We start from the raw sequence: 144,179 nt of genomic DNA, 5'->3' as shown, positions 1-144,179 counted from the left end.
TAGGTGGTGGTTCAAATGAGTGGGACAATGCTAGCGGAGTTTTTAGGGTTATTTTTGTCCTAACATTATTTTTTGTTTTTTTTGTTTTGTGAAAGTGTTTGCTTCATTGATGTTCATTTCTGCCTTACTAATTGTGGTTTTGTTTAGAAAATTGACTGAATGTTTTATAATGATTCACTGGGGAACTAATATGTCAGTATGGTTACTCAGTGGGCAAACAGTGTGTAGATAACTTAGGGAAATGTGGGTGGATTGTGGTGGAGGAGGTATCATTAGCCACACATCGGTTGTGTAGTGGTACGGGATGGAAACTTACTTTCTGCGAAGAGCCAAGAGGCCCAAACTTGGCTAAAAACATGGCCTCTATCGTGAAGATAATAGATTATTTCTTCCATGGCTGCAACATGCCAAATTTGCTTTTTAAGGGCGGGAAGTGATGGGGTTGCTTTGGCTTTTAAAACTTAGTACTACTGCCATATGGCCACACAAAATGAATGGTTACTAGCCAGTCTAGGGCACAGCGGAAGGGAAAAACAAAGAGAATCAGGGACAAAGCTAGGGGAGTGGGTTGGAAAGGGAAAAGCTAATCTGTGTGCTTGCAGGCAACCCTAGAGAGACCTAGGTTGTGATATTGGTATGTAGCACTAGCCAGCTACCTATCATCTCCATGTTTTGTATTTTCACTCTTTGTATAGAAACCAATCTATATATCTCCTATGTGCCTTGTCAAATGTTTTGTGTCAGAGTTTAATGTATGTTAGAATAAAAGCAGAAATCTATATTATTGTGTACATACCATTATTGCCATGTGTGCAGTGCATAACCTAAGAACAACCCAAAGTTTAGACACAAATTTATAAAAAAGATTAAACTTCGTCTTCTTGAAAGTACACATACATACTCATTAGCCGAATATTAAAAGCAGTTAATTAGTAAAGGTTGGCAAACATACATATAGGCCAAATTGCTGCAAAGAGCCATCTGTATTATAGGATGGTGCCCAACTCTAGTAAAAGTAACCATAGTGGCTTAATGACTCTATGATATTAACCACATTGCTTATCCTATATTTATATTATAAAATCTGCAGTGAAAACAGAAAAAGGTAGGCTGCTGTAATCAGCCAGATGCTCATGAGGGTGGGGAACTCACTGTACAATTGGGTTTCACTTTCTGTACCCATTATTCTATGTATTTCAATTACTGACAGCTGATGGTAGTTATCATATTTACAAGCAAATAATAAATAAAATAACATCATTTCACCGGAGTGACCTTTGTTAGTAGTTTAATGCGCTATCCCACATGTATTACTATAAACACTGATTTTAGTACCACATTTAGACATGACATTGTTATTAAAGAACATTTGAAAGAGTTTTTTAGTTGCACTTGACATGTCTTGACATACACGTTTTCAAAACTCAACACATATTTGTGCTACAATTCTTTTTTATAGCTTATTTTTCTCTGCAAATTTCACAACTAGCAAATAAATGTCTCAATTTTGGAAGGCACAAGCTAATAAAATGGTGATGGCCAGAATATGCTACCTATTGAGTTTAATGCAGACGTCTGTACTCTGTAATGTTTTGCGGTGCTTGCTAACTTTATACATCCTTTTGGAAAAAAAAAAAAAGGCCTATTGTAGGAGAACACTAAATCTGCTTATTATTTTCCTATTTAGAGAGGCCTGGAAAAAATATTATCTTTTGTTTTATACAGAGAATGGAAAATCACATTGTCATGGAAACCAGAATGAAGTGATTGGGGGAGAAGGGAGGGTTTCAGAGAAAGGTACAGAAATATTAAACTCATTTAAACCAGAAAATTCACTGACATGCTTTTAACCCGTCCTGATCCTTAGGGATAACTGAGCAATACATTAAAATGCAAAAAAAAAAAGTGTAATTTGTTTTCTATACAAACAGCAGGTTGTTGTATTTATTCTCCATATACTGTTTTAATAACTCCTCAAATGAATCCTTCTATCATTGCTCCTTATTATTTCTTATATATATTAACATAAGTAATGTTAATATAGTGGTTAGTGACATGGTCATTCCAATGCTGGAGATAGAATTCATGTTACCACTGTGCATCATTATGTCCTATTCATTTAACAAAGGTTTGAGCTAATCATTCTGCTGCTGGAAAAAAAGCAAAATGTCACTTATCTTATACATCAGCTAACACTCGTATTAATGTTGCGTCAGCTTTGACAAAACGAATAACAATTTATTCATTACTGGATCTATTGCCAAGAGAGGACTGAGTAATAAGTAATAACCATGTTTTGAAATGATCCCTGTGCAATCTATTGACTCACCTTCCTGAAATCTTGAGCTTCACTAAATAAAGCCTTGTACATGTTGACATTTAGGGCTGCATATAAGGCCTTCTGTATTACATATGTGTTACACGCAACATATATCTATCTATCTTATATATCTCTCTATCTATCTCTCTCATATCTATTTATCGCTCTCTCTCTGGGGCCTAATTATCAAACCTAAATTTCCACTTAAATCCCTGGATTAACCGCAAATTTCAGATTTATTATCACAGCATTGCAGCAGATATCGTTTGCATCTCTCTTCGTTTTACTGAGCACTGCCCATAACAGTGTATGGGGAGTGCTCAGTAACGCTATTTACCAATGACTGAAATTAGGTTTTCAATCATGTTAATGTACGCCAGCTCAAGCTAGTGTACATTAACATAATTGAAAACTTTCACTGAAGACAGCTCCGCTCCGAAGAGCAGAGCTGCACAGCGCATGTGTGGAGGGATCATGTGATCCCTCCCTGTCACATGAATCTACTTCAATTTCTGCAGTATGGTAGGTTTCTCTGGGCGCATGCCCAAGCTTTTCAGTCGGCGCATGCGCACAGGGATTCAATCAAGCCGTAAAACACATCGCAAAAGGACCGCAAGAGAAGAAGTAGTGTATACTATTGAAAAGTATGAGGTTTGAAAAGTATCTTTCATAATATGCGGTGCTACCACATAAATAGGCCCCTCTATCTCATATCCATCATTTATTAAGATGTTTAGTCCATTTATAAAATCAAATAATACAACGTGCTTTGGTACGATAAAACATGATCATGGGAACGTACACACTAATGCGATATCAGACCTAACGATCGTTTATTGTGTGATTGGCACAATAATCGGGTGAGAAACCTGTAGTGGGTACCCAGCCTCTCTTATATCTCTCTATCTATCCCATATCTAGATAGATAGATAGATAGATAGATCAGATCTATCTTTCTACAGACTCATGTACAAATTTGTATTCAATACATAAATTAATATATATGTCTTCTAGTAAATAATAACAAGACTTGTAAAATTTAACATACTGTATTTTGAACCCAGCTACCTTTATATGACAAGACAGGATTATGCTCTATTATGTCATCCACAAAAAATGAGGCCTATAGTGACTGCTGACACCCAAATAGATTATGCTGAGCTGTATAAGCAGCACCGATTATTCTGGAGATAATATTTCCAACAAAGAGATTTGTGTAATAACAATCTTATCGTAGTTACCTATTAACATATCTACCACCCCTCCTCCATTTCCAACTCTTTTGTGTGTGATGTTGTCATAGTAACATGTTGTCATGCAAATTGTAGAAACCAATGATTCAAGAACATAAGATTTTGGACAAAATTGTTAAGAAAAATACATCAAGTGGCTAAAATTTTGGGGCATTGTCGCCAATTTGACGCTTAACACACTGCTGGCCTATAAGAAACCACAAAAAAATTATAATTTTGTACTCATTAGAAGAACAAATGCACATACAAATAAAACTTAGTAGTACATCTGACTGGTTGGCCTAACATGATCATGTAATTGTATTACTGCAAGGTTCCCAGATTAATCAGATCATCTAGTAATTTTCTAAATTGATAACATACAGTCACACAGATGTCTCAACATAGGCAATGTTGCTTGCATGAGCTGATACTAATATCTATAATATATTTTGCCTTCATTGAGAGTTAATGAAATATTTTCAAATCGAGGGCTGTGACAGGAGTGAGTGAATTCTACCAGAAAGTACACATTTTTGAGAGCTCAAAGGGCCCTTCTTGCCTTTGCAAAACATACCTAAAAAGAATGTCAGAACAATATAAACAATGGATACGGCATTGTTGGTGAGTATACCAATAGAAGTCAGAATCATTAAAAATGTGTAAAAGAAAAGTACAGCAAATATCGTCATGTAATAGGCAAGCAGTCACTCTGCCCACAATGCCCACTATTTACTTACAGTCACCAAAGTAAACGAGCGACTCCAATACAGGAATAGTCACTCCTGGTAAATGTAATTTACATGGCTGCCCTTTGAGTCAATGCATTACACTATGGGCCTGAGTCATTGAGGAAGGTAAGGCAAAAAAAAGGAGTAAACGTTCTCCGGGGCAAACCATGTTACAGTGGAAGGGAGCGGAAACTATGACAGCGCTGGAACTGAATGAAAGTCAAACACTATGCTGAAAAAAATAACATATATAAAATGTAATACATGCAAAACATAAAACATATGCAAACATCCATAAAAGTGCAAATGAAAATGATTGAACTGTGTCCACTGCAAAGAATAATAACTTAGAGCGAGCTAAAAGTTCAAATACAAATGCTGCACATAATATATCAGTGAAAAAAAGAATGGAACCACAGCCATATAATAAAGATCAGCTGGTGGTGACACTTATCTGAAAATAGTCAAAAGGTGGTCAAAGCTGGTGGTAGCAAACTTACAGTTCCAGATAGAATATCAGCCAAGTATGGTATACGGATCACAATTAATAACACAGGATGAAGCAGACGTATCAGCTATATTCATATACTCCACACAGTTGGCGATTAGGTAACCGAGATACAGCCCAATAGGTGTAGTGGAGTTGGAGCATTGAAATAGATAGCTCGTCCATCAATAGTGCCCACAGTTCCAACTGGATACAAGGATGTAGTAGTGTTTATCCACCATGCAATGGTTAGGCTCCGTGATGACTGTCCACCTGATCAAAATTTCCAAAAAAAGAGGTAGCGCTGTGTCAGTTGCAACTTGGCTGAATAGGGTGCAAACAAAAGTAATTGGTAGATCCAAAAGAGTCCCTGACGCGTTTCTTTGCCGAAAGGGCAATTTCATCAGAGGAAATAAGTGTAAGATCATAAAGCTCGCAATATTAGACTGCCTCACCCTTGGAATCCTTCTATACTCATTAGCTTCAGGGCCGGTGCTAGGGTCCACGGCGCCCTAGGCATTTTTTAAAAATCGCCGCCCCCCCCCTGCAAAAATCGACGCCCCTCCACAACAAAAAACGCCGCCCCCCCCCTGCAAAAATCGCCGCCCCCCCCGCAAAAATCGCCGCCCTCCTCCCTCCTCTTTCCTCTCCCTACCTTGTCTCACCACCGCCGCCTCTCTGCTCCGTCTCCTCCCCTCCACTCACTGACACCAGTAAGTGGAGGGGAGGAGACGGAGCAGAGAGGCGGCGGTGGTGACAAAATAGCCTCTTCCCCCTCCCCGTGCATCTGAATGCTGTGTGGCGGCCGTGACAGGTATGGTCAGCGGTCGCTGCACAGTTTTAAAGTCTTTTAGTATTCTTTGGCGCCCTCCAGGCACCCTCCAGAGCACGGCGCCCTAGGCAAGTGCCTAACCTTGCCTAATGGGAGCGCCGGGCCTGATTAGCTTAATAGCAAGCGAGATCAGCTGTGAATCAATCATCTGTACTACCATAGCAGTAGTAAAAAAATAACATAAAATATATTTTCAGCATCGTGTTGACAGACAGAATCAATATTCAAAAATATATATATCCAATTCTAAAATACCTAAAATATACTTTTAAGTTTTATAGATATAGTGAAATGTTCTACGTGACCAATATCAATCTGCATCAGAAAAGAAAAAGAAAACAGGAGATATAGACTCCAAGGGCTAGATTTACTAATCTGCGGGTCTGAAAAAGTGGGGATGTTGCCTATAGCAACCAATCAGATTCTAGCTTTCATTCATTTAGTCCTTTTTACAAAATGACAGTTAGAATCTTATTGGTTGCTATAGGCAACATCCCCACTTTTTCAGACCCGCAGTTTAGTAAATCTGGCCCCAAATCTTTAAATGTATAAATATATAATAGACTTATAAATATCTCCTTATGGTCTATTTTTAATACTAAATATCAAAACTAAAAAATATCTGAATAGTAAATACGGTCAGGATTCACATAAAATAGACTTGGATAGAGCCTGACTTGAATTTACAACCATCCTGTTTATACACTGGTGTTTGTCAGGCACCTAGATGCTAGAGCCACAAAAATGTATTCCTTAAAACAACCTCAGGAGATAAGAGAACTAACCCCTAAGAGCAGATAACCATGCAGGAATAAATGTAGATAATAATGAGAATTCTAAGACCAAACCACATAAATGTAATGACCTATAAAAATTCTTTAATGAACCTTCAGCTCTAACCTCTAAGAGAAACATATACGAAAATGGTAAACAAAACTTATAATAAACCATTTAGCTTTATATTTTCGTTCAATCCATGGGGGCTCACTGTGTTCAATAAATGTATCCAATATGTTTCTTGTCCGCAGAGCCTCTTGAATCTGTCACTTCCCCCGTATGGTGGGTTTTATAAATTCAATTCCCCAAAATTTCCAGATCATTAGGATTTGAATCATGTACTTCAACAAAGTGTTGTGATACACTATGGGGGGTATTCAATTGTTAGCGTTAACGCAAAAAAACGAGCGCTCAAAAAATATTACCGTTTATACGGTAATATTGCGCGCGAAAAGCGTTAATACGGTAGTTTACTCGCGGAATTTCAGCTCGCCGCTCAGGGGCTAAACGCTGCGATTAACCGGGAATCGCGGCGTTTGGGATCTAATTCTGCCCACTTCACTAGGAAGTGGGGCACTTCCTATTGAAGTGGGCAGAATTCGGGAGATTGCCACACTCGCCCGGGAGTCCGGGAGACTCTTGCAAAATGCGGACAGAGTTGGCAAGTATGTTGTAACATCCTACGGGTTTCACTGAAAGTCATAAGTTAAATACTGGCTGTTATTTCCTCTAACACACAAATACTTGATAGCTTTAGTTTTACACTGAAGTTTAAAGTTGATCTAGGACAGGGGTAGGCAACCTGCGGCTCTCCAGGTGTTGTGAGACTACAAATCCCAGCATGCCTTGCCACCTATCTGTTGGTTATCTACTGGCAAAGCATGCTGGGACTTGTAGTTTCACAACACCTGGAGAGCCGCAGATTGCCTACCCCTGATCTAGGACATGCCCCACCCCAACTATAAATCACATTTTAACTTTACCTCCCCCTCCAATGCAACATGGATTTGCCCAGATGCAAAGTTACTCCCTTTTTATGCTTTACTCTCCTTAAAGACTCAGGCCCTATGAGTACAGAATCTCACCTACATCCAACCTATTTCACATATGTATAAAATATCTATAAAATATTACTGTCATAGGACTTTACCTTGTTTCTCTGTTGGTCCTAGTAAGTCTGATTTGCTTGTAGAGCTTACCATTCAGTAGAGATGCCATTATTTCTCTTCTCTTCCCCATAATATATTTATCTCATCACAAATATCCTCTTTTAGCCATATTTAGGGTTGATTATTCTCTCGCAATACAATTGCTTGGTGTGTGATCTAATAATGTAAGTGGCATGGTTCAAAGACCACCAAAAAAATAGGTGAAAACGAGAAAAAGTTCTCTCATAAATTGCACATAAATATAAAATTGTGTCTAGCATGTACATTCCACTGTTGAATTCAGCAAATACAAATACTTTATATTCCCTTGTGGTTTAGAACATATTTGCCGAGTTCTTGAAGTCGGTGTTTGGGAGCTGCCTGGGGGAGGTGGGCGCTCAGGGGGCGGGACTCAGCAAATCCATACTGTCCCAGGAGACCTACCCGGAATCCAGGCGTGTCCCGGACATTCCGGGAGAGTTGGCAAGTGTGTTCTAGAATCATGCCAGGCACACAGAAGGCCTGATTTATTAAGAAAAGCAAGGGGGGAAAAAAGAGTAAATATTCTCCGGGACAAACCATGTTACAAGAGGTGCAAATTAGTTTATTATATTGCACATAAGTGAAATACTGGTTGTTTTTTCATGTAGCTCACAAATACTTGATAGCTTTATTTTTACTTTGTAATTTAAAGTTGATCTAGGGCACAAACTATAAATCTGTCCCCACATTTTAAATTTACCTCCCCCTCCAATGCATCATGGTTTTGCCCAGGTGCAAAGTTACTCCTTTTTTTGCTTTACTTTTCTAAATGAATCAGGCTCTTAATATTTAGCTAATGGTTATGCTCTTTAGCATTGGGAAAGAACCGTTACACCAGAAGACTGTGAGAGGGAAGAGATAAACAAAAAAAAAACCACACATGAGGAGAATGTGAAATACTGAAGCTCCGATCTTACTGTCCCAGCAATGGGTTTTGTTTAACTTTGCCATAGTGAACTTAAATGGTAACACCAATTCATTCTATTCCCCCTATGAATCCACTTCTCCTCCTTAACTAATAGATTAATTATAACATGGGTTCCATTCCCAGGTTGTCGCAAGTGATTGGACTGCTGCAATAATCAGCTGCTTCAATATTACACCATATATATGGTTTACTGTGCATGGTGAGAGTGTGGCTGAAGTACTAATTAGAGTAGAGACATGTATTCCATACTTGCCTACTTTTTCAATTTTCCTTCTGGGAGGTCCAGGGGCAGGTGGGCGTGTGGGGGCGGGACTCATAGAATCACGTTACTATGCCCCTCCCCCTATGCGGTCATCTCCATTGTACCCCATACCAGCAGGGGTCGTGGCCACCATTACGTGGTAATCGCGTCTCTAAGCCCCACCCCCTCCATTTAACTTACCAAACTGTCAGGGATCCGGGAGGTTGCCCTGCTCTCCCGGGAGTCCGGGAGGATTCCCAGAAATTCGGGAGTCTCCCTGACATTAGTAGGCAACTATGATGTATTCCATGATTTAAAAACATACCCTTTCTTCCCAGAATGCGTATCCACCTTGGGAATTAATAAATAAATTATTTCTCTTACAACAAATAAGCTCATGTAAACACCACTAACCAATTTCAGCAACTGCTCAGTACAAGACATGTGCTAGACACAATACGTAGGCATAGGGTAAAGGTAAACAGTTTCCATGCCGTTAATGTTAGAACAACATTTTACTATAATTATTGTGTACGATCCTGAAGATAAAAGATAGCAAATGTGGACAAAAATTGAGCTTGCAAGTCACATTGTTTGACTTACTGTTGAATGAGATCTTGTTCTGTATTCCACCTGCAGGTGGAGATGGTGCTACATATATGCAATCTGTTTAATTCTGTGTGTATTTTTTCTCATCCACTGTTTAATTTATTTTTTTTGTCATTTTTCAGGGTATATTGAATTGTTTCTGCAGACTCACAAATCCTTCTTTCCATCAGTGAAAATGGAAAATGAGAGCAATATAATTACATTTTGCTCCCTCCCCCACTCTGATTTTGACTGTTATTTGGGAACAATTCAAAACCATATAACAGTGAAGATATTGAGCATGACAGAAACCCATGAGGTTTATGTGTCTTAAATGTACACAGCAGCTCTGGGTTATCTAAGTGAGACTGTTCAGGTGAGTCTACGGCTACGAAAGTAACAATTACAAAGTTAAGTGGATGGGACATATGGGCGATTGTGCAATTCAGAAATAAAATTGATTAATGTAACTGATTAATGTCTGTGTGATCTAATAATGACATAAAATAACATGCAAGGGATATTATGCTATTACATACTGTGTACACCCTGTAAGACCCTGAGGGCTGACATTAGTCAAATGAGGTAGCCCTGCTTTCATTGTTGTTCCCAGAATTCCAGAGGGGGAGGGTGTTTAGGTTCTTTTGTCCCTATTTAAATTACAGTGCACAATAAACTCATCATCCAAATATCAGAAAGTGTAAAAGGTAATTTGTACACCGTGTCTTCAAATATTTTAGTCCTCCTTTTCCATTTTATCCTATTTCCTAATTATCTCTCTATTTACTTAGTCCCTTCCAATTATACAACTGAATTCTTTCCTACCTCCTCTATTGATATTCTCTGCCATCAGTCCTTTCTTTGTACCTGATCTCCTGCCCTCCCAAAATTAACCTTTCCTTGTCTGATGTGAAGGAACTGATGAAAGACATCTTTAAATGTCTTACACTCTCAACACTGTTATTGAGCACCAAGATCTACAAGATGTAAACATATTGCTCCAGTACAGTGTACTGTATGTCACAGAATTCACAGAACCGTAAACTTTTAGGCTGTTGTAATTCTTATGATATTGTTCCCTGCATTATGGGATGATGACATTCTGTGTCCAAAATCAACCTGGAGCTAAAATTGCTGCAATATATCACCCTGGGTAGGGAATTTAGACTGTAAGCCCCAATGGGGCAGGGACTGATGTGAGTGAGTTCTCAGTACAGCGCTGCGGAATTAGTGGCGCTATATAAATAAATAGTGATGATGATGGGTAGCATAACGATGGGGTTTATTTACTATGCAGGATCCCACTAGATCCCCAGATCCTGCAACTCAAGAGTCAAGCGTCAGACCCAGGAACTTTCCAATTGTATCCCTCAGTGTCAAATAATCAGGCCTCCCATTAGACAAGGTTAGGCAGTTGCCTAGGGCGCCGGGCTCTGGTGCGCGCCACAGAAGTATTGTACTTTAATAGTGTTGTACTTTAATACTGTGCGGCGACCGCTGAGCCTACCTTCAGCGGCCGCCGCACAGCTTCAGATAGATCCACAGGGAGGGGGGGAGGGGCGAGGGCCATGGATCACGTCCGCCGCCCTCCCCTCCAACAGCTGATGGGGCGGACCGTCCCTCCGACTCCTCTCCTCCACTCCCCCTCCCCTCACTGACTGTCGGGCGTGACATCATCATCACGGCCCGACAGTGTCAGTGAGGGACAGCAGCCAGGGCCATCTTAACAACATTATGGGCCCCCGGGCAAAGCAGTGCACCGGGGGCCCCTCGATATAGATATAGATATATAGATGTATACAGATACAGATATAGATATATAGAGAAAGATAGATGTACTTGCTCAGTGACCATTGTAAGTTTTTTTGGGATTATTTATTCTCATTAAGAGCCGTGCCTATGGGGCCCCCTTGCCCATGGGGCCCCCGGGCAGCTGCCCATTGTGCCCAATGGAAAAGATGGCCCTGACAGCAGCGAGGAGCATCTTTATGGAGTCACCTTTAAGGAAAGGAAAGAGAGGGGAGGGGAACATTTAGCCCCGGGGGGGGGGGGGGGGGGGGGGGCGCATTGAGACCCAGGGGGCAGGGTAGTGTGCTGGGGGGGGGGATTTTGAAATTGTGCCTAGGGCGCCGAGGACCCTAGCACCGGCCCTGCAAATAATAGTAAATATGGTTGGAATTTTTCAGAACTTTTGTTGTGGATTCTATTCAAAAATCCTCAATTACCTTTGCTACCCCATGCATGACATACATTTTGCAAGATCCTTCATTTCTTTAAACATATTCCCTTGCACAAGCCCAGATGCTTTACTTCTAAGATAGTAAGTTCACCTCTTGCTAAGTCACTTAGAGAATAACCTATTTTTAATAACCTCAAAACCTTCACTTAAGAAACGGATTGTAAAACATATATAGGAAATGATTATATAATGCTTCTGAGAAATATACATTACCTGAATATGTATTTTGATTAAAATAAATTAAAAAAAAGAACTTTAAACCACTGACACGGGTTAATGACAATACTTCTGACCTTTTATTTTTTTTTATTGGCTTGACATGCAAAACAAACATTTATTACTATTCCTTTACTATTCCTTGGCCTTAAATTTACTCTATTTACTTGTTTATAAGTTTTGTATACCTTAAACTTTCGAATGCCATGCTTGTACACCCTTGACCGGGAACTGAATGAAATGATTCCTGACCATAGCCCTGTATACGAGTCTGACACCTGTAAGACAATCCACTGAGAACACTCAATGAGCTACTATTTGCCTATGATTTGCTACATATAATTTGGACATCTATGACAAGTTTCCCGAGTCTTAAAGATTTTGCAGAATTTTACCAGTTGTCCTGTTTTGAGAATTTACCTGTAAGTTTACACTGCTATAACCATCATCCCATCATCAAGTCTTATTCACCAATTTTGTTGTGCAAAAAAAAACACCCCCTCCCCTAAAAACTAGCAAAACATGAGTTCCCATTACTGGGGCCTCTGCTTCTCCGCTGCGGGCTCCTGCATTCTGGCATTCAAGCAGTATACTTTCCATCTCCAGATTATGAACCCTGAAGTGGAGATAAATGAAATTGCAGCAAAATTTAGCTGTGGAACAGGCAGTTTCGCAGAGGTACAAAGTTCCAGCAATGCAATTTCCTTGTTCTATGGAACTTATTGCACAAGAGAGTAAGTGAGTGTACACGTAAGTGTATCATACCCACTAGAGATGGAACTTAATGATACTTGGACGCATCCCCAGATCTGCTTCTTAGGAAGTATATCTTATCCAGGTACCCAAAGCCTGATATAAGCATACGGATTATGATGACACCAGCAGCACTATCACATTTCCAATTGTTTGTGCGCTTATTGACCCCTCCAGCTGATAGTACTTTACTCATTAGCATCTCGGCTATATTATGTTAGGGGTCTGCAATCTATTCAGAATTCTTATTTGTCATTTCCATTTGGACTAATACAGGAAAATAGATTCCCATTGGATTTTAAATACAATTAAAAACAACTTTTGCATTAACAACACTCAAGACACTATTCTCTCTTCTGTATGTGACACTTAATTTGATTGCATTGTGTACCAATAGGGTAATGTACACTATAACTCTATGCTTTCATTGGCCATAAGTATATACATTTGTAAGCCTGACATAGAAATATTGCTGTGCTGTAGGATGGATGTATTTTGAGATATGTGCAACTCAACACATACACATAAGACCACAATTTTTGCCACCAAAATGTTATGCACATGTTCAGGGAGCAAAATATGCCAAATGCTCATGGCCCATAGACTGTTTAAATTCCCTTGTTGTTGGTCTTCCCCTAATCAGACTTTTACCCCTATAACCTATTTTGAATGTCGTGGCAAGACTGATTTTCCTTGGAAAATATTCATCTACTGCTGCTTTGCTCTGCAAATCTATACATTGGTTGCTTGGAATTTACTGAGTCAAATATGAAATATTTTTACTAACATACAAAGCCACTAACAATTGCAGCAACATATATCACGTGTCTCAAAATGTCAACTTTGTACTGCCCCTCTCAACCAGTAATGCCACTGCTGTTCAATGAGCAAGTCAAATTAAGTCCCTTGCCCCATGAAAGTGCAATGCACAAACATTTGGACAAGTAAACTATTGCATTTGAAATGAACTCAAACATTTCATATATTATAGAAATTTAAAGAAATGCACCCAGAGCTGACTCTGGGATGATCTCCTTTACTCCCACTCTTCTCTACGGCAGCCCCACTTTCAGGACTCAACTGTTCATAGCCCGTGTTCTCTCCTTGGTCTTACCCTGGACGACATCAACAGTATAGGCACATACAGCATAAAGATGACTGTCTGGGTGCCTCGCAGAGAGAACACCCATGCTCTGACATGTGCCTTACATGCAGGCTACTCTCAACCTTTCTTCACCACTCTCAATTTAATACACTAGGGTATTACTGCTGTTACTCTGACCAAGTCCTCTCAATGAGTTACACGCTCACTCCCCCATCATCATCATCATCACCATTTATTTATATATAGCGCCACTAATTCCGCTGTACAGAGAACTTACTTACATCAGTCCCTGCCTCATTGGGGCTTACAGTCTAAATTCCCTAACAGACACAGAGAGAGAGACACACACAGGCAGGCACAGACTAAGGTCAACTTGTTAGCAGCCAATTTACCTACCAGTATGTTTTTGGAGTGTGGGAGGAAACCGGAGCACCCGGAGGAAACCCACGCAAACACAGGGAGAACATACAAACTCCTCACAGATAAGGCCATGGTCTGGAATTGAACACATGACCCCAGTGCAGCAAGGCAGAAGTGCTAACCACTATGCCACTGTGCTGCCCCTTGTCACCAATGGGATATTGCTGCAGGGGTGCTACACTTATACCATTTATTAGTCACATTTCAGGACAACTCATTGCATAAACCGCATGGATTGCATGCACCCCGTTCACCTTTTCTGTGAAGACTCTGAACATTTTGCTAGAAGATAAATGTCACTGCACAAATCGAATGAAGTAATGAATTGAGTTCACTCACTACTAAGTGTATAGTAAGTGTGACTGGAAGAGGAGGATGAGGGGGGGCAGCCAAAGAGCCTCCACCTCTTCCACTGTCCTGCACTATCTGGATCAATTGTTTCTCGGCACTCCCTCAATATCTACCCAAACTAATCCAAATACATTCACATCTCTCATCTCACCCACTATTCACTTATTCAATTTACCTTTTCTATTTCTTCTACATCACACACTATTTCTCCTACTCACTTTCACCACTCCTGCAGCCACTGACTTACTGACTTAAAGAAGCAGAAATAAATCATCCTTGCAGGTCTTCTTTCTCACCCTACTGCTTTTTTTTTTTTTAACTTCAATAGTATTTTTATTATTAATTTTTCAAAAATTATGGGGTACAGAAAGAAGAAAGGGATGGGGGGTAAAGAAAGGACACAAAATTAAAAAGGGATGGGTTGAGGGGGTACATAGTGGGGGGAACACATTAAACAATTCTGCTGTTAAACCATATTGAACACATGAGGGAGGGAACCTAATAGGTTCCCTTCCAATTCATGAAAGTTACACTGGTCGAATGGTCACCATGGAACTACTAATAGGGACATTGGGGAACTTCGCTAAGTGTAGGAGATGCAGGTAGTAAATCAGAGTCTATTCGGTCTGGACACGCTCCCTCTCCGTCCGTAACATACACATGCCAGCTGAACCACTTCATTATCGGGGACGAGGTGGCAGTGGAGTAGGGCATCCCCTCTGTCTCCATTTCAAAGCTGAATTGCACCTTGGCCACTACTTTTGATATCAAGGGTATCTGTGGTGACTTCCAACCTTGAGCTAAGGAGGCTCTTGCGGAAATCAGAATATGACTAAAGACATATTTAGCATGTGATGGAAACTGAGGGGGGTAATGCTGCAGCAATGCAACCTCCGGGGTAGGAGAGAGATTTTGTCTAGTAACCTTATTGGCTAGCTGGAAGATTTGTACCCAGAACGACTGTATATGGGGACAATTCCAGAATATATGCATCAAATCCGACCAGTGTTAACAGACCCACCCAGTACCGTCACAACAAACAAAATGCCATAAATAATATTATAAATAATAAATACATGATGCATTTCTGTAATCAAGAATAAGAACGTAAAGATTAGGCAGTCTATAAAATGAAAAAAAAGCAAATAATTCACACAGTAAATGTATACAAAAAAAACCCCTTATTTTGAGCTACAGTATTGCTAATTATATATAAGTATACTATAAATAGGTTGACCCACCCAGGACCACCCCATGCTGTCTGGTCCACAGAACCGGTTTCTGAAGCAGCTCTCGGTGCTGGAAGATTAGAGTCTACCTTTAGCTCATAGAGCTTTATGCAAGTTGTTCAACAGAGATCTAGTGATAGCTACAAGTAGCTTTTACAGTGTGCTCGTAACTCCACTAAAGGTGGAATTGCTCATCTCAGATCCCAAGTCACTGACTTACTGTATGCTGGACAATTTGGAGGACAATCTGGTCATTTTAGATGGACAATCTGGTGGACAATGTGGTCATTTTAGACCAAACTCATGTTATCATGACTTGTGTGGTAAGGCATGCGTGTAAATCTGATTAAACGATGATTGCATCATCCTATATAACTGGTGTTGGCATAAAGTCCCCTGTGATCTGTTTACACTGCCTAACCTGACGAATGACAGCATCTCTGTAATCAGGTCTATCACTTGAGATCCAAACAAGTTTCCTTAACAAGTACATTTTTTTTTTGCAAGTGAAAAAATAGATGCAGAGCATTTACTTTTGTCTTTCTAAATTCTTTGTTCTCAGCATATACCTATGAGTCTCTCCTTGGAGACAAATCTCCAGTCAGTAAGGACCGAGATTGTAAAACTGTATTATTAAAAGCTTGCAATTGCATCTGCTCAGGTAAGGGCTTTACTAATGACGACATTCATATATTAATAATAAAAATAAAAGGTTGTGTCTGTATAAAATAAAATTAAAAATGTAACCTCAAACTATATTTAATCCCCTCTCGAAAAGAGAATATATTTCTATTGCAGGCCCTGCTCACCCCAAAAGGGTTAAACCAGCTAATAAAATGCGTGCAAATGTCTGATTGTGTCAGTGTGGTTTACTTTGTAGCACACAGAGCACTTTAACTCAAACCCCATTAATTGTTCTTGTAAAGAAAACCCACACACTTCCTGCTATAGGAAGAGCAGCATAAGAGAATGAAAAAAAACCTTTAAAACCTTCTTTGACCTTCTATGGTTTCATTATTACTGACCATGTTCTTGGGGAGTCACTGTGCAGCATAGCAAACTAAGCACTCCCCTATTTCAGGCTACGCACGATAACATACTTATTCTAATGCATGGGAATAGGCTGACATATGGCTATGCTTAAAATCCTCAGCAAACTTGTCATGCAATGGATGCACATGAACCTATAATATAGATCAGAGCATCAACGAATCCGGCACTAATCAAATTTAAGGTGCATTCTATCCATTGGAAAATGTAATGAACACACATATAAAATTAATTTATATCACAACAGTACTTACAGGCGTTTTCTACCTTCCACACCACCTAGATCGAGCTCTTTCCTCTTTTCCCAGGATACGGTGGCCACCCATATTATTTTAATTACTATACTATTAGTGCCTTCCTGTTTTGTTTTTTGTATTTAATTTTCGCAGACAATCCCTTGCCGGTTGAGGACACAGAAAAGGAGAAGCAACTTTTGATATTTTAAATGTGCTTTCGTATGTTTTAATAAATGTAAAACATTTGTGTTCATGTAAAACATTTGTGTATTGCCTACCAAAAACTATAAATAAAGTTGTTGTTTTTTTAAAAAAAGTTAAACATGTCTACACTGTGTTTTTTTTGCCATTTTGACTGAAATTCAAGGTTCTTTACTTATGTGGTGGAAGGAGCTCTACTCTAGGGGGTATATTTAATAAGGGCCTGATTTAGACATGACCATAAAGATATCCCATATGAACTAAGATGCATCTACATAGTTACATTTCCACATGTGTATTTTGAGTTGCACTCAAAGCTTAAATCTGTCCTATAGACGTGTCTGGAGCAAAACATTAACCACTCCAAATCTAGGCCATAAAAAATATTTTTGTCTCCATAGACTGAAAATCACTGGTTTTGTTGTTTGACTCTGTGTTTATTTAACTTAACATGACATCTAAGCTTCACTCCCACACAGAGTTCTAGTTTGATTACTTACACTTTGGTAACAAGCCACCTTAATCTAAATTTATTATTATTAGTATCATCATTGTAGATTTGTAAGGCGCCACAGTGCTCCGCAGCACCGTACAGTAGGGAAAACAAGGACATACATAAAACAAGGACATATATAAAACAAGGACAGACAAAATAAATGCAGACATGAAAACAAAGGGTAAAGAGGACCCTGCTCATTAGAGAGCATATAGCCTAAGTGGAAGAGGGCACAGCTGATACGAGAGGAGCAAATGTGGCTTAGAGTGGAGATTGGGACAACTGTGAGGGTGTTTTAATGTGAATAGTATCGTCAGGGATAAGGTAAGCTGTAAAAAATAAGAGATGGTTTGATGGTTTTTAGAAAACGTCTAAAGATTTGTTGGCTGTGGGAAAGCCTGTTTGGGTGTGGGAGGTAATTCCATAAGTGGGGAGCAGCACAGGAGAAGTCTTGTAGGCTTGAGCGAGAGGTGGTTACCAGAGATGAGACAAGGCGCAGGTTAGAGGTAGATCTAAGGGGGGTATTCAATTGTTCCTCCGGGCGCCGCCGGAACGAGCGTGTTAAAACTATTACCGTTTATACGGTAATATTGTGCGTAATTACCGTTCATACGGTAATTTACTCGCTCAATTTCAGCTCGCTGCTCAGGGAGCGAGTAATTACCGTATAAATGGTAATAGTTTTAACGCGCTCGTTCCGGCTGCGCCCGGAGGAACAATTGAATACCCCCCATAGAGTCTAAGAGGGTGGGAGAAAGAATATTTTGATATGAGATTTGAGATGTATGCAGGGGTAGTGTTGTTGACGGCTTTGTAGGTAAGGGTGAATAATTTGAATTGGATTCTGACGGACACAGGGAGCCAGTGTAGGGATTTGCAAAATGTTGCAGCAGATATGGAGCAGTGAGAGAGGAAGACCAGTCTAGCAGCAGCATTTAGGATGGATTGAAGTGTGGATATATGGGTGTCAGGAATGCCAGATAGCAGGAGGTTGCAATAGTCAAGACGGGAGATGAAGAGAGAATGGATAAGAGTTTTGGTAGCATGTTGAATAAGAGGGTGGAATCAAGTGTGACACCAAAGCAGCGGGCTCGGTTCGATAGGTAGGAAGTGAACCGGGAAAGGACAATGGAGTGAAGGGTGCGTAGGAGAAGAGGGTGACCAACAGTGTCAAAAGCAGCAGAGAGAGCCAGAAGAATGATTATGGAGAAAAGACCCTTAGATTTTGCAGTAAGTAAATCATCAATCACTTTTGTGAGAGCAGTTTCAGTGGGACGTCGGTGACGGAAGCCTGATTGCAGAGAGTCAAGAATTGAGTGAGAGGAGAGAAAGTGGAACAGGCGTTTTGTTCGCTGAGACGTAATCTCGAGTAGTGGTAACTTTACTGAAGTAGGTGGGCACCACAGAGGACTTAGCAGTTGGAGATAGAGCTGAAATCTCTATGGCAACCAGAATGCAGGAGGCACCTGGACCAGATTAGGCAGGTATACTGAGTTTGCAACAGGATGCAGTACCAACCTCCACCAGAATAAGAGATTGGCACTGAAGAGTAGAGGATGGTGTAGTACCAGTTGTGGCTTGTGTAGAGATGGAGCTAGAGAGCAACACAGTGCTAGATAAGGTGCTGGAGTAAGATCGAGCTGTAAACCTGGACTGTGAAACACTGCTGACACAGGTGAGTCTGATGGCACCATGATCCTGCAGCAAAGGCAGAGTCAAATAACAGGCAAAGGGTCGGTCCAGGCAGTGATATACATATTCAGGATCACTAACAAAATGTCTATCCAGGAGGTGATCAGGGGTGGTCAGGTAACAAGCTGATGTCAAAACCGAGTATCAGAATGGATCAGAATAATCTCAGGAACAGGAGCACAGAGAAGCAAGCATAAACCACATAGTCCCAAAGCCCTAGGCATTCATGATGAGCGTTGAGATCTGTTAGTGACCAAGACAAAATGAAAGACCTCACTGTACTCTGACCTTGAGAACAACAAAGACTGTAAGGCCCATTCATGTCACAGAAATGCCAATGTCTTGCAAATAATTTTTGTGAAAATGTTATTTGCCCGCTGTACTTATACCCAGGTGCACATCTATCTGTTTATCTATATATCTGTGCATCTATCTATCTATCTATCTATCTATCTATCTATCTATCTATCTATCTATCTATCTATCTATCTATCTCTTATTAATTACAAATAGACTGTGTGTATAGTGACTTCCAGTTTATTTGTTTATCCTGAAGGAATTGTAACTTTATTAAAGGTTTTACTAGACTCTATAATGCTGTGTGAGAAGAGTTAGAGTGATAGGGCCGCAGATTAATGGATCCTCCTCTCCTAACATAAACCCTCGGAAGTACACGATTGCATTTACACCAGTAATTTGTCACTTCAGCAACTACTGATTTAGTGCGGTCAACTGTAATTATTGAACTTGTCTGCAGCGCTCATTTTTTACTCTGTTTTCCAGGATTATCAAATGAGTTCTACTCTCATGTCGTCTTATTTTAAATAGTTGTGAATCCGTCCTCTCTGGACACATGGCCCTCAGAAACATTTTTATGCTTAGTCTGTCAACCTCTGATGACTTTGATGTTACTTTCTGGGCAACCACTGCACTGAAATTGGGGAGTTTGCAGCCACAGAACTTTATAGCTAACACCACTATGGTCTATGTTGCATAGCATTCAGCAGCAAAAAATGTTTTTAATTTCAAATAGATGATCAGTTATTAGATACTGAAGTAAAATAAATAAAAATTCAAGTACATCTACTGCATCCAAATTCACCCCAAACATGTTTATTTTTTCCTTTTCTTCTGTCTGCTTATTTACTTGCACCCATGCACTCCTGAAATGTGCTTACATATGGATGATGCATCGGGATAGCCAGTTCTACCTGTGCACAGCCCATGGGTTAGATTTACTAAACTGCGGGTTTGAAAAAGTGGGGATGTTGCCTATAGCAACCAATCAGATTCTAGCTGTCATTTTGTAGAAAGCACTAAATAAATGAAAGCTAGAATCTGATTGGTTGCTATAGGCAACATCCCCACTTTTTCAAACCCGCAGCTTAGTAAATCTAGCCCCATGTGTTGTTGGCAGAAAATGTCTACACTCACCCTACCTGTTATCCTATAGCCCCCAACCCCAATAAAACAACTGTCCTAGGATGCTGTTTTTAACTCATTGCTTCCACCGTCTTATTGTGCTAAACCAAAAACCATCACATGTGCCAGTCCAATACCACAGTTTAATGTTTTCAACAGTCATAATGGAGGTACAGCCACTGCATATATGGGGCCGGCGACTGTTCACTACAAACAGTATTCAAAGCTGTCTGCTAAATACTACTGTGTGATAGCACCAGATTCTGAATTCTCACAGGACATTCCAGTGACATCACCATGTCGCTTGGGTAGAATTAGAAATTCAAAAGCAATTTCTGGTGAAATAGGTGCAGGGCAAAACAGTGGAAAAAGGACAAGTCATAGACCTAAATCTAATTGAATTCTAATTAAAAAAATTCCCGGAATAACATGTTTGCAAACACACAGAAGCCTTCACATATGCACAATCTTCATCCCTTCCTAGCTAATAAAATATCCTGTCCTGTAAAAAACAAATGCTTGTTGGAGGACTAGTCAACTATCCGGCACATAGTTCTGCCAGTCATGCAGCTGAGATCTACCCCATAATTGCCTGCTGTCCCGGAATGTCCAGGAGACTCACAAATATGTAAGAGTTCTCCAGGAATCTTGGGAGTGCAGTGTCACCACCCGCAACTGCCCACTTCTCTTGTGAAGTGGATAGGGAGGGGCCTATTGACATGATTCACAGCGAATTGCATCATCCTAGCCCCACTCTCAGCTATATTCTCCTGTGAATCACAGTATTTGAGCAGCAGGGGGCATGGCCTAAATACGTGATCTGCTCAGCCCATCCCACCACATTCGGCAACAGGATCTCCCCTCTGGGATCTCCCTAACGGGAGATCCTAAATGTTGGCAAGTATGATCTACCCATCCATTGGACAGCATGGTGGCTTAGTGGTTAGCACTTCTGCCTCTCAGCACTGGGGTCATGAGTTTGATTCCCGACCATGGTCTTATCTGTGTGGAGTTTGTATGTTCTCCCCATGTTTGCTTGGGTTTTCTCCAGGTGCTCCGGTTTCCTCCCACAGTTCAAAAACATACTAGTAGGTTAATTGGCTGCTATCAAATTTACCCTAGTGTGGGGGAATTTAGACTGTAAGCCCCAATGAGGCAGGGACTGATGTGAGTGATTTCACTGTACAACGCTGCGGAATTAGTGGCGCTAGATAAACAGCTGATGATGATGATGATCCACCCAGGTCTGTATCCACAAAAAAGAAATTACACAGCATTGACAGCATTTTACCGTGCAACACCAAAAAAAAACAGATTCGGTCTACAAATACTATTTTTAATATTACAATAGTAATCACTAGCATCTTGTTTTCCCCAATGACTGAGCATGAACCTTGTTTACACTCACCCTACCTTAGGTATGACAAATATCAGTGTTTGCTGTACTTTAGCCATTTATGTGCCAGTTACTGTAGTGAGTGTGCTGCATGTTAGTGCGTTGTACCAGTCACATCCGATTCCAGAAAACTCCTGAGCGTTAGAGAGGTCATTCTGTAAACCGCTGGTACATGATGCATGAGTTATATAAATACAACATCTGTCATATGCAATAAGGAGCTCAGAGATCTTGGAGAAACTGTTAGCTTGAAATGTCAAGGACGAGAGGAAACAATGTCTCTACTAGAAAACTACAGATTAGTATTCAGAAGACAAGTTAATTCCCTTTGATTAATAAATTTCAGCACATATTATAAGTAGAATAAAATCAACTATTTCTTGTTTTGCCTTGAAGTAAAAAATCCAGCCACAAAACAACAACCTCAATTATTTATATATTAACATTATATTTTGTTTGGAATGATCATTATAACCCAGATATATCTGGCTTAGCGAGAAAGCCATACAATTATTTTTCTAAACTCTCCAACAAGAGCTGTTGTGTGAGTGTAATACATATAGAATAGCTATAAAGGGTATTAGCTCCCCTTTTATACAACATGGAATCGTGAGGGATGTAATTGAAATTGTCACTCACCGGACTGTGAGTGCTTCTTCCCGGACTATTAGGAACCGTGGACGTCCTCTATCCTGAGGGACTGCGCATGCGCAGCCCTTTCCAAACCTTCAGTGTATGTTCCTTTAACTTAATTGGCAGATCAGGCAACCTCCCTATATTAAGCACCTGTGGTCAACACCACGTTGCCTGATCTTGGAGTCTCATTCCCCATGAGTCTCTGAAGGTGTTCCTGTGTTTCCTCGTTTATTCAGCCCAGCTGATTCCTGTGGTTTCCAAACCACTTCTACCTCTGTGGTTTCCAAACCACTTCTACTACTGTGGTTCCCATACCACTTCTACCATCTACTGTATTATCGTGACTGTGAGCTGATTCCTATCCGCTGCCTCCGTGCACTACAGTCTTCAAACCACTTCTCCTACTGTGGTTCCCATACCACTTCTACCATCTACTGTATCATCGTGACTGTGAGCTGATTCCTATCCGCTGCCTCCGTGCACTACAGTCTTCTAACCACTTCTACTCTACCATTTATTATTGGGACTGTTAGCTGATGCCTATCCGCTGCCTCCGTGCACTACAGTCTTCAACCTGCAACTCGTCTGTGTTTCATCATCGTGACTGCTAGCTGATTCCTATCCGCTGCCTCCGTGCACTACAGTCTTCAACCTGCAACCCGTCTGTGTTTCATCGTGACTGTTTGGCTGATTCCTATCCGCTGCCTCTGTGCGCTTCAGTCTTCAGTCCTTGTCAACGCTCCCGTGTTTCCTTGAGTCTGCCTCCACTATTGCTACCCGCTATTCTCCGTGATCAACAGTGCCTGTTCAACTCTGCTCTCCCGTGTCCCATCGTTACTGCACCTGCTGGTTGCTATTGGCTACCTCCGTGTTCCCGCAGAGACCCGCTGCTGCTACTCCTCAGCACTACTCATCCATCTACTGCTGATCCGCTCTCCACGCTTTCCTGTGTTCCCTGCTGGTCTACCTACCCGTGCGCTGCACCTACTAGACCACCGCTTCACCCATCCAGGGACTTCGCATCCTGCCGGCCTCCTGCCGTTCAGGTATCTCTGCACTCCTGTCTGACTGCCTCCTGAACCACGGTATGCATACTTCTCATTGACTGTGCTGTGTATTGCATACCTTGCTGGACTGTGTTGGTTCTCCTCTGGAGTGTGCTATCCGCTGAGTCTATTGCCATCATTGACTGTGTTATCTTATGCTGGACTACTTCAAGAGACTTTCTATATTGGCAGTATTGTTCAGTCATCTATACATTTATATTGTGCATATCACTGTGGTTCAAAGTCAAGGTGCCCGTGTATATCTTGTGTTGCAGTCTCTCCCCGTGCACCTCCTCACATATATATTCAGTGGTACAACTTGCTGAAGGCAGACCACTGATCCCTGTTTCCTGTATCACCTGTTCCAGTATCCTCTCACATAGCAGTGGTACAACTTGCTATCGCAGACCACTGACTACCCGGATACCTCCACTTGGATTCCACTCCTTCACTCAGACAGCGGTACAACTTGCTATCTGCAGACCGCTGACTCTCATCACCCCCTCGTTTCTGTTGGACATTCCTCCTCACTATAGCAGTGGTACAACTTGCTACCGCAGACCACTGACTACCTTCACGTGTCCTTTGTCCATACAGTTCCTCGTGTATTACTACCTCCATATTGCCAGTGCTGCTAGTCATAGACTTTCCTGAGCATCTCATCACCTGCTATTTCCTGTTCCGTGATCACCCTGCTACCAGAGTACCATATTACCACCTATACTGCTCTGGTAAGCCTATCACCTGGTGATCCCTGGGTAAAGACTCCTAGTGCCCGTGACAGTAAGATCAGGCCATGACAGACCCAGATACGGAACCTACCGCTAAGGAGATGCTGCAGCATCTGGTCAGCCGTGTGGAGCAACAGGATGCTCGCCAACAGCTGTTACTTCAATGTTACCAATCGTTAACCTCCCAAGGAACATCTGGACAGACTGTTACAGCTAATATTGAAGCTCCTGTGCTTGCCTCCGTTTCCCCAGTGCCATCCCAGGTGTCTACAGCTCCTACGCTTCACCTGCCTACTCCGTCAAAATATGACGGGGACCCCAAAACTTGTAGAGGTTTCCTTAACCAATGTTCAGTCCATTTTGAACTCCAACCTCAAAATTTTTCTACCCATCGTTCCAGAGTGGCCTATCTTATCTCATTGTTTTCTGGACAAGCCCTGGCTTGGGCCTCCCCTCTGTGGGAGAGAAACGATCCAATTCTACAAGATAGTGCCAAATTCATTTCCACGTTCCGAAGTGTGTTCGATGAACCAGGTCGTGTGACTTCCGCTGCTTCCAGCATTCTTCGTTTGCGACAAGGCTCCCATACAGTAGGACAGTATGTCATTCAATTTAGGATCTTAGCCTCTGAACTTCAGTGGAACACTGAAGCATTAGTTGCCGCCTTCTGGCAGGGGCTCTCCGATAAAATTAAAGATGCACTGACTACCCAAGAGCTTCCTTCGTCACTAGAAGATTTGATCTCTCTTTGCCATCGTGTAGACATGAGATTTCGTGAAAGAGAATCTGAGAAAACAACTTCTGCTAAAGCACCTCTTCGTTTAAACCCTCAATTTCGTCCAGTTTCACCTTCTGTGATTCCCATGGAGATAGGACGTTCCAAATTATCTTTAGAAGAGAGGAAACGAAGAGTAAAGAATAGACTCTGTATCTATTGTGCTGATTCCACACATATGCTCAGTTCTTGCCCTAAGAAATCGGGAAATGCCAGGCCCTAACTAGTTCTGGAGAGGTGAAGTTAGGGTCTCTGGAGTCCTCTCCATTGTCTATGAAATCTAAAGTCTGCGCTTTCGATGTTACGATTTCCTTTGCTACTAAATCCTTTGAGTCACAGGCATTGATTGATTCCGGAGCAGCAGGAAATTTCATTTCTAAATCACTAGTGAATCAATGGTCCCTACCAGTGATCACTTTAAAAACACCCATTACTGTGACGGCTATAGATGGATCACGTCTCATCAATGGTCTCATCACCCAGAGTACGTCTCCAGTAACCCTTCAGATTGGTGTACTACACCATGAAGAAATTTCGTTTTTAATTCTTCCTGTTACGACAAGTCCGATTGTCTTAGGCCTTCCATGGCTTCAATGTCACTCTCCCCAGATTGACTGGCGCACCCCTCAAGTTACGTCTTGGGGGCCTGAATGTCACCATCGTTGTCTCTCTCAAGTTATTCCTCTTAAAGTACAGCAATCTTCCATCTCATCTTCCTCCCCGGGACTCCCTCCTCAGTATGCTTCATTTGCCGATGTGTTTGATAAAGCTCAGTCTGAACGTCTTCCTCCTCATCGTTCTTGGGATTGTCCGATCGACCTTCTACCTGGCAAGACTCCTCCCAGGGGTCGGGTCTATCCTCTCTCGTTACCTGAAACTCAAGCCACATCTGAGTACATACAGGAGAATCTCCAGCGTGGGTTCATTCGACCTTCCACCTCTCCCGCTGGAGCTGGGTTCTTCTTCGTCAAAAAGAAGGATGGATCATTACGCCCTTGTATAGATTTTCGTGGACTCAACGCCATTACTATCAAGAATCGGTATCCCATTCCGCTGATCACTGAGCTATTTGATCGCATCAAGGGAGCTCGGATATTTACTAAGTTGGATCTTCGTGGTGCCTACAATTTAATTAGAATCCGTTCCGGTGACGAATGGAAGACCGCGTTTAACACCAGAGATGGGCATTACGAATATTTAGTAATGCCCTTCGGGCTGTGTAATGCCCCCGCGGTTTTCCAGGGTTTCATCAATGAGATCTTTCGGGACTTATTATATGTATGTGTCGTTGTCTACCTGGACGACATATTGATCTTCTCACAGGACCTGCCTTCTCATCACCAACATGTGGCAGAGGTCCTCTCCAGACTACGGAAAAACTCATTGTTCTGTAAATTGGAAAAATGTTCATTCGAGTTACCCCAGATTCCATTCTTGGGGTATATAGTTTCCGGGGTTGGCCTGAAGATGGATCCAGACAAAGTAAATGCTGTACTACATTGGCCTCAGCCAACTACTCTTCGTGCCATCCAGCGTTTTTTAGGTTTTGCCAATTACTATAGACGCTTCATTCAAGACTTCTCATCCATTGCATCTCCCATTGTGGCCTTAACTCGGAAAGGGGCTAATACTAAGCAATGGTCATCTGAGGCTCTCCAAGCCTTTCAAATCCTCAAAGAGTCCTTCTCGTCTGCTCCCATTCTGCGACAACCTGATGTGACACTCCCCTTCTTCCTAGAAGTAGATGCCTCTAATGTGGGCTTAGGAGCTATTCTCTCCCAACGCTCGGAGCAACAAAAATTACATCCTTGTGCCTTCTACTCTCGGGGTCTTCTGCCCGCAGAGAAAAACTATACTATCGGGGACAAGGAGTTGCTGGCCATCAAAGCTGCATTAGAGGAATGGAGATACTTGTTGGAAGGAGCTCGCCATCCGGTGACGATCTTCACGGATCATAAGAACTTGTCATATTTGCAATCTGCTCAATGCTTGAACCCTCGTCAAGCAAGATGGTCTCTTTTCTTTTCCCGTTTTGAATTAATTATAACCTTCAAACCAGCTGCTAAGAACAAGAAAGCTGACGCTCTATCTCGAGCTTTTGTGACGTCCTCTGATGTAGAAGAGGTTCCCAACCATGCTATTCTAGACCCCAAATGTATTTCTCTGGCTGCTTCATCCACCAAAATGCTACCATTTGGGAAGACCCTCGTGCCTCCTACTCTGAGGAGGAAAATCCTTTCGTGGTTCCATGCCTCTCGTTTTTCTGGACACGCCGGTGAACATAAGACCTTTGAGATTCTCTCTCGTAGTTACTGGTGGCCTTCAATGAGGAGAGACGTCAAAGAGTTTATTGCTTCCTGTGATTTATGTTCTCAGTTCAAATCCTCCCGCAGAACTCCAGCAGGGTTGCTGCGACCACTACCCATTCCGTCCAAGCCTTGGACCCATATTAGTATGGATTTCGTTACTGATTTGCCACCAAGTAAGAATCACAATACTATTTGGGTAGTGGTAGACAGATTTTCGAAGATGGCTCATTTCGTCCCTCTGTCCGGTTTACCTTCCTCGTCTACTCTGGCTGAACATTTCATTAAAGAAATCTTCCGCATCCATGGATGTCCGTCTGAGATTGTGTCAGATAGAGGAGTACAATTCGTTTCCAGATTCTGGCGGGCCCTTTGTAAAACCTTGGGCATACGATTAGCACTCTCATCGTCTTACCATCCGCAATCTAACGGACAAACGGAACGAGTCAATCAAGATCTTGAGACTTTTATTAGGATGTTCTCTTCAGCCAACCAAGACAACTGGGTAGAATTGCTCCCTTGGGCTGAATTCGCCCATAACAACATGTACCATGAGTCATCATCCAAAACTCCATTCTTTGTGGTCTACGGTCACCATCCGTCTTTTCCGGAATTTCCTGCCCTCCCGCCCACCCAAGTTCCTGCTGTGGAGACTGCTTGTCAGACCTTCAAAAATATCTGGTCTCAGGTCAAAACCTGTTTAAAGAAGACATCTAACAAATATAAGTCTTTCGCAGATAAGAAGAGGCGGGCTATTCCACCACTAAAAATTGGAGATCGTGTCTGGTTATCTACCAAAAATATTCGTTTGAAGGTTCCATCTATGAAATTCGCCCCTCGTTTTATTGGTCCATATAGGATCATTCAAGTTATCAATCCAGTATGTGTTAAACTTCTTCTTCCTAAGAATCTTCGGATTTCCAATGCCTTCCATATGTCCTTACTCAAACCTCTTATTATCAATCGTTTCTCGACTCCTCCCTCAGCACCGCAGCCAGTTCAAGTTCATCAGGAGGAGGATTTCGAGATTACTGAGGTATTGGATGCAAAAATTTCGCGAGGAGTCCTCCGTTTCCTCGTTCATTGGAAGGGCTTTGGTCCTGAAGAGCGTTCATGGATCAAAGCTGAAGATCTTAATGCTCCTGCCCTTCTGAAGAAGTTTTATTCCAAAAATCCGGACAAGCCCGGTTCCAGGCGTTCTGTGCCCACCTTTAAAAGGGGGGGTACTGTCACTCACCGGACTGTGAGTGCTTCTTCCCGGACTATTAGGAACCGTGGACGTCCTCTATCCTGAGGGACTGCGCATGCGCAGCCCTTTCCAAACCTTCAGTGTATGTTCCTTTAACTTAATTGGCAGATCAGGCAACCTCCCTATATTAAGCACCTGTGGTCAACACCACGTTGCCTGATCTTGGAGTCTCATTCCCCATGAGTCTCTGAAGGTGTTCCTGTGTTTCCTCGTTTATTCAGCCCAGCTGATTCCTGTGGTTTCCAAACCACTTCTACCTCTGTGGTTTCCAAACCACTTCTACTACTGTGGTTCCCATACCACTTCTACCATCTACTGTATTATCGTGACTGTGAGCTGATTCCTATCCGCTGCCTCCGTGCACTACAGTCTTCAAACCACTTCTCCTACTGTGGTTCCCATACCACTTCTACCATCTACTGTATCATCGTGACTGTGAGCTGATTCCTATCCGCTGCCTCCGTGCACTACAGTCTTCTAACCACTTCTACTCTACCATTTATTATTGGGACTGTTAGCTGATGCCTATCCGCTGCCTCCGTGCACTACAGTCTTCAACCTGCAACTCGTCTGTGTTTCATCATCGTGACTGCTAGCTGATTCCTATCCGCTGCCTCCGTGCACTACAGTCTTCAACCTGCAACCCGTCTGTGTTTCATCGTGACTGTTTGGCTGATTCCTATCCGCTGCCTCTGTGCGCTTCAGTCTTCAGTCCTTGTCAACGCTCCCGTGTTTCCTTGAGTCTGCCTCCACTATTGCTACCCGCTATTCTCCGTGATCAACAGTGCCTGTTCAACTCTGCTCTCCCGTGTCCCATCGTTACTGCACCTGCTGGTTGCTATTGGCTACCTCCGTGTTCCCGCAGAGACCCGCTGCTGCTACTCCTCAGCACTACTCATCCATCTACTGCTGATCCGCTCTCCACGCTTTCCTGTGTTCCCTGCTGGTCTACCTACCCGTGCGCTGCACCTACTAGACCACCGCTTCACCCATCCAGGGACTTCGCATCCTGCCGGCCTCCTGCCGTTCAGGTATCTCTGCACTCCTGTCTGACTGCCTCCTGAACCACGGTATGCATACTTCTCATTGACTGTGCTGTGTATTGCATACCTTGCTGGACTGTGTTGGTTCTCCTCTGGAGTGTGCTATCCGCTGAGTCTATTGCCATCATTGACTGTGTTATCTTATGCTGGACTACTTCAAGAGACTTTCTATATTGGCAGTATTGTTCAGTCATCTATACATTTATATTGTGCATATCACTGTGGTTCAAAGTCAAGGTGCCCGTGTATATCTTGTGTTGCAGTCTCTCCCCGTGCACCTCCTCACATATATATTCAGTGGTACAACTTGCTGAAGGCAGACCACTGATCCCTGTTTCCTGTATCACCTGTTCCAGTATCCTCTCACATAGCAGTGGTACAACTTGCTATCGCAGACCACTGACTACCCGGATACCTCCACTTGGATTCCACTCCTTCACTCAGACAGCGGTACAACTTGCTATCTGCAGACCGCTGACTCTCATCACCCCCTCGTTTCTGTTGGACATTCCTCCTCACTATAGCAGTGGTACAACTTGCTACCGCAGACCACTGACTACCTTCACGTGTCCTTTGTCCATACAGTTCCTCGTGTATTACTACCTCCATATTGCCAGTGCTGCTAGTCATAGACTTTCCTGAGCATCTCATCACCTGCTATTTCCTGTTCCGTGATCACCCTGCTACCAGAGTACCATATTACCACCTATACTGCTCTGGTAAGCCTATCACCTGGTGATCCCTGGGTAAAGACTCCTAGTGCCCGTGACAGAAATGTATTCTCATTAATCAACACAAAGTACTCGCTAATGTGCCAACAAAATTTAATCCAACCATTTGAACAAAAAAAACTAAAAAAAGTAATTGCACCGGCACCCCCTTCTCCGCCGAGGTAATACTTGGTAGTACCAACTTTGGCAGCAATTATAGCTCTGAGTCTATTGGGTGAAGTGTCTATCAGTTCTTTTTTGCACATCTAGACAGTGAAATATTAGCCTATTCTTCTTGGTAAAGCGGCATCAGATTGGATGTTGATCATTGGTTTACAGCAATTTTTAAATGTCTTTGACTAGGCCACTTAAGGACATTAACCTTGTTTGGTGGTAAGAAACTCCACTGTGGAATTTGCTGTATGCTTTGAGTCATTGTCATGTTGGGAGAAAAAGGTTCTCCCACGTCCAAGTGCTCTTGTAGACTGCAGCAGGTTTTCCTCCAGGTATTATCTGTACTTGGCTCCATCCATTTTCCCCTCTATTTTTAAGCCATCCAGACCCTGCTGCAGAGAAGCATCCCCATAACATGATGCCACCACCATCATGTTACACTGTAGGGATGGTGTTTTCATTTTGAGTTCAATTTTAGTCTCATCAGAACAAAGAATCTTCCTCCACATGTTCATGTCTCCAACATGACTTTGGGCAAACTGTAGCCAGGCTTTGATTTGAGTTTATTTCAACAAGGACTTTCTTCTTGCCATCCTCCCATACAACCCAGATTTATGAAACGAGGGTGCATTTTTTATCCCATGCACATTTACTCCCATCTCTGACATGGAAGACTGTAGAGTTGACATTGGACTCCATTAATACAGCTCTTCTCACCCAGACACTGAGTTTTGGAGGACAGCCTGTTCTAGGCAGATTCACAGTTGTTCTATATCTTCTCCATTTTTGTATTATACTAGAGGGTATATTCATTTCCTTGGGAAGATTCTTGTACTCTTTTATTGATTGATATTTCTCATTAATCCTGTCCCGGATCTACTTAGAATGTTCTTTTGTCTTCATCTTGTAGTCGTTGCTTGGAAATGCATTAACTGTCTGGGGGAGGTCACAGAGAGAGGTGTATTTATGCTATAATCATTTGACACACCTTAACTGCACACTGATGGACTCCAATAAACTATTAATGTGACTTGTGAAGAAAGGAGGAAATCTAGTATAGATATAGCAAATACTAATGCAATCACTTTTTTTGCTCTTAATTAATTTGGACAAATAATTGGATTAAATAAATTTTCTGTAGATTAGTGGAAATACATTTTAAATAAATCCATCATAATTTCATGCTCTAACATGTGAAAAAGGGGGCTGAATACATGTTATAGCCACTCTATTTGTTACTTTTCCGCCCAAAAAAGTTAAAATGTATTTATATGCAGTTCCAGATTAGCCAGTACGGTTTCCTAAATTTCCTACATGGGCACTGGATTTAAGTGGGTCCTCTGGCACAGAGCATATAGTGGCACTATCACCTCCTTAGATGTCCATTAATTTGTTAAATTCTTTAATTTTGTGATGGAAGAAAAAACAATTTGGCATACATGCTGTGCAGGGAAAGAGCTGCCTCTCAGCCCCACAGTGCCTCTTGGTAAATTCGTCCCTCTATGGCAGGGGTGGGCAAACCTGTCCTCAAGGGCCATATCCAGTTCATGTTTTTAGGATTTCTGTCTGTAGAAACAGGTGGGATAATTACTGACCCAGCCAAATAGATTAACTTAGCTGTACATGATTAAAGAAATCCTAAAAACATGAACTGGATATGGCCCTTGAGGACAGGTTTGCCCACCCCTGCTCTATGGACAGAGACAAATGACTTCTTTTTTCATTAACAACCCATAGATATTGCTTAGTTTAATGATGGTGATATTAATATCATATTATTTTCATGCCATAAGAGGGCCACAACAGCTACATTTTCTGGAGGGCTCTTTATACTTTGCCTCTAATGAAATTGTCCTCTGTGCAAAAAACGTGTTAGGTTAATTAAATCCAGTTTTGGATGTACTCCCACTAACAACCAGACTTCAGACTACCACTGTTTGGTTGTACTTGCCTACTTTTCTTAGCACCCTTCTGTTAGATGAGGAGAGCTCTATGAGTCAGGTCATGTGTGGCTTAATGACGTGGTTTGCGTCATCACGCTCCGCCCACTGTGAAGCAATGACACAGTATGCATGCTCCACCTACTGTCTGTAACATGATGATGGGCATTTCTCTGTCACACTATGTTATGCCCACCATACCTCAGTCTGGTTGGGTATCAGGGAAATTATCAAACTCTCTCGGAAGCTTGGTAGATCATCCACTATTTCAGGAGTTTCCTGGCCATTCAGGGAGAGTTGGCAAGTATACGTTATAATATTGGTGAATACCATCTGCAGCACGAAGCCTGGACGAATACAGGTGCATAAAAAACTTGACTTGTATATATAATTACATAAAATTATTTAAATTACCAACCATTGTGTTAATACTGTTAGCTCTCTTGATGTTTTAATGTTATTATTGATGTGATACTTTATATGTTTTTGGAGGGTTGAAATACATCCAGCGCTGCTTCTATTCACCAATACTCCAATCTGACAATGCGAAATTCCAGTATATAAAAGGTCTCCAGGGATTATTTGTTTTCTTTTACAATACAATAAAAATTATTTTAATAAGGTAAAATTTCTGCAAAGTCCACACATTCCTAAGGATGAAGCCAGAGTTGACCTGAATTTTCACCAATGATTGTACCCTTGTGGTGCATTAACAGCTTAAAATTCTTGTATTTTGAGGCACACTATGGTGCAATCTGCAGATGAAAATTTTAAGCTTTTTTTTTTAATATTGAATAGTACTGTGTGTATCAAATTAGTTTTGTTCTCTTCATCCTGTTCTAAAAAGCCATCTTAAAACAATATAACATGATAAAAAAAAATTATGAAACGTTTCTGTGTGACGTGACATGTTATTAAGCATAGCTGCTTACTTTCCCTAATTTCCAGGGAGAGTTCAATGCTTTAAAGATTTGTTGGTGGAGAGATTTGTCTCTGGAATGTCCATATTTTCAGGTATTACCAGTGACGTAACTACCTGTGTAGCAGCCAAGGGGATTGCTATGGGGCTCAACTGTGATGGAATCCTAGTATTACTAGTCCATCCCATCTGGAGGCCCCTGCACTCTGCTTCTGAGCATGAATGGGAGCCAGCACATGCAAAGCCCAAATGTTGTTCTATTGCTCATGCACCGTCCCCTGCATATACTCAGAAGGGAAGAGCAGGGGCTTCCGGGTCAGATTGCCACAAATTGCCACACCCTTCAAATTATGATTGTTACCATTGATTGATATACGCTGGGGTTTAAAAGTTGACATTTATTTAAGTTGACATTTATTTAAATGACATTTATTCTCACATTCTGCATACATACATGATGGGAATTGCAGTGCTCAAAGTTTCATTTGGTACCGGTGTGGATGCCCCAACTCAGAAGAAAAGTGGAAAATATTATAAAATGTTAGCAACTACTATATTAAAGAAATGTGTGAAGTCCTGTGTGACAGTGGTTATGTATAGCTGAAATAGAATCTGTGAGAATGATAACCACTGCAACCAATCAAAGCTTTGCTTTCATTAGTGTAACTTGCTCCACACAGACCAAACCCAATTGCTGACTAGTTACTATGAGCTCCTGCACTATTACACATGTGGTAGCAAATGTCACTTCAGAGAAACGGAAAGAAACCCAAAAATCAAGCCCATTTTTCAAATGTTTTTTATTAAAAAGAAAAGTCAAATAAGCCGTTGTGAAACAAAATGAATGTTTGGCTGGAAAGGAATAGGCAGTCCAGGCCAAACATAAAAAAAAAGCAATTTTATTATTAAATCAGAAATCTGCTTTGTTTTTTTTTTCTTTCTTCCCATAAATAAAATTATTGTCAACAATTTGAAATAAGGTGAAATTGTGACTGGAAAAAAATAGAATAACTTCATGACTCAGCACAGATAGAAATTATTTTCTTACTGTAAAAATAAAATGAAAAAAAAGAAAAAAATTTGGCAGTAATTTATACATCCTATGTATAACTAAAAAAATGTGCTACAATTAATATAAAATGCTTTTACTATAAAGTAAGCTACTCCTTTTATTTCTATACACAAAAAAATTGTAAAGATGTCTTTAGCACAGTCCTAAACCACATGATAAATCTACTTACAACTATTCAACAAATTATATTTTTCATACTCTTATTTTTTTATGACTTTTTTCTGTGTTTTTTTGTATATTTGCACAATTTTTTTTAAGCATTTGTTGTTTTCCACTTATAAGAATTATTGTTTGGTTTTGGTGGGGTAGGGATATTTCAAATATACAATATTAACAAACCTCTTTACATATTTTAATGTGCCCGGATGAACTTTGAAAGAGCAACCCCTTCTCATTTACTATTCATCCCCATGCTTTCCATAGCAAATATGGTGGCAATAAGAGGTGTCTCTTTTGTTCTTTAGAAGTTATGGGAGTTTGGCTTCTTGCTTCACCAAGTTTATATTTGCAAACAAAGCCGATTCTCTGAGGCTTGAGAAGAACCAACCACTAAAATCTGCGTGTCTTGGTGGCCGTGCAATCCTTGTTCTTGATGTCCAGTGCTGTAGACTCTCTGAAATGTCCATTCCTTCAGCCTTCATATACAAGTTTGTTTGTGGTTCTAGGTGAGGTAGTGAGACTTGTCTCCTGGCAGAGAACTTAAAGGAAGAAAAATAGACTAGTTTAAGATATTGGCTTTTGATGGGACAAAACAAATGGAGTCAATGTTTTTTTGTTGGGGTTTTATAATAAAAGTGATAAAATTACAGTAAAGTAACTAAAAATAACAAATAACAAAATAAACATAATCTAGATTCTAAATAATGTTAAAGCGGACCAAGAAGCCACTTTGTAAACTCCTATCTACAGAATGCTAAACTCATAAGTAAATAATTATCATTATTTTTGTGCTGTCTTATGATTGAAATTATGGCACTCAATGACTTTCTTTGACATTGAGAGTTAGCTGTGTTCCAAAGTGAAAGGAAGCTAAAAATGCCTCAAGGCTTCCCACCAAGGTATAGCACTATTTTTGAAAATAAAATAGATAAATGGTAGTTGAATCCTGCTAGAAAATAAAATTACATGAATTTAGCCATGTATTTCAGCCATAATGAAACAGAAAAAATTCAAATTATGTTTATATGATTCTATTATGAAGAGAACAAATGGGTTAGAATCCTTCTGTAATGTCATTCTTATTGCCTTTTAAACATTACTTAAAATAGGTGTTTTTTTTCATTAAAAAGGAAATATTTAACTTTTTTTATACTCTCTTTGAAGTAAAAGCATTTATAGAATTTGTAATAAGAAAAATCTACTATTACTCATTCCCTACTTTGTATGATGGCAGACCTTGATTTTAAACGGAAATACAGGGTTGAGTCAACCATTACTTTCAATGGGGTATAACCAATATAAGACAGAAGCCGCAAACTTGATGATCCACAATGAGATCTAATATCCTAAGAGCCACGTGTTCTTATAGATTACCAATTAATCTAGTTTTCATGTTTTTTCCTTCTACTTTGAGTACTCACCTGCAGTGGTTAATTCCGCACTCTCTGTTGGGAAACTCATTGTCCCACTCCGTGCTTCCAGGGGGATTGGAGGAGGCAGGGGATCGTGGGTCAACATTGTTCGGAAATTCTGATGGGAGATGTGAGAAGTCCTAAAGATAATTGCAGAATAAAGGAAAATGTTTAAAAGTCAATGAACAGAAATAACAAAACAAACAAATTGTAATAACAGTGAAAATATGCAAGAGTCAGAGAGAGGAAGTGGTCAGATAACGGAGATAATGGCAGTGGTCAAGCTAAGAGAATGGAATAGAATGTGTTATAGAAAATGTTATATAATAAAAGAAAGACTTTTTAGAGAACAAACGCATAGAACGTTAGATAATTGATTGAATGGTTCAGTGGTTAATATAGCCAAACATAAGGATTGCCAAATTGCATAAATCATCAGTTGACTGTATTTTTGATTCCGATAAAATAAATCAGATTTTAATCATACTGAATGATAGTTTTGGGGACAGACATGTTGAAATGTTGGGTCACTTTGGTTGAAAGCGATCTAAGCATTTGTTGCAAGCTTTAAATTGCAGTGAGCAAAAAAGCATGGGATAATAGAAGAGAGTGAATCGGCTAAAGTAAATGGTATTTTCAGAAAGCAACACAAATGATTAATATGGAAAATGGTAAAAGGATGACTTGGACTTCATAGGTATTAAATAAAAGGTTTGCAGAAGAGGGAAATGAAAGTTGTCAATTAAAATGTTGATAGAAGTATTTGAGGAAAGATAATAGCTGAACGAGGAACTAAGAGAGAGAGAGAAATAGAGAGCCAGAGAGAGAGAGAGAGAGAGAGAGAGAGAGAGATAAGTGGATAGCAGTGCTCTCACCTGTTGACCTGTGGGGGAGGAGCTCATAGGTGACTGTAGTCCAATGGAGGGAGAAAGGATAGGTGGTTGTGGTACTTGCTGCATATTGAGGGACTGATTAATAAGGGAGCTGGAAGGGTGGCGCATGTGCTGGTGGAGGGGAGGGCTAATCTGGAAAGGAGGAGGAGGCGAGGCACTGATGCTGGGCAACATAGATTTGGCATTGAGGCTTCGGGAGAGGCTGGGGTGAGGGTGCCCGCGGTAGCTTGGCAGGTCTGCAGGGGACAGGAATGAAGCCAGCCCTGGGTATGTTGAGGAAGGCTGTGGTGGCAGGTTATACATAGACTGCTTTGGGAGAATCATTTTGGAGGGCTGACTGGGTTGGGAGTTCTTCGTCTCTCCTTGGTCAGTGTAGCTCTAGACAATAATAAGAATAATGTCAGAATCAACCATATCTTACATCTATACTTAGATTTACTACCATTTGTACGAACATGAAAAATGTACTTTTTTTAGTATTATTAGTACAATGCCATAAAATATATGATTTATTTCTTTATTTCTGCTAAAAGATACAATCATAGAGAACTGCATGTAAAAAAACAAGCACTGAGATAACCAGTGTTCTTAGGAATAAACAATATGGCTACAACATGTAAATTAATAACAATATAAACATACCATATACAAATTTTCACAGTAACAGTGCTAGCAAAATATATCTAAAACCTTGCAAATGCTGCAAACGCCTACATCTAATACCATTTTTGTAAGGTACAAAACCATGTATAATCTGTGATCTTGTATTGGTTGTACAGTTTGCCTGTAAATAATGCATGTTATTAGGGGCTATCCCCTGGGATGGACATTAATAATATTTAAGGCTGTTACCTTGGAAACCAGACTGGCTCTGTAGGCTGCAAGGGCTTTCAAATACTCCTTCTTGGCTGCCTCGGTCTTCCTCTTGTAGGCCTGCAATAAACACAACCAGCCATTAAAATAGGGGACACTTGTTTCTTGCTTTTAATCTTGCCTTGTTCCATTTAGCTGTCAGTGTTACTTTGTGGATCAGGCAAACAGATTGTACATTCATCTAACAGACACTAAATGGGTAACGCAAACAGAAGGTGAAGTCCGACCAGGCAGATGGGGAACCTCACATGGCCCCATGATGCTGAACTGACGGCAGTGCCAGAACGAATCCTGTTCTGACATAGATTAACATTAATGCAAAAACATTTGACTTATAACTGCCCCATAATTAGTGTGCCTTTGTGCTTTTTTTGGAAGCCTTTGGGGGTGGAGCACTAAAAAAAGACAATGCACATGCACATTACATAACAAATTATCTTTGAAGAGCTATACAAGATATTAGACACAACTCTTCGGAACATGAGTTCACCTTTTAAGAATTATTTAGGAATCTCTGTAGAACACATTTTGATCCACACATTCTCTAAGTTAACAGTATTGCGAGAGCAACGTTTCTACCATGAATAACATTTTTCTCAAAATCATCAGGTAGAAGAATTAGTGCCACAGTGTGACTGTCATTTGCACATGTGCTTCCCCCACACATGTGCATCATTTCAGGCAACATGCATAAATTTTGCAAGGGAAAATGAAGGTGACTGCGATGGTGCAAAAATTTGCCTCTTATGGCGGGAGGATCAGGGTGCTGCTTGCTCGGCAGGTCAATGGTTAAGCTTGATTTCCCGGACTAGGTCCCAAAACCAGAATGCGTTAGGTTGACAAATAAGTCTATATGAGTACAATGAAAAGCAGTGTGTCCCGGTCTGTTTTGGGCTTGTGTTAAATATATTTATGTCAGAAATAAACCTATATTGGTGCAGCGTATATGGTGCATCATATCAGGCAGGTGTAAACTCCACCAACCAATGACAATATAGTGGGTCAGTCTGCCTGCTGGGCTGCCAGTAGCTCTCCTGCAAGTCAGAGACTGAGCCAAGAGCAGCTGAGCTTTCTGTCCCTATCTATGTGCTTGCTTGGTACCTGCAATTAAGCTTTGTGCCTTTACTCTGCACTAATTCTTCTTCCTGATGGTTCTGAGCAAAATGTTATTCATGTTAGAAACGTTGCACTCTTAATACTGGTAACTGAGAGAATGTGTGGAGCAAAATGTATCCTACAGTTAATGTTAACGCAAAGGTTTTAGTGTATCCAACCTGCAGGGGCAGTCTTATAGTGGCCAGCTTGTTTACATACTACTGGTAGGACCCAAATGCCTGCAGTACCAGTACACAGCATCCCTTGTCTAAATTCAGAGCAATGTGGTGATGAGGGGCTGGCAAAGAGCATTGGGTTGGCTGGCTGCATGAATAGATTCAAGGTTATAATACTTGCTACAATATAACCTTGGGGTCCTGGAAATACTTTATTGGTTGCAGTGTATGGGTTAGAATAGTATGTATGTGCCGAACTGGCGCTGGGACCTCCAGTGCCCCCTACCCTGAGTTTATAATTTAGTACATGTTCTGATACCCACTCTAACTAGAGTGGGGACTCGGGAACATAAGGAGACGCACCACCAAGTTAAGCAAGGCAGGAGTACCAGACCTGTGTGTGTGTCTGTGCCAATTGATTGTTGTGTGGTGGATCAGCTTTCCTTTTAAAAGTACCTTATAGCCATCAATGCTTTGCTTCATTTCCTTGTTAAAAACAAGCTACTCTTATTTGTTGCCATATATAGTTCTACCGGCTGGGACAAGTGTGTTATCCAGTTATGCCATCTATCATTATGTTCTCTGAAATAACGTGTTGTTGAGTTTACTTTTCATCACTCATATTTCCATTCAAGAAGTGAGCAGTAATAATCATCTGACCACTGCTTGTTATTTTACCCTTTTAAAGACTAACTCCACTTTTGTGAGACCCTAGGGGTCCATTTCGCACTGTCCTTCTTTAACCGTTTTCTAAATAAACTCTCTAGTAGAGTATATATAAACAGCCCATACCTGTCCTGAAATTTCAGTCGCTTCGGGGCACGTATTGAGTCCTCAGTCTATGGCTGGCTCTCTAAGCACTTTTACAAACCAAACATCAACTAATAGAATTCTGAGCTATTCTGTTAATATCTGACAATGTTGGCAGGATATTGCGGTGGATGAAGGATTTACTACAGCCTGTCCCCCTAAGATGGCAGGAGCTTCAGGAAAGGTAATGTAAGTATTATAAACACACTGCTAAAAAGTGCACATAGAAAAATATTATAGGTATCATAGGTGTTATATTTGCAAAATAGTTCCCAAATGAAGTAAAGCAATTATATCAAACTATTAAGTATCATCATTTAAATTTGTGTGTTAGGAGTAAGAAATATTATGCAGCATGGTGGCTTAGTGGCTAGCACTTCTGCCTCACAGCACTGGGGTCATGAGTTTGATTCCCGACCATGGCCTTATCTGTGTGGAGTTTATATGTTCTCCCCGTGTTTGCGTGGGTTTCCCCACACTCGAAAAACATACTGGTAGGTTAATTGGCTGCTATCAAATTGACCCTAGTCTGTGTCTGTCTGTGTGTGTGTATGTGTATATGTCAGGGAATTTTGACTGTAAGCTCCAATGGGGCAGGGACTGATGTGAGTGAGTTCTCTGTACAGCGCTGCGTAATTAGTGGTGCTATATAAATAGATGATGATGATGATGATGATGATGATGATGATGATGATGAAATTAGCATTGTATGTTAAATCTTTCAGATGGAAAAGTAAAGTACCGTCCTGGGAAAACCAGGAAATGTGGGATCCCTACGCATGCCCCTCCTCAATTATTTATATTGGGAAAATAGGTGGTTAGTAAATTATAAGATCAATGATGTCATTATGGCAAATACAGCACTGTTCTCAGTATAGAAATCTGAACCATTTAGTTAGACATCTTAACCCAACTCGACCGGATGCAGAAACTGTGGAAAAATCATCTTGATGCCCTTAACCTCAATATGACCCCAATTAATCTACCTTTAATAATATTTTTTGCAGTCACGTACAACACTAATGTACATTGGGAAGAACACACTCACTTGCTTTTGTTCTTCACCCAGGCTGTCCCACATAGATGCAACAATTTTGGACACATCTCCAAATGTGGCATTAGGGTTCTGTCCCTTGATGGCTGCTTGAGTGTCCCTAAAAAATAGGGCATAGGCAGACACAGGTTTCTGGGGCTCATTTGGGTCCTTCTTTTTCTTTTTCTTCTGACTTTTGGGTTTTTTACCAAGGTCAGCTGAAGGTCGTTTTTCCCCGGCAACCTGCAAAAGAAGCAATCAACTTGTTATAAGGAGGAGTCAATAAATGTTAGCACAAGAACAAATACTCATGTGCAAGATCCAAGCAAGCTAATTGGCTGACAAGCAAGTGGCTAGCAACTAACAAAATGCTACAGTGAAAAAGTACAATAACCTATAGCGAACAATGAGCCATTGGCTTTTATTGTCTAACTTGCATTAAGATGCTGAGGATAGATCGTTCTGTGTTACTGCAATCACTAAGGGGTATATTTATCAATGGGTGTTTTCACCGGTGGTGGCAGCATTTTGTGACAACATAGTTCACTATCCTTTACACTGGATGGTTCTACATACTCCATTATCTCTATTATTTAGATTTTATTATACAATATTGCACTATTATTGTCTTTTTTGATTTTCTTTATATGATATTACTGTGAACCAAGAGAGGAATCTACGTGTGTCAACAATCCCGAATTTAAGTATTTCCCTCTTGTTTTCACTATTACAACATCCTTTATGCTGTTATTTATATATCTATTATAGTGGGACTTCAGCGCAGAAATAACTATCTATTTTTTGCATTTTGTTCTATGCAACCCTTGTCGCCGATAAGATTCCCCAGGTCTCACCGGCAATAGCTCCACCATGCAAAGCAAAGATAGAAAATATATTTATATTTTGCAAATATTTTTAATCTGTTTTTAACAATGTATTCATTTCTTTTGCTAAGTGGCCCAGGTCTGAGTTTCAGTTCCAATGAGTGTGCATGCTAGCTGGGTCACACATGCACACATCTCAGACTGGCACGGCTATATAAAATCTGCCTCAATACCACGTATTAATTAATAGAACCCTTTATAACTCCTAATAGTTGCACAAAAACAAATGTATGTAAAATGATTTACCTGCAACTATGTTCAGAGACTGATCTATTAAAGCCATACTTACCTACTTTTTCTAATCTGTTTCCGGGAGATGGGCGTGACGGGGCAAATCGTGTCATTTTGGCCCCGCCCCCACGGCGGAAATTACGGTTTGTCGTGGGGGCGGGGCCAAAATGACGCAATTCACTGCAAATTGCGTAATTTAGTAGTGGCTGCAGCGGGATGCGGGAGATTTGCCAGCTCTCCCGGGAGTTTGGGAGACTGACCCGAATTTCGGGAGTCTCCCGGACATTCCGGGAGAGTTGGCAAGTATGATTAAAGGTGATAACTCCATCATGTACTGATAACTCTACATTCTGTAATACTTTTACAACTGTTATGTTTCCTTTATTATTTTCGCAAGATCTTTGGTACTCAGGTGTAGAGTATGTCAGACGGATACAGGAGTATCTGCAACACTTAATATTCTATCACTGCTCCACATACAGTAGATACATCCACCTCTTGTAATCATAGAGAAAGCCACAAGAGTGAAAATGATGATCTACCTTATAGTGAGATTCAGTATCCTCCTCCTGGGTAGAGCTGGAAGGAGAGGGAGTAGCTGACTTACTACCCGGTGGAGAGGGAGAGCCATGAGTAACTGCGTTTCTCATTCCCATTTGTGAGATCAGCTGCGATTGGCTGAGAGCACTCATGTGACTGGGGAGCATTCCAGATCGGTTTATCAGGGAAACTTGATGATTGTGATCATAGGAGGATGCTTCAGAGTGTACCAGCTCCTGTATCTGAGAGACAGAAATTGGAATATGAGAAATGAGACAAGAACAAATGGAAAATAACTTTACTACAGCTTGATCGTCAAAATACACACTTTCTATTCATACCTCCCCACTCGATTTTGGTGGGGCATCCTGGTTTGCGGGCTACAAAAGGGGTGGGGCTTAGCAAAAGTGGGTGGAGTTTAACCACGTTTACGCATTTGTGGATGGAATGGATCGGGGATTATTTTGTCCCGATTTCGTGCTTCTAAATGTTGGGAGGCATGACTAATTTCTTTATGCAACCTCCAGTACCTTTTATTGCTAGCAGTACCCCCTATTGCTCCAAAACCTACATCTGTAGGTGCTGCTCTATGTAACCCCTCTCTGTTCACCTCTCAGTAACATTGCTACTTCCACACGTTGTCAATAGATAACCAGAATACTTTAAAAACACAACCAGTAAAGTGCACTCATCAATTACAAACAATAGAGGCAATAATTTAGTGGGTTGAACAAATATTCTGGTGAATCCTGCCTCTCAGTTCCATGGATGGACAAAATTGTTCAGTCTGCAAAATGGCAGCCTTTATTGTGCGTTGGCATGCTGCACATGCAAATATATAAGTGGTGATACAAATAACGCATAGAGATACATCTCACATAAATTCAGTAAGTGACATTTGCCAGAAAGTTCTATACATGTATAAACATCTGGCAAATGTCACTTACTGAAGTAATCTCTCTATAGTAGTTCACAGGCTGCACTCCTTGCATTGCGAAACCATGTTTCTAATGATCAATTAACGACTCATTAGCAGCCTGACTGAACCACAAAGTCAAATGAAGTAAAAGAAATCATACACAATCCAGCTGATTAGTGTCGTCAACCACGACTGGTCGTAGGATATTGTTAATATGGCAAAATGTTGTACAGTGTGCTGAAAATATATACTATTTTATAAAGACACAGAGAGTTATATAAAATTAGTGTCCTAGGGCCTGATTCATTAAGGATCTTAACTTGAGAAACTTCTTATTTCAGTCTCCTGGACAAAACCATGTTACAATGCAAGGGGTGCAAATTAGGTTTCTGTTTTGCACATAAGTTAAATACTGACTGTTTTTTCATGTAGCACACAAATATCAACTTTAAATTTCAGTGTATAAATAAGCTATCAAGTATTTGTGTGCTACATGAAAAAACGGTCAGTATTTAACTTATGTGCAAAACAGAATACTACACCCCTTGCATTGTAACATGGATTTGTCCAGGAGACTGAAATAAGAAGTTTCTCAAGTTAAGATCCTTATTGAATCAGGCCCCTAGTGTGCTTGTGTAGACAATCAGTAGTGGGCACATCTTATCACATTACAGTCACAAAGGATTAATGAAAAACAAGGAGGTGACATAATTATAATATGGTTTGATTTTTACTTTTGTAATATGCTGCCACATCACTGATACTGATATCACATCATACCTCCCATTTTGTCGGGACAGTCAAGATGTTAGGGCTCTGTCCCACTGTCCCACACGTGTACGTTTGTCCTGCAGGTGGGAATGTTGCAAGAAATCTTCCTGCTACTGGTGCGTGCTGCAGTGTTTGGAGGGGAAGAGAGGTTTATAAGAGGTTATATAAGAAGCAGCCAAGTGCTTCAAAGCGCTAGGCAGCCTATTGCGGTTGTGGCCATGCCCCCATCTTGACGTGGTCAAGTCCCCTGTCCTGATGTCGGGTACTTAAATGTTGGGAGGTAGGTCACATGGGTGTTAGAACACTAAGCTTCCCCAGACAGAAAACCACGGTGTTCTGAAGTTCCAGTAGAGACATTTAGCTTTAACGGGAAAGCTAACCACCTGTCTCATTAGAAGTGCTTTAAAGCTCTTTGCCTGCACACTCTCTGCAAGCCATTTTAGGTTAATCTCCATGAACCTCTTTTTTCCAAGTTACTATATATTACCAATTAACAAGCTAAGTAAAAATGTAAGAGTGCTTTACTTAACATGATAGAATTATCTCGTACAGTAAAGTAGTTCTCAGAATGGCGATTACATCACAAAAAAGCATGTTTGAATTCATTCTTGTTTTTATTTATTTGTTGTTAAAAATAATTAAAATCCCAGCTGGTGGACGTATCAGGAGTCATACCCTTTCCTGATTTACAGGCAAAATGGGATTTACCCAATGTGGAAATATGGAGACACATTCAATTAAGACACTTTGCATGCTCCCTGGGCGTCCGTGAGGGTACTCACACAGTTTGAGTACCTATGCACCAATCGCCACGATAAGTGGTTTTAAAAAAAAATCATATTTATCACTGCAATGGGGTTGGTAAGAATAAATAAGCCAGGATGAGCTTAAGAATTCCTGACTTACATTATCAGTAAACAGCTATATTATTATGCCCACACTTATCAAATTGGCACAACGTGTTTGTTGCTTTTGTCTTGTGTAGTATTTGTAAAGACATAGTTTTGTTGCAGTGGTCATAATTAGAAGTGCTTAAAAATTTCAAAGTGGTTTGAAATTTTCATTTCAATGGTTCAAAGACCCAGAATAGGTTCACAGTACAATTGTCAACAGATCCCAATTTGAACTGTGGGTTCGAAACTTGCATCTATTGTTCGCAATTTGCGTTTTATTGCATTTTAGCGCTTTGTGTACAAGCTTTGCCATTCAAGCTCAAGGTTCACCGATCACATTGGCATTACTATATTCGAAGATTAGCATTCAAGGTTCGCTATTGGCTTTCAAGATTCACTGTGTTAAATAAAAAAACATTTAAAATTCAACTTAAATGTGCGCAAACTGGCTTGCACTCCTAATACTGTCAAACAGGCTCTAACATGGTCAAACTGTCTAGTACACTGGCGAACTGGCTCAAACACAAATGAACCTGCTCAAAAAATGGTCGAATCTGGTCAACTTTTAACTAGTTCTAAAATTCAAGAACTTCGAGAGAATTTTACGAGTTTTAGAACCAATTTGTGAAACAGGTTCTAGAATCAAACCCTGGCTGTCTGAGTACCTCTCGTCATGATCAGTTTCAATCACATGCCCTTCAGAAAGTCTATCTTCAAAAATGCTGAGTATGACTCTCGGGATGTGTATTACTGGTTTATATGCGAAAAAGTTCATTCACAATATAAGTATTTCCTGGACAAAGGTCACATGGCAGATTGTCCTGACTTTTGCCCTAACTATAATCCGGAATCTTTGGATTTACTTTACTGTCTCCGTGAAACCTTGTGCGGACATACTATCATAAACTAGTAATTGGCATTGGCCTTTGAACTAAGACCTAATATTTACCCTATCTCCAGTCTGCTGCCAATTATTTTACAGTGTGAATATCTCCAAGGTGTATTAATTATTATGTCCTGAGCTGCACTGTTTAAAACTAACATCTTCTATAAAAGAAAAAAAACCCCCATAAGATCCTATAAAACATTCCCTGCTACAGCGATTTCCCGTACGTGGAACTTGAGCTGTCTCTATGCTCAGAGTAATGGCTGCTTACACACAGGTGCCCAGCTGCTATTGTTAAACCAGCAAGCATTTAATTGAAACAAACGACCATAATAATGGTACATTATCTCTGCAGGCTTGAAGCCATAACAGTTTTAATTATTGAGTTAAGAGTCAAACTAATTTATCCGTTAAAATAACAGAAGCGCCTTTGCTTGCTCTGATCAGCTTATTAGAAGTGGGAATATCAGGGGAACAGCGGGACAAGTCTGCGAGACACACAGGGACTTGTTCTTCCAGTCATGCTGCAGCCTAAGTTTCAGGACTGAAAGTGATTATTGCAGCAGAATGAAAATTGGGATTATGTTGGTGATGGACAAGCTGTGACCTTAATAAAGAATACATTAAGCATTAAAATCAAAATAAGATATAGAAAAGGGAGTTAGAAAGTATATATATATATGTATAAATATATATATGTATATATATATATATATATATATATATATATATATATATGCTCCATGGTTTGAACTTCCTGCATAGAGGCTAAAAAAAATCTACAACATTAGTTCCTGTCTTGCTATGAATTTTATACCTAATGGATAGATATATTAGTTTTAGAACTATTTAAACCCATCGGACTTCCTTTCTATATGACTCTATTAAAAGCTACTTCAAGGAAGACTTTCAAATCCTAAAGTGGCTACAGAGTCAAGCTTGCAGCTATCTGCAGAGGTACATTCAATGTAAAATAAGGTACCTCCTGTCAGGTTATTTAATCTGTTGCATATACAGTTGTGCTTTTGTAAGATACATGGTACGTCTGTATCCACAAGTTGTAAAACAATAGAAGAAATTATATGAACCTTAGAAATTTTATGAAAGGGTTACATAGAGCGAGCAAGTCCAACTGGTGGCTCTGTAAAGGTTATTTATACCCCAAGCTTATCTGACACATTAATGTGACTCATCCCATAAAGCCAGTGGTGGAAGTGGGAGTGCCATACCAACACTTCTCCTACTGCCTTCATTGTATAACAATCAGTTCCATTCACCTATATTTTCCCTCCCTCCTCCCCCCTACTAAATATCCACTTCGAACACTACATAGAACTCCTTCAGAATCAGAAGGAGATCATAATAAACCCCCAACTCCATGGGGTAAATTTATCAAGCTGCAGGTTCTAAAAAGTGGAGATGTTGTCTATAGCAACCAATCAGATTCTTGATGTCATTTTGTACAATGTACTAAATAAATGAGAACTAGAATCTGATTGGTTGCTTTAGGCAACATCTCCACTTTTTCAAACCGCAACTTGATAAATTTACCCCCATGAATACAAAATTCCACTAATATTCAAAGCACGCTTTACATTATACTGGCTGTTTTTCCAATGGAGAATACTAATTCTTCCCATTAATATTTTGTCTTTGTGTCACAGTCTGGCAGTAGGCACTTCTTTTTATAGTGATATTTTTTCTCTAAAGACAAGGTACAATCTGATCACTTAAGCTGATTCTAGTATTGAACGGTTATGATATATTCGCCCAGGTGGTCCTACCTTTATCCCACTGTCTCCACATAAGATTAACCCCTAAATACAAAGAAGAACCTCTGTGTACGTTTCCCACTGATGCAGAGACCAATACTGGATGCATTAGTGTGGCGCAGAGTAAAGTTTCCTGTGATAAGAATTAAGGGCTGCAGTTGTAACACTTACTGCTTGTGGTGTTAGCACACCCCTACACAGAGCACCCAAGTATGCTTGCCAGATAGCGCCTTGTGGTTAACCTGTTAAACCTTTCTTATGCAAGTAATAAGACACAGTGCATGATATTTTATATTAGCTTGGTCTACACAATCTTTATTTTTCGTGGTATGAATCTAGAAGCTGCATTTGATAAAGAGAAAGTATATTGTTTAAAATGATGAAAATAATGAGTCCATTGGGTTTATCCGAAAATAATTATGTTGAAGGGACAAACTATGAGGGGCCTGCGATGCAGATATACTATTTTGGTCTGCTAGAACAATCACCTATCCACTGATGTTACTTAAGAAAAGATGTTAAGATTGCACAATGGAAGAAAGTCATATATGAATAATAAAATAAAATGGTGCTGGGAATGTATTCCTATCGTTCCCCCAGGCCCCAATGTGATTTAGCGCTGATGCTGGGGCTCTGGAAAGTATGGAAACAGATATCACTAGCTAATAATAACAAGAGCATTTTGAGTGACCTCTCGCACTGTGGGATCTATTTATTAAAGGGAGACAAATCCCCTTTTCGCAGGATTTATGGCTTCTCTATATTTACCAAAATCCCCAGACGGCAATGGCTATCGCAGGTAGGTAGCCATCACCGGGATGCTTACACTTGCAAAGTGCAAGAATCGTCGTTGTCCTGTGATGGCTAACGCCATCTCAGGAAGGTGCCCACAGCTAAAAATACTATATTCTTAAAATAAAAATTTGCTCTATGTTTTTTTTTTTAAGTTTCTATTTTTTAATTTTATTTTAAACTTTTAACTTTATTTTTTTTTTGTAGAATCTGGAACTGGAAGCCCAAGTTTAGGTTTCCAGTTCCAATTCGCACACCTGAGCCAATATGCCAGTTCAAGCTTGTGCAGAGGGTCCCAGGAACGCTTAGAAGATTAATCTGACTGGTGTCAGCCAGTGTTACCAGGGAGCTGAGCATCGCTGCCATACTTACACTCCTCTGTGTGTAAATTTCACATTTACCTATGAATAGAACTGGGATGACAACAGTGTCGAGTCATTCTGGTATGTGGTGTGGTTGGGTTATAATAAGAAAAAAGTCCAAGTCTGATGAGAATTTTATGTGAAATGGAATTATAGAGAGAATTCTGTGTGGAACACTTGATGCCAAATTCCACTGAAAATGTGCAAAAATCTGCATACCAGTTTTGATCATTTCGCTCAGTGAGTAGACTGGTTGTAATGGGCAATACCTCTACTCTTCCTTTTTAGAACTTTTATTAAATCTGCCCCTGGTGCCTTTTAAACCAAACTTGGTAGATTTATAATTCTCTCTTCCACCTTCCTGTGGTATCTGGCACCAAGATGTTAGCAACAGATCCTTTAAGTCCTGCAAGGTTTGGCCTCTATGGCTCGGATTGAGATCTGGGGAATTTGAAGTCTAAGTCAACACCTTGAACTCATTGTCATGTTCCTCAAACCAATCCTGAACAATTTTTGCAGTGTGGCAGGACGCATTATCCTGCTGAAAGAGGCCACTGCCATTGGGGAATACTGTTACCATGAAGGGGTGTACTTGGTCTGCAACAATGTCTAAGTAGGTAATACGTGTCAAAATAACATCCAAATGAATGCCAGGACCCAAGGTTTCCCATCAGAACATTGCCCAGAGCATCACACTGCCTCCGCCGGCTTGCTTGTTCCTATAGTGCATCCTAGTGCCATCTCTTCCCCAAGTAAATGATGCACACGCCCCCAGACGTCCACATGCTGTAAAATAAAACGTGATTCATCAGACCAGGCCACTTTTTTCCGTTGCTCCATGGTCCAGTTCTGGTGCTTAAGTGCCCGCTGTCTGTACTTTCAGCGGTGGACAGGGGTCAACATGGGCACTGTGGCCAGTCTGTGGCTGCGCAGCCCCATACACAGCAAGCGGCCATGCACTGTGAGTTTTGACACTTTTCTATCATTACCAGCATTAATTTTTTCAGCAATTTGTGCTACAGTAGCTGTTCTGTTGGATCGCTCCCTACACGATAAGCATTGGGCACCCATGACCCCGTCGCTGGTTCACCAGTTGTCCTTCCTTGGACTACTTATGGTAGGTACTAACCACTGCATACCGAGAACACCCCATGAGACCTGCCATTTTGGTGATGCTCTTACCCATTCGTCTAGCAGGTTAGAGATGTAAATAATGCAGTGTTTTGGCTAAAAGTGCCTGCTAAATGTGTGCTTGAGAAGAAAGCTGCCTACATCTCCCTCACTTACTGTGCTTGTTTGCTGTCATTTCTACCCTTGTCAATAATATTCCAACCAAGAACATGTAAGGGGTGTAAAAACTCTATCTGCACTGTGATTGGTTTTTGGTATACTTCTGCTTAACAGTTTTTATCATCCAGTTTGACCTCAGTCTAAGTGGGGCAGTTCACAATAGTTTACAATATGTATATATAGGATAATAACTATTGCAGTGCAGAGCAGCGTTTTCGCCCACTTTAATATTTTAATCATTAAAAACATAATTGTTATTAAAATGAAAAGTAAATGAAAGCTCAATGTTTATTCTACCATAATGATTTGGAAGCACCGAATATCTAGGATTAAAGATATCTCTTATTTGTAGTACTCACTCTCTGTACAATAAGCAATTCAGATATCAGAGGTAACGAATGAAACTCTTCCATCCAGGAACATTTATTAAAGCAATAAAAACATTAATCATTATGTAAAACAAAATAGTTATAAGTAAAGATACTAAAGATACTAACTAAAGCCCATTTAAAACTACATTGCAATGTCCACTCAGCACCACACTGCACTTTAAAGGGCATCCTTGAACTTATTTGATTGTTTGTTTGTTTTTGTAGTTCCTTTTTAATTATTTATTCAAATATTATACTAGGGTCACAGCCATACACTACAGATTACTTATATTTGATGCACTATTTCATTTATGAAATGGCTGCATAATGTATCAGATAGACCCACAAGGGGATGCAGGGACATGTTGGGGTGCTAGACTTTTGGACTTGTTTGACATAATATATGAAACAAGTTCTGTGAGGAAACCACGCACTATGATACCGACACTCACTGTTTTCCTGAGAAACACCAACTGCATAGCCCAGTTCATGTTCTTCTTGTTTAGAGAAATGGAAGGGTACATTAGGAGTTAGATTGCCCATACTTGCCAACTTTTCCACGTGGCTTCAGGGAGATCCCAGGGGAGGTGGGCATGCGGGGGCGGGGCTTGACGGATCACAGGGCTAAGATGACGCGATATTTGTGCCATTAAGCCCCGCCCCTGCCGATTATCTATTGTGGGGGCGAGAACTACGGGAGTCTCCCGGACATTCCAGGAGAGTAGGCAACTATGCGTTAAAGAAAAGCAGCTAATGAATCTTTACAGACTGAAGTGTCTTTTACATTTCTGTCTCCATTACTGAAGTCATGTTGTCTTACCTGTCAGTCTTTGATTAAATCTTGGTCTCCATGAAAATGGCCACCTCCACAGGCATCAATACATGAACATAGGACACAATTTCTGAACTGTGTCATCATGCCACAGATGGCGAAGTCAACCACACCTTGTACTGGCTCAGTATCAGGGAGAATGCCAGAATCTTCAGGGAGTGAGGGAGATCACCCCTATTTCAGGGAGTCTCCCTGACATTCAGGGAGAGTTGGCAAGTATGAAATTGCCTATACATGGCCTTGCTGTGTTTAAATATCCAATATGCAGCATTTTCAGATTAGAGGTGCTCTTACTTTACATACAGATTTTCTCATTTTAAATCTACCACTCAAAGATGTTGTGGGACTATACAAAATGTTAATGTAAAACTTGCATAACTGGCAGCTGGCCAAACAGGAAGCTGCAGACTTTACATACAATAAAACTATACATATAAATGCAAGTGACTGCACAAAAAATGAGCTAATTACATGATTCAAAATAAGTATGTAGACGTTTGTGAGAGATGACATTTCTGGGCATTTCCTACTCCAAACAGTAGGTCCCATTGTATGTCTTCCTAGGAGCACAGCAGGCCTATTCTAATTATCTATAAATTCTCCAGTAGATGTCAATGTTATATTCAAAGTTGAACACATACCGGTTTTCACAGCAATCGATTGTAAGGGATTTATAAGAGGTAAGGTGTACAAGAGATTTGCTATTATAATATCATTATTATTATTAGACCATACTTGCCAACTCCGGGTAGGTCTCCAGGACTCCCGGGAGAGCAGGCAAGTACCCCGCATACCGGAATTTACTTGCCAAAATGATGCGATTGACCGTGTAACCCCCCCCCGCCCTCCAACCGGCCTGGGATCTCCCGTAATTCACTTAGACTGAGTGGTCGAAGTGGACATTTAGAAGTGATGGTATGGAAATTTAGGAGGGGCGGTATGAAAAATGTAATGGGAATGTAAGTGGATAGAATTTTTACAAAGAAGGCAGTAGGAGAAGTGGCAGTATCTGCTGTATACACCTCCAGTTCCACCACTCTATCAATTTACATAGCGATGTACAATTTCTAAGAAGCTGATATTACAAATTTCAAACAACCAGATACGAAAAGGAAAAGAGCAAATTATTGCTTACAATATAAAGGGAGAATAGAGGAACAAATGAAACCCAAGTTATGGATAAGCAGGTTAAAGCTGGGGTGAGTGGAATCTGTGAAGAGGAGGATGAGCTATGAGAAATCACGATAATCTTCTCTGGATAGATGGTGGGTCATCAAAAGGTTGAGAAGCTGTTGGGACAGTCCAATGAAGCATGGGAGACCATTACAGAGAAGACGAGATGCTCAAACAAGCTCAGCGTGTGAGGAAGTAACAAAAGATGTGGTGAGTAACAAGTCTTTGGACAAACATAGGATGGGGCAAGATGGTGAATGGCTGTATAGGTTAAGGATAATACTTTGATAGAGATAGAGGGAAGTCAGTGTAAGATTTTGCACACATTAACAACTGAGGTTGTGCAGTTGGTGAAGTGAATAAGCCTGGTAGCAACGTTCAATCAGAGCACACTATTGTATACCGTCCTCCTATTATAGCATTCTTCTTTGCTCGACTATGTGCAGATAATTAACTATATTATGTTCAGTAAGCCAGACTGGCACTGTAAGGGTGAGATTTATTGTACTGTCACCATTGACCATTATGCATATGAAAATACAAGGAAAAGCCCCCTTTCATTGTAATTACTCCTGTCTCCCCGAGAACAATCTGTATTCTCCCTGGGAAAGATTTGAGCCTAATTGCCTGACGCGGTAACCACTGCAGATTTGGCAGCCTTTCAAACACATGCAGAGTGATATTTTAATTACCCTATTAATATATACACACTGTTTTGTACAGTCAACCTCTCCAGTAGCGTCAGACAAATGCTTTATTTAATGAACTAACTCATTAGAAGGAAGTTTCAAATACTTTTACTAGTTTCTATTATACTGTGTCTGCCAAAGGCTCCTCCTGAAACAGTTTGTTTCCCGCTCCAGGATAATAAGCCTTCATGTTTATTTAGCAGCTGCAAGAAAACAATATTTGAATCTGAATTCTCAATATCCCTGGTGTTTATCAGTTGCATTCTACAATTAACCAGTACAGAATTTAGCACTCTTTGCACGTGTGTGAGAGAGCAAGATGGAAATATTTGTATTTAAATGTCAGGGATAGAACCCCTTGGCCATATTATTGGGCCATGGACAAAGGACAAATCAGCGACCTTTCCTCTACATTTAGCAACATGGATAACTTATATCTTTATCCCAGAACTAAATGCACCAAGTTTTCCCAAAATAGTAATACAAAACACAAAAATGCATATTAGAGTTCAGGATTGGAGTACAGTCAGGACTTGGATTAAGGTTATGGCTCCCTTTCTATATTAGGTGAAGGTTACTTTAGGTTTAGAAACAGCTGTAGAATTAGGCTGTGGCTGAGGCTAGTTGTTCTGTTGTGGACCCAAGACATCTTAGGAACAGTTTGGCCAAATTTGCTTTGTACAAAGAGATCTCAACCTTTAAATAAGGGACCTCCTGCAGGGGAAAACGCAGGATTTGTAGAGTGGGGGTTTCCACACCACACCATCAGTGGGCGTGACCAGCATGCATGGGGGTGTGGCTATAATATTAGACAGCGCTTGGCTGCTCTCCAACTCTTCCTATCCCTATAATATACATGGGCAATGCTGCGTGCACTACTATTAGGTGCATGCAGCTCTCCCTTTTCAAGCAGAGCCGTGTGAAGCGAGGGTAGGAGGGGGTTTCCAGGTACTAGTAAACCCCCCTCGGTTTGACTATGTCTTGAATGCTTCCTAGGCCACCATGGAGCTTAAATAGATGGTATTTTATAGCCATTCCCATAACTTGTTCTAACACTAGACACCTTGTCCAGGTGAGTCCATTGGCCTATACAACATTTCATCATAATATTCTTGCCTTGGAATACCAGATTCACTCTGCACACAGCACTCAATTGGGGATTATAATTGACTGATAAATAAAACACCAGCCCATTTCTTGTGTTACAGAGAAATAATGAGGGAACTCTCTCCTGTGTGCTGGTTAGCTCACTGTCACATAACCACTCACAGCTTTTAAGTTAGATGATATGTTCAAAATATGATTATTCTTGCAAACCACTAGTATAGCTTACTTGGGCACCAGAGTGTTAGCTATGAAATATAATAAAGGCACAACAGCAAACTCAATTACAGTGTAAACATAGTACATAATATACAACATTTCAGTGTTCTATCACATCTTTGTCACTGCATCACTGGGCTCACTAACTATATAACACTGCAGCAGGTAAATGCCAGTATGGCCATTAATAAGTCTAGGACAGGAGCAGGTGACAGATCTTGCTTATGTATATAAACACTTATGGGTCGTAAATGTGCAGAGCTGTAATTTGTATGAATAAACACAGTGATCGCCGACCGACAAAAAGTGCGTTTGGTTTCCTGATTTATAATAACAGAGTGATTACTTTTATATAATCTTTTATTTCTATAGTGCCATTATGTTCTACTGCACTGCACCAGTGGAGCTTACAATTTAATTTTCCGACGACAGACATACATACACATACTACAGTGAATTTAGTCAACCGCCAGTTAGCCTACTAGTATGTTTTTAGACTGTGGGAGGAAATCAGAGTACTGAAAGGAAAGACACCCATTCAAACGTAAAAACATAAAAGCCTCATGCAGATAGCATTCTAGTTGGAGTAACATTTAATGCCCGGAGATACAAGGCAGCAACTACGGGGTGAGTCATTAAGGAAAGCAAAGCAAAAAAAAGGAGCAACTTGCACCTTGGCAAAGCCACATTGTATTGGAGGGGGGAGGTACATTTAAAATGTGGGGACAGATTTATAGTTGGGGTAAGGGCATGTCCTAGATCAACTTCAAATTTCAGTGTAAAAATAAAGCTATCAAGTATTTTTGTCCTACATGAAAAAATAGACAGTATTTAACTTATATGCAAAATAATAAACTAATATGCATCCCTTGTATTGTAACATGGTTTGCAGGGCCTGACTGTCGGATAGGCTGGCTAGGCTGCTTCCTAGGGCGCAGGGATTTTTGTTTGGGGGGTTGACACAACATATTTGGGGGTGCAAAATTGTGACAGAGAGAGGTATTAACTGAAATTGAAAAGAAAACATAAAAGAAAAATGTAGTAAGGTGTTAATCTTGATTTATTCCCTTGGCAAAGGCTGAAGACAATGGGCCTGAGCCATTAAGGAGAGCAAATAAAAATAAAAGGAGTAAGTTTGTTCCTGGACAAACCATGTTACAATACAAAGGGTGCAATTTAGTTTATTATTTTTCACATGAGTTAAATACTGGCTGTTTTTTCATCTAGCACACAGATACTTGATAACTTTATTTGTACACTGAAATTTAAAGTGGATCTAGGACATGCCCTACCCCAACTATAAATCTGTCCTCACATTTTACATTTACCTCCCCCTCCAATGCAACATGGTTTTGCCCAAGTGAAAATTTACTTCTTTTTTTATGCATTACTCTCCTTAATGACTCAATGGGGTATATTTACTAAACTGCAGGCTTGAAAAGTAGAGATGTTGCCTACAGCAACCAATCAGATTCTAGTTATCATTTATTTAGTACATTCTACAAAATGACAGCTAGAATCTGATTGGTTGCTATAGGCAACATGTCCACTTTTTCAAACCTGCAGTTTAGTAAATATACCGAAATGTGTCATCCTTGGGTTGGTGGTGCTTGAGGATAAATGAGTAGGAGATACAAGGCTGGCGACAGACACAGGTGTAACAGCCCCCTCCCCCTTCACCCTCAGTCGTGCTCGTTCCTGCCTCTGCTCTGCTATACAGTTCTGGTTTTAATTAAATGGAAATGAGTAAAAAAGATTACTGTGACCCTTTTAAAAAGCCAAGAAGAGCTGAGTTTTGAAAACACAAAAACATAGGTGGGAGTGGGGGGGATTGAAGGAAGAGGGATTTTAATTTAAAGGTGAGTTTGTTTTTACCTACCGCATTATAGCCTGGCATGTAAGGCGAAGGGGCACTATAAGAGTATTAGCCTAGGGTGACCTGAACCATTAATCAGCCTCTGCTTTCCAGAGTGCCACAAGAGCCTCCCTTCTGCCAGTTTCATAATGGCTAAGAGTAAGTATCCTTATTTCAAGTTCAAGTCAAATCTATGGTAACTCATTTTAGTTTTGCATAATCACTCACAACCTTTTCAGATGTTACCTTTGAGGGTTTATTTTAAGATCATTTTGTTCAATAATAGTATCATGTCCTGCGTGCTGTCATATTCATAACATGCGTTGTTCTCCTGCATACTTAGGCAACCTGTTGCTTTCCAGCTATTGAAGAACTACACAGCCTAGTATACCTGGTGGCAAGCAACTGGAGAGCCACAGATTGCCTACCTGTACTGCCAACTATTAAATAGGATTGATTGAAAATGGATATAAAAATTGAGTAGAACAGAAATGTATTAATGATCATGTAGTGATGACGAGGAGTAGCTCCCCTTAAGCACATGGTGAAAATTTTACTCAAGCATTGTATGTCACAAAGAGCCTTATTTAAAGTTTTAGCACCACTGATAAAACATACTTCAGCCCCAGCGTTTGTTGTGCTCAAATTGCTCCATTCTGGCACCTTGACATGAATAGGAAACTCTCTTACCCAGTTACACCGGAGCAATTGAGCTACATGCAATGACTTCTGAGTGTAATTGCTCCTGTGTGACAGGATATGACTGTTCAACATACATTCAATATGTCACCACGGGTCATTGGAGCGATATGAACGTTAGTGCATCCCTAGCTAGGTGAGCGCTAGTGTTCAAAGAACCCGTTACCAAATGCCAGTTACCCACTGGCATTAAAAAAAAAACATGCTTTTACTAGCGTTTTTCAACGGGTATGGGACTGGAACCTATGAGTTCGAATAACCCAATACTCGTGTCACCTTTAATCAGCAGTAAGGAGCAGCAGCATCATGGCAGCGTCTTTTGAACGTGGTACAGTCTATTTACTTGATTCAATGGACTGTCCTCCATTGACACACAGCCGCCATGGCAAGTGCTGGCTACACGCCACATGGCAAATGCCCACACATTTAATGGCGTCATTGGGGTTTTCTTAGTACCAGATCCAACACTGTCACAACAAGGTAAAAAGCTGTAGTGTTGTGTGCATGTTCTACAAGGGGAGGGAGGAGGTTTGAAAGCTCAGATTTCCATTTGCCAAAACTGAATTGAGGCTGAAAACGCCAGCTCATAATGTAAGAGAAGGAACTTTAATGTATGTGTAAGTTTCCATTTACATACATAATACTTTGCAAATCATTCTATATAAATTGAGGGATGCGTTTAAAAACTTATGTGAACTTTCACCTTTGAAAGGAAATAAACATAGAATGCAAACTTAAATCTGGAAAAGTATCCCCAATTAAAAAAAAAAAAAGCTATTTTTTTCTGTGACAACATGAGCCACCATTTTTTATTACATTTTTAGATGACTCAAAATGTTAAAGTTTTCTAAATATATGATGTTTTTATTTGCAAATGAGTTCTCAGGAATATTACAAATGACACAGTTTTGCATGGCCATAAAGCCTTCATGTCCTCATTTTTAACCATGCACTAAAACTGCACCTATTTCATTTTGATTTCATTATTTTATTCTCTAGTAAATATTGTAATATATAATTTATGTGTAATGTGGCCTTAATAAACTACTTGTGTATCCCAGAAATGTATTTGCATATAATAATGCCAATTAAACCACACATGTAGGCTGATGACAACATATAGAATGAATTGCCCATTTCATTGGTAATATTACAATAGCTGCGCTGTCTGGCAGGTGAGGGGTTATTGGAATGAGGGAGAATATTTGTCTTGTCGAGGGTGTGCTGTATATATGAAGCCTGTCATTGTGTTCACTAGCAAGTTATAAATGACCCTCACTACTCAGAACTGTTCATGCAAATCCAAACAAATGCAAATTCTCTCCATAATGAAACATATTGAATAAATATTGTAATAAGATTCCTCAGGAAAATGCAAAATTTATGGCAGAAATGTGATATTTCCAAGCATGGGTAGTTCCAAACCTTAGAAGGATCTGCTTACTCTTTTAACACTTACTTTGCTGAAGCATGATTAAGAGATTGATGGTAGGTAAATGAGAGGCCATCACTCAAAATGCTGGTTACAAGACAAGAATAATGATCATCATCTATGAATTGTATAATACATGTTTTCTTGATTGTAATTTTACATTTATCTCAGGCTTCAATGCTACAAAAATATAATACACACATATATAATATAGTCCAAACAAATAATGTATTAAAGGCAAAAATATAAATATATATATGTATTTTTCTCTACTCTCGGCCTCCCCTCTCATTCATCATCATGTACGTGTGAAACCTCTTTCCCCAGAGATGATAAAAGAATTGAATTTTTTTTTTCTCTCTTATCGGTCATCTATTTTCCAAGCTCAAACCATTACTCTCTCCCCCGCGGTTGCCGGGCAACAAGAAATATTAATAGTTGCCTTTATTAGCTTAGCTGTAGCGGGCTCGGCTCCGGGACGAGAAAATTGGAAACATAAACGTGTTACATAAATCTCTCAACCTTTCAGGCTCAGCGTTAGTCTCTGTTTTCATAATGATTTATGGAAGCAATGGTTCATTTATGAGAAAAAGGAGTGTGAAATAAGAAAATGGAACATTACCCCCAAAAGACTGTTTGAAAATAAATAATTGTGGCTGAGCAGTTGGATATATGGAGAAAGGGCTCAGGGTCTCTTTTTTTTTTTTTTCAAGGCATTTTTAGAAATTTAAAAGAACAGTAATTCTTTTTGGTTATTGGTTTCAAGAGTTTATGGCCATATCAAAGGGTCAGTTTCACGCAGGAAAAACTCGAATTAATGACAGCCCTATGTTTAATGGGTTGAAATATTTGTCTGATGTAGGAACAAAAGCTTCCTTATGGCAAGAAGATATTTCATATATTTCAGGGTCAACCCTTATGTAGGATGTAAAGTCATGGACATATTTAATGAGTCAGGTCTGAGTGACAATAAATAAACATTTATTGGTAAAAGTTATAGTGTCATGCATAAGTGACATGTAAAATGAGATAAAAGGTTAAGCCCCATAAATAACCAAAATGACCTTACAAACACTGACATGTGATAATAGGACAATATAGAGAAAAAAAATGCCCTAATAGCAGGAGTAAGCTCAACGGCTCAGTTCAGTTTATGTAGTCTACAAAATTAAATATATTTAATGAATTAAAGGGCACTTGTCTATGTTGGGGTCTTTAAAACTTCACATAAGGACCTTCCTGATTGCCAGTGTTAAATTATAGATGACAAGCAGGGTAAGACTAACATGGAGAGCCATATCTGGTGCTGAGAAATGTGCAGTTATAGGGTTTTAGAAAGTGACATAGCTAGGGGCATGCTATCATAGTGACATGCTCTCTAACTATAGCCTCCTGACCACTAGCACCATTTTACTATTTTTGAACATAGTTGACCACTCCACTAGAATGTCCGGGAGACACCAACATTCCGTGAGTTCCCCTAGAGAGTGTGTGCACCTTCTGAGCATGCGTGGTCCAACGTATGTGGAGCTCAAAAGAGATGTCCGCTCTGCTCTTTTGAGGGTAGCGCATTGGGGACAGGGATCTTGTGGGGAACGGGAACCTCAGAAGTGGTAGGGGTGGGGCCATCCCAGCATTTCTGGTCCCTCTCATGTCCAGGCCCTGTAACTGCACCTCCTATTGTTACAGCCCTGAAGGCAATGCTAGGCAGGTAATTCAAATTACTATAAATTACCCTCTTCACTTCACTGGAAAGGACATCATTTTCAACCAATGTTTAAAGGAATAAGGAATAAATCTACAGTTAGACACACTGGTAAAATTACATAGAAGGTTTGCTATAAAGCAGGGTTAGTGCAGAGGTTTTAGAGGAAGGGGCCTAAAAGTCTCTGTGCATGTGTATTTGTTAACGAATTTAGCCTCTCTTATAGTATTGGATACAAAAATGTGCAAAATTACATAAAAAGGAAACTTTAAACCACATTATTAAGTAACATCACTGAGGAATGTAATTTTACGGTGTAAAAAAAACCCCAAAAACTTAATATTAATGAGCTTATTTCTGGGCACATTTGTTTATTATTTGTTTTTTAAAAAAAACAAGCCAAATAAAGCCAAATGTCAGGGACTGCATATAATACACTCCTTGCACACACATGCTGTGCACAGTCCCTGTAAACTCATCTACATATTCCTTATATGAGTTTTACAGCAGATTAGCAGATTAACTGCTAAAATTGTGTATGTGGGGGAGGAAAGTCAAAGCTCATATTTTATTTTCATGTAATACATTATATAAAAGGTGATACTTCTTGTTTTGTTGATGCGAAAGATAAAATAGTATCTTCTGCATCCTGAGACCTATCTGTGAACTGTTGCAATGAACAAACTGATGCAACATGAAACTAAGGACAGATGACACAATATATATTTTGTTTTTTGTGTACTGTGATTACCAATTACCAATAAATGATCAAAAATAAATAAAACATTTTAAAGAACTAGATCAATGTAAACAGGAAGGGTCTGGATCTCCAAGGAACGTAAATGCCGATACTTGCCGTAATTTGCGTAAAATTGCACTGTGTATGCCCAGAACTGTACTATACGCCAATGAATACTGCAACATCCAATTTCTCTTCGAACGCAAAGGACCCTTAATGCAGCCTATGATTTCATTGGTGGAAAATGAAGGAGAATGATCATATGCACATAGTCAATGTACAGTAAATGTGTGCCAAGCTCGAGCGCATGCAGCAGCATCAAATTCAAGCTTTGGACATCACGTGTTCTTCTGTCATATCACGTGCACCGGCTACAGTTCTGGGCTAAGTGCCGATTACTAGTGATGGCGGCTGTGCATGGAAGCTAGAACATGTGTTTACAATCAGGAGCAGCTGTAAAAATGCATGTTATGTACAGTAGACATTCAGAACATCCTAATAAATGTATTTTATGGAAAAAAATGTGCATTCATTTGGGACCACTTATGTATTGGACGTAGCAGTGTTTTGTCTCTTAGAGCAGAGCGGACCTAGATCCGAATTAATCAACAGACGTATCTTTACATCCGCCCCTTGCTGAATACGGACGTGTGTATCCCTGATATACATGCATTTAAAAAAACAAAACTCTACTATGTTCGTTTTGTGTTCGCTGATAAATCAGGCCCGCAGTGCGCAGTTCTAACCTCTGGCTAGTTGTCTAAAAATCTACTGGCCCTGATTAAATGTCATTGTCAGGATTTGACTGTCCTTGGCAGAGAATGCTGCTGTGACTAATGGGGATCCTTCAGTGCCACAGAGAGTGACATCTTATTGGTTGTGCAAATATCGCCAATTAGATTTAGAATCCCTGGAAATAATTTTATTTCCTGTTCTTAAATCCTTATAAACCGGTACATGAACACCAAATATCAGCTATATAGCTACTCATAGAGATACTGATATTTTGCATTATACAAAATGCAAATTAGTAGGTGGGGGATGTCCTGTGGCCATCATAATGCCATGTTATCATTCAGAGCTGACAGGAGCCTGTGTTGTAAATGCACAACACTCCCTACAGTTCAATGATGTCACAAAAAGCTTTTCCATCAAAAGAGTGGAGATGCTCCTGTCAGTATATAGGATGGTCACAGTCTTATTAATACTCATTAACATTTATTAACTATCTCACAGATCTGTAAAAATGTGCATATCAAAGAAACTATATGGATATAACAAATAACAAGTACAAAATGCACATTTATTGTAATGTTAATTGAAATCTGCTAAATCTATAAGTGATAGGTGTGCCTTACCATTTAATGCTGTATAGGTGTCAACTATATTCTTAACCTCCTAGAAGAGACTGGTTCAATAGACATGTGGCTGCTTTCTAGCAACACAGAACAAATGGTAACATTCTTACATTACTTTATGTATACACAATATAAAAGATTCATTGTACTATAAGCGTGACTTCTTTTAATATAATTTCATGTAGAGCTGTTGTAGTAACATTGTTTTACAAAAGGTGTTCTTTGGTAACTTTGGTAAAATTAAGTAAGCATTTTTCAATTTTCAGGTTACAGAGGGCACTGTTTCATTTGTAGCTAGATTTTGTTTAAGCTTTGCATTTTTTGCATTTTGGATTTTGTTTAATCCATGTCTATGGCTGGGTACAGACTACAGAAAATTTCTCCTTATGCAGTATCGTTAACGATTTTACCAACATCTGAAAGTCCCGTGCAGATTTATGTAAACAAACTACATTCATGGGCAAAAATTTTTAAAATGACACAAGTATTGGTTTTCACAAAGTTTGCTGCTTCAGTGTTTTTAGACCTTTTTGTCAGATGTTGCTATGTTATACTGAAGTAAAAGTACAAGCATTTCAAAAGTGTCAAAGGCTTTTATTGAAAATAACATTAAGTTTATGCAAAGAGTCAATATTTGCAGTGTTGACTCTTCTTTTTGAAGACCTCTGCAATTCGTCTTGGCATGCTGCCAATCAACTTCTGGGCCACGTACTGACTGATGCCCGTCCATTCTTGCCCAGTCAATGCTTGGAATTTGTCAGAATTTGTGGGTTTTTGTTTGTCCACCCGCCTCTTGAAGATTGACCACAAGTTCTCAATGGGATTAAAGTCTGGGAAGTTTCCTGGCCATGAATCCAAACTTTCAATGTTTTGATCCCCGAGCCACTTAGTTATCACAGGTGCTCCATAATGCTGGAAAAGGCATTGTTCTTCACCAAACTGTTCTTGGATGGTTGGGAGAAGTTGCTCATGGAGGATGTTTTGGTACCATTCTTTATTCATGGCTGTGTTCTTAGGCAAAATTGTTACTGAGCCCACTCCTTTGGCAGAGAAGCAACCCCACATATGAATGGTCTCAGGATGCTTAACTGTTGGCATGACACAGGACTGATGGTAGCGTTCACCTTTCCTTCTCCGGACAATCATTTTTCCAGATGCCCCAAACAATCTGAAAGGGGATTCATAAGAGAAAATGACTTTACCCCAGTCCTCAGCAGTCCAATCCCTGTACCTTTTGCAGAACATCAGTCTGTCCCTGATGTTTTTCATGGAGAGAAATGGCTTCTTTGCTGGCCTTCTTGACAACAGGCCATCGTCCAAAACTCTTCTCCTCACTGTGCGTGTAGATGCACTCACACATGCCTTCTGCCATTCCTGAGCAAGCTCTGCACTTGTGGTGCCACAATCCCGCAGCTGAACAAACTTTAGGAGAAGGTTCTGGTGCTTGCTGGACGTTCTTGGGTGTCTTGAAGCCTTCTTCACAACTATTGAACCTCTCTCCTTCAAGTTCTTGATGAACCAATAAATGGTTGATTTAAGTGCAATCTTACTAGCAGCAATATCCTTGCCTGTGATGCCCTTTTTGTGCAAAGCAATGATGACTGCACGTGGTTCCTTGCAGTAAACCATGGTTAGCAGAGGAAGAACAATGATTTCAAGCGCCACCCTCCTTTTAAAGCTTCTACTCTGGTATTCTAACTCAATCAGCATGACAGAGTGATCTCCAGCCTTGTTCTTGTCAACACTCTCACCTGTGTTAATGAGAGAATTACTGACCTGATGTCAGCTTGTCCTTTAGTGGCAGGGCTGAAATGCATTGGAAATGTTGTTTTTGGGATAAAGTTCATTGTCATGGCAAAGAGGAACTTTGAAATTAATTGCAATTCATCTGATCACTCTTCATGACATTCTGGAGTATATGCAAATTGCCATCATAAAAACTGAGGCAGCAGACTTTGTGAAAAATAATATTTGTGTCATTCTCAAAACTTTTGTCCATGACTGTATACACGTTTTACAAGATTTAACTTCAAATCTATGCTCTTCATCTGTCATAACCATTGGCTGAACAGATTGTGACTCTGTAAACTCTATGGATATCATGTGATTGGCACGATAATTGGGTGAAAAACCTGTAGTGTGTACCCAGCTTAAGCTGTCACATTAAGGCTGGGTACACACTACTGGTTTTTCAGCCGATTATCCTTTCAAACACCCGTAAACCGACCGTTTGGCCCGATATTGCAGTAGTGTGTACATTTACATGATGACCGATAGTCGCTCCAAAGCACCGATTATCGGTTCATTTAGTTGGTTGGTAAAACCAATAATCTCGTTCCAATCAAACTATGATCCTGCAGTGTGTATACACTCAGGATCACAATCTCCACAGAGTTTACAAAGTCATGATCCTTTCAGCCGATGCCGGCAAGGAACGTCAGCTGCTGTCCGATGAATAAATGTAGAGAGTGATGCAGATGGAATAATTCATTAGTTCGTTCTGAGACTATTATTTCAGCGCTTAACGAATGATGGATATTTTTGTGTCTTTCTCTAAACGACTAGAGGACCAGATGAAGAGTACAGATCTGAGGGTATATTGTCTATAGCGCGTAGGCATGAATCGCATTCAGTCGTAGGTACAATCGGTGTAGATAACAGATTGGTCGGAAATTTCTGTAGTGTGTACCTAGCCTATAGAAAGTGCAGAATAAAGTGTTCATATGTTCTGCTATACATTCACATAACAATAAAATGAAAAACAAATCCTATAAAAGGCTACATTTTCATTGTACAGCAAACACTTCTAATGATCACTATTAACATTGTCTAAGGGATAATGTTACTGTTAATTTACTAAACCACTCTCATACACTCAACCTTGCAATTAAACCAGTTTTTTTCTATATGTTCATGATGAAAGTCACTCTTTGGAACTGAACAATAGATCAACAATAAAGTGAAATTACATCTACATTACAATAAGAGTGTCTGCTTGACTATCTCAGGTTGGGAATCTTCATGCAAATGCTCAGTGAACAAGGTTATTATTATTATTAGAATTTTGCATACTAGACTTTCTATGCAGCCTCTCATTATATTATAATGACAAACCTACTTGAGGATCAGTCTAAGGTTGCATTCCTTCTATATTAAAGAAATCTTTCTTCATATAATAAAAGGTAAAACCAGGTATAAACTACCAACTACAACTAACTCTATTGAAAGCATGTGAGTGCCATATCATTTGCATTAATTAATTAGGCATTCAAACATACTGTAGAATTCAGAAGCTGGTTCCTTAAATTTGGGCCCATTTAGATATTTTAAAGGGACATTAGCATTAAAGTCACAGACAAGTTTTGGTTATTAAATATGTTAAGTATAATTGTCTGCAGGAAAACCATAGGCTGAGAAGAGTATGACACTGGTTTTCTGACTTTGGAAAATGCTTAAAAAAATGGTCCAATGATATCAAGTTTTGGTGATGGGTTAGATAACGTAATGTAATCTGCTGATCATTCATGGAGTTTGGACTCACGGTACCCAGTCTATAATCTGGTACAGATGGGTCCGGATTTCCATCTGCCCCCACCATGATCACCACTGCCAGGTCCCCAAGAGTCCCAGGTATGTTGTACATACCCTACCCCCAACTTGGTGCCCCTGTATGCATTGACATACATAGTGGCCAACATTGTATATCTAAGCAAGTCATGTGGACTGCAATCTTAGCATTCCTACACATACTAAACCTTAAACCTTTTGTGATTTTTAAATACTCCTTTTCAATATATATTAACTGATAATGCCAAGAGAATAAGATTAACTTTTGAAATTTGTTTTAAATATATAGAATAAATTGGGTTGTATTGTGCATTTGATCAATGTTGAAAAATAGGGACATTTCCTGGGATAAAATGTGGATGCACACAAATAAAGTAACTGACATACAGATTACATATAATGCTCTTTTTTGCAGATGTATCAAAAAGTAAATAGATAGATCACAATGGATGGTATGACCACGCCCCCGGGGCGTGTCTAGCACTTTTGAAGTTCTAGACTGCCCCGTATTCCCCTCTCGTCCAAAAACCATTTGTGGCATCGCTGGTCTGCCATGCATTATAAGGGACCAATCTCTAAATCCTGGGATCCTCCCTTGAAATGAAATACAGTTGCCAACTATGCACCTGTTATAGGCAGAGCTTAGCAATAAAGGTTAGAGTGGTATAATGAGTTCTCTGCAACCTCATTTTGCCAAGGAACTTGGCACGTAACTTTGCTTTCTCCAGGGTCAATACTGTAGCTTCAAGTCCACATCTGAGAAAGTGCCACTCCTAATTAAAACTGAATTACTCATTACATACAGTAAAGACTTTAGCAGTAATATGGTTACAGTGCGTGGAATCAAAGTTAATGTAATTCACAATTCTCTTTCATGTTACTTTACTGATTTATATTCAAATATTTGTCTTCAGGGTAGAAATGGTACGGAGCAGAATCAGAATAATTTCAAAATACACTTCAAATGCATAAAAAAAAAATCAAAAAAAAAATCTCTGAAAATCCTTTAAATGTGTGTTTCTTTACATTAAACCAAGAGGATGTGGGAATTCATTTTAATCTTTATTGGATGGGGTCTGATGATAAACGAAATGGTTTCTCATCTCAGCTAACTCTAATTTATAGCAGCCAAAAGCTCCATTTGTAAAGCCAAGCAATAAAACAGAAAAATAGACTGTTTTCCAAAGCATGCTCAAAGGATACATGATTTTCGAGTCCAAGAAGCTGCTTAATAAATCCTAATTCCCCCACCAATCCTGATTACTCGCTCCGACCGTATTTGAAAATCTGATTTACACATCTATTATTTCAGCCCGAGAATGGGCAGAGTAAACGATTCCGGTCTGAAAATAGGGTCAAATACAGTAGTAACGGGAGGGGAATAGGCTTTAATGTAGGTCTTAAAAATAATGATACTGTATCATCATCACAATTTATTTATATAGCGCCACTGATTCCGTAGCGCTGTACAGAGAACTCACTCACATCCGCCCCTGCCCCATTGGAGATTACAGTCTATATTCCCTAACATACACACACAGACAGAGAGAGACAGACAGACTAGGGTCAATTTTGATAGCAGCCAATTAACCTACCATTATGTTTTTGGAGTGAGGGAGGAAACCGGAGCACCCGGAGGAAACCCACGCAAACACAGGGAGAACGTACAAACTCCACACAGATAAGGCCATGGTCAGGAATTGAACTCATGACCCCTAGTGCTGTGAGGCAGAAGTGCTAACCACTTAGCCACCATACTGTATATATTCGTTTAGTAGGGCAGCAGGGCTGTCATACTATAAAATCACAGAATATTCTTTATAATATTGACCTAGGAAGGTACCCTATGAAACAACAGAATACGTTGGGTTTATTATTCAGCAAGTTTGTTGCCCAACATGAATATAATGATTTAAGTTCCTTCTTGGTAGGGTTACATGTATATACTGTATAATGCATGCTCATGAAATGCACCAACGTTCTCACTTTATGGCTAATATACAAAGTATAAGGTGACCAAACAAATTAATAATATCATATTTTATATTGGTGTGATATCAATATATCCCAAACTGAGCTTATGACTATGAATAAACATGTTCTAGGTCAATAGTTCATAACTACCGTGCTGCCAGCCATTTGTTCCAGAAACATTTACTCTGCAGTTGATCATGTTTTGTTTTGTCTATATCCTCCCCCTCATCTGCTGGCAGCTGCTCTTTAAGGCCGGTGGTTCTGTTTACAAAGGAGAGAAAGGGGACGTTCTGCTAGCATTTTCATAAAACACCAATAAAACATGGCTCCTGAGTTTGGTGTGAGGAAGGACAATGCACTCTAATTAGAAACTTGCCCGGTATTAAGGCGAGGTCCGCTAGTCAATTTTGGTTTGGTGTTTTCAAGACACCAAAGTAGTTTTTATGAAGTTTTAAAGTGTTCCTGTCATGCAGGTTTCAACAATCTCTAGATCCACTCAAATAAAGTGTAAATGCAGTTTGAACACAGTGGGCCTGATTCGTCTTGAAACGCAATGTGAACGCAACTAGCGTGTAAGATAATTGGATGTAACGTGCACCCACGTCTGCCCGTATTTAAGTATCTCAAGAAACGTTTCCATATGAATCTGGATATAAGTATACTCTGGCTATACGGTACTTGCGCACACAGACACAACAGACTGCTGGACATTCATATGTGCAATTTCAAGTCCCATGCATAAAAAATAAAAAAATCTATGAAATAAATCACCACCCTTGATGCTATTATCATTAATAAAAAAAAAATTTTTTTACATGAAATATTTAATCACAGTACGTACATAAAATGCATTTTTATAGTTCATCTAACTCGTAAACACATGTTCTGGGACCCCATACATGTCAGTCATCACTATCAGTCGGCACTTACACTTTCCCTTGTAGCTGGTTCAAATGATATGCCTAAAAAACAAGTACTTAAGAGAAGCTCAGAGCTTGAATGGGACGAATGTGCATGTGCTTGCCCTCGGCCCACCCCTTATTGTACATTATCTATGTGCGTCCGGCCCTTCCAGCCCCAGTTCCGACCTTCAAGCTGTAGGCAGTTGGAAGAGTCAGTTGACATGAATTGAATGCAATCGCGCTCACTGGCGCATGTACAGTGCAATTTCACGTGAGATTACGGCACTCAACGGGACTTATGTCCGACGATGAATCAGACCCCGTTACTCTAAACCTAGGACAGGATTTTGATTCATTCTTGCAGGTCAACTCTTGGAAAGTTAGGTGCTTGTAGTGTTTTGATAGTGTTATGGGGCTTGTTTGGCTGTGAGTGAGTTAATGTAACGCATTTATTGGTTTACTTCTCCTTGTGGCTATTAGGAGCCAACAGGGGCCGATTCAACATTTTTGATCAATAAAAATTGACAATCCAGGATGAAGAGAACGAGTCCTGATGGATTATAAAAGCAATGGAGAATGAGAGGCTTGGAGCATTGAGTCTTAGTTATTTCTGAATTTGTGATATGTCCACATGTCCACCTCCCCAACCAAATACAATAGGCCTGTTTGCTTCTCAATACCTGAAGCTGCTAATTGTCAATGAGTTGATACATTTGTGGTGTCTTATTCCTAGAGGAGAGATGGGAAGAGCATTGTATGTAAATTGTAGGCACATTATTATCACACTCTGAGATTTGCCGTCTGTTAAATCTGACTGCTGAACTGAGACCAGTACAAGTTACAACAACATTCCTTTAAAAAGTACCCTGGATTTCCATTTACCAAATCTCATTCCAATACCAAGTTCACGTTAATTAAGTATGATAAAAGAGCAGTAAAATGGCTGGTGAACATTCATTTATAAAATTGTACTTTAACATGCGCTGCAATGGACGGGCTTCCATTTTCACTTTCACCAAAATTAAAAAAAATAAACTTTAAAAAAAATAAATAGTTTTACTGAGATGAAATGGTAATAGAGATAAGAGGACAGCAGTGGTATTGGTATTAGTTATATAAAGAGAAGACCTAAATTCAATTTTTACCAGATTTAGGGCTTTTCTTCCTCTGAGAAATAAACCCCTGTATTAGTATTTGTGCAAATAAGCAACAAAATCTCATGAATTCTTGGTACCCACTAAACAATGTATTTTGTTGCTACATCTCCTTTCTGTCATTAACATGCTTCCTTTAGGCAGCGAGCTGTGCGCAAAACAATGGAGGTGTTTGGAGGAGAGGAGAGGGGAGTATGGGACAGCCTAGAACATCAAAAGCGCTAGGCACGCCCCCAGGGGTGTGCCCCCGCCATGGGGGGAGGGGCACACCATAATGACATGTTACACCCCCTGTTGGGAGGTATGCACTAATTATAGTATGCACATGACAGGTCTGTTTCAGCTGAGCTAATTTCTATAGTTTTTATTTAAACATAAAATATATTGAATGAAAGGTAAACAAAATGTAATATTATTGAAAGGTCAAATAGTATAAAAACATTTGTACATGTTGATAACAACAATTAATCTGCAGCTTTTGTATTTAGTTATTACATTGAAGTGAACAATTGCTACAATCATATATAGTATCATCTACATAATGTCCACCTGATATATATTTCTCTCTCTCAGTCTAGCAGAACCAAAGCTTCCCGTGCCCAGGACTACTGGTGCTCAAGTGATTTTTGTTCCCCTTGGCTGTCTCCCCCTGCAGTCTACTGGACTGATGACTGGGTCAAGTTTATATGATTGCTGGTGTTTGCTCGACTGCTGGAAGGTAAACACTACTTGAAAGGACCAGAAATCAGAGATCACTGTGAAGAATGGTCAGTACTGACAATGTTTCGTATACCTGATGGACCTTGAAACTATTTCTTGGTATGTTGGACATCTGAAGTACAATCAGTTCTCACCATATATTCCTCATAGTGATCTATATTTACTTCTACTCCAGCTGTTCTGGTGAAGGCAGTGTGGGGCATCACACAAGGAGATGCAAATCCAGCCATGAATGTAAGCCCTTAGGGTAGTGTCACACAGATGCTTTGCACGCTATAGTGATGTATCTCAGAAAATGTAGAATGCAATATTTTCTGACTTTAATTTCTCTCATTTTAAAGGGAAGGAATCTTCCAATTTCACTTCAACTGGTCACCTCAGGAATTATTTAGTGCAGGTGAAATTGCATTGACTTTTCTATTCTACCTTTGGGGCTACTTATTAATTAGAGAAAAGTGCTAACTCTGGCCAGACATAGGGCTTCTCCCTTTCTATCAAGCTCTCCCTACCGGTGATAGCTTTTGTCGGCACATGGGGAAGCCAATTTAACATGGACAGGAACGGTACATGTACTGCTGCTATATTTCTGTCACTATAGTCATGTCAAGGTGGCGATAGCAGGAGTTCATTACAGGAAAAAATGCTTTAGTATTTAAATAAAGATTTTATTCTTAATTTAATATATTAACCTATTTTTTTATTTTTCTTTTACATATTTTTTATATATATATATTTTTACCATTTTTTCCTTTTTTATTGACTTTGGAATTGAAGCCCACGTCCAGACTTCCAGTTCAACTGCGTGATACAGCAAGCTCGGCACACATCTGATGTCCTCATACACTGTGGGTGCAGATATCTGCTGAGTTTCTTAAGAGCGGAGCCGTTCTCTTTCGTCTGCATGTAAGAATATTTCTCCTGTCCATGCTGATTTCTTTGCTTCTCCACCCACTCTGGGAATTAAACTGCTTTATGATAAGGATCCTGAGGTGGGCAGCACGGTGGCTAAGTGGGTAGCACTTCTGCCTTACAGAGCTGGGGTTATGAGTTCAACTCCCGACAATGACCTTATCTGTAAGGTGTTTGCCTGGGTTTCCTCCGGGTGCTCCGGTTTCCACCCACACTCCAAAAACATACTGGTAGCTTAATTGGCTGCTAACAAATTGACCATAGCCTCTCTGTGTGTGTGTGTATGTTAGGGAATTTAGACAGTAATCCCCAATGGGGCAGGGACTGATGTGAGTGAGTTCTCTGTACAGCGCTGCGGAATCAGTGGCGCTATATAAATAAATGGTGATGATGATGATGATGAAGAGGTCCTGAGCCGCCAGGGTGCAGATATAGGGTTTGTGGTGTGGTTATGTGAAAATTTTCAAGCACAAGGGAAAACCTAAGCATAATACTACCCAAAGTGTGGTAATGCTACTTGTGTTGGACATATAGTGTCTCCTTACCTCTGCTATGTTAATCTCCTTTACATGTGGGCAAGAAAGTGGCCTCCCTTTAAAAAACATCATGCCCAATGGGTACCATGTCCGGGATGTTACAGAAAGGTTTTTAGTGTATTGTACTAATTTTAATAATAAAACCATATAAATATTGTAATATCACACAACATAAATACATTTTTGGGGGAATTATTCATGTTACTTTATTTAGTTGTGTCTTCAACAACAAGCGCTAGCTCATTGTTACCCTTGTAACATCAGGCAGCGCAGGTTGCAGTTGGCACTGTTATGCGGATATCTATTTTACATTCTTATGTTCTATGCGGCCTCTCAATTCAGTTAAGCCAAAAGGAAAAAAAAATGATAAACATGGATTTTCTAAATGGAAACTTGTGATGCAAAGAGGCAAGGGGAGAATCATGCAAATTCATAACATGCGATCTGTCCTGCAAAGCTTGATTTGCCAAACATGCCCCATCAGACATTAGGTCCATTCTCTCCTTCAATCACCAATCAGCAGAGAACACTCATACATATGCATTGAAGACAATTAGACTCTCAAACTGAGGACACTGCAGCTTGTAAAAATCAGCTTGGATAATAAACATTTTTTCTCTGTCTATCTTAATTTTCTTTTTCCTTAACATTTGAGATCTGGCTATTGACTTAAAAAAGTTTTGAGAAACAAATAGCTGCTCCTGCTTCATATATTATGATCAGCAAACAATGTAGACAACATGGGGATTATGTTGAACCTAAATTGCCTTCTTGGCGTATAAAACGCTTCTTTACTTCTGAGCAACCGCACAAAGCACTAATTCCGAAATTAGTGGTTTGCGCTCATGCTCAGGTGTAAAAAAGCCTGTTATACGCCAGGAACGCAATTTGCGTTCAATTTACCATACTACATGATTTACTAGCTGTTATGAAACTACAAGTCTCACCATGCCCTGTCTGATGTTCATTTGCTGTCCACAATCATATCAGCTGCCTTTCAGTCAGTTTAAATGACGCACTCATTAAATAATTTATAAATCTAACAGACATAAAAAGAAAAAATTCTGGCATTTACTTTAAACAATCCATACAATCCATCATGAGGTAAAATCTGAATAATAAAGTAGATATGATCATACATTTATATTATTTGGAAATATAATAGTTCACCCTGATATGATGTACAGAATATTTATGATTTAGACATATAATGGTATCAAAGTGATAATGACCCTATGGAGAACTCACAGTCCAATATTAATTATTTTGAAGACGCAATCTCTATTGTTATTTCCATTATGAACAGATAATCCAATGTGCATATGCAATCTGACCCTGAATTTTCTACCGGGCTAAATGAGTTGCTAAGGGCAACATTACAATATCACATTTGTATAATTTAATTAGATACTCATTAGAAGTAAAACAAGTGTATAATTGTTCAGCAAGGTGGAATGTAATTTTACCCTGCATTGGTATATGATGCCTGTTTTTATCCAATTTTCCGTCCAGTTATTCTAGATTTTGTAGCATTTTGTCATTACTTGGACCAATTTAATGTGTTTGTCCTCTGTAAACTTTTTCCTCAACTTGATACTAAATATGTTATGAACGTATCCATACCACTTGTATTGTATGAATGCACTTTCAAATTCCTATTGCTATTGTATAGTTGTCTCATTTAGTCAATGTCACTATTAGTTACAAAAGTCTAAACTGTAATATCACAAAGACTCATCTTCTTATCAGTCTTGAACTGGGCATTCAAAAACACACAGAAAAGCAGGAGATCTAGACTGAAAACAATATGATGATCAGACTCTAATCAAATGCACCTAAAAAAATCTGTAAAATTTTACTCAAAAGCTGCCGATACATTAAACCACCAGTAAAACTTTCAAATCAGCTCTGTTCTTTTGTTTTTTAGTAAGAACAGGAGGATGATAAGCAGCTGTCCTGGCATAATCTTGATCTAGCGCAGTATTCACAGAGAGTAATACATCTTTATTAATATGCCCTCACATTTGGCTATTTCTGTAGGGGGTTATTTAATAGATACCTAAATATTATGCAAATTGCCTTATTTGATCCAAGGTTTCAAGATACCAGAGCTGATACAGAGTTGACCGCAATTGCGGCCAAATCCCAGGTCCAAATTGCGTTCACTAAAAAAGACTCAAATTGAGTTCATTAGCTGCAACTATCGCAAGATATGTGCAGGTCTGCAACAGTAGCATATGTGCCTAGTTTACGCCTGGCATACGTCACATACACTTACGCCCATGTTTAGAACCATTTTCTGTTGTTTGCAAAATATATATTTACTGTACGCAGCCTACATTAGAACGCCTTTTCCGTCCCGCCATCTGGCCTCCCCAGATGCAAGGTGGCAAGATATGCTACGCTAATTGGCGTAGTACTCACTCTGCATCAGCCACGCTATCCTTTCTTTTCCATCTGTAGACAAATCATGGAATATCTACTGACCATATAAGACTGCAACATACTGCAGGTCTATATTATTATTACTATTATTAATAATAATAAATATACCTTACAGTTACATCATTGAACATTTAGTAAGGTTAAAAACAAGTCACAATCCATCAAGTTGAACCTGAACCACCACAGAACATGGTGATTCAGAATGAGAAGACTGCTCTACAGAGGAATGCTTCAACTGAACTGCAGAAGACATTATAATGAACCAACGAAGGTAAAGACCATACACGTTCTAGCTCTACCAAGCGAATATAAAGACCATACACATTCCAGCTCTACCAAGCGAATGTAAAGACCATACACATTCTAGCTCTATGAATAAAATAATTCTTGACTCACTGTTGGCAGCTGAGAGGAAAGAAGGTGTCCTTCCTGGCTCAACATGTTAGAGACCATGATGGCAGGTAGGTCCATGTTCTGGTATGAGTAAGCTGGTATCAGGCTGTTTGGAGGGAGGCTGTGACACAGTGAATGATATCCAGACTCATGGTCCACCAAATGCATGAGAGAGTGCTCCGGTAAATTTGGTGGAGTGATGGGAGGGATCTCGTAGTCTTCATTGCTTTCATTCTGATTGTTGTATGTCTGCAATTAATAAAACCATAATTAACCATAACAATTTTTAAGTATTTTTTTAAGTATTTGCCCACCCAATGTTTTTTTTTTCATACTTGTAAGTTGTAAGCATTTGAAAAACAAATAAAGCTACTATATAGAGATTTATGGATCATATCTAAATATTTATTTATATCTAGATATTTGATCCTCTATCAATTTAGTACTTGGGAAAACTAACCAGGAAATATTAAATCATTGCATAGACATTAACAGAAATATTCACTTGAAAAGGAAAAACAGGCCGAGTAAAGCAATAGTATATGTAAAGAGCAACAACCACGATGTTGGCCCACACAAATATTTAAAGGACAAGTAAATCTGAAATTTACATTTGACATACGCAAACATGGGGGTAAACATGAGATGTTCAGTCCTTCTCTGATTTTCTACTACTGCCTTATTAAAAGTAAAATTTACTTATTTCCTGCACACTATGGGCCTTAGTCATTAAGGAGAACAAAGCATAAAAAATGAGTAACTTTGCACCTGGGCAAAACCATGTTGCATTAGAGGGGGAGGTAAATTTAAAATGTGGGGACAGATTTATAGTTGGGATAGGGCATGTCCTAGATCAACTTTAAATTTCAGTGTAAAACTAAATGTATCAAGTGTGCTAAATGAAAAAGCAGCTAGTATTTTCCTTATGTGCAAAATAATAAGCTAATTTGCACCCCTTGCACTGTAACATGGTTTGTCCAGGAGCAAACATAATCCTTTTTTTTTTTTTGCTTTGCTCTCCTTAATGACTCAGGCCCTACATCACTTTCAACAGCCCCTACATCACATCAAAAAAGGTATAGCCAATGCCCACAAGTCTTATAAAGTGTAAAAAGGAGAAGTGATATAGGACAAAGTTGAAATGATAAAGCATTGCATGTCAGTTATGCTGTCTGTTATACTTTATGAAAGTCTGTGTATTGCTAAATAATTCAACTGGACTAACTGATAAATATGTACTGAATTATATCTAACACATAGAGGTCTTTTCATTACTCTGCAGCGATAAGGCTTATTTTCTATTGCCACAAAAATCGCTTATTGAAGCAATTTATCCATGAAATATCTATTTTACACCTGTTTCTTTCGAAAACACACTAAAACAACCTTTACTAAATATTTTTAAGATTTTTTATTACTATATAGAACCCATAGCCAGTTTTATTATTAGAGAAAGAAACATCTTCTTAAAGGAGCAGTCCTATACCTCACACCGTTGACAATCTGCCCAAGTCACACCTAGATATAAATATATATATATATATATATATATATATATATATATATATATATATATATATATGTTTGTGGTCTAACTGTATAATCTACTGTAACCATAATACAGTTTTTGTTACTATAGCAGCTCTATAATGTTAATATTTCCTAGTATCCAGGAAGTGGACAAACAAATGAGAAAATAACATAATAATATTACAATGCATTGTAGGTATATCTGCACAAACATTGCCCATAATAGAAATGCAAATGAAGCGTTATCAGCTCCATGTTGGTGCTGTCAGAGTAACTCAACACTACTATAGAATGGGGATCTTAATAATGTGCCTATTGTGACAGCTGCACATTCATTTTGGAGATAATTACCTCCAGGAAAAACCCTGGAATCTGTCTGCTTGCTTTATTAGGTGTAAAGGGCCCATGTTTGGAAAGAAATTAGATTTAACTAGAAGATATAAAAAGTGAAAAATATGTCTTTACATAGTTCTGCCACACTGCATAAAATCACTTATCTCAGGCTACTGGTCATGGACAGTGGCTTCCACTACTCCTCCAACCCTATTTCCCAGACCCTCTGCTATCACATAACATGGGTTATTTTAGATTATATTTATGTATGATGTATAGAAAAAAAAATCATTGACTTTATATGACAAGAAATGACTTCTTACTACTCTCACAACCTCCAGTCTAACAATCTCAACAGGTCACAGCGACCTGTTGTATGAAAAACACATTTGCAAGTCTCTGTTAATGGAAATAACCACTCAGTAACACCGATTAGCCAGACACCATCACACAAATCCCTTTTATTTAATGACATCCTATCTGGACACATATCCTTCTCTTTTATTTATAATAGTATGTTTTGGTGTCTGCTACGATGTTGTACATTAAGTTATTTTTTTATAAAGTGTCTCAAGTGGGAATTACTGTCCATTTCAGATAATGGCCCCTACTTATTATCATCATCATCACCATCTATTTATATAGCGCCACTGATTCCGCAGCGCTGTACAGAGAACTCACTCACATCAGTCCCTGCCCCATTGGGGCTTACAGTCTAAATTCCCTAACACACACACACACACACACACACACACACACACACACAGACTAGGGTCAATTTATTAGCGGCCAATTAACCTACTAGTATGTTTTTTGGAGTGTGGGAGAAAACCAGAGCACCCGGAGGAAACCCACGCAAACACGGGGAGAACATACAAACTCCTCATTGATAAGGCCATTGCCAGGAATTGAACTTATGACTTCAGTGCTGTGAGGCAGAAGTGCTAACTGCTAAGCCATCATGCAGCGATAACACATGTATTTTTTGTGATAGAAAATGTGTTACCGCCACGATGTTCCAAGAAAATGTCGTAGAAGCAGCTGAGAGATACTGTCTGACCAGTCTGGGCTTCCAGGTTCACTTAAAAAGAAAAATAATAATAATTTGCAGCCATTCGCGTTTGAATAATGCTTTCTATTAAATAAAACATTTTTCTTTCAACTAATATACCCTTCTACACCATTCTGAGATGGCAATAGCAATAGGAAGATTGCGGCGGTATATGGATCCTTGTTAATAGGATTCCCTATGCATTGTGATTGCATCAGCCAAACATTAGATTTACGACAAGCTAGGAGCATTTACAGACAGAAACATTCTCAAAATTTGTACTTTTTTTTTCCTAGACTACAGTTTAGGTTTTGATCGCAAATGTCCTAGACATGTAAAGATAATTGACCGATATCATATCGATGGCTTCAGAACAAATACTATTTACTTGTCATCTTTACTGAATCCTACAAATCTGTAAACTTGACATTTAGCCTCCTTACACCTGGCATGTCGCCACTCTTCCTGAGCCTATTTCCCTGGATTTCTTCCAATTCACATTGTAAACCATTTACTGTTAGGAGTAAATACAAATAGCTGGAAGGTGCAAGTTGCCCATTAGTAAAACCATCTAATGCTGCAGCGTGGGCAAGTTTAAAATGTGCAGAGTTGTGACGGGGGAACATCCTAGTTCAACTCTAAACTGCAATATTAAAATAAAGCGGCCCGGGATGTGTGCTACTTGAAAAAGCAGCCAGTATTTTCCCTGGATGCAAAACAAATTACATTTGCACCCATTGCATTGCAGCATGTTATGTGCAGGTACAAATCTGCTCTCTTTGTAATCAGCTTAATTACACTGAAAAACGCTTATAAACCTGGTTACACAACAACCAATGCACTATATCTAGAGAGTATTTATATGACATACAAACAGGGGAGGGCTGACAAATCATTCTGCAGCACTGCACAGAGAACTCACTGACATCAGTCCCTGCTCCATTGGAGCTTACAATCTAAATACACACACACAGACTGAGAGAGACTAAGGGCAATTTAGTAGCAGCCAATTAACTTACTAGTATGTTTTCGGAGTGTGGGAGGAAACCGGCGCAGCCGGAGGAAACCCACGTAAACATGGGGAGAACATACAAACTCCTCATAGATAGGGCCATTGTTGGAATCGAACTCACGACCCCAGCACTGTAAGGCTGAAGTGCTAATCACTAAGCCACCGTGCTGCCCACAGATGCCCCCTGCCCCCCAGCCCAGCCTGCCCTTGCATACAAGTACATACTTACATTATTTTGTACACAATGTTCTGAAGCATGAACAGCTGCATCTATGCTATACTTTGCAACATTGGCAGAATTAAAAACAGCTTTACCATCAGCCATTTAATCCAGTCTAGGTTACAGCAATTGGAAATTTAGTGAGAAGATGAGAACAGAACATTGCATATTGGGTAAATGAAATGCGTCATGTTGGATAGCAAGCTTTACATAGCATATGCCTCTTGGTCACATAAAAGCATCCCAACTGGACAATCAAAAACTCATATTTTAAAGGTTAGCCTTTATAGGTGCAGCAAAATAAATATTGCAATTCCATTATGGGACTGAAACGAGAAGTACAGTCATGGCCAAAAGTTTTGAGAATGACACAAGTATTGGTTTTCACAAAGTTTGCTACTTCAGTGTTTTTAGACCTTTTTGTCAGATGTTGCTATGGTATACTGACGTAAAATTACAAGCATTTCATAAGTGTCAAAGGCTTTTATTGACAATTACCTTAAGTTTACGCAAAGAGTCAATATTTGCAGTGTTGACCCTTCTTTTTGAAGACCTTTGCAATACGCCTTGGCATGCTGTCAATCAATTTCGGAGCCACGTACCATTCTTACCTAATCAATACTTGGAGTTTGTCAGAATTTGTGGGGTTTTGTTTGTCCACCTGCCTCTTGAGTATTGACCACAAGTTCTCAATGGGATTAAGGTCTGGGGAGCTTCCTTGCCATAGACCCAAAATTTCGATGTTTTGATCCCCGAGCCACTTAGTTATCACTTTTGTCTTATGGCAAGGTGTCCATCATGCAGGAAAAGGCATTGTTCTTCACCAACCTGTTCTTGGATGGTTGGGAGAAGTTGCTCTTGGAGAATGTTTTGGTACCATTCTTTATTCATGGCTGTGTTCTTAGGTAAAATTGTTAGTGAGCCCACTCCCTTGGCTGAGAAGCAACACACACATAAATGGTCTCAGGATGCTTTACTGTTGGCATGACACAGGACTGATGGTAGCGCTCACCTTTCCTTCTCCGGACAAGTGTTTTTCCAGATGCCACAAACAATCTGAAAGGGGATTCATAAGAGAAAATGACTTTACCCCAGTCCTCAGCGGTCCAATCCCTGTACCTTTTGCAGAATATCAGTCTGTCCCTGATGTTTTTCATGGAAAGAAGTGGCTTCTTTGCTGGCCTTCTTGACACCAGGCCATCCTCCAAAAGTCTTTGCCTCACTGTGCGTGCAGATGCACTCACACCTGCCTGCTGCCATTCCTGAGCAAGCTCTGCACTGGTGGTGCTGGTGCCCCGATCCCACAGCTGAATCAACTTTAGAAAACGGTCCTGGAGCTTGCTGGATGTTCTCGGGCGTCTTGAAGCCTTCTTCACAACTATTGAACCTCTCTAATTGAAGTTCTTGATGATCCGATATGGTTGATTTAGGTGCAATCTTACTAGCAGCAATAGCCTTGCCTGTAAAGCCCTTTTTGTGCAAAACAATGATGACTCCACGTGTTTCCTTGCAGCTAACCGCTAACCATGGTTAACAGAGGAAGAACAATGATTTCAAGCAAGACCCTCCTTTTAAAGCTTTCAGTCTGTTATTCTAACTCAATCGGCATGACAGAGTGATCTCCAGCCTTTTCCTTGTCAACACTCTCACCTGTGTTAATGAGAGAATCACTGACCTGATGTCAGCTGGTCCATTTGTGGAAGGGCTGAAATGCAGTAGAAATGTTGTTTTTGGGATAAAGTACATTGTCATGGCAAAGAGGGACTTTGAAATTAATTGGAATTCATCTTCATGACATTCTGGAGTATATGCAAATTACCATCATACAAAATCAGGCAGCAAATTTCGTAAATAATATTTGTGTCTTTCTCAAAACCTTTGGCCATGACTGTATATGACTGAAGAAGTAATTACAGTATAGGAGGTGAATGTCCTGTGATCGGCTTGCTTCCTACCATGGGACTACCAATTTTATTAGGGACCTCCCACTTTTGCTGATGACCCAGGCTGCCCCACAATTAATATTGCAATTTTGCAGATGTGACTCCAACCTCTTTGGCAAATTTAACAGCACACAGAATTAGAAAACATTCTGATAATTGTTCTTATTGTAACAAACCTTCAAACATTTCTGATTGAAAAAATCAGGACACATTAAATTATGTGTCAACCGTCAAGGCTCATCCCTGCCCACCTGTTCAGGCCGCAATCTTCTTTGTCCCATAGATTGTAAGCTGGTGACCAGGTCCTTCTGACCTGTTTGTCTGCATTACCCAGTATTGACTGTTGCTATGTTTCTCCGCCCAATTGTAAAGCGCTACGGAATTTGCTGGCGTTATATTAATAGATGATAATGAGGATGACGACCACACACTGTTTGCCCGCAGTTAAAATGCATACATTCTAACACTGGATAGAGAGAAAAACATTTGGCCTGATGTACCCAGCCCTGGCTAAGCTTAGCCTAGACCATGCCCCTAAACTCCTATGCCACAATCACCGATATCTGTCAAAAAGTGGGGACTGTACCATCAAAATAGTAAAACCTTACTTTTGGGGAATATAAAGATGGGATTAGTCTGAAAGCAACTAGACCATTGGAGTATATGTGAAGTGGTACTGTAAAGTAAGAAATAAATATTTTAAAAAATGGGGATTTTTGGGTCTATTTATTAAAGTGTGAAAAGTACTATCTTCAACAAAAATGGGTGTTTTAATGGTAAATTGTGGTGACAGACGATTTTCACCCTTATTGCCACAATTTTATAAATAGACCCCTATGCCAAGGACAATAATAACCAGAAACAGGGATTTTTTTAAACCCGAGATTATACTCTGCTTACGGTAGTCAATTGTGAAATACTTTTTACCATAAAATGTATCTTATAAATCTTCTGAAATAAATGTGCGATAGAATATGAATCAGTGTACTCGCTATAAATGCAACACTTGGGAATGGCCGCCAGGAATGGGTTAAGCAGGCAGCTGGAATGTAATAGAACAGACAAGCTTGGAAACATGTTCTAATGGATACACTAATGGAATGGCCTGTAATCCGAGGGGCACATCTACTATTCAGAAAATGCATCACTCGGACTGAATATTTTATATATTGACTTTCACATACCACTTCATTGTGCGTGCAACAGAGCATTCTGGCATGATGTGTAATGCAGTATACATGTATGGATGATACAAACACGGGTACTGAGGCTGGTGTCTGGATAAATACACACCAACGCACCTTTATGCATCTGCTCTCCCTTGCGTTACGCTATGTTCACACATCCTGCTTCAGAGCATCTTGAACACTTGTTTTTACTTAAGTCCTATTTAACACAATACAAGTCTTTGACCATGCTCGTGGCTAAATTTCAAACACAGAACTGACAATCAGGGCGCTCCCTTTCTTGGAGACACAAGGTCATGCCAGAGAGTTACAAATAAAACATTGGGGAGTCACAAGCATTTAGCTGATAAGAAGGACACCTGCAGCCACTGACAAGAGGTATTCTGTTATATGCATCACAACGGGTATAAAATAGTTCAAAGAATTATATATCACATTACACTCTCCCCCCACTGCCTGATTTAATTATCAGGGGTCTGATGGTCGTTTTCCTTTGCAGGAGAGAAGGATATAAATAGTTTAATAATCACTTATATGAAACTAATGTATCTAATGTATCATGTGAAACACAAATGATAGACATTTTATATATATATATATATATATATATATATATATATATATATATATATATACACATGCGGAGGCTTTTAGTTACATGGCATCTTGAGGCTGCAAGGGCATGCTGGAACTTGTAGTTGCACAGCCCCAGGTTGAGGCTTCCCACACAAGCTGAAGAGCCACAGTCTACTACCGGACTGTAATGTCTTGGAAAATAGATTCAAGTTAATGCATTTTGTGGATTGTTTTGTCTGTTTTATAGGTATTACAAAACCATTTCATTTTCTAGTGGACTTTCATATATAGTGACACAATGGAAGACTTAGGGGTAAATGTATCAAGCTGAGAGTTTTCTGGCGGGTTTAAAAAACCAATCAGATTCTAGCTATCATTTATTTAGTACATTCAACAAAATGACAGTTAGAATCTGATTGGTTGCTATAGGCAACATCTCCACTTTTCAAACCCGCCGGAAAACTCTCAGCTTGATACATTTACCCCTTAGTCTGAAAACTGTTATAGAGGTATCGATGTAGAAAAGGAGGTGTTGCTGATAGCACTTACTTGCCTACTCACCCGGAATGTCAAAGAGACTCATGAATTTCGGGGAGTTCTGTGGGACTCCTGCGAGTGTAGGCCACCCTCCAGGATCCTGTCTGTCCTTCTTGTAAGTATTGGTGGCGTGACGGTGCTATTTTCATCATTACGCCCTTGGTCCCCGATACAAGCAGTGCATCGGGCAATGGGTTTGTGATGACGCTATCCGCGCCAACAGTCCTTTTTGAGTAGGTGCCGATGACACTGTTTGTGTCACCATGGCCCTGCTGCTTGATGATACGAATCGTGTAGGCAAGTATGCCATAGCATCAGATTCTAAATGTCATTTTTCTAGTAGTTTATTAGTTGGAGCCGGAACAGTTTAGGTACATATTAGTTAGTTGCAGTAGCAGCAGTTTAATAATGAGGCAAACGGGGCTGCCATGTCAGGGAATGTTCTCTCCAGGGAATGAAGGCATAGATCACAAGAGGATTCCGTTCTAAAATATGAGGGTGAGATGATAACTGCTCTAATGTCATTTCTCACCATAGAACATAATGACTGAATCAATAATGTGGTCTGTTAGTAGCAGTTCCACATTCAGAAGTGAACTGTCAGTGCTTATGTTGTGGGTCAATGTCAGTGATATAAATCCACTGAAATTGGAAATAATAAGAAATAAAGAAACACGTTCTCAGGTCTCAGTCAAAACTATGGTTTAAAAGTGTCAAGCTGTGTGTGTCAACACTTCAGCTAGTGTCCTTCTTCTGATCTGAATATATATATATATATATATATATATATATATATATATATATATATATATAAAATTTGTAAAGAGGGGTGCAGCAGTTATGGGTGGGCAGCACGGTGGCTTAGTGGTCAGCACTTCTGCCTTACAGCACTGGGGACCATGGCCTTATCTGTGGGGAGTTTGTATGTTCTCCCCGTTGCGTGGGTTTACTCCGACACTCCAAAAACATACTGGTAGGTTAGTTGTCTGCTAACAAATTGACCCTAGTCTGTCTGTGTGTGTTAAGAAATTTAGACTGTAAGCTCCAATGGGCCAGGGACTGATGTGAGTGAGTTCTCTGTACAGCGCTGCGGAATTAATGGGGCTATATAAATAAATGGTGATGATGATGATATATATATATATCAAATGTTAAATATATAACATGTGAAAAGAGGGATGCAGCAGTTATGGTATCGATGTAGAAAAGGAGGCGATATAACAGGTAAGTAATAATAATACAGTTAATATTTCTGTAGCGCCACTTCTCTTGTCCTATATTGGACACCATTTCCCTTGATTGTTCCAATCCTCTATGGACAAAAACATGTCAGGAGCCCCTTTCCTTCTATATGCTTTGTGTAATTCTCAGCATCTGTTATTCTGACATGTAGTAACACATAAACTGTAAGTAGCGCTATTAAATGAGAGAACTATTGAGGAATCTATTATCTAGAATACTTTCTTTTGCTACTATAGACCACCATCCCTAAAACATACCTAATTACATTTCAAAAAAACCACTGTCTTTCCCCAAACCGCTTCCGGCATCCTTCTACTCGTTACATTGTTTAGCGGTGCTCCTCGCAGTGACTTTGAGTATGCACATGGTGATAATTTTTTATGTGTATGGCATTTTCTCTAAATTATAGCAGATATTTTATAATTAAAAGGGATATGAAACTTGTATTTAAAACACAGCTTATGGCATTCAACGGTGACCCACGCCGTCTTCTCTCTCCCTCATCCTGGGCTTCCCTTTGCCCTGACACCAACAACCTTGTCCCCTGACACTCTGCGTTGTCCTCTAACACTCTCTCCCTGTTTCCCTGACACCCAAGCCCTGGATCCTCTCCCATTACACTCTCACCCTGTTTAAAATAAACACCAGATTCTTCCAATTTTATTTTTTTTTACATTTTAAAAAGCAACAAAATAATAATAAGCACTGCATCCCCCAAATAAATACTTAAAGCTGGAAAGCCTAGGTGTGTTAATAAATGCTAGTGAACTGATGGCTCTGCTAAAAAAAATGGTTGCTTCCTTTGTGAGTAGATAATGTGCTTACCTAAATATATGGTAGAGAGGACACAGGTCTGTCTACTTAAGAGGCATTAACTTGGGCCTTATTTGACCCTACTAATTACCATATATTTCTTTCCTGTTTATTAACTTTGACTAGTAATGGCATAACTATCGGTGGGACAAGGCAATGATGCCAAATTGTACCTATGCCTCTAGGACTCCACACATCATCATTTATTTATTGATATACTAAATAATAATTATTATAATAATAATTCCACAGCATTGTACAGAGAACTCACTCACATCAGTCGCTGCCCCATTGAGCTTACAGTCTAAATTCTCTAACATACACACACACACACACACACAGGGAGAAAGAGAGACTAGGGTCAATTTGATAGCAGCCAATTAACCTACTAGTATGTTTTTGGAGTGTGGGAGGAAACTGGAGCACTAGGAGGAAACCCACGCAAACACGGGGAAAACATACAAACTCCACACAGATAGTCCATGGTCGGGAATCAAACTCATGACTCCAGTGGTGTGAGGCAGAAGTGCTAACCACTAAGCCACTATGCATACCAGTGATGCTGTGATAAAGCTTTTTCATGGCTTTTAATACAGTTAATAAGAAAAGAAGGTAATTTTACTTGTTAATGATGGTCCTAGCTTAGTTGCACCAAAGGTAGTGGCCATTTCAGCCTTACTATCAGCATAGCCTTAGGTAAAACTATAGTTTTGTATTAATGATATATTTTCCAGGTATAGGCGTCCTCTCTTTTCCTACCACTTTTGACCTTGAGACTGGGAGAAAAACAGTAAAAATGGAAATGCAGAACTTGTACATATTACATTGATGCAGATGTGCTACTAGGCAGTAGAATATAACTGCACTTGCAAAACTAGAAAAAAAAAGGAAAGAAAAACAAGATATGTATACTAGAATTGCAATCATTTTTATGGGTTGTGTTATCGGAGAAATGGTTATTGCATTTATAAAAAAAAGAGAGAGAGAGACTTCTGCGGAACGATTTGATAAAAATAAGGAGAGACAGATGCAGTAGAGAGAGAGAAATGGAATTTCTATGGCAACCGTTTTTATTAAGTAAAATCATTTCAGCGAATGCATTATAGAGCAACTGACGTTATGAAAAAAAAAAAAAGAGCTTTTTTTTTTTTTTTTTTTTTGAAGATGAGGCAGAATACATTTTATCCGCAGTAAGATGTTTAGAGTTGGTAAAATGACACAATTTGCAGTTGCTGCCAGAACACCCTTTACATCAATGGTTTATTTGGAGTTGTTTGGATTATAATTCACTAATTTTCTTTGCGTAGAAAAAAACACTGCAGGGTTGTTTAAAGGAGAATGGAGAAGTAGAGGATCCTATGGAAAATTATCTTTAATATTTAACCCCTACTGAACATATGGAGACCTAAGCATTAAGATTACCGTATGCTCAGTACATACTTTCCAGCAATAGAAAACAGTTTCCAGGGGTGATTAGCTGGAGATTCAGATGCTGAATATTCTATAGGACACAACACGTACACATCCTGACATATGATCACTGGATATAATCATAGCGCCATTCTATTACACTCTATACAGACATGGGGCACTACACATACCCAACATGGCTTGATCATTGGACATTATATAATTCTATTACACTCTATATAGACATAGAAAATTAAACTTACCCAACAGGACATGATCATCATTATCATCATCACCATTTATTTTATATAGCGCCACTGATTCCGCAGCGCTGTACAGAGAACTCATTCACATCAGTCCCTGCCCCATTGGAGCTTACAGTCTAAATTCCCTAATATACACACACAGACAGACAGAGAGAGAGAGAGACAGACTAGGGTCAATTTTGATTGCAGCCAATTAACCTACTAGTATGTTTTTTGGAGTGTGGGAGGAAACCCACGCAAACACGGAGAGAACATACAAACTCCACACAGATAAGGCCATGGTCGGGAATTGAACTCATGACTCCAGCGCTGTGAGGCAGAGGTGCCAACCACTAAGCCACCGTGCTGCCCAGATGACTCCATATGATCATAATACAATTCTATTACCTTCTATGCAACTATAGGACACATCACCTGACCACTGGACATGATCATAATACTATTGTTTTACGCCATACCTCCATATGTCCAGATTTTGTCGGGACAATCCTGAATCACGAACCTCGAAAGAGATGGAGCTCACACCACAGTGGGTCAAAGGGGAATGTTTCTGTGCTGATCACGGCCAGGTTTGGGCAGAGCCTAGTCGAGGTTTATTTGGTCTTCATCTATCAATGTTGGGAGATAAGAATTTGGGGAAACTCATAAGCAAGCGGGAGAATCATCAGGAACAATCCAAGGTCAGAACACTGGATCTGGAACGCTGGAGTAAGATATGAGCCTAATACTCTGGCACACGTCTGTGCTAGAACAGGTTTATATAGTAGAGCTTGAACTTGGTGGGCAAGTGGTGACAGCCAATCATATAACTGGCTTTTTTAAACCAGTAGAAAAGCCACACACTCGCTCCTATAGCATGCAGCATGCTCTGAGGATCTACTAGTAAGCCGCGGACTGGCAATAGGTAGAAAACAGCAACGCTTTTGTGAGGAGGAAGAAGGCAGCCATGCTGACTGTTGGGCCCAGTGAGTGACCTCCAGACAAACATACTTTGTCTTTTGGAGTATCTATCTGTGCTTCCAGGAACTGGAGATGTTGGGATTGTGGGGTTACAAAAATGTTGTGATTGCTAGTTAGGCTCCTCCCACTGAACATGGTTATATATTGGATAATGCATTCCCTACTATATATTATATAGTTTTTAGAAGTCATTGAGAATCTCTGTGACCATAATAAAAGTAGAAGGCTGTAGGTGGCTTCTAATATCCATAATAAATTAAGAGTAGTAGATGCATTATTCCTTATAATGCAAAGTTTTCCTAGTGAACACTAAAGCGATGACATCAAAATTCACTGATTAACAGTGATGACATCAGGACTCCCTGTTTATATCAATATTATTTAACGGGGTAATACATATATTAATAGTGTACTGTACATTTTTAATACACTGTTCACATAGTTCAATTTTTGCTTTTTTACACTACATTTTTTTCCTACGGTCTAATTTTACCCCCTATTACCATTTTTCAGTTTCCTACTCCCATATTTTATTCTAAAGTAATATTGATTGCGTGATATCTTAATGGAGGAATTACCATTTGTTTAAATGAGCAATCATGTGATGTTTACAACAAATATTGAACCAGAACCATTAGACTTTAATTGTAGGGATCTAGTGTTTCAAATGTCACATATAATATAAATTATACCTTGTATTGGATAGAGCTCTGAGACCTGGGAAACTCATTTGTGCCAGGTTACATATTTTTACCCATATTATCCGTATCTGCCAACGTTCACACAGGCCTGGGAGGACTGGTGAAGTTCTGTACTTGTATCTATTTAAAAAATAATAATATTCCAGTCCGCTTAAAGCTGCCTCTTTCCCCAGTCAGAGCCTGGGGGGGGGGGCTTCTCTATATAGCACTTTCTCTTGGGTCTCCTCCATTCCTCTTATAGCTCTGGCTGAAAACCAGACAGGGGGGTTTGAGATGAGTGGGACCAATCACATGCTGCAATCAAGTCCTGACTCTCACACCTTCACGTCACCTCTACTTCAAGTTAATAAACTAAATTGTTTTGGCGCTTATGTATGACTGAACCGGCAGAGCTCCATTACAAATGGCTGCATCCCCCGTTGCTGCGGTTAGGTTGTGGGGCACCTTTGTAATATATTTTATCTAGGTGGTAGCGCGGCTTTAGAAATAAAAAAAAACGTCCAACAGGTTTTTTTTTACACGTACAAAACATTTTCCTGTGTAAGGTTGTAATTGAAATGTATGAAATATTTATCATTTGACTTATTGACAATGTTCTCTTTGTAGATTTTCCAGCGGCTCACTCGCTATCATGGAATCAGGCAACCAATGTTCAACATACAGAGATAACCATGTAACTGAACACTGGCTGTCAAAGTTCCAGAGGAATAGTAACTCTCCTGCTGGGAATTGGCAGGGCAGTGAGAATTGGGAGGATAATTAATTTTTAATGCATGCCAATTACAACATAAAAAAACTCATCAGTGAATGGGAGGTACACATAGCATGCAGGTATGGCAGAACCTGCAGCACGTAGCAGTTAGACAACAGCTTGAGAGACATAAGTAGCTCACTATTGCATTTAGAATGTTCTTATAGTTCCAACTATTTTTAGATTGTTCATCTAATTAAAATAGTTAAATATTTGTTGCACACAAATTGCTAATCAAAATAACCTTTTTTTTAATCTAATAAAAGCATTAGGGCCCAATATAATACAATGTACTAATGAAGCCATATAATTCTTCAGTCTAAAACAGGGTTTCTTCACCAGTGGTTTACAGTAAGTGCCACCGGGAGTATCTCAGACAGATCCAATTGGTGCTTCCACCGCTTAAATTAAAATATGAATTATAGTTTAATATATTAGGAATCACAAAAACAAATTAGAATGAGTATGTATTTAAATATTCAAAACCTAAAGGGATTTTTTTGGTAATTATTTATGCATGTCTGGGGCAGATAGAATAAAATTTCACAATGCAGGGTGTACTTGATAGGGGTCACTTGGCAAATGTTTAACATGGAGACTGTAAGTAAGGAACCCTGCTCTACAAATCTCTGTGCCAGAAGACCCTGTAGTGATAATTGATAGCAAATTTCTCCAAAGATTAGCAATTAGCCCTGAAAAATGTGCGAACAAAGCAGATTAATTTCTATACAACAGAAAAAATTCAAAACATAATATTTCATTTTAGAAATAATTTAACATAATTTGGGAAAAAAAGACACATTGCTCTCTGTCGTTCACTGCTGTAAGATTTGTCACTATGTGTTGGTGTCCACTAGAGGGTGCCTTGACACTGTCTGAATTAATCAAATGCTTCGGTCATCGCTAGCATTTTAGATCAGTCCAGTCTCTATTTGCATATAAAAGATAATTAAGGCTACTATGAAGGGGGTGGTGTATAAAAGGTTTTGGACTTTAAGAAGTGTCAGCTGGAAGCAAATAACCTCCATATTTGTAACTCAAGGCAACCAATCAGATTGGACACAATTAAGACATTTTAAACTTGCTACATATTTTTCAGTTCTATCAGCCATGCTTATTCATACAACAATGGCCCTATTTATTTTTGTAATTTAAAAATGCATTGAAGCCTCTGAAAATATAGTCTCTAAGTTATCTCTTCAATACGATAACTTTGCTATATAATCCCCCCTTCCTTAACTTCTCAGCAGTTAAACCCACAGAGTATTTTCGTCCTCTAATAAACGTTCCGTTATTGTTCATCGAGAGAAAGCGACATTTCCTGAGATTCAAACTCTCTGAGAATTGTTGGAAGGAAGCAGATTTGTCTGTTGTAAACACGGCGACATTGTGTGTAAGTGCAAGTGTCGCGCTCTCTTTTGGGCACGGTCTGGGGGTGGAGGGGCGATGGGTTTGCTGATTGTGAGGTTTTGTTAAGTTTGATGCTTCACCTGGGCTTTCATTTGTGGTGTACATGAAGAGTTGCTTATCTACATGCAAAGCACAGATGGAGAGATAGATGGTGTGATGAGTTTAGAACCCCATCCTCAAAGGGTCTCTTGTCTTTTTGTGGCAGAAATGGATCACTTACAAGACAAGTTAGGTATTTAGGGCCTGCTTGGTGAGGCTTTGTTACCTGTACTTCACTCTGAAAAGCTGGGTTGACAATGCTAGAAGATATAATCATGGTCATGTTGCTAACAAAGTCCAGCACATGTAAGTACCTTGTTGAGAACCAGAGCTGGTATAAAGGTGTGGGGCACTTTGGAGGCACAGAAAGGAGGCTCCAAAATTGCTGCTCTGTCTATTCAGGGTCTAATATGATACATTGTTTTATTACTGCATTGTGTATTTTTATTAGTTGTAGCAGTAGTGATATATATTTACTGAGATGTTCACAAGTTAAGATTCGGGATCTCTTTCTTTACCCTTCTTGCCTAAAAAAATATATTAAATTCAACAATGCACAGTTGCCAAACATCAGTAAATTTACTGACAGTAAAAAGCAAGTCAAATTTTCCTGTGTCAGCAAGAAGTTTAGGTCAGTAAAATTAGGTCACTTTCTTACAATACAATAATACATATAAAAGTGTCACAGTAGTAATGTTGACATTGGGTTTCCAATTCCTTGTTTACAGTACCTGTGCAGCCTTTGGGGTCCTACTTCTGTTTACAGTTCTTGATACAATTTGCAAATGAATGTGTCAGTAAAACATCTTAGCTGTCAGTCTTTAAAAACTATTTTCAAACCTTGGTAGCCCGGGAGCAGAGCTGGACAGAAACTTAAGAGCCAGACAGCAATGGTAAATAAAATATTACTGATTTACTAATTTTTACTAATATTACTATTTTTTTCTTCTCTAAAGATTTAAGTCTATACACTAATTACAATATCATCTTGTTTCCTAGATCTGATTGACTGGTACCTGTAGTTGATAGCAGTGCAGGGCTGCTGATGGAAAGTAAGTCATCAGAGGATTTTCTGTATATAAGATCACAAAACACTAGACAAAGTCCATAGAAGCACATAAAACACTGTATATAAGGTGTATTGAAGGTTAAAAGAACACAGTACACATAAAACACAAAAAAGAACACAGTGTTGGTAAGTACGTGAAAGAAAACAGGGTAACAGAACAACAAAGATGCAGACATCTACGCACAATTGTGAGTCATTCTCTACATTGTTAGGATAATGGAAAGAGCCTATTGTGCAGTGTTTTTGATATAAAAGACACAGGAGCATCCATATGTAATAAAATCATGTAGTTCTACTTAGATTGCTTAAAGAGTAAATAATTGTATATTTACCTCCTTAAAACAATGAATGCACCTTTAGTCCATAGTGGTAACTGCTGTATTAAACCATTAAAGCTTTGTCATCAAGAATCCTCCAATGGCTACACGCCCAGAATGACACAATTATTTGCACACTCCATTCATCCTTTAACTCTTCAGAAAAAGGCCCCTCTTTGTGCTAGCTAAACAATAGCAGGCTTCCGTATACAATCCCAGTCACACACAAATTATATCCCCCTGTGTCCCCCCACTCCTCTCTCTAAGGGGGTCAAGAGGTCACTGTTGAATGACTGGATGTCATCTTTCATTACCGCCGGCGTCTGCTTGGAACGGAAAATCTCACTCTGCGTTGCAGTCAGGAGTGTCACCATGATTTCATTTAAATAGGTGGAATTATATAATTTGTATTTCTCCTGCAGGCACAGACAGCCCTAAAAGCTGCAATAATGTGCGGTAAGAAGGGGGCAGCTGTCTCAGTGACTTATCTGGATGGGACTAACAAGACATGTCCATGCAATTTAGCCGGTCATAGCTGGGGGTATGGAGAGTTTAAAATGACGCTAACCATATTTTATTGCTCTCATTTCAATATGGAAATGAATAACGCTAGATAATCAATTCTCTAATAACGCTGGCATGGCTGGCGTCAAAGGGGTTAACGGAGCTTCGTATTCCTGAAGACTTCATAAGAGACACAGATACTGCCGTTTACTAAGGGCAAGGCGAGTGCATCTGCCTAAGTGCATCTATATCACCACCACCGTTCATGACTGACGTCACTGTACCTGCATACTTTACACTGTCTGTGCCTATGAGGGCATCTGCTGTGCCCACCTTTGTGGCAGTGTAGAGAAACTGGATGTACAATAATGTTTAGTGTTGTCATTAAAGTGAAACAAGCATGATAAATATTGTAACAAGGGGGTTGGACAAATGGCAGATAGACAGGCAATATGTTACTTTTCTGGGGTTGGGTACATATAACCCAGGGGTCAGGGAACTTTTTTACCTTTAACCCCAAAATATATTTAGATACGCCGACATTACCCCCTTGATTTGAAAGGAAGGAAATCATATCTTATTATTTATTGGAATTCAAAATTTTATTGAATCTATTCAAAATTTCTTTGAAAGCTTCAACTTCAAAACTTCAGGTTTTGGAGAAATGATGTTGCTTCATTTTTGATATGAGAGCACCAATATTGGGGCATTTTGATGTCAGAGCAATTTGGTTACAGTCTTCAGCGTCCAATCGATTTCTCTGCTTTGTTTTTATGTTTATTAGAGTGGAAAATCTTTGTTCGCAAAGGTAGGTTGTTGCAAAAGGCAGCAACTTTTTGACTGCCTCCTCATGTGCAATTTTGAATGCCTTTGCAGATGTTGACATCCAAAAATATGACAGATCTGCTTTGTTTTCATATGCAATACGTGATTCATTATTGCATCGAAGAGCAAGAAGTGCCTCTGCCAACCCTTGAGGCTCTTCTGGTACAACAGCAATTTCACATTTAAAGGGGTCTACAATCCAACTGACTGCATGTGAATTGACAGCATTAACCCCAGGAATTTAATTTTTACCCCATTTGGGGTAATTTACCCCTGTTCCCTGACCACTGGTATAACCGATGCTGACATTGCTGAATTCCTAAAAAATAATGCCGATTGTAATAAACCCGATAAAAAGGAACTGCAGACTTAACTTAAAAAAGACACAGTAGATCCCCGACATGTCCGCTACACGACTGGTATATTTTGTGATTGAAGGAAATGACGGCGTTTGGTATTTACGTCATTGATGAGGGCGACAGTAAAATTTCCGGATTTAAAGCGGGAATGCCATGACTCGCCACATTTACAATAGAATCCAATTACAATCCATTTACAATTCAATAACCCTATACCTATCCCTAACATAAATGCGTCAATTCATGGCATTCCCGCTTTAAATCTGGAAATTTTATCGTCGCCCTAATCAGTAACGTAAATAGCAAGTGCTGGTATTTCTTTTAATCGCAAAATATACATATATATATATATATATAGGAATATATATATATAGGAATTTACTCTGTCGGTAATGTGACTATCGCTACTGTGACTACCACCAACTTTTTTGAAATGCCAACGGCGCAATAAGGCAGAGTGCAGAGACCCACAATTTGACATGTCATTCATATTATATATGCAGGTTAGGGTGGATGAATACGTGGACACATGGGCAAATGCAGGCCAACTTGTGAGTACATGAAGAGTTATTCTACCTAGTGATGCACAAGGTCTCTGCTACATAAAAAACTCTGGAGTTAGAACAACCATAATTCCCTTTTGTAACATAACACAATAGAGATATCATTTTTACATAATACAACTTGTGTTTGGCAAATTATACAAATAAATAAAATAGAATCATCACAATCATGATGAAAATAATAAATTAACTTACAGGTGCTCATCTTGAGACGTACCAGCCAGTCTAGAACACCCTTGATTGTCAGGCAATTTACCAAATTGAAATACATAGTTTTACATATGGGGCGACATATATTGAAGCATTTAGATGGTCTTGCTTATCATTTACTAATAATTAGTTAGATCGTTCACACAAATTCCATTTAAAACAATGGGTTCTATCTGTGACCTTCTGCCAAGTCTGCACCATGGGATGCAAATTTAAATCTACACTACCTGTCTTTCGCATTTAATAGAGAGACTAGATACCTAAATGATGATTTACTAAGAAGCATATATGATTTCAATGCGTGATAGCACAAACGTGAATGGACAAAACGGAACATGGTAGGTAATAGCTTAACCCATACTTGCCGCGTTTCGCAGCAAGCTGTCCGGGAGGGGGCTTCATCATGGGGGCATGGCTAAACTAATCGCTTCTTTAGGCCCCGCCCCTTATAACCTTTGACAATTTTGGCCTATCGCAGCAGGGCCAGGATGTCACGTTTAACCCTGCCCCCACCCACTTCACCAACTAAGAGAGTTGAATGCGGAGGGGGGGGGGGGGTGTTGCCTTGCTCTCCCGGGAGTGCGGGAGAGCTCCCAAAATTTGCGAGTCTCCCGGACATTCCGGGAGAGTAGACTACTATGGCTTAACCGTGATATTTTCCTAGGCACATAGTCTAGTTGGGTTACCAGATCATACAGCACTATTGCCCACTTAACAAAGGTGAACCTTTTGGATTTATACTTGACTTATAATGGAATTATATATCAAACTAGCCCAAGATCCTGGAAGGTTGCTTTATTCTCCATTTGTATACCACAGATCTGAAACTGCGGTAGAGTGACAATTCTATATTATCTCCTTAAGCATATGATTATATGGACTGTTTTTTAGTAATTCAGTTCCACGTAGCAAGCATGACAATATGGCAGTCACATCATCAGTCTGGAACGAAGTCTCATCTGATGTTGTCCAATATCTTCATCCATCTTGTAAACCAAAGACTTCTCCAGTAAGAAAGACAAAGGGAAGCTTCGGAGGACCTTTATGTCTACAATAAGCTATAACCACTATACCACAAGCATATCAAGGGAAGCAGAGCGGAACCTACCTGATTTGTTGAAAGGAAGTCCTGGTTACTGTCATTCATACTCATATACATGTTCTCCCCATCAAACTGCAAGACAAAACATATGAATTAAAACAAATCTTAATGTATTCATTTTATGTAAAAAGTTTATTGCACAATTAAATGTTTTATATTAATTCCCCCGTCCTTGAATATTATAGACATTTGAAGGCATAAAAATACCATAAGACTTGTGATTCTTGCATTATTTAACAATTCATAATGAATGTGCTCTTGCTGATTAAAGTTTAGATGACTTGCAGTAGGTAGAAATACTTTCTGCATGACTAACTTGCCTGTCATGTAGTTCTTTTTCAACCCAGACTATGATGCAAGGAGTAGCAGTGAACTTGTAGAATTAGAATGTTTAAAAAGCCGTAGACCTAGTATTTGATATATATCAAAGGCTGTGTTTTTCTGAGATGAATAATATACATGAAATAACAGGAGTGTTTCTACTTAATTAAATAAGCTGGAATCATTAAGGCGATTTTGAGCGTATCGTACGCAAAATCACTGCCTGCTGCATGTAGAGACGCAATGGACACTTACTACAGCCTTCAATTTTGGCGAGTGAACGGGGCGGGGAAGGAATGTTTGGGTGTTGTCAATTTAAAGTAATGGTGTGCCAAGCTGGAGGGCACACAGCCACTTCCAACTCAAGTTCTGGCCGTATCAAAGTTACTTCTTTTTCTATTGTTTTCTCTTGCACCAGGTATAGGGCTAGTCATCATCATCAGCTATTTATTTGTATAGCGCCACTAATTCCGCAGTGCTGTACAGAGATCTCACTCACATCAGTCCCTGCCCCATTGGAGCTTACAGTCTAAATCCCCTAACATACACACACACCGAGAGAGACTAAGGGCAATTTTATAGTAGTCAATTAACCTACCAGCATGTTTTTGGAGTGTGGGAGGAAACCCGCGCAAACACAGGGAGAACATACAAACTTCAGCCAAATAAGGCCATGGTTGGGAATCAAACTTATGACTCCAGTGCTGTGAGGCAGAAGTGCTAACCACTAAGCCACCGTGCTGCCCCAAGTACTAGGGGTATATTTACTATACGTCGGCTCCGTAGAACTGACGATTCCCGGCACTTTGAAGGCATTTTCTTCAAACGCAATTTTATTAAAGACAAAACCTGATGCCTTCAAATCACTGGGAATCGGCGGTTCTAGTAAATATACCCCCTAGTGTCAGTATTGTATGCATCCTATAACATGTGTATGCATCCTATAACATGTGTATGCATCCTATAACATGTGTATGCATCCTATAACATGTGTATGCATCCTGTAACATGTGTATGCATCCTATAACATGTGTATGCATCCTATAACATGTGTATGTATCCTGTAACATGTGTATGCATCCTATAACATGTGTATGCATCCTATAACATGTGTATGCATCCTGTAAGATGTGTATGCATCCTGTAACATGTGTATGCATCCTATAACATGTGTCTGCATCCTATAACATGTATATGCATCCTATAACATGTGTCTGCAATCAGGAACAACTGTAAGAATGTCCGTTATGTAAAGTAGATATTAATGACAGCCTAATAAATGTTTTTCCAAGTGAATAAAATATATATTTAAAAAACAAATTTTTTAAAACTTTAAATTCATAATCATAAATGAATATATTACTGAATGGAACACATTAATTGCTTATTATTTTTTCTTCTATGCATTTTTTTGAGATTTTATATTACACATATCCTGCAATGTTTTTTTCTAGTAGGGCAAAGTAAAACTATACCCGCAGTCATCAACACACGTATCTTTAGATGTGTTCCTTGTTGACTTCAGGAATATGGAGAGCCTATTTACTTACGGTTTATAACAAACGCATGATGAGCTCTGTATGTTTGCCTTAATAACTCAGGCCCAATGTGTTTATCATGGTCTATTTTATTCCTAAGAAGCGGCTTGAAATGTTAAGATTGAGGTACTTCTCTAACTGAACAAGCAGACATTGACTGACAGCTTGGAAAACTTGCTTTACCGAAGTGCACTATGAATCATAAACTGGGGTACAGCCAGCAATGTTATAGCAACTTTGCTAATTCCTACACTGGGGCGAAGTCAGTGTTGTCACAGTAACTAAGTCCCAGTTTCTGGACCTGTATTAGATCCCATCATGGCACAATCCTTAATATGAAGGTGTAGCTTCAGTAGTGTAGTGAGGAGGTTATGCTTTATCTGAAAATATCACTTATGGGTTTAAGAGTTATTTTAACTACGGGTCCATGAGACATATGTGGTTCTAAAACAGTGATGGGCAACCTAATACACTTAAAGGGCTGAATGTGTGTCTTTCCAAGTTTAAAAAGGGACGAACATTACTCTAAGAGACACCACATGCCCTTAGAACAGATCCCACATGCCACTCAGCCAATACACCCCTCAGACCCCTTATAATGCCCACTCACCCCACTCTAAATGTCCTTTAAAATCACAGTTACCCCAAAATGTCACTCATCTCTCCAGGGTCGGATTAAGGGAAGGGAGGCCCCTAGGCTAAGGGTACTGTGAGGGCCCCCGAGGCCCCACCCGTGAGCTTACCTCCTTCCATTGTTCCAATCCCTGTAGTGCTTCTGTGGCGCGCTGTAATCTCCTTACTGAAGAGATCTCGTGAGAGTGAGACTATGACTCATAGTCTCACTCTCACAAGATCCTTTCAGTAAGGAGATAACTGCACGCCGCGTAAGTACTACAGTGACAGCAGGCATTTGCTGTTAGCTGTCTGCCATTCTCCTTGAACAGGTGACAGTCAGAGCTGGGGGCGGGGACGCCCCCGATCCGATACATTTTGGCGGGCCCCCAAGAAACCCGAGGCCCCTGGGCTGTAGCCCATTTCGCCCTGTTGTTAATCCGGCTCTGCATCTCTCCCACAGGCTCCCAAATCACTTGTTTAATAAGAGATGTGGCTATGGGTGAACCTTGATGCATAAAGTAGAGAGTAATGTGAATGGCCATGCAGTTTGTTAATGCTGAAACTAGTCACTATGGATTAAACAATATAAAGCATTCACTGTGGGCAATAGTGTTACACCTATACAAGCATATGGTTGACATGATTGTCATATGTCAAAACTGTACAGAGTTAGGTGGGACAATCCCCATTCTGAGGAACTGACATGCCATCCTGACACCCAGGGCTTTGCCGGTAACGTTGGGAGGAGCCTTTTCGGAAGCGGCTGTCATGATTCTAAAAAAATGTAAGGCGGTAAGTGTTGTTTATATTGACAGATGGATTTTTAAGGTATAAAGAGTGAGTAAAGAACAGGCGTTGTGGAGCTCCGTTGTTCCCTTCTGCGCACATTTCCATTAAACAGAATACAAATAAAACAGATTCTGTTAAACTGACTTAAAAAATGTGGAGTGGTTCTTTTTATTTGGGTCAGCCACCCATTGTAAGTCAGTGTAATCTGCTTGCAAAAGTATTTATTTTGGATTTAGGGAGTGATAAATGCTGCATAGTAGAAAAGGAGTAGATAAATGCTTTCTTGTACACCCCAAGGTTAGATATTACACTTGGCCCCTATTGAATAGAACCCATTATTAAGATCCCAGTGGAATGGGCAAAGGAAGAGAATTATTATAGAAGTGAATACTTTGTATCAAGCTCTTACTTCAGAAGAAATTCCTCAGATTCCTTGAATCATTAACTGAAGAAGCCAAGACTGCAACTTTAATCAATTTTATTACAATAATTACAGGCAGAAAATAACATTAATAGAATTTGGGAGTTCTAAATGAGGGACATTAATATCCAATCTTATAAACCCGATAATTAGAGGACCACCCTCTGTGCAACAGGTGCTTGTATCCTACAATAAAAATACATTTTATTTCTACTAGATCTGTTACAATGGTTTAAAACTTTTTCATTAAATGGGACTTGCACGCTCCTGGCTCACTTCCAAATAACAAGATTATGTCATGCAATACAATGCAATGTTTACATGAGTCTTTAGTAGGATTTTGATCCCAAAAATGCTTGCATACACACATTTTGGAGGTTGAACCAATATTCAACCACTGAGACATGATATCACTATATCTTTGTGAATTTACATTTTCATGAAAACTTGCCTAAGGTGCCATAGTTTAGGTGGCATCTAAAAGATGGAATGAGTGACATAATGTTTTTATTTTCCTATGTGGCGCCCCCCAAACCGAGGGCCCGGCCGCAGACATAGAGGAGCACCAGCTGCTAGCGCCATAATTGTGAAGCTGCTGGCTGGTGCTCCATCATGTCAGTGATAGGCTGTGAGTGTGGCGCTGGGCTATGATGTCACAGGCCAGCGCCACACTCCCAGTCTGAAAGAAGATGTCTGCCTCCCTGCGTGTCACACAAGGTAAGAAGCTGGTGTACATGATTAAGGCTATTCTAAAAACATGGCTGAATAGTCTACCCAAGGAGATATTTAAGAAACTATGCTGTAGTATATGTATTAAAATACAAATGAAATGTTTTAAAACACTAGTTCACATTTTACCCCCATCCCCTCATTCTTCCTGCTTGCCTCACAAAATCTTCTTATTTCTTCCCTACCCTCACACACAATAATTTTCAGAAGCCTTACATGTGGTCCTTGGGCTGCACACTTGTTTAAGATTAAGAAACTGGCGTTTAGTTCCACAAACTATGACTGGAAGAAAGAATATATCACCATCTAATAATGCATTCACCTGCCGCCACTGAATCACAAGGAATAAGAATAAAGTTGGACTGAAGGGCTACATGTGACTCCTTTGAAGGCCTTTTGCTGATCCCTGGATCACTTGTTGCCCACCACTGCTTTATATAGGAGCCAATTAATGGCAAATATTCCTTTTCTATCATTTCAAATGTTCCATGGTAAATTCTTTGAAACAGCCATGTTCTGAGACTTGTGCTCAGAAATAGGGGTCTATTCATTATAGGGCAAAAAGCCTAATCTCTGGGTGTTTTCACCGGAGATAAGCCTTCGTCCTATATTCAAAGGCCCCCGCTAGTGGTAAGATTCTCTGGGTCTAGCCGGCGACAGCTTCCCCATGAAAAGCATGCATGGGGAAAAATAAAACAAATGGATGGAGATAACAGATGACAACAATAATTACTGAAAAAAATTCATATTATATATAATATATACAGATCCCCTGAGACTGGCTGGGCAAAGCGCTAACCATTTGTTAACCCTTACCGCTCCGGGCCAGTATTGCTCAGCTGCCAAAGCGATATTTTACTGATAGATGATAGGTGATAAGTGATATTCTACTGACACGACAAATGACTATAGAAAATCAGCCTTATCGCCAAATGTTAGTAAATAGACCCCATAGTTTTGTTTTTATTTGTATCAGCCTTCATGTCCATATGCTTTGTCCTCTGTGGTATCTCACTGTGTAGTAAAGTTGGGCGTCATGCATACAGGCTGACAATAATTTCATAAGGCAATAAAAGCTGCTTCTACAAAGCACTAGCATTAAACCCGTATAAAAAGCATCAATATATTTCAGACACTTCCTGTGGAACAGATGCTCCACAAATCATAAGTGACCTGGTGGCAACATCTCCCTCACCCTCTGGAAATTAATATTTTAGAATTAGTAATGATTTGTGATTTTATTGGAATGGGAGAAATGTGTCTGCGTTCCCTATTTAACATTGTATATTAACTTCGTGGGGTCTATTTAACATTGGTGGCCTTTGGGCAGCAGTAAGATTCATTCTGTATCGCTTCACGCCCCTCCAGCAAACTAACTAAAATCTCCTTCACAAGCAGACTAATGGTGCCAGTGAATGGAGGCTCTGACCTCTTTGTGACTATTGCGAATGCGGAGCTAAGTTCGCAAATGTGCATGGGCAGCACGGTTGCTAAGTGGTTAGCACTTCTGCCTTACAGCACTGGGGTCATGAGTTCAATTCCCAACCATGGCCTTATATGTGTGGAGTTTGTATGTTCTCCCTGTGTTTGCATGGGTTTACTCCTGGTGCTCTGGTTTCCTCCCACACTCCAAAAACATACTAGTAGGTTAATTGGCTGCTATAAAAATTTACCCTAGTCTCTCTCTGTCTGTGTGTGTGTGTGTATGTTAGGGAATTTAGACTGTAAGCTCCAATAGGGCAGGGACTGATGTGAGTTCTCTGTACAGTGCTGCGGAATCAGTGGTGCTATATAAATAAATGGTGATGATAGGGATGGGACCGGCGATGCCTACTGAGCGTCTATGGACTCCATTAAAAAGCTAAGCTAACTCCATCTTGACATGATGTTAGTTTTCAAAGGACGGCGGTTTAAAGCAAAACTTTTCACCATTTGTTAAATTGGTTCACATCACAATCCCCGTAGAAGTCTATGCTGACTGCAGTGACCAGTGTTATATTGGTTAACCCCTTGATAAATTATATGCAGAGCTTCAATGGTCAGCTGTGTTCTCCAGATTTTTGGATCATCTAAGCTTAGTAAATCTGGAAATTTTAATTTTGGGGTTTAGTGGTAATTTAAAATGTTAGTAGAAAACTGGAAAAATATTTTATTTGGGTTAACAAGATTTGATTGATTCCAAATTTAATTTATTTAGTATGATAATACCTACCAGTGGTCAGAGCACTATGCCCGTGGTATGTCACTTCTAAAACTATCACATTCTATTCACTCATATTTTCCACACTGTCACTTCTACATTTCCACTTCAATCACTGGTTAAACTATTAGTTAATGGAACATACACATGTTATCAACTTAATGTTATGAAGGAGTAAATAATGTAATTTTTTTTATCAATATGTGAAAATGGAACACATGACAAAAAAAAATTGTGTAAGTCTTAGTCTATGGCAGGGAATGGGTTAACAGCACAAGCTAACCACACTTGCCTTCCTTTTTCACGGTATTTTACATCTTATAAACCATTATACATTTAATTGCACGTTTAACAGGGAAAAAAATACCACACACACAATGGCTCATTAAGGACTAATTATGCACATGTTGTTTTCCACAAACATTCTCGTTTGGAAGCTGTTTTCTGTAATTGCTCAGCCTCATTAAATAGTACAGGGAAAAACGCATTTCAATTTAGAAACACGTGATGAGAACGTAGAGATACAAGTGAGGTGGACTGAGCAATGAAAATTCTGATTGGTTAAAAACAGAACAGGACTTACCTGCTATAGTTGGGGCACTTTGATTAGTTAACAATAATGCAATGGTTAACAAATATATTAAATGTTTATCGTACGTGCAGAAAGAAGACTATATACATAGGTCTTATTCAGAGAATATGACTTTTGTCATATTTATAAAAAGCAATACACCCCTTTCAAAGTGACCTACTTCGTCCTGTACACAATGCCCTGCTTTTGTTCCTCCTACTTATTTTCCAGTTTCTGCAATCTAGGTTGAAGACTTTTAACATCAAATAAAATATATTCAGCACAGGTTATTGCAAATGGAAAAAAATAGAAATAACGAGAGTAATGTTTTATGCTGGAACCTATGACAATTGCCTATCACTCCACAATAAGATGAGCTGCTTTACTAACCTAACAACTTTCCATAATAACTTATCCTGATGACATTGTATATCATTTATTAGCACTTAGGCAGTTTCAACAATGGCAGCAATGTTCCGGAGGCAGCATGGAAATTGGCTCATGTAATTTATTTACTTTTTTGCTTTTATTGTGGGAGTTTTAAAAGGTAATACTAAGCAGGCCTGCTGACAGTTAATACAATTAAGCAAAACAAACAGAAAGGGTGCAGCAACACACAACACATAACTGCACCCAAAATTCACACCATTGGATCATACAAGTACAAGGATCTAAGATTGTGCCATGACTGGATGTGGGCTCTGCTGCCTCCGTCCACCAAGCCAGCAGATCTGCAATCACCTGGGCTCCACCGTCCTTATAGCAACCCATTCCACCTGGCACAAACTCCAGAGAGCATCTGGCTAATTTGAGCCTAATACTATTAGACTCACTGCATACCGCCCCAACATCCTGCAGCTCAATATGGCCAAGTGCTGGTCAATATGGGCTGACCCCCTAATTCTCCTGTCGGGTTCTCCACATGGCTTCCTCGCCTACAGGCAGTGACCCGCACCTTCTCCTGCCACCCCATGACTGGTGCAGTATTTGAGCACAGCTCCCATTTAAGCTTAGTGCCTTAGTGCTTCCCCACTACTTCCCTGATTACTCCCCAAGTCTCTGCAAACTGCCCCATCACCAGGACCATACCCAATCTGTCTGAGTTGATCCTACTATCTCCCTAACCCCACCCCCTCCTCTGTAATATAAGCTTTCAGAGGCAGGGGCATCTCTACCTTATGCCTAATGACTATCTACTTTTCTATTTTCTCGTATGATGTCTCTTGTCAAGTCTGATGCTGATTTTTTTTCTGTATGCCATGCGATTTGTTTTGCTAATCCATGCATTTATTATTCTGCTTGTTGTATGTCCTTGTTCATGTAGGTGGCTGAATTTTACAATTCTGTTCAATGCTTTTTACTTTGTTTACTATTTTTAATGTATGTCATATTTGTCAGGTGCTACGGAATCTGTGGCTCCGTATAATTAAAAAATGATGATGATGACTATACATTCATCATGCTGATCAAGTTTTATGGAACTTGGATGAACAGTTGTTACAAATATTAGTTGGTTTGTACATCAAAAGTGATCCATTTACCAATGTGATTAAAAATTGTCTTGTAGGCACAACAGGATCCTTCCATTTTGTACCAATGCGTTTCTGAGCATGAAACGCCAATAGACAAAACTGACATTTCAGTGCCCCTATCTGGAATCAATGTTTGTGTACATTCTAGTTACTTTTCTCATCCTCACCATACCTGCCCAATCCTCCTGAATGTCCGGAGAACTCCAACATTCCATGGAGTTTCCTGGACTCATTAGAGTAGACCACTCTCCTGGACCTGCATCACTTTCTTTGGAAGTGGGTGGAGGTGTGATGACGCAATTCTATCAGCTGAGATTGCAATATATTACTTGCTCTCTCAGAGGCATAGTTGCCCACATTGATACAAATCTCCAGGGGTATAAATAAAAATAAACAAATTAACTACTCCTCTATTATCTCCATCCATGGACATCTCCCACATTAGCTTTGACACCTATATGATTAGCAATAAGATGTCTAAATAAAATAGGTTTCATGTCTTGAATACACATTTCCTCTTACAAACAGAACAAATTGCTATGAAACTAAAGAATAAAACATAAACAAAACAAAAAGACATAACAACCAGGCAGCTGCATTAAGTAGTGAAGCGATAAATCTCTAACCTTGCATCTCTTAAATATACCACACAACCAAAGTGTCTCAGAGATAAGGCCATCAGCAATCAAGCTATAATACAGATACCAGTGATAGTACCAGCAAGACGTAATATGCCAAGAATAATTCCAACCACTATTTAATATGCCAGTGATAACGCCAAGCGATGTGACATATAATAAAAATAAGAGTTTAGAAGGCACACCCTATTAGAAATATATATATATATGCCTTCAAAATAGGTATGTATATTATAAAAGTTGATACCCAATAACATAGTAAGGTTGAAAGAGGACACAGGTCAATCAAGTTCAACATTTCATAAACTGTTTCTCTAAATCACTTTATGTACTAAAGTGCTAGTTTTGTAGCAGCTGTAAAGCATCTTGTACTCCCTGAATACTCATAAACCCCCACTGTGGCGGTGACGGCAACTTTGAACCTACATACACAAAGTCATTTATTATATATATATATATATATATATATATATATATATATATATATATATATATATATATATATATACTTTTTTATATATATTCATTTCAACCTATAAATCTATTAAAACAATATGCTGGTGCAGTACATTAATCTGGACAACAGGTTACGCAAACAATGCCCAGAGATTTGCATGAGCAAATGAGGTTAGTCTGTCAGTGAGAGCACTCAGAAATCAAACCAATTTAACTGAATCTGGAAAACAGAGATGGGGCGATAACACAGCGAATGAATATACAAGGCTTGTCAGGTACTTTGTATTTCCTCTTGTCACCACATCATCAGATAAGAAACATGGAAAAATGACTTCTGGTTTCCTCCAGAATAGAATTAGTTATCTCTATATATCTTTACTTCCGTCAGAGAACAAAACAGAGGCAGTAAAACATCATTCACAACTGTGACAAGAGAACAACCTATGTAAAGTTGACTATACTAGGAAAGAGATATAACTGCCCCATTCATTTTATGTATTGTAGAATTTAATTGGCTCCCCCACTAATGCAATGTAACCAGGGAGACTAATATTCAGCCATTTTTGGACATTTTATGGGAGGGGCTGATTGCAAAATGGCTGCACTCTCGCTCAAAAACATGACAACATTTCAGTAGTTATAGTACTGAGATGGCCCAGCAGTATCAATGGTTAATGGGGGGTAGCAAATACAAAAAAAATAGTAATTTGCTTAAGAATAATGGCCAAAATGGTTGGGCAATAACACATGAAAATGAATGTCAAATCTGCAACTATTTAGGCATAATTCCCAATAATGGAGGTAACAATTATGGTACAGAATTTTGTCATGGATCCACCCAAACATGTACTAATCCACTCAAACGCCCCCCCCCCCCCCCCCCAAGGTGGCAAGCCCCACCCATTACAATCAGAACTGTTCAAAGAAAAGCAGGACTATTAGGGGATCTTAAGGTTCACTGCAAAAAAATATCGGGACTGATCATCAATGTTAATAAGATATGTCTATACACCTGTGTGTATATAAATGCCCAGTCTATTTTTATTTTAGTTAGTCTGGACTAAGAAAGATGGTAATTACTAAATACTATACCAGCATCTGCAATACAGCGTCTATTTACAATTGGTGCCTGGTGGGCAGCAGTAACTACCTTTCTGTATCACTGCATGAAAACCCCCCTCATAACCAATATGTGAAAGTTTGCGCTTCTGATGCAGCTTGATGAATTGGCCACAGTCGCCATTCCCATAGAGGTATCAAATTTCTCTGTGATTTCTCTAGTGATTCTGGACATGTCTAGGTGAAAACAATCTGTAATCGATCACCTTTAAAAACAACAACATCAACAACAGCAAAACTAAAAATAATATGAAATGTTAGGCAACAAACAAAGAGAGGAGACAGCGTACAGAAGTCTGTAGCTCCCTTGAAAGGAGATGAATCTGTGGTCTTTGCGGCTGCACCTGCAGACTGAAGATCAGCCTTATATCTCAAGAACACACACATCAACAAACTGTAGTTAACTTTTAACTTCTCAGTACACTTCTATATAATATAATGGGTGCACACTAGGGTACAGAGATAAACATTTACAATGTGGTGATAAATATTTACCTCTGGAGGAACATTTATACTATGATATATGACATAAAGTATTACTAAATTAAATAGCCATTATTTAATTCTCAAAATGACATATTAAAAATACAAAAAATCTATAGTTCTAAATAATGTTTAGCTTTAGTTATATCATAATATTGTTCTTTAGAATATATTTGTGAAATGTACACAATGTTTACAGAGGACAGAATTTTAAAGGCCCAGCATTCCGGACGAATTGAGCTTACAGTCTAATTTTAGTGCCAACGACAAAGTGACTTGTACAAGGTGACAAGTAGCTGAAACTTGGATTCAAATCAGGGTGTGCAGCAAGTCTCTTAACGTCGGTGTTAGTGTATTTAAAAGTTGGACATTTTTTAACAACTTATCGTTAGTTTACTTGAATAGTAAATACTCTGGAGATTGGTTACACAGACAAGATATATTGTCAATGACAATTCTTTCAAAATACCATTCACTATTGGTTTGAAGGGCAGCATGGAAGATACATAAAATAATTATGGATTATAGGTAATTACTGTGATACTGTACTCAGATGACTTCCTAGTTGTATAAGTACATAGACAGAGGTGATATATATGCACTTACTATATCTGATAATGTTTTGCATAGATGGTATACAAAGCATTATCAATGCAATTTTCATATAGCCAACATTGCAAATCAGTTTACCTTTAATTACTGCAGAAACGATGTTTGCTTATATTTGCACAATGATACACGTTTTCTGTAAGAACCAAATTCGAAACAATGCAAATATCACATGATCCGATCTTATTAAGGTGCTCAAACTTTACATATGCAACCAGAAATAGCTATACATTACAGTTCTTATGTAGCTTTAATAGTACAAAGGCCATTTCTACGGAAAGATATACTGGCCGGCAAAAGTCTCACAAGCGCATATGTGTCATTGCTAGAAATAGAAGGTATAACTTTTTTTTATGAAATGTTCAACAGGTTCCAGGATTAAATTAATTACTACTCTTATTTTACATGTGGGCTATAGTGTAGAAGAAAAATACTTAAAATGTAAAAAGTTAAAATGTAATATTCTATGCCACTATCAATAGGGATAAATGTTGCCATTATATATTGAATCTTCCTTTATTTGATAACAAATTATGTATATATATATATATATATATATATATATATATATATATATAACTGAAATACTCTAGAAAATGATTCTACGTGTGAAATTACCTTTTCGAGATCAGAAGCAGGAAGTGTGGCTTTGTGGTAGGTTTAAACATATCACTTGATCTATGACAGTTAAATCCACAACCACTACTAAACCTGTAACATAACACAATGTACCACTGCAACAATTAAGATTTTATGCACATGCAGTGATCCTAGTCTAAAAACGGAGGTTTGGTCAAATGTTGTAGGTGTAAACTCACCATCTCATTCATTCTGTGGTGCACAACGACAAATATGTAGTATGGTTCAATCTTATCAGTGACAAACTTAATACCGAAAAATTAAAACGAAAATCTCATTTACCAGTTAGAAATATGTTTGGAACTTGCTGCTTTCTTTGAAGAATTTAGTAAATGCCTTGTGAAATGAACTGCACGCTGCCAACACAAGAAACGTGTCTGAGACATTTAGGAGCCGCTGATACTTGGGCAATTAGTGCCCAAATACCAGTTCCTTTACTTTATTGGTTTATTTATTACCCCTTAACTTTATTGGTTAAGCTGTAACAACTAAACAAAACACATTTGGACCCAAATTCCCCCTATCATTTTTGCTTCTCTTTTCCACCTTTAAATATAGACCTTTAATATAGACACCCTTCACTGACTAACAAAAGTATTATTGAAAGTTGTAGATCATAATGATGTTCATCGCTTTGTACAATCTGGCTTTATACTAACAATTGCTAAAAAGTGTAGTTCCATATGTGTCTAAGGGGTAGATTCAATTTGGCATGAGGTGTCTCTGGAACATCCACGGAGCCACCTCGCGCCAATATTATGGCAGGAATCTCTGCTCATTTTTCTCACATCCCATAGAGGTGTGCAGAAAAATGAGCGGAGATTCCTACCGTATATGTCGGCACGTCCAATCACCGGCAAGTGAATCTCTCCTTAAGTATAAAGATTAAATACCATCACCAGCATAGTTGTCAATTATCCCTGATTTCAAGTAAGTATTGAAAATTTTGTTCTTTTAGTAAGGATAGTAGATATATAGTTGCTGAATGCAGTTCTCAGTGTCTGACCTTATAATGTGTGCTATATGGTCATGTCCAGTCATTGCATCATATTGGATACGTTTTATATTCTATTTAACTCTATAGTGCATTAGAATTATATCATGACCTTGCTCAGTGTTCAGGTCATATAAGGTAGGCACTGTGTTCTGCATTTGCATAGAGTTTAATAGGATAGTATTGTGATCATGTGCAATGGTCAGGCTATATTGGGAGGTGCAGTGTCCTATGCGTGTATAAGGTGTAATAAAATAATATTATGATCATGTCCAAGTGTTCAGGTCATGTAAGGTAAGCACCGTCTCTTGTATTTGCATAGAGTGTAATATAATATATTATGATTGTGTCCAGTGGTCAGGTCATATTTGCAGTGTCTGTACAGGGTGTAATAGAATTGTAGTATAGTCATGCCCAAGTGTTCAGAGTATGTAAGGTAGGTACTGTGACCTGTATTGTCATAGGGTGTAATTGAATAGTATTATGACCATGTCCACCGTCAGGTCATGTTGGGAGGTAGAGTGTTCAATGTCTGTATAGGGTGGGACAGAATTGTCCATGGTCCAGTTAAGTTGCAGCATTATGGGTCTGGAAAGAGTATCATAATTCACAGTAAGATAATAATACTACTACTTCTGTTTTCACACTTGTTTTACAATTTCAATCACCTGGGTTGAGTTCATTTTATGGGGCAAAGGCATTTTTTAACATTGAGTGTCCATGGTGAAGTCACTGTAAGTGATGTAACTGGTAGGCAGGGAGATGTGCATTTTGATTTTCATCCTATGTGTGCACAGACTGCAGTCGATTTGGGGGTAAATTCTATGAAGCTGCCGGTTCGAAAAAGTGGAGATGTTGCCTATAGCAACCAATCAGGTTCTAGTTATCAATCATTTAGTACATTCTACACAACGACAGCTAGAATCTGATTGGTTGCAACATCTTCACTTTTTCAGACCCGCAGTTTAGTAAATATACCCCTTGAAATGCGGTCATTTCATGTTGGGTAAATGTAGTGTTCTATGTTTGTATAGAGTGTGATAAATTTGAATAGGCATCACGTCCAGGGAAAATGTCAAGTTAAGTGTATGTACTGTACAGTATATCTACTGTGCTTTACCTTTGTAGTGTATGTAACATGTCCACATTTGCCTAATAACAAAATGTCCATGAAAACTGTTTTTAAACGTTCATACATATATTAAGGAAACATTCAAGATCTTGTCTCCCTAAGTTAAACTAATGTACAGGGGAACCTAGGCAAAAATAGTACTTGCAACTATCAAAGTTTGATCTGCATTTACAGAAACGTCAGTGTTGTTCAACCTTATTAAGCTTACACACAAGTGTTCCAACAATTGACATCCAAACAGCTTTGCAAACTACTGCACTATAAATACAGGCAGCTGCGGACACCACACAGCACCACAATTTAGAGGACTAGACAATGGCATGGTAAGTATTGTTCTGACCCACTTTCCCACCCACATGAATTTAGCAAAAAGTTTAACAACGGGGAAAGTAGGACTTGCTCTGCAAGCTTCCAATTCCAGTTGTGAGCAAAGGAGATTTGACGACAATGGTAATGTTCTCGGCTTGCCATTTAAATGATAACAACAGGTAAACCACTTAGGCTCCTAGAACATACATTACCGCTGATAGGGCCGGTTATTTACTCATTGTCATATGGAACGGGCTTTGCCAGAATATGGCAGCAAATAAGGAGTTATATTTTTTGCATTAGCTGTGTGATAGTAATTAGTGTGCAAAACCATAAATACAGTTCTTTAATTCTACCAGAAAGTCTAGTTGCTTGATATATTTGCAGGGTCAAATTTACAGGTGACAGAATTGCCACAACGCCAACCCTGATAGCATGCAATGACATAAGAACGATCATGGATGTGTGGATGAGTGGTGGTTCCGTCCATGTTGTTGTGTGAGTTTGTCTTATGCCTGAGAATGAGTGGATTTTTTAATGACCTCAATAAAGTGTTTCCCAATATATTTCATTATTCCCCCTGAGCAGAAGAAAGAAAAGGAGCCAGATTCCTTAAGGCAAATATTTTGATCAAGTGTCACACTACCAATTCCATAGACATAGGGCTAGATTTACTAAACTGCGGGCTTGAAAAAGTGGAGACGTTGCCTATAGCAACCAATCAGATTCTAGGTTTCATTTGTTTAGTGCATTCTACAAAATGACAGCTAGAATCTGATTGGTTGCTATAGGCAACATCTCCACTTTTTCAAACCCGCAGTTTAGTAAATATACCCCATAGTATGCAAATGTGGCATGGCTAGAGATGAATGACATTATACATTGTGCCATTTATAACACAAAATTTTGCTCCATCTGTACGTGTCAATTAATCAAACAAAAAAAGATAACATTGAAAACCATGGGAGCATAAGATCTAACGTCCCGCTCTGATCATGTCCCAGTGACATCCGTTTCTGAAGGTACCCTGCAGAGATATGTTTTGCACATTCCCATAGTTTGTGGTATAAATATAAAATGTTATCTTCTGTTAATTAGGTGTTTAGTTAATGGTTTTCGACAAACTGATGGACATTGAACATTTTATCCTTTACGCGGCTGTAGCGGTCGACACTGAAATAATATTCCAAGTGTAAACCACAACATTTCCTCTATACACATTGCTCTATATTTGTCTCCTTTCTTTCTGCACACTATCTAAGAGAGCCCCTCTTTCACAAGTCCGTTTCCCTTGCACGCTCCCCCTTATTTCCTGTCTCCACTTCTATTTTGTGAGCCCCCACGCATCAGGTCAATAGAGGATTTAGAGTTTTTCAACAAAAATGTTAAACAACCAGAGCTGCTAAAATGTTATAAATACAGTCATTTATCTGAACGGGTGTCTAGAAAATTATAATGAATGGTCAAGTAATGAAGTTCTGATCTAATCAGATCAACGCACTTTAAATGTGTTTTCTAAATTTCACAATAGACAAAAAGCAGTTGTTGTCCAACTAGAAAAATATCCTCTTTTATATGTACAAGTACTTGTTAAAGTACCTTTTGAGAATTTTGCAACTTTGTTAAAGATAAGATGTTATTATTAATAAAACGTACTTTAAAAAAAAATAAAAAAAAAAATATCCTCAGTAGGGCATGTTATCCAGATCTCCTTACAGAATTACAGATTAAATGAAAAGTTGCACATTTGTTTACTTTAGAATGAATGAAAACTACTGTGCTTCTGAGTTCTCGAAAATATGTACAGTTGGTGGAACTTACTACTCTCAGAGCCACAGCGAAGACCCCCCCAACTCCTCTTCTCCGCAGAGATTTTTTTCCTATTCACCAGCTGCTTAACGCTGTCGGCAAAAGTAATATTCTCATGATCGGCTAACATCATGCATAGCGCATCTCTAGCAAAGCCAGAGAGGTTTCACCTGGATCCCTGTTAAAGTCAAATTTGACTGCTAGTCGTGTATATTACCTTCTAACAATGGTTCGAGTTTGTCTTCTACCACTGCATATTAACTTATAACAATGGTTTTATTTTCACTGCTACAGCTATGTATTACCTTACAGTCGTGGTTAGAGTTTGAATGCTTCAACGTCTTATTACTTTATAACTGTGCTTGGCGTTTGACCGTAAAAACCGTAGGTTGAGTTTAACTGCCTACTACTTTACGCTACTCTACTACGGTGGTTCCACGTTCTACTGCTACCACTGCATATTACTCTATAACAATTGTTCAGGTTTGCCTGCTACAGCTGTATTACCTTATGGCTTCGCTTAGAATTTTGACTGCTTGAACTTCTAATTCGGCCTCTTATTACTACTGCGTTTGACTGCTATAACTGCTGCAGTTCCTGGATTATGGTTACCTATAAATGTTTATATTGTGCCACATGATAGCACATTATAATATGAGCTATACTATAATGTCCTATCACTAAGCCTATGAATACACTAACAACCAGAAGCATGGGCTAATCACATAAAAACGGGCTTTTCAATGAAATCTAAGAAAAAGATGGAGAGAAGTATTGCCCTCTTGGGCCAAGTTCCCATTGGAGTCATGTTAGCACTTGTTAACACTACTGAAAATTCAGGTCGAACGCATCTGACACATAAGTTGTTTAAAGCATTTTTATTGTTGTGTGGAGTCTACTTGGAGCTCCCTGTGGATTTTAACAATGCATATAAACTCGGTAATTGCATGTAGATAATATAGAATAGAAAATGTGTTCTGTAAACTGGAATGTCAACGGAATGCTATTGTAACAGTGGAGGGTATGGTAGTGGGTATGGTAACACTAAAAGTAATGGTTTCTGGTGTCATGGCCTACTTTAAATGTTAGCTAGAGCCCTTGGGTCTGCTACATGCAGCTGTATTAACTCTTTCATTTTTCTCACAACTCCACAGGGGGAGAGTTTGCGTGAGCAGGATCATGATTCACAAGCTGCAGTCAAGAGATTGTCTGCTTCTGACTAGTCCTCCTGCTCAATGCCAACACTCACTGCCTCCATTTTTACATTTTACAATGGTTCTTTTTTTCCATAAAAACTTCTGGAGCAGCCTGGGGGCTCTGGCTAAGAGGAAGGGCATGATAGCACTATTTAGTAGTAAGTGGAGCTTTAAGTATTAGCATGTTGGTTACATCAGTTATATTATTTTGCTGGCTGATAGACAAGATTTGTTATATGACAATGTCCAAAAGTTACTTTAATTGCATTTTGACATGTACAGTGTAGAAGTGAGGAGTCACAGAGATGATATAAAAGGAACATTCAAATATATCAAGGATATTAACAGGGTTCAGGAAGTCAGCTGTATAAAACGCAAACGATATCCAGAACAAGAATGCTTAGTGTGGAAATTGCAGGGTGACTGAAAGGTAATATAAGGAAGAATCCACATATGTGTGTTTGCCTGTGTTATGTTCAATGCAGGCAAAGGGTATATAAAATGGGGGAAAAATAGATTAGCCAAAGGGATCGCTATTACCTATGACACATTCTCCTCCTCGTTCACTCATGAATGTTCCTAAAAATCCAATGAAATAAACGGCAAAAATGCTGTTTTTTCAGCATGTAAGATTTTCACAAACATCTAATACATAAGTATGAACAAGGTCTATAAGGGGCAGACTAACTGCACTGATCACTTCTTCTCTGCCTAGCTTAGGTACATTCTAAGTTTATATTTTTCTTAAATCTCTGATTAAGTGTAGTTTTTCTACTTGGATTTAGTATGAAATATGTATTTGAACAAAAAACAAAAACTCAACTGAGGCTAAAATGTCCCATTGATTTCCTTGGAAAACCTATACAGTTTAGAGAGAACGTGAACACATTCTGATGGCACTACGGGCCTGATTCATCTTTGGACGCAAGTTCCTTTCAATGCCGTACCTTGCATGAAATAGCTCTGCGATTACCCAGAAACAAACCTTACAGCAAAGAATACAATTGCATGTAATTCATTCCTTAACTCAAATGAAGGGTCGGCTAAAAGTAAGCAACGTACAGAACAGTTGTTGTGCCAACACAGATGCGGCCGATTCAAGGTCTGGGTATCTCGAAATGATGGGCTTTTTCTAGCCGTATCACTTGCACCAGCTCCAGGTCAGGTGTGTGGCCACTGATAGTGATAAATGTCATGGTGTATTAAAAACTACACGTATAACTACCACCTGGGCCGGATTAAGGGAATGGAGGCCCCTGGGCTAAGGGGGCCTCCATTCCCCCGTGAGACACCCCTGTGAACCTCCCGACACCCCCCCAAGCGCTTTCCTCTTTCTCCTGTCACTGTAGATTTTCCCTGGCGCGGCTGTAAGCTCCTTACTGAGGAGATCTCGTGAGAGTGAGATTTATAGTATCACTCACACAAGATCTCCTCCGTTAAGAGATTACTGAGCGCTGTGGAAGGACTACAGTGACAGGCTCAGCAGCATTGTTCGGGCCGGTGGCGCCCCCGCACTAATCAATAACGCTGCTGAGCACTTTCAAGGGCCCCCTGGATGCCCGAGGCCCCTGGGCTGTAGCCCAGTTAGACCCCGGGTTAATCTGGCCCTTCGTACCACTAGATAGCCTTGCGTATGCAAGGAAGTTACACTTTAAAAATGCATTGTATGTACAGTGTGCATTAAGAACGTCCTGACTAATTGCACTGCAGTATTTACTGTTAAAAAAAATTAACTTTTGTTACAAATATTTTTAATAACGATTATAGTATTAAGAGTTGTTAATTTAGTTTATAAAATATTCATTTTGTCCATGCGTTCTGATGAGACTTTATATTGCACATATGCATGTGCATATCCTGCACTCTGTTATGTCTGTCTACATACAGCAAGTACAGTTTAGGCAGAACGTACTTAAGCATATTTTCAAATGGAAACGTATCTTAAGATTAACCTTTGTGCTTGCTTTTTAAACGCAAGTTGCGTGCGGGTTGCGCCTGAAGATGAAACTTTTTTATGTATAATGTCTTTTTAATATTATGAAGAAAAAATACTTTATCTTTTATGTTTGTGGTATATGCTTTAAATTAAAAGTGGTGTTCCATGATCAATATTAGCAAAATAAAATGCCAAGTTTAATATTTTCTCTTAATGTTTTATTGATTTGAAATCACTGTGTGCTAGGTGCCACTGTTTCTATAATAGCCTAATGCAGCAACAAAGTCACACTTTGTGCAATCTACAGGTCCATTCACTCAATTGTCCTGTTTGGACAGTATCAGCTAATTAGCAATAATACAGCTATTTTTCGTTTTTCAGCATAGTAGAAAATGACAAATAAATGAGACTTAGGCTGGGTACACGTTACAGGTTTTTCAGCCGATCAACGGGCCAATCCCATTAGTGAGCACGTTCTGAACGATTATCGCTCCAAAGCACATCTTACCGTTTCATTTAGTTTTTAAACCAGACTAAAAATCTTGTTCAATAATGGTACAATGTCCTTCCAATTCTGCAGTGTGTATGCACTCACGACCGGCAGTGTCCATAGATCTCTACGTAGTGTGCAGAGTCCCGATCATTTCAGCCGAGGGTTATGACAGATGAAGAGGACAGATCTGAAGGTAAATCGTATAAAACGTGTATAGTGTGTACATATGAATCGGCATGCTGATCAGGACTTTTATTTTTTAATCGTTGGTAAGATCGTTAAAGATAATGCATCGGGAGAAATTTTCTGAAGTGTGTACCCAGCCTTAGACCACATTTACATGAGCATTTTGCATGCTCCTATGATCCTTTGTGTTGCGATTCTTGCCGCTGTAGTGCAATTGAAATGAGCATTCACTGCAAATGCAGAATTGGCCCAGGATGCAACGTGCATCATTTTTGTACATTTATGTCTGTCCTGTATTGAATGCCCTTTCTTTACAGTGATCTATGATTGTTATTCCAGGATCATCAACAATGTGCTTCTGAGCGGTGACATCATAACTGTAATGAACTATGAAAGGATGAAGTGAGCCTGGACTATGAATGGGTGAAGTGAGCCTGGACTATGAATGGGTGAAGTGAGCCTGTGCAGACATACTCTTTGGGACAAAAACTGCAGCAAACACAGCTTTAGTATGTAGTGGTATCTACTGCAACGATATGGCTATATGTAGATGGTGATATTTTGTGCAAAGTACAAATTAGATAACCACTAGAAATGATACAAAATTTAGGACAGCAGTGTCAGACAGGGGCTTTGACCAACAGGGTTTTCCCGACAAGGAAATCGCTCGCACTGATAGTGCTCAGATGGCTCCATGCTTCCACTCTGAAGTGAATGGTGAACGCTGTCCCCCTGGCACATGTCCAAGCTATGAAGACATTTTCTGAATGTAATCACTAATGCTTTTCTAGCTGGAGAAATGCCAGCATCCAAAGCCCCCGACTGACACCACCCTAAATCTGCTGCTCCAGTACTGTAATTATCAACCTTGGGCTGTAATATATCGTGGTTACCATGTATATATAACTGAAATTTTGCACACAAAAAAAGCTATTTTTGTTTACTGCTATCTCCAACTAAATTATACTTTAGCTAAGTAATAACCACAGTTAAGTCTCAGCCTTTAGCCACAAACTAGCTCTTGGTAACATTTACAAAACAATGATCCAAAAAGACCTTAAATCCCTTAGTACATTGTTGCTATGATATTCTCTACTAATTATGTTTATTTGATTTTGATACACGACAAATTCTTATCATGGTTAACCCCAAATTCACCTTTATAGACACATAAAGGTGGCTGCATTGCCCTATTTTTAAACCTCTACACATGAACTTAAGAGAGTGACATGAATAATGCAATGAAAGAAATGTGTTTTTTTTCCTTCTTCCTTACGCTGGAGCTCATAAATTTTACATGCCAAGCGCCAGTCATGTTAGAAATGCAGGCAATTATTTTTAGAAACTCAACACAACAAAAGGAAGAGGGAAAGATAGGCATGGCGATAAGCTGGGAAAAGGGCCTTACTGGTGGAGGCATAAAAAGCAGAGTTGTTTGGTAACCGACAAGGAGAAAAGTTAAAATCAATGCGTAATTTGATAGGTGAGCTTAATTATTGCTTAAATTGAGAGGTATGCTTAATTATTGCCTACGAACAATGGAAACAGCCATTCTGTTGGGATGAACCAATATCCAGTCTATCCATTGGCCATCAACTATTGACATCACTGAGAAATGAGACACAGAGCTAGATTTACTAAGCTGCGGGATTGAAAAAGTGGGGATGTTGCCTATAGCAACCAATCAGATTCTAGCTTTCATTTCTTTAGTACCTTCTACAAAATGACAGCTAGAATCTGATTAGTTGCTATAGGCAACATCCCCACTTTTTCAAACCCACAGCTTAGTAAATCTAGCCCATAAAATTCTTGTAATGAAAAGAGAAAAGGAGAAAATTAATTTGTCAAATGAAAATCCTTATGCTGGGTACCACAAGTTCCTGCCACAACTCCTGATATTTTTAATAGGACTTCTACAAAGACTGTCAGATGGAAGACTCAGACGTGGCTGTTACTGCCATTTTCTAAATATAATGTGAGCGTTCTAGTATGTTTTGCTGGTACCCGGCATAATGATTTTATTTAGGTGATATATTGTTGTTCATTTTTGAGTGGAGTTACCATTTAAGGCAAAACATATAAGGTATACCTCACACAGAAAACGTGTTTTGAATTAGTCTATGGGCTGGATTTACTAAACTACGGGTTTGAAAAAGTGGAGATGTTGCCTATAGCAATCAGAATCTAGGGCCTGATTCATTAAAGATCTTAAATGAAGAAGTTTCTTATTTCAGTCTCCTGGACAAAACCATGTTACAATGCAAGGGGTGCAAATTAGTATTCTGTTTTGCACATAAGTTAAATACTGACTGTTTTTTCATGTAGCACACAAATATCAACTTTAAATTTCAGTGTACAAATAAGCTATCAAGTATTTGTGTGGTACATGAAAAAACAGGCAGTATTTAACTTATGTGCAAAACAGAATACTAATTTGCACCCCTTGCATTGTAACATGGTTTTGTCCAGGAGACTGAAATAAAAAACTTCTTTAAGATCCTTAATGAATCAGGCCCCTAGATATCATTTATTTAGTACATTCTATAAAATGACAGCTAGAGTCTGATTGGTTGCTATAGGCATCATCTCCACTTCTCCAAACCCGCAGTTTAGTAACTATACCCCAATGTTCTCTTTTTTGAATGGTTAGTACAATTGATGGGTAGTAACTTCTGAAAGGAGTGCACATAGTAATTGATAATGAACATAAACAGCCTACAAATGCAATCACATTAGCAAAAACTACTTTGTCCCAACCACATACATATTTAATTATTTTGCCAAAGATTTTAAACCTGACAAAATACCATCATAACCTCAAAATGAAATGTACTGGGCCTCTCTCTTTCTGATCATCTATAGTTCTTTTAGCATCTCCATTCCTGCAAACATTTTTAGTTTCTTAAAAGTACCCCCGTCCCACTCCTTCTCCATCAGTTTGAAGCCCAGATTTGAGGAAAGGCAACAGCGGTCACAGCAGACAGGTAATACAGTCCTCCTGTTTCATTATATTCATTTCCTGTTGTTGGTTATGCTCATTACAATATATGTTCTGTCACTGTCACTAATGTTGTGCCCTAAATTTGCTGACAGTCCAAGAAAATTGTCATATTCACTTCAGGAAACGCTAGCACTATATAAATGCTGTCTTTGAAACGTACAAGAGACATAATGGTATAATGTGTTAGTCTTGTTACTATTAATATTCATTTTGTCCATGACTGTCTTGTCGTTTTTGGTGTAGTTATAAACTCTCAGTAAGCAAAGTTATGGGCATTTTATGGGCATATCTTGATTTTTGCAGCCAAATTACAACGTTTTTGCTGCTGCTGAATAATGTTTAGGTTTATCTATTTATATTTTATATTAGATAAGATGTAAAAAGATTCAAGACTTTAAACATACTGATTATGTAGTCAGGTGACCTCATCAATTAGCTGTGCCTCAGAAGAGTACCTTAAGTGAAAACTTCTAGGGCCTGATTCATTAAGGATCTTAACTTAAGAAACTTCTTATTTCAGTCTCCTGGACAAAACCATGTTACAATGCAAGGGGTGCAAATTAGTATTCTGTTTTGCATTTAAGTTAAATACTGACTGTTTTTTCATGTAGCACACAAATTCTTGATAGCTTATTTGTACACTGAAATTGAAAGTTGATATTTGTGTGCTACATGAAAAAACAGTCAGTATTTAACTTATGTGCAAAACAGAATACTAATTTGCACCCCTTGCATTGTAACATGGTTTTGTCCAGGAGACTGAAATAAGAAGTTTCTTAAGTTAAGATCCTTAATGAATCAGGCCCCTAATTATCATATAACTCATTCACTCCCATTCACTCACTCACTCACTCCCAAAATATTAAGGTGCATTGTCCCCTTTAGTTGAAGTCTTATATGATTTATAATGATTACAAACAAAAAGAGGATATGTTTAAAAGACTTCTCAAAAGCTCCAATCATTGCAGTTTGTGGTATGTACACACATTTCATCATTCATATGGCTTGACCCACATAACAACTTAAGACTGATATTTTTTTCATCCATCACTGTTTCTTTTCTTCTGCGGTTTCCCACTTGCTGCCCGAGTCCTAATTATCAGTCATGTATATCTCCTCTTTTCAGCTGTCCTTGCATTTCCTGATCTGTCTCTCTCACTTCCCCCACTAATAATTTATGACCTGTAGAAGCAGGTGTTGCCAACTTCTTCTGCAGGCAGTGGGGAAGGAGTGAGGCCTGCTTTTAAACGTATGAATTCTTCCAAAATGGTAGAGGAATAAAGGGCCTCAGATCTGTGGGACTCCAGTCTAAAATCTGCATCAATCTTTCACTCACCTGTCCATGCCACGGATTGTATTGCTGTCCAAGTGAACAGCTTATGAGGCACAGCATAGGGAACGAGCAAAACAAACAAATGATCTGCGCAGAATCACCAATATCAAATTTATTAAAATATTAGCCGGTAAATAAAGGCACACAAATTATGCAAGTGAGTGGTATCACTTGTATAAAAAATACAGTTTGAGGATGGATTAATTAAAGTGATACCACTCACTTGCATAATTTGTGTGCATTTATTTACCGGCTAATATTTTAATAAATTTGATATTGGTGATTCTGCGCAGATCATTTGTTTGTTTTGCTCTGTATAGAGACTCAACACTGTCTCTTTTTTTGAACTGCTGCATTTGATACCAAATTTACATATCCTCAATTTATCAGCCGTTTGTGTCCATATATTAGCGCCAGAGATTCAAGTGTTTTGTGGGTTTACAGCATAGGGAGCGATAGACATCTAACCGCACCATTAAACTAGCGCCTTTCTAATACAGTGTTCGTAACACAACAAAAGAATCTACTCATTTGGACAAGGACATACTGGGCCTGATTTAGAACAGGCTGCAATTTTGCTTCCCTGTTTAAAATGTTTGTATTTTCAATTGCACAATATGTTATCCATGAGGCCACGTGTCTTATTGTGTAGGGGGAGGCTAGGTTGGGGGGCAGGGGGCATTGATCCCACAGTGGGCTACCTTGGGCTGGGACACCTGCATTTGCTCCCTTTAAAATGTTCCTAATAGGCTGCTGAGCTTAGTCTTGCCCCCACCCCGGGCTAAAATTTACCTGCCCTTCCCTGTTGATGTGTATCTTGATACAGATGGAGTAAAAAGATGGCAGTCATCATGAAGATGATGATGGTGACTGTTGTTTAATAAATAATTTCCAAGCACCAGCGCTGTATCCTGGGCTGGTTACCGCTTAACCAGGGGGATGAAGACTTAGGGGTCCCCCTGCTAAAGTGGTCATCCAACACCAGGCTATCTAGACTGGGTTGGACAGACTATAATGTGGGGTCCCCCTGTCATGATGTGACAGGGGGACCCCACATTATAGTCAGTAACAGTCAGTATTTAACTTATGTGCAAAACAGAAAACTAATTTGCACCCCTTGCATTGTAACATGGTTTTGTCTAGGAGACTTAAATAAGAAGTTTCTTAAGTTAAGATCCTTAATGAATCAGGCCCCTGGTTCTTCCACAAGCTCCAGCATGATCTGGCAGACACTGGCAACCATATCCATGCTAGTGCTTGTAGTTCTACAAACACAAATATGGCCAAGCATCCAATAGCTCTCAGGCCTGCTGGGATCTGCTATTCATATCTAATGATTTAAACACTTTAAACCATTAGCTTGGCACCCTCTGCATATGGGTGTATCCATTGACCAGTCTTGTGTGTTTCCCAGGGTAAAAGAAAGAAACAATCCTGCCTGTTCACATACATATGTGGCTAAAAGCACAGAAATAAGCTCTAAAGAAAAAGCTATGTATTTCTTAAAAGTTTCAGGACTGAATATGCAAGAATAATAAAAAACAGTTATCTGAAGGTGGACATCCTCTTTAACCCTTGATAGACATTTTAGGTGATTCAAAGATGCCTTTTGGTCTACACCAGTGGTTCCCAAACTTTTGCAGTTCGTGGCACCCTTAGAGTCTCCATAATTTTTTCAAGGCACCCCTCCAAAATAATTACCGAGCAGTCCCGTTTTGTAAGTAGCTGGGTCAAAAAACGTAACAAGTATTTAGGTAAGGACAGAAATACTTATTTAGTTGTATGCAAAAATACACACTCTGTGCCCCCTCTGCATCATCTCTGTACACTCTGTGCCCCCTCTGCATCATCTCTGTACACTCTGTGCCCACTCTGCATCATCTCCACACACTCTGTGCCCCCTCTGAATCATCTCCGCACACTCTGTGCCCCTTCATCATCATCTCCACACACTCTGTGCCCCCTCTGCATCATCTCCACACACTCTGTGCCACCTCTGCATCATCTCCACACACTCTGTGCCCCCTCTGCATCATCTGCACACACTCTGTGCCCCCTCTGCATCATCTCCACACACTCTGTGCCCCCTCTGCATCATCCATACTCTCTGTGCCCTCTACCCCTCTGCATCATCCACACTCTCTGTGCCCTCTACCCCTCTGCATCATCCACACTCTCTGTGCCCTCTGCATCCCGCCATGGCCTGGAAGAGAACAAAAAACAAGTTACCAATCCGGCGGTGCCCGGGACCCAGCATCCCCCTCTCTCCTGCCGCTTGTCACTGAATGTCGGACATGATGACGTCACGCCCGAGATTCAGTGAAAAGCGAGGAGGGAGGAGGATACTGGTTCCCGGGTGCCACCGGATTGGTAAGTTTTTTTTTGTTTGTTTGTTTTTTTCTTCTTCCTGTCCACGGCACCACTGTGAAAGCGCCGTGGCACCCCTGGGAGCCGCGGCGCACAGTTTGGGAACCTAGGGTCTACACTGTAATTTAAGTTTATTATCACAGTCGCAAATGGAAATATATAGAGAAATATTCCAAAGTACAAAAAAAAGTAATTAAAACCTTAACTTAGCATTAAGGTATAGTTTCCTTTTAATCACTTGTTTAGCCGATTCCTGATTCATTCACAAAATAATTTACCTTACTTTACATTTTTGTATCACTAATCTTGTGTTCCAATGTAGTTAATTTTTATCTGACTTTAGTTCTCCTAAATAAAATGACTTGAACACAACAAATCGGATGTCATGAGATTTGTCCGGAAACTCATGGCAATTTCTTGCAGCCTGTCTAACAAGAAAACAATTGTAATGGAGGACCACTACAATACAAGCTGGCCCAGTACCAAGTTAGGGATCGAAGGGGACAATGGCTCACCCCAGTCCCTTGCACATTCTCTTTCTTATTACATTTATTTGAATGGCCACATGCATAAAAGGTGGACTGTTCATAAAGCTCGGACGAAATTTGATTTCTGTACTCCACTGATAACAGAAAAATTGAATTAAATTTCCCATGAAAGCAACAAGTAAACAGATAATGATACAATCAGTTTAGTTCCCCAGAGTAAATCCTGTAATGGAAGCAAAAAGACTATCATATTTTTATCGTGAATAAAATATGTTACATGTTCAGAATGGGCGCCAGATACTTTCCTGCAAGTTGCGACAAATGGTAGCATATACAGTATTTAATCACTTTGGGCCTGATTCATTAAGGAACTTAACTTGAGAAACTTCTTATTTCAGTCTCCTGGACAAAACCATGTTACAATGCAAGGGGTGCAAATTAGTATTCTGTTTTGCACATAAGTTAAATACTGACTGTTTTTTCATGTAGCACACAAATACTTGATAGCTTATTTGTACACTGAAATTTAAAGTTGATATTTGTGTGCTACATGATGTGCCTTATTTTTATACACAATGGGACTGACGTAGAGTGAGTACCACGCCGGTTTGCGTAGAGTATCTTACGTGAAATTATTCAGCGCATAATCAGAAGTGGGAGCAGGCAAAGGCGCTTATGCAGATTTGCGTGATCCTGGCTTTACGTCAGCCTGTGTCTGGAGAGGAAGGCAAGGGAGGGAAAGGGTATTCTAATGTAGGCCGAGTAAGGGCGTGTTTACGCAATTGCAAACAGATGCACACCGGGGCACATTCACATATACCCCTGTCCCAACTGTATTATTTGTGGGTGGTAAACAGCAGGTGCAAATAACGGATGATGATGGTCAGCAGCAATAGCAAATCTCTTGTGATTGGCTGTTTGCTAATGCTCGTCGACAGTGAATGCTACTTTCTTTGTTGCATGTGCATATATTAAGCTTTTGTGCTAAGCTATTTTATTTTCCATGCAGGAGACGAGGAGTTGTTTCTCCAGTAATAGTGATTTGCACCTGCAATGTGAGGTGCATTTGCAGCCAATCTAATACCACACAAAATGTCACTGATTGGGCAAAACTGATTTATATTCTGAAAAAAATAAACAGTATGGGCCTGATTTCGAGTTAGAAGCAAAGCAAAGAAAAGGAGCAAATTTGCACCTTGGCAAAACCATGTTGCATTAGAGGAGGGGGGTGGATTTAAAATATAGGGACAGATTAATAGTCGAGATATGGCATGTCATAGATCAACTTTAACTTCAGTGTAGAATTAAAGCTATCAAGTATTTGTATGCTACAGTATTTTCTTTGCATGCAAAAAGTCAATTCATAGCCCTCGCATTGTGACATGTTTGCCCAGGTGCAAAGTTACTCCTTTTCTTTAAATCAGGCCCTATATGTGCTTCCTGCATTCTAATATTGTTTTATATACTTTACACTTGGCTACCAAATGTAACATTTCTCTTATTTCTCCATAGACGAATAAATAAACAAGTATATTTATTTGCAATAATAAATTATGAACTAATGAAATCACTAATGAAACAGAGTTATACATAAATATAAACATTTTAAAAATTAGAACTTTTCATAACAGTACATAAACAATGGCAAAAGGAGACATAATGAAATATTAGCAGAGGATAATAAAATGTTTTTATATCATATATTGAGCAAAGCAATTTGACCTGGAAATGACCTGAACAAGTAATGCACTATGACCTCTGGTCCTTAATCCATGTGACACATAGGTATTAGTTTTAGTCTCCACTTACTGCTAACTCAACCCTCTGACTACTGTATGTGACACCTGTGTAACATCTATTATAGTGAGAAAAATCCTCAGTCCTGCTCACAGTGTAACAATATAAAGAGTCCAAATACAGCAAAATATGTATTTAGAAGTAAATGATGTTAGTAACTGACTAATTTGTAGAGGTCACCTCCAAAACGCTGTGTGTTATGTGAGGTAAAATTTTCATAGATGCATATGGTGACACCAGCCTCAACCCCTTGTAAACTGTTCCCCAAAGGATTGGTAAAAAAATAAGTGAAAAATAGTTAATATGAGATTCACATCTGCAACATTAGTATTTACTAACCTGCGGGTTTGAAAAAGTGGAGATATTGTCTAATAGCAACCAATCAGATTCTAGCTGTCATTTTGTGGAATGCACTAAATAAATGAAAGCTAGAATCTGATTGGTTGCTATAGGCAACATCTCTACTTTACTCCTAGGTGTTCAGGGTTTTCTGTCATTAACACATTTATTAAAAGAAGATATGTACTCTAAATTAAAAAAGATCATATTCCCTAATTTATAAAATAATGATTTAAAAATGATTATTATCTGTTATTTTGCCTCATGGATAAGAAACATTGAAACATGCAGGGGCGCAGCACAACGTTGCTGGGTTCCATAGGAAATTATGAGCATGTGTGGGGGGACTACGCATGGCTTGATTTGGCTTCACTCTGCTGACGCTGACATGATAGAGTGTGAAGGCAATGGTGGGACTACAGCTGTTGCAGAGTGTGCGCTGGCTACGGGCCCCTGATCATTACTGGGCCCCATGCAATGGTAGTAGTTCTGTCCTGTCTGTCTGCAGAACTAGGGATTAATCCATTCTAAAGTGTAGCACCATTGTTTCAACAAAATATAAACCTAACAATAATCATGACTACTTTTCAAGTTATATTGTAGTGTATAGGGAAACAATTTATATGTAAAATCTTGGGCTAGTATATTTTTAAACTCAAGCGATATAAGTTGGTTTAAGTTTCTATGACAACAGTAAATAGGTTTTTTTTTTTCCAGATATGAAATTATGTTGATTCAGGTTTATAGAAATGTATAGAACAGGGCAAAAGACACTGGATTACCAAGTATAGAGCACCAAGAGGTAAGCTGAATACCCTCATTGTTCATGTTTTCCTTTTCACTTAAGCTTGATCAAGAGCCCAAAAATTATTCATACTTGTCAACTTAGTATTGTTGCCCTCCGGGAGATCCCAGAGGAGGGGTGTGATGGGGGTGCAGAGGGGGATGGTAAGCAGCGAATTACGTCATGTTGGCCCCACCCCCACGACAAAACCGTAAGTTTTGTCATGGGGAGGGGGGGGGCAAGATGACACTATTCAATGTGAATCGTGTTACTGAGCCTCCCCGGAATGCGGGAGAATTGCCTGTTCTCCCGGAGAGTCTGGGAGACCTATCAAGAATTCGGTAGTCTCCCGGGCATTCTGGGAGATTGGGCAATTATACTTTAAAAAAAAAATGCACCATTTACCACCAATACAATAAGTACCATATATATATATATATATATATATATATATATATATTAAAGAGTGAAGAGCCGTATTGGCACAAAAACACAGATACAGGATGCTAGGACTTTATTTCTGCTTCTCCCCATATACGAAAGGGTTACAACTGCTATCATCAGCATTAACAACTGCAATTCTCTGGATTTTACTGGCAATTGCTTCCCTGTACAATTATTCCTTGAATACGGCATTTTTTGAATAGTTTTTTTAAAAAAATATTGCGTATATCTAGACAGACTGGCAAGGCAAAATGGTAAGTTAACCCTTACCACTCTGGCATAGTATCACCTGTTGGAGCACTGTCTCTTAGCTGCCCAGGCAATATTTTCTTGATAAATTGCGGCGAAGATTTATGACCAACTAACAACATTTTAAGACACAACCTTGCGATCCATGCAAGTACCACTGGAACAGCTGACTTTTGCTTGCTTGATAAATTGTGGTGATAAGTGATTTTTTTTTAACGCCACGATAAGCACCAATCAATAATCTTCTTTAATGCCGCATTTTGATAGAGGTGTTCAAGTAATGCATGATATGTAAGTCTAGTCTTTAACTATACTTTCCAAAATGTGTATTGTTGTGGTTATTACTCATTCTTATTTTCAAAGCTCAAACGGGGTGCCACAGGCCCTACCAAAAAACATGGTGCAGAAGGGGTGGGTGTTGACAATTTCATTTCTATGACATCTCTGCATATATTTTTACATGCATGCTGGTCAGCTTCTGCTGTGCAGAGAACAGTCATTCAACCTGACTGCAGCCCACCACAGGGATAACAAACTGAAGAATAAAATAGAACCCGATTTGCATGATTGATTTCTAGTGCTTCGCGGTTCAAAGGTTATGACTTGGTAAATACAAGGGCACGGCTATTTTCCCAAATTTCGCAAGTTTGTTTTGAAAACAAAAATGCGCTATCAATACTTCTTAGCCGAATTTAAAATAAAATGTTACCTTTTCCCAACAAGTTTCTCCTTTCTGCGTCCCGAAGCCGTAACTTAGAATTCTAGCGCCTGGGGTGAGAAAGACAAATGCCGCCCCCCTAGCCCTCAATTTTAACCAAATGAACCTAAAATATTCCTAAATTGCGCCCCCCTTCAACGTTGCGCCCTGGGCGATTGCCCCTGTCGCACAGCCCTAGTTACGGCCCTGCTGTGTCCTATCTACTGATCCATGTTGTCAGTGGTTTCTGTTAACTTATTGTTCTTTCCAACTATTGTGACCTAGGACTGCATACCTTTGTGAGCTTCTTTTGAAAAGTATATTTGAAATTATTTCAATGTTTATTGTGGAATACGAACGGCAGCACAAACTACCGATGCCATTCATGCATCAAGGATGTCATTGGTTCTTAGTTAATGATTGGGCCGCATCCTCAATATCCAGCTGACAAAATGGCTGCCTGAATGTACTGTGTACAAGCAACAGGTGCGCACTCTGAACAGCCCGAGATCTATAGATTGGCTTTGTGACAAATTTTGCTTCATAAATAGCTGCACATCCATCAATTAATCTTTACAAGCAGAAGCTTTACTGGCCCATAGACTATCCACAGTAAAAACAAATGACCAACCGCAACTCTTTGTTTAGCAAACATTCTAATTAACTTGAACATAACTAATTAACTAAACTCGGATTATAACAAAGACAGCTTGCTGAGCAGCTCAGCTTCTGAAGCCTAACCCCTTCTTGACTCACAAAATGCTAGCAGGTTGGGATATTTGATATTTTTTTTGTTATTAACACAAAAAAAAGGTAGAACAGTGAACGCAAGGTTTAATTTTTCTTCTTAATCCAAGAGTGACAAACCAATTTCACTCAGTCTTATCTCTCTGACCTAGCAAAGTGCAGAAACGAAGCAGAGGCCACAGTGGCACCAAGTGGTAATATTCAGCACTGCAATTATAATATTGATCCGTGACTGTGTTTTTGAAATGTCTACAAGCCGTTCATGTGTCTACCTTCCTAGGATATATTGGTATTACAGACAGCCTTACAAATATAGACTATAGAATTGCTTTACTGTTTATTAGCAAGTAGAGGCGATCATGAAAACATTAACTGAGAAGACATGTGGTAAATGCATACATGTGCTGGCTGACATATCCGGCTGGTGACAGTTTCATAATTTAGCTGATATAAAACATTTTGCAAAAATAAAAATATTTTTTTTGCATTTATGACACACACATGACAATGCTGTATACACATGATTATATTTACGTGTGTGTGTGTGTGTGTGTGTGTGTGTGTGTGTGTGTGTGTGTGCAGCATGTTCTTTTTGTTTTTTGAAGATCACATTTCACTGTCAAGCTATATGCATTATCTATATAATTGTATATGCCTATATAGATACTCTCTCAGTATGTATTTATAATGCCAAAACGTTTAACAGGAAAAAATGAGCCTCCTGGTTTTCTCTGCTCATGTTAATTAGTACCCATGTAAAAAGCCATTTAGGCACAAGCGTGGAGCAGTTTACCCAGGGACAGTGCAGCTAGCAAGATGAAAAGAAGGCTTCTATCTCTTTCCTTTACAAAGGCCTGCTTGCAATACTAATGCTTTCCTAGATAACTTGCAGTTATTTTACAGTTTTGCCCAAATGCTGATAGCATGTCGTTATTTAATTTTAACAATTTGGCATGATTTCAGTATTTGATAAGTTCTATTTGTGTGTGTGCCTCTGTGTGTGTGTGTGTGTGTGTGGGGGGGGGGTGTAAATCTCAAAATCACACTTTGTTCTCTATTAACTGATCATTCACTGCTAATGTTTGCCACAGGTGTCATCATAATTGTCACTATCGTCTCTGCATAATACTTCTATTATACTATATTCTATCATACTATATGCAGTAGCATTTTGTACTGACAAACACACATACACATAATAGATAGATAGATAGATAGATTAATAGATAGATAGATAGATAGATAGATAGATATATAGAACACACACAGAATATATATATATATTTATATTTTTATATATATATATATATATATATATATATACACACAGTAGAAATATATAATGTACTTAACTATCTATCTATCTATCTATCTATCTATCTATCTATCTATCTATCTATCTATCATCATCAGCATAATTTATTTATATAGCGCCACTAACTCTGCATATATACTTTTATATATATATATATATATATATATATATATATGTATATATATATATATATATATATATATATATATATACGTGTAAAATATTATAACACATAGGTTAACTATATGGTACTTAGTGTGCGGTATGTTCTATAGATAAACTCATAATATCTTCATTGCAAAATAAGTATAAACAAATATTCATATCTATCAATATATGTATCTACACTATAAAATACAAATACAAAATAAAGACCAACACAAACGGTTATGTGTATATACTTTCATTAGTAATGCCTATCCACAGACATACACATATACCAGTGTATGATGGAGGATATACGGAGGGTTCACCTAAACAAACATACAAATCAATATTTATTTACTATTAAACAAAGCAACATCTATTTGGACAGGTGACTCTATTGTTCCACCTAAACTTTTCTTACAAGACAAAGTTTGGACATCTGCTGGGCATCACACACACAGTTGCCTGTTAGGAATAATATCAAGGTGGCCTCTTTCTCTAAAACACATACAGATATTTTTTTTTTTAATACCAAAAAAAAGATTATTTATCTGAGATTGGCATTGTCTTCTAGCTTACTTTGACATTATGCACAGCAAGATGTTTGGAGGTTGACATAAATCCGCATTTAAATAACAAAATATCAAAAAAGGTGAAATGAAACAATAATCTATCAAAAGTAACAACGTTCTATTTCCCCATCCCGTGTTCGCCCTACAGAATAATTCATGGCTTTCCTCTCTTGCAGCAAAGGGGGTTAGCTTTGTTTATATCCAAGGCTCAAACTGTAAATAGGGCTTAGAATAGCGTAAACAGAGGTATTCCCAGTCCTTGTAACTTTTGTTCTGACACAAAAGGCCTTGTGAGGATCCGTCACAATGAAAATCACCAGTAGGATGCATTGGGTGGACAGTGCACCAAGCATTCCTCCAAAAGTGCCACTTTAATCAGCATCAATTGCTACAGCAACAAGGGATGAATGTGTAGGATGCTATTAAGACTTGATGTCGACCAACAAATGCTATTTTTTTTTATTTTTTTTTAAAGCATTCAGGCATCAGTTTACCCAAATCAGCTTTGTTGCGATAACAAGTAAGTTTAACGCTCATACCAAGTATAATTGCATAATCATAAAAGGTGACATAATTAACAAAGAGCTAAATAAGAAAACAGCATGCGTACAACAGCCCTTAGCCTGAGTCCCGTCTCTGAAAGACCTGGCTGTAGACAGAGTTCTTAAATCTGAAATGAACAAACGGCAAAAAAGAAAAATACGTAAAAATATTGCAACAATACTCACCCTCAAATATTTGTCTAAAATCCGGAACATAGCTAGTTAGATCGGCCACAAATAATAACCTCTTGTGTAGACCTCCTCTCGCACGTCTTACCATGTACACTGCAACTTTACTCTGAATCCTAGCAGACGAATGGGGGGTATTTTCCTGTTTGGTGCTGCACCACAATATCTGACATCTCAAAACACTTTTGCTGCATGTAACAATAACATTATAATAGACGGCGACTGTAGGGTTTATTAGAAGGCGAACGCGGTTGCATTTATTATTTTTTTATTTTGTGACTTTGGCAAGGTAAGGGTTAAAGCCAGGCACATTTCCATACACATGGAAATGAAGGCGTGATCTTATAATCATTTATTTTTAATGGCCGAAGAGGGGAGGGTGGACGCGCTAGGAATGGTTTTGGGGGATTTGGAAGAGTGGGAAGGACAGCCTACAAAGTGTAGCCAATAGCAAAGTCAATGTCAAGAGTTGTAAGGTGTTTGTATTCCTTAGGAAATATCACAACCATGCTTGTCACCTGTTCTGAGCTAAGGGATTGACACATCTGGAGACATGGATGGGTTAGACAAACCTTAATTCATGGTGGGTATCTCAACTACCTATAATAACAAATTAACTCTTTCCAAGGCTAACTGACCTCCACAAGCCTCATTCCGCCTGATAATACTGTATTGTCAATCAGCCATCATCCATATTAAGTGGACTTGTTTGCAACAATTATAGAGCTAAACGAACATCACACACTATGCTTGATCTGATAAACATAACAATCTACAGTGCTGTCACCCCAAAGTGCTATACTCTGCACTGCAATTTTTTAAAAAAATTGTATTACATTGTAATTAAAATAACTGAACATCTCCAAACAGCCTTCCCTAGTCCTTCTAAGGATCCTGGCTGTGCCCTGTACTCTCCAGTAAAGTCCCCAACTCTTAAAGTAGAGTGGACAAGATCAGCAGGTGGTGTGACACCCATCACCACCAGACATATAACACTGCCCAAATCAACTTCTCTGTGCAGCTTCTTCTGTGAGAGCTAATAGAACTCTTTCTAATTATCTGTTGCAGCATCCACGGGCACTGCTGTCACACCAGGCACTAAACACAAAGTTCTTCAGCCCCCTCTGTAACATCCAAGGCTGGCCTTAACCCCTTATCACTCAAGCAATAAGAACAGGCAGTCAATAACAGCTAGAGAGCATTGTATGATGAGCAGCTGTCGCAGAGTGTTAACACTGTACCTTGTTGCAGTGGTAAAAGTCCAGGGGGCTGAGGCAGGTGGGGTCTGTAGATAAGGTGCCCACGTTGGTGGGGGCAGGAGGGTAGAACCTAACGTCCATCACACGGCGGCCGGTGGGGCATTAAAACGGCTTGATGTTTTGTGTATGGTTTTTTTTTATTTATTTAATTCTCTTCTCTGGGCTCCTGTGTGAGCTTCACTGCCTCTTGCTGAGTGTGTGTGTGTGTGTGTGTCTGATAGAGGGAGGGAGTCTGTGTCTATTGTTTGAAACAACAAGACAGAGAGGGAGAGAGAGAGGAGGGAGAGGGAAGGGGGTGGGGGGGGGGGGGGGGGTTGGGCATCATTTATTCTCCTTCTCTCAAACATCCGTTCTGTGGTCTCTCTCTCTCTCTTTCTCTCACTATTTTCAACCCCCTCTCGTTTTTCTCTCTCTCTCTCTCTCTCTTTCTCATGCTTCTTTCCCCACTCTCTTTTTTTTCTCTCTCTCCCTCCTTCTCCCTTTCTTTCCTTAACTCCTTCATAGCCTGAACTACAGCCCCCCAGCCCTGTACATCACCCCTGCACTTTCATTAATTTTTAGGATGGTTTCTTTAACTGCTTTGTTTTATACATTGTATATATGCATATATATAATATACACTTATTTATGCACAAGTTTATGTGTGTGTTAGAGTAATAGATAGCCATTCACTGTATAATACATTGGAAGTGTGTATAACCTTTATTCCCTGAATAACTGTTTACCATTAACACTTGCAGTGCAGAACAGTTTACAGGACACTGTGCTGTGTAAAAGCATGTCCCCTCCCCCATCCCTTTGTTATGCACAAACTACAGGCTATGTGACACACAGACACACACACACACACACACATATATATATATATATATATATATATATATATATATATATATGTGTGTGTGTGTATATATATATATATATACATATATGTATGTGTGTGTGTGTATATATATATATATATATATATATATATATATATATATATATATGTATATATATAAATATATATGTATATATATATATATATATATATATATATATATATATATATATATATATATATATATATATATGCTAAAATAACGCAGGTAACCCATTCATATATATTTACCACACTTGTCTCAAGTAATAAAATTCAAGAAATATTTGTGCTATTGCACAAAGCAGAATCAGCGTAAATCACTATAACGAGATTTGTCTCTCAAAATTCTATATCAATATCTAATAATAGCTTTCCTACATGAAAGTGAATGTGCACACTTTATGCCCATTTGATAATGGCTTGTCTAATTTATGAAGTTTTGTTGCTGTAAATATTTTCCATTATTTTATTATCAATTGCTTTCCTCTGATAGCAGAATCTAGAGGTACCAGAGACCTGATAGGTCTCTTCCTATATGTCATGGGTCATTGTAATAAAAGCAAGGGGTCTGCCGGGTCAGTAGCTAATTCTCCCTATGAAGCAATGAACTATATAGGGTCACCTCATTAACAATCAATTCTAACCATTTCATCACACACTTATCAACCTGTCATTGATGGAGCTCAGAATGTGAAGGGTTGAGTTTGTCATCTGAAGTTGACTTTCAAATTTGAAACCAGATACCCTTAAAACACAACACTTAGGGCTTTTAAAAACAATGCTAATAGATGGCAGTTTGTCCTTGATTTAATGGGGCTTTCAAATTGGATTCACAATGCGTTGGAAGTGCGTTCATTAATACTGCTAAAAGCTTCCCTGCAGCTTCCCTTGCTGCATAATGTACAAACAGTCTAGAAAATGACACATACATCCTGTATACCTCCCAAATGTCTTGATTTAAGAGAGACAGTACTGATTTGAAGGCTCTGTCCCGATCGTTGGTACCTTTGCTCCAATGGTGGAAATGTTGGGAGGTATGTCCTGTTCACTGCTGCTTTGCCACTGGTGTGTTGAGAGAAAAGGAGAAGGGTAAGGGGTGACCTATCCCTTCAGGTGGCCACTCCTCCATCATGACCAGGGGTGCCGAGATGGGGGGATTGCAAAATTACTGGGGGCCAGCAGCCCGGGCCCCGGTAAGAGCCTGCAAAGCAAAGAAGAGTTGTACCAGCTCTGCCTGCAGTAATACTCACAGAGGAGTACCAGCGCAGCTTAGGTAAGCATTCTGGGCTGGGGGGGGGGTTGATGTGTGTGGGGGAGTCATCATGTGTCCGGGGGTGGGGGGGTCAAGAAGTGTCTGGGGGTGATGTTATGATGTGTCTGGGGGCTGTGGGGGTGTCATAATGTGTCTCAGGATGGTGGCATGATGTGACCGGGTGGTGGCATGATGTTGGGGTGGCTGTTGGGTGTCATAATGTGTCTCGGGAGAGTGTCGTGATGTGACTGGAGGGGTATCTAGATGTGGCCGGGGGGTGGCGTGATAAAAGTAATGTTTCACTATAATGTATGTATTATATACTTATATATATATATATATATATATATATATATATATACACACACGTACATGTATTTTATAATTTTTTGTGTTGTGAGACATAGGGGGAGATTCAATTAGATGTAAGGTGTCTCAGGAACGTCCACGAGATACCTCGCAGCAGAGACAGCGCAATGTCTGCGTGCCACATCGCCAGCACTTGAATCCCCTATATTGTTACTTTTTCAATAAATTAGTTTGGAATTTAATATTTTATGTAATTTTCTCTCATCATCATTGAATTTATGTTTGAGGATTTTTTAGCGCCTCCTAATTTTTATTGTGCATTTTTTAATTTATCTTTGGATGGGGTTGCAGAGCCCCTAGAGTCAGACATTTCTGTTATACACTTAAAAATGTGTTTCATTATCTGACCATTTCCAAACCTATAGATATCTATGATTATTTTTATCACTCATATTTTGCTTATTATATAATTATATACTGCATGACATGTGTAATGTACTATGTTCACTTATTATTTTCCATATTTCATGTATCTATACAATTTCCAAAAAGGTCCCAACATTCCAGGATCCAGACACGATTCCAGTACCAAGTTGTGAAAGCTGCAATAACAGATAGGTGAGACAACGCCATTGTAATACATAATATGTTATGCCTAAAGAGACGCAGCCACATCCCATGTTGGCCACGCCCCCATCACTATGTGACCACGCCCCCTTCAGCGCCGCTGTGCAGAAGCGCACATAACTTCTCCTACTATGTGTGGAGGGAGGGCCAAGAAAGTTGCTGTTTCAAGGCCCCAAATTCCTCTTGGCGACCCTGATCGTGACATGGCCAACGTGACATGGCCACACACCCCTTCGCTGTCTGGTCTTATTCGAAGAGTTGTGCATCCTGGGGCATGTATCTTGTTAAAGACATATCTCCTGCAATCACTGCATGTTTAATTGTGGTTATAAAAAGTGGTTTGTTGGTGTAGTGTGGAAAAATTGTAGTGGGGGCATTATAAATATTTTTTGGGTGTTTCTTTTCATTTCAACATTTATTTTACACCATCATAAGGTTTATGCTACAATTGATTTTTTTGAAGGTGGTAATGGATAGAAGGTGATGTAGGAGAGAGTGTGCAAGATGCCCGTTGGTATCTTAATACCTCAGCAAGGGGCCCCTCTGCCTTATAACATGGAAATACAGAAATACCCACAAGATTTTATGATTAGACCCAGATGACTATTTCCACTTTTGATGGGCTTCAAAAGATTGAAGGCCTGATTAATCTTTGAACGTAATATGAATGCAACTTGCATTTTAAAAACACACACGTAACTTGCACGCCCGTATTCAAATACAAGCCTGCTGAGTAACACGGTCGGAGATTAATACGGTAGTAAGTCCCTTACGTGATGTAAAATTGAACATTGTGTCATTGTGTTTTTATTTGCTCTACTACTTGATTTACATGCGTGTTTACTCCTAATTAACATGCGTGTTTACTAGTAATTAACATATGAACACACATGTGCAAATGTTCTAATTTACACTAATTGAACTTATTACTCCTAAACACTAAGGGCCTGATTCATTAAGGAAAGTAAAGCAAAAAAATTAGTAAGTTTTCTCCTGGAGAAAACCATGTTACAATGCAAGGGGTGCATATAAGTTTATTATTTTGCACATAAGTTAAATACTGGCTGTTTTTTCATGTAGCACACAAATACTTGATAGCTTTGTTAGTACTCTGAAATTAATGGTTGATCTAGGACATGCCCTACCCCAACTATAAATCTGCCATCACATTTTAAAGTTGCCTCTCTCTCCAATGCAGCATGGTTTTGCAAAGGTGCAAAGTTACACCTTTTTTTTTGCTTTACTTTCCTTAATGAATCTGGCCCTGATTGTTCATTTCAAATATATCATATTAACCCTTTTAATGCTTTACCTCATCACCCTGCACTATTCCATGATAACAATAACCGCTTTATAATACACTTTACTTACAAATATGTCTCATTATTACACATTTGCTTAAAAAAGTCTAAAACACAAACAAATAATTTTTTTAAACAACAATGTTTATAACAAAATAAATAATTTAACAATGGGAAAAGAAAATTATAAATATTTTTATTTAATCATATCTAAATATTAACTAATAGCTTTTTGTTTGTTTTTTCAATGTAGTATATAATTACGTGCAGGGGGATTGTTTCTTCTGCACCTGAAATAAAAATATAATTAAAAAACTGCATTTTAACATTGCAACTTTCTTACATGTTAGAAACATTTCTTTGCTCTTTGGGTATAGTTTGTTCCCACAATTTTCTAGCTCTGCAGACTTCAGAGGTGCTAAATTAATAGAAAATCTCTGAAAGATAGCGCTGGGGATAGCTGATACAGCAGGGGGTCCTCCATGAGCTTCTCTACTTTTATTAGTGGCCCCTCCGAGGATTCCTCCTGGGCTTCCTCCTGGGGGGAGGGGCTAAAGGGGTTCCTCCCTAGATCCTTCCTGGCGGACTCAAGGGATTTCATGTCATCCTCCTCCTCTGGCTCCTCCCTGGTCTCCTCCCAGACCGATCGCCCCCCGCCTGGATCCGCCACTGGTTGATGGTAACTGCTTACCAGTAGTTGGCGCAACTGAGCAGAGAGGCGTGGACTCTAACATGTATTCACCAGGAACCCCCACAAGGAGGTATGAGCTTAGTTGCATGGGAGGAGCAGGTCATGGCCCTCAATGCCAATCACTAGGGAGGCAGCAGGTAAACAGAATGGTCAGACATCCTGGGTCAGTTACAGGAAGGTAAACAGGAGCAGAATCAGAATCCAAAGGGTAGTCAGGAACAGCATGGTCAGAACCAGGGAATCAATGGAGCCAAATCGTATACCAGTGGGTTACTCAGGAGTAGCCAAGGTCAAACCAGATAATCAGGAGAGCCAAAATCTGAATCCAGCAATAGCAGATGTCAAACCAGGAATCAAACAGGACACAGAACTAACACTGGTGCTGGACATGGGACCCAATACTCTGGCAACAATAGGCTGCCAGAGTCAGCTTTATATAGGGGTTTGAATTAGTAATGTCACTGACCGCTGACAGCGCCGGGGGGACAGGTGTCACGCTGCCAGGCATAAGGCACGCATGCAAACAGGCAGCCAACGGCCAGAATAGGATGTGGCTGGAGATCGTGTCCCATTGCCTAGCAACAGGATGCTGCGGCCTGGGCAGCGAAGAAGGCATCCATCCTTTCAAACGAAGGGGAAGGTAGGTGGCGATGGCGCCTGATGATCTTAGATACATACGTAGAGCTAATCTTCGATTTTCAAAGTTGATGTATAAATACCACAAATGGTGCATTACTCCACAATTGGGTAAATGCAAACACCTCTACATCACTTTCATATGGACTTGACCTAGGAGGTTTAGTATAATTTCAGTATCCTAAAGTAAATGTAATCACATACTGGTAAGCGCTACAGAATTTGCTGGTGCTATGTAAATAAATATTGATAAGATAGAAACATCACTATGGTGGCAGGCATTGTAGTATGTCCGATGACGTTTATTAGAGACCACATTACTATCTACAAGACTTTCTCTTCAACACTGAGATATAACTACATAGTTCAGATAAAACTGTAATCAGATGCATTTATTAGTAGCTGTGAACTTACGCCTTGCAACGTCCCTCCTAATGTCCGCAAGGAGCTGCAGTTGCCGCCTACGTAAGTACCTCCTGCAACGTTAGATTAGCATAATGGAGGCCTGGTGCCCACTCTACGCCTAAAATTATTTTTTGAAGCCCTATAGGCTGCATATTTATCACTTTTATTATATTGCTGATGTATTGTGCTGTGGGACCCAAGCAATGGTCCATCACTCTCATAAGGACTCACAGTTCAATTCTAGTAAAGCTTGCTGCTCGCATGTTTGCAAGTGAATGAGACTATTCAACATTCTCCTCACTGACTGGCTCTCAGGTCATGTGTGGGCATAGGTAAGTAAGCCGTGGATGTCTTCTATACCATATCTAAAAGGGAGGATTTTCTTTTTCTTGTCCATAATGGAGTATCTGTCATATTCCCTTCAATCTCAAAAGTGGTCTGTACCAAGGCAATTAGGGGCTTTACAATGCCTGAGCATTCATACACAACAGATGGCGGGAAAATACGCCTCTGCAGACACTATATAAAGCTTGAGAGGCAATCATTGTGCTTTATCATTTTGCTATTAAGTCTCCATATTGGATTTGAGACAGCAATTTTCTTGGATCTTTGTGACAGGATGGACCGCCTATGCCACCCTGTCTGTTGTTGCTGGGAAACGGTTGGGCTTACTTTGCCACCGTCCCCTTTTGTTATTTCGAATACGCCCTTCCTGCTGCTGTAGGAGGAGCCTGCTGCTACGACTGGATTCCTTTATGACATTGGTAACTCGCTGCTAGTGTACTCCCGTGCTGGTACACCTTGGCTGGTATCCCTGACTGCTTACTATGGATCAGGGTGCTGTGGATGGATCCCCCCTGGCCTATCACACTGGCCAGGACTGCTGGGTAGCAGGCAGAGCGGTGGTACTGGAGAGCTGGGTCTAGACCTCAGAAACAGCCGGAGGACAGATTAGATTTAGGGTCTAATCTGCAGGTCACAGGATTACAGCAATATTGAAGAAGTTATCAAGCTGACTCTTGAAGCAGAGAGTGATGTTTATTTCGCTCAAGTGTCATGACAAGGACAGTTCCACTGATTAAAGGTATCAGTGGCCAGTTCAGATGGAGCATCAGAATGATACATTTCAGTTTACAAGGGCTCTCTTTTTATACAGTTTTAGACACAGCCTCACAGGCTAATTTTAGAATCAGGATGCAACTTGTTTACCCAAACATGGATGCAACTTGTTTACCCAAACATGGATTTACATGCAATGCAAAGCTAACAATATTTACACTTATCTGTGATATCCTAAAACCTTGCTGTGATCTCCTGCATCTTATTTTGGACATAGTGGACATCTGACAGCAAGTCTAATTACCCCTTCCTTTCCCTTAGGGGGTATTGGACACTAACATCAAAAGGTCGAATCAAAATGAGATTAGCATGGGCGCTTTCTTCCAACAGTTGCAAAATACACATTTCCTCCAAAGAAAAGAATTCCCCAAGAAAAGTTGCAAATCCCAAAAAAGGCATTTCCTTACACCAAGACATAGAAAAGACTTTCTAAACAAGGGCTTATTGTATCAGATATATACATCAGAAGTAATGCATTTCCTTTAGCAAGGTTATAACAGAAAAAACAAATGTTCTCCCCTGGTCTCAGAAAAACAGATTTCCTATATCAAAAAAAACACAATATCAAAAATAAGTGCATTGGCAATTATATAAATAAGTGCTCTGTGCTATTTCCTTTAACTAAATTTATACCATAAGTTATTTATCCAGTCACAATATTGTTCTATAGATACAACACTGTCCCATTCAGAGGAAGACACAGCTCGGCAAAGCCAATCCTCCACTAAGTGTAGGCAGCCCAACACTGCCTATAGGGAGGAGGAGCTTGTGGTATAGAGACTGCACCATCCAAGTCGGCAGCCACCTGTCCCAGCGAAGCACCGCATTTCGGAGGACATTGCAGAGCAGGCCAATGATGTGGTTCCTAGTCGGAGGTCTGTGACTGAGGTCAAAAAATGGTAAGTGAACGTAAACTATTTTCAATTATATTGCGCTCAGAATACATTACCAAAATGGTCACTTTCGTTCAATATTGTTAAACACGTAAATGTTGTGGAAGACATGAGAACACCTAAATCTTTTCAAAATATAGCTATCTAATTTTTTGCAATAATACATTGTGACCTGTTTCATCTTTCAAAAAATATTTATGGGTGTGTAGCAATCTGTAATTATTGTGTGACCTTTAGGCCCAGAAATATTTACACTTATGTATATCTGTACCAGTATTTTGAATTTGTTTTTTTCCAGTATACATTCTTACATTCTTAACTTTGGATAGGTCATGTTCTAGATCAACTTCTCCTGGACAAAACCATTTTACAATTCAAGAATTCAATGCAAATTAGTTTATTATTTTGCACATAAGTTAAATTCTGGCCATTCTTTTAATGTAGCCCACTTGATAGCTTTATTTTTACACTGAAATTTAAAGTTGATCTAGGACATGCCCTATCCCAACTATTAATCTGTCCCAACATTTTAAATTTACTTCCCTCTCCAATGCAACATGGTTTTGCCAAGGTTCAAAGTTACTCATTTTATTTGCTTTACTTTCCTTAATGAATCATGCCCCATATAAGCAACTATGTATAAATGCATCCCATAGGCAGTACACACCTAACATTTGAAAACATAAAACCGCATTGCTAATGTATGCAGCTATTTCTAAACATTTTAAACAATAAACTGCAATACAAATTGTCAATTCATTTGGTGTCATTTTTTTTTCTCACAATGCAAAAACATTTTTAAAAAGGCTCATTGAGACAATTTAAAACATCCCCACATGCTAGCCTATGCAACACTTTCAAAATAAAATAAAATACTTTTATTGCTACTGAGATGCACATATGAAAGTTTCACCTAACACTTCTAAGTAAGCAATGAGCAGTGTTTTTGTTCTTTTTTTCTTGGAACCAAAATGACATAACGGCGTCCATCTGCAATGATCTTTTAATGTTGTTTGATGAGATGAGTGAAGTCAGGTGTGCAGGTGAATTGTCAATCATACCATTATATTGTGAGAGTGAATGTTGTGTTTGGTTATCACTATTATCCATCAGTTAAATCTGCCTCTGAGCAGGTGCAAACCTTAAGTCTAAAACGAAGCATACTTCAGAGTACAGCAGAGCTTGAATTTGCCTCCTCTGTATGGGAATGCCTTCACTCTACCTGGGCACATCCATATGCCCATTCCCTCCATTGTTCAACCTTTCAAATTGTAAGCAGTCATGCCATTTGCTTTTGGAAATGAATTCCGTGCAATTACGTTCATTTACGTATATCACAGTCTGCACATGAGCAGAATGATTTTTACACAGGATACGGCACGCAAATGGTGGTGTAGTGGTTAGCACTTCTGCTTTACAGCACTGGAGTCATGAGCTCAATTCCCAATCATGGCCTTATCTGTGAGGAGTTTGTATGTTCTCCCCTTGTTTGCGTGGGTTTCCTCCGGGTGCTCTGGTTTCCTCCCACACTCCAAAAACATACTGGCAGGTTAATTGGCTGCTAACAAATTGACCCTAGTCTGTGTGTGTGTGTGTGTGTTAGGGAATTTAGACTGTAAGCCCCAATGGGGCAGGGACTGATGTGAGTGAGTTCTCTGTACAGCGCTGCGGAATTAGTGGGGCTATATAAATAAATGGTGATGATGATGATGATGAATCAGGTGCTGTATCATTAAACCTCATGAATCCCAACAACAACATGAGAACTACTATATCTGCAAAGGATAGACTGCTGATCACCTTAAGTTAATTTATTAATATAACCTGTATTTCCCATATTATAATTATGCAATACATATATTATACCGAAACCCCTACAGCAAAAATAAAAATAAAGAAGGATATTAGTAGACAATGTGGAGTCCCATGGATTCTATAAAGTATCCCATCTTATGGTGTGCTTTAATGCAGCTCATTGAAATCCCTATTGGCTTCTAATGTCCTTTTTTATTGTATGGGGATCATTATTTCTTATCATACTGTAGCTTCAAATTAAATTCATAAAGGGCTGCTTTTGTTGAGAATGTTTTATTCCTGCTGTGTTATTGCATGCTGTATAGTAGCAAGTGCTATGCAATAACAGTGAATTTGGAGTACATTTTAACTCTAATTTGCTGATTTGTTGCTATGGATCAGTGGAATGTGACAACTAAATGAAATGTAAATATTTCTAAATATTGTTTTTAACTTTTTTGCCTACTTTATATTACAAACTCTTGTCTTGGGTCTAGTATAGAAATGAAATCCAAGGAATAATCAGTATTCATCTATGCAAAAAAAACAGACAATAGACTGAGTGTAAGAGTTATGAAAATGATATATTTGATTTTTTTTTAGATATCTGGCTATTGTGGGAAGTTTTGATTCTCATAATGTTTATATTTTTCTTGAAAAGATGACAATTTGTGATATAGTTCACCAGATTTGCCAAGTCATTTGGAGGTACGCGTCAGGGACTAGCTGTACTGAGGGGGCATATGCCCCCTTGCCAGTCCGTTAGGGGGCAACCTTGGGCTGGGTCACTGGGCTACCTCCAATTTTGTTCCCTTTAAAATGTTCCTAATAGAATGCTGAGCCGAGTATTAACCCTTGAGCTAAGATTTGCCAGTCTTCCTTTGGTACATGATAAGCAGAGTAATGGTGATGACTAGCACATCTGGATACAGATATCACCCATAGGTAGTTTAAAGTTTTACAACTACAATAAATTCTTTTTGATTGTCTGGATGGCAACTATTGATAGTTCTTATATATTTACTGCCATTGATGTAGTAGCATATGGCAGCTCAAGTAGTTCGGAAATTGT

At 39.3% G+C, this 144,179-nt stretch overlaps 1 protein-coding gene across 2 annotated transcripts; it reads right to left on the bottom strand.

The window, feature by feature from the left end:
• Positions 1 to 34,444: 34,444 nt before the first annotated feature.
• TOX2 (TOX high mobility group box family member 2) lies at positions 34,445 to 133,466 on the bottom strand. 2 transcript variants are annotated; one of them, XM_075177534.1, is made up of 9 exons: positions 133,198 to 133,466; positions 96,237 to 96,302; positions 75,304 to 75,549; positions 42,842 to 43,081; positions 41,200 to 41,427; positions 38,050 to 38,130; positions 37,180 to 37,575; positions 36,314 to 36,444; positions 34,445 to 35,431 (listed from the first exon to the last, which is right to left on the bottom strand). In XM_075177534.1, exons 1-9 carry the CDS (start codon positions 133,294 to 133,296, stop codon positions 35,395 to 35,397), a joined length of 1,524 nt encoding a protein of 507 aa, XP_075033635.1. In that variant the 5' UTR covers positions 133,297 to 133,466; the 3' UTR covers positions 34,445 to 35,394. The 2 variants fall into 2 exon arrangements, with proteins under 2 accessions (XP_075033635.1, XP_075033636.1); XM_075177535.1 differs by lacking the exon at positions 133,198 to 133,466 and adding an exon at positions 131,954 to 132,126.
• Between the last annotated feature and the right edge of the window lie 10,713 nt (positions 133,467 to 144,179).

The sequence above is a fragment of the Mixophyes fleayi genome, chromosome 6 (genome assembly GCF_038048845.1).
Source record: "Mixophyes fleayi isolate aMixFle1 chromosome 6, aMixFle1.hap1, whole genome shotgun sequence".
Lineage (NCBI taxonomy): Eukaryota > Metazoa > Chordata > Amphibia > Anura > Limnodynastidae > Mixophyes > Mixophyes fleayi.
Note: the sequence above shows the minus strand (reverse complement) of the source record. Positions and strands in the feature narration are given on the sequence as shown.

Excerpts from the sequence above, each read along its gene's own strand:
- TOX2 (XM_075177534.1), bottom strand. The coding sequence starts at position 133,296 with ATGGACGTTAGGTTCTACCCTCCTGCCCCCACCAACGTGGGCACCTTA. Across the intron at positions 43,082-75,303 it reads TTTCCTCTCAGCTGCCAACA|ATACAGGAGCTGGTACACTC; the intron begins GTGAGTCAAGAA and ends TCTGTCTCTCAG. Across the intron at positions 38,131-41,199 it reads TGGGTGAAGAACAAAAGCAA|GCCTACAAGAGGAAGACCGA; the intron begins GTGAGTGTGTTC and ends TGTTTATTGCAG.